We start from the raw sequence: 110,982 nt of genomic DNA on the forward strand, positions 1-110,982 counted from the left end.
ACCTTGTTGACCTGGTCTTCCCCTCTGGGTCCACATTGGTCCAATGTGTAAATTATTTACTCCTCTGTTCCCCTTCATTATCTGCCTCAGAAACTGACTCTTTAGTGCTTCTCACTGCCCCCCCCCCCTTAGGGTTACCTGACTACTGTAAGCCTTTACCCTTTTCTGCCACGAGCAATCTGGTTGTGCACTTGGGGTTCTTACTCAGGAGCATGGTGGCAAAAAATCGTCCAGTAGCTTATTTCTCTGCCACCTTGGATCCTGTTGCCCAAGGTCTACCCCCTTGTCTGCGTGCTGTGGCTGCCGCGGCATGCCTAATTGAAATGTCTGAGTCCTTTGTCCTCCGCTCTCCTGTTTCTCTCATGGTCCCTCACTCTATAGATACTCTCCTGCTACAATGTAATACAGCTCACCTTTCTTCCGCCCGCCTCACTTTTACTGCTTTCGGCTTCGCATATCACCATAAAGTGCTGTTCTCAGTTGAACCCTGCCACTCTCCTTCCTCTGTCTAATGACGGTGAACCCCACGACTGCCTTGCAAATGTCTCTGCTGTCACCGTCCCATGCCCCGACCTTTCTGATGTCCCTCTCTCTAACTCCGACCTTGTGTTATTCACTGACGGTTCCTGCTTTAGAGATAGCCAAGGTCGTCTCCTCGCAGGATATGCTGTGATATCACTCTCTGAAACCCTAGAAGCTGCGCCTTTACCTTCTGTGACCTCAGCACAAGTCGCTGAACTAGTTGCCCTAACCCGCGCTTGCTTTCTGGCTGAGGGACGCTCCGCCACCATTTATACTGATTCTCGATATGCTTTTGGGGTTGTACATGACTTTGGCACCCTCTGGCAAGCTCGGGGTTTCCTTACCTCTGCTGGTACCCCTATCAAGAATGGCCCCTACATTGCTGCTCTCCTGTATGCACTCCCATCTGCATTAGCTATTGTTAAGTGCCCTGGTCACTCCACAGCGCATACTGATGTTGCTAAGGGCAATGCTGCCATAGAACCTTCCCCAGGTGCGTTTCTCGGTTCCCTTTCTGTTTCTGTACCACCGCCGTCCCTTTCTAAAGTCACCCTGCTCCAAGACTCTGCCTCAGAAACAGAAAAAGACTCCTGGGTCACCCAGGGTTGCTCTCTACACCCTGATTCCCTTTGGCGCCCCCTTATTGGTGCCTTTGTGGCCCCCTTTTCGCTCTACCCAGCTCTGGCCGCCCTGCTACACGGCGTTTCGTATGATCTCTGCTGTAACTAAGGCAGGATGGTGGGCCCCCCATTTCAGCTCTTTTGCAGCTCGCCACTGTGCCGCCTGTACCACTTGCCAAAGCTACAATGTTGGCAAACCTGTAAAGGTAGCTCAAGGGTTCTGGGGCCTGCCCCAAGCACTGTTCTTGCATTGGCAGCTTGATTTTGTACAAATGCCTGTGTGTCAACTATATGAATTTATTTTGGTTATGGTATGCTTATTTTCGGGTTGGATTGAAGTCTTTCCTTGTCGCAAAGCTGATTCACTGTCTGTTGCCAAATGTTTGTTAAATCATATTATGCCTGCCAAAGGAATTCCTGCCACTCTGTCCAGTGAACGGGGTACACATTTTACTGAACAACTTGTTCAGCACCTGGATCGTGTGTTACATGTCACACACCTGCTGCACTGTCCCTACCATCCCAAAGACATAAATTAAGTCCTTTTGAAATTGTTTATGTGAACAATGGCTACCATTACTCCAGTCTCAGACTTGAACTTGACTCACAGTACACTCCTTCAGTACTGCAAGGGACTAATGCAAGCTGTAAGTCACTTCCATTCACAGGTTCAAGCTGCCTGGGCGACGGAACCCATCTCTGATGCCTGCCACGCTCTCGAGACAGATGATTGGCTCTACGTATGACACCACCCCCAGCAGACCAGTCATCGCCTCAGGACCATGCAGAGTCAATTTTGACTCCAGAAGAAGACGTAGAGGAACAGCCTGCAATACCTTACAACCTACGTTCACGTAAGGGTTGCCTGAAGCAGACGACAACCAAAAGCAAGGCCCAAGAAGAAGCAGTAGTGAGCCTAGCGCCTGCTGCCTGGTGGACATAAAACCGTGACTGCGGTTCCCTCAGCTGAGGTTGTCAGAACCAAAAGGGTCTTGCCTCCAGCATGTGCCTCTGGTAGGGCCTGGTCCTCGGCCACTGGTGTCTTAAGATCTGGGGAATCCACAATGACAATGACAATTCTTTTATCCACCAGCAAGTATGGATCGCTCAGACCCTTAATATCTCTAATTGCTGGGTCTGCAGCCACATTCCATCCCACTCACAAGCTGGTTCCTGTCTTGGCAATCCCAGTTAATTCCCCAGGCCTCACCCGTTTAACAAGCCATGGAACAGTAATGACACTTGGGAAGCAGTGGGAATAAATGTATCTAAACGGATAAGTGTGGAGGAGAAAAAAGGTCACTGGTGTTTGGTGTGTAATGGGACGGGGCTGAATCTGGGGAGGAGCAGTTGTCTCCAGCATATTGTAACATCAGTACAATCTTTAATGCCATGCAAATAACACCACTCCCCGTAAGGAGAATCACCGTGTGCCCTTCGGGGGATATTACTCCTCCTTTGTAGACACCTATATGGCAAAGGGGTGCAACCGACCCTTCCCGGCTTTGATAGGGCATCATTGGGTCTGTGGGACAAAGGCCTATACCACATTACCAGTTAACTGGTCAGGTATCTGTTATCCCGCCCAACTCTTCCCACAATTCCGAGTGTTAGAGTCCTTCCCACGAGAACGCCTCCGTAATTTTAGGCGAAAAAGAAGGGACTTGTCGGATGCCCAATGGTATGTGAATCACATAAGCCCTTTAACTTGGGAAGAGGCTATTGGTGGTTCCTTTATCCTACTTGGGGGAGTAATACATCATGCAAAAAGGCTTCTGAGGTTACAAGCAGTAGTTGAAATCATGGCAAATGAAACTGGAGAAAGTTTAAGGGCCCTGGCCAAAGAAACGGGAGCGATCAGACAAGTGGTCCTCCAAAACCGTCAGGCATTGGATATAGTGCTGGCAGTAAAAGGAGGGACCTGAGCTCTCATTGGCAAAGAATGTTGTGTATATATACCTGACAACACCAATGATGTAATAGATCGCGCTAGCTACTTAGAAAAGATTGCATACCTTTCCAACGAAGAGCCAAGTTCCCTGTGAAAATGGCTAAGTAACTTGTCCAATTTCTCTGGCATAGGAAACTGGTTGTTTCAGGAAGCCCTGATTATCCTATTTGGGATCTTAATAATTTTTGTATGTTTTCAGTTAATCTCCTGTTGTATCCAAAACTGTGCAAGACATGTCACAGACATGTCCCCTCACCAGAGTGCTAATCTGATGATTTTAAATATCACTGATAAACAGAGAGACAAAGAACAGTTAATGCAAGGAACCCAGTAATTGTTGGTCATAGGCTAGGCTTGACCAAAAGGAGGGATTGTGAAAGTAGAAAGAATTATACTGTAAGAGAAAGATGAATTGTGCTGTAATAATTGAATAAGTTGAAGGAATTCTGTTTGTCTTTTAAGAGGAAGAAGAAAAGTATGTTAATGTTGATTGTAGGTATGCAGATCAAGGTGCTAGGCAATTTGGGCCTGAGTTTAACAGGAAAAGAAACATTAGGTGTTAGACAGAAAGCAATTCTAGATAATCAGGGAGATATAGCCAGGAGATTGCTGTGTGCTTGATATTGAAATGAAGATACTTAACCACACTAATAATGTGAAGTTTTGCCACACCCTTTGATCTTGTTAACTTGGCCTTTTGACTGTATAAAATCAAGGGGTTTGAACCTTGTATGGTACTCACATTTTCTGAATGCATTTTAGCAAAGCTTTGCTGAAATAAACAGAAGCGGTCTAACAAATCTGTGAGTCCTGTCTAACTTTGACATTAGTATACACTCTTAAAATGCTGTGGCCTTTGTAGGCTGTGCAATGTATTTTCTCTCCCCCTTTTCTTTGGGCTGATTGTTCAGTTATGTCATTTAACTAAGTCTCTAGGCCTCTGCCTAGTAATTTATAAAATGATGCAAAAATGAAGCACTGAAAGCAACCTGACTTAAATCTAATGGGACTGGCCCTGTTAAGTTATGATGTGGCAAAGTACGCCTCAAAGTTCAGACCAATTTTTGCTTTAAAAGCATTTATATAAAATATGTCAATGCTAAAAAGACAAATGCTATCTGAAAAATTGTGGTTAAGACCTACTTGTTCCAAGTGATCTTCTGGTGTCAGAAGGCAGTACATGTTAATTTCATTTTGCAGTGTACAGGTCAATTGCTCATTATGGCTATGTCTACACAGCAGCATTATTTCAGAGTAACATCAGTTATTCCAAAATAACGTAGTGCATGTCTACACAGCAAGCCCGTTATTTCAAAATAAATTTGAAACAAGCTTCTTACTCCGACTTCTGTAAACCATGGAGACTGAAGGAAGTTGCGGGAAGAATGCTCTATTTTGAAATAACTGCTGTGTAAACAATGCCAAAAGTCCAAATAAGCTATATTGACTTAAGCTATGAAATTAGTGAATCTCAAGTTGTGTAGCTTATTTTGAGTTTAGCCCTGCTGTGTAGATGTGCCCTACAGCTTCCCAATGTTCACACAAGCAGATTCCACGCCCGTTTTTGTCTGTGGCAAGAGATCCCATCAATACTACACTTTTAGATTTAAATAAAAAAATTAAAAGAGTTTTTGGATCTGCTATGTGGAATGCAAGAAGTATTGGCCAAATTCTACTCTCATTCATATTGATGTAAATCTGGAGTACCTCGATTAATTTCAGTGGAGCAATTTCAGATTCATGCTTTGTACTATAGCTGGATTTGGCCTGATGGGTCCAAGCTGGGGTCCTCTTTCTGAACAGCTGATGGATCTGCACAGTTTTAATCCCAGTTCTTGCATAGAAAACAAAAAAGAAAAGAACAAAACAAATTAAGTTAATAAAACTTCACACAATTAAAGTAACTCATATTTGTTGTTTACAGGATTGGACTCAAACCTTGTTTCAGAATTGGCCAGTGATCAAGAGTAGCAAGATGCATCTTCTATTTTGGCATTGCCCCCCATTCATATCATAGAATCATAGAATACTAGGACTGGAAGGGACCTTGAGAGGTCATCGAGTCCAGTCCCCTGTCCTCATGGCAGAACCAAATATTGTCTAGACCATCCCTGATAGACATTTATCTAATCTACACTGAAATAGCTCCACAGATGGAGATTCCACAACCTCCCTAGGCAATTTATTCCAGTGTTTGACAACCCTGGCAGTTAGGAACTTTTTCCTAATGTCCAACCTAAACCTCCCTTGCTGCACTTTAAGCCCATTGCTTCTTGTTCTACCCTCAGAGGCCAAAATGAACAAGTTTTCTCCCTCCTCCTTGTCCGAGGCAGAACATCAGAAATGGCTGCCCGTCGCAGGGAGCCATAGCCTGTAATACCTCTGAGGCTGGTATAGGGGGCTCTGTCTGTGAGGTGGAGTGTTTTCCATATAAGGGCATGTAAATTAATAATCTTCCCCTGCTCGCTCCACCCATTGCAGTAACAGATCAGCTAATGGGCTGACTGGTGCTCAGGCCTGCTACTCCACCCACTGCAGCAAGAACCAACCTATGGGGTGATAAGTTCACAGGCAATAAAACAGGCAGGTAGCCCCTCTCTCACTGGGGATTCGCATTGAGTGAACGCCTGGCCTGATCACCCAGACGCCTTGCACCCCCCGCTCTTGAGTCTTACTGAGCGTACTCCGAGTTGGTCGACCCGAGTGGAGACAGTTTATGAGCATGTGACCGGTACTTGTGTTCCTGCTGTCTCCAGAACTGGTATAACACCCCCCCACCACCACCATCATCCCTATCCTAATTGATTTTTTAGTTGTCCTTATTGCTTGCCAAGTGACAGTGGCTAAAAAGTTACTAAGTTAGTTTATAAATAGTTGTGGTTTAGGTTTTTTTTACTGTTTCCTTGTATAAAGTTGTGTAAATAATCAGCCCTATGGATAATACCAGTGTTAATTCAACTGTTCCTAACCCCTGGGCAGTTATTGGGAATTATTGTGATTTAGAAAAGCCTCAGGGAATTGTTTTGTGTTGTCTGGCAATCTGTTTAATTTTTGTTCTGATGATTGTCTGGCGCCATCAAAATAAAATCAATTTGTGCATTTTGAAACCCCCAGTTGTGGTCTCATCCTTTCCGGCATCCCTTCGAACCTCGTGTATTACGGGGACTGACATGGCGTCACGAACAGGATGCCGGAACCCCGGAGACCATGACAACTCTGATAGTTGCCCCTGGGCTAAAACTGAGACCCCAGGTTCTGAGGAGGATCAGTTTAATCATTTGCAATACCACCTCCTCTGTACTCGATAGCGTGAAGGGGCCCCTAACACTTTTGACTGGGTCTGTGTCATAGGACACGGCCATGATTGTAGGACCTACACCATTCCTTTGGGGTTGAGTGATGTGGGCTGCTTGCTAACTTGCCATCCCACCTTAAGGGCCACCCCAGCCGATAATAGCCTTCAACCACATCTCACTCAAGTGGGTGAGACAGCCCCTAATTCAAACCCTCTTAGCCTCTGGAAAGAGGTGAACAGAGTAATTAAACTCTGTGGGGTAGCCCCCTCCATCTTGGCCCCCGAGCCAAGAGGCCCACATGGATCACCTGCACACCACCTGTTAATAGGATTGGTCCAAAGGTTAGATGGGATAAAAAAGGTTAAAAAACTACGCCCTGATTCTTATAAATCAGAGGATGTTCTGGCTGCCATCTGCAATACCCTAGCAGCGGCCCTTGATAAAGTTACCGTCTACCATAGGGCCGTTACAAATTGCGCCCGTGGGGTGGCGTACTCGCAGTCAGAGGGAAAACCGGAGTTTTCCCCTCAGGCGCCAAAGACGCCTCCTTTAGAGACACAACTTCCTCCCCGATACCAAGGCTCTCATGACCCACCAAACATTTACCCTGGCTTGGCTACCCTGAGTTCAACCATACCCACAGCTCCCGACCTGATTGTATCGGAGGCCCTCCCTGTGACTGTAACTCGATTAAAAATGGATGGTCAGGGGAATACCTCTCAGGTAACTGAGACCCGCCCCCGAACCAAGGCGGAAATGAAGGAGTTCATCACAGATACTGCCCGACGTCCGGATGAGCCTCCTATAATCTGGGTAGGGAGATTAGCCTTGGAACAGGGGAGTGACTGGGTTGACCGGGAGGAAGCCTTAACGTTAACCCGTACCGGGAGTTGGTCGTGGGGCCTTATGGGGGGAGTATTGGCAGCGAATAATCATTGGCCTGTAACGGCCGCAGCTGCCGCGCACCTCCAAATACAAGGGGGATTTCGCGCAGTACAGATGCCACCTGATTGTGTGAATAACTCCACTACCCTTACGTACGCAATTGCTGGGAGTTCTATTCTGCTCTGGGATCCCACCGCACACCCCCTCAACTTAACTAACGTTCAGACGGTAGCACAAAACCCATTTCGTTTTGTTGATGATCCCACTCAGATTCCCATAGAAGATGCGGCTGTTACCCTAGCCGTGGACAACAGCCCTAATCTAGACACAGGGGCTCTTCTGTGGCTAAGGGGATACACAGGACAACCTATTGGCCGACTATACGACGCTGTAGAGAGGGTGAAGTGGGCAACACTAAAGGCCGCCCTACTTGCAACCCCCTTTACTCTGGTGAAAGGGTCCAAAATGGCGCCCAAACCCAAATACCCCGAGCGTTCGTTCATCGAGCGTAAGATTTTTGGATTTTTATTGGGTAAGGGACTCGCCAAGGAAGCTATTAGGAAAATGAATAGTGATCAACAGAAAGACTTGGCTGTGAAACTGGGCTGGGAAGATCGCCCTATTTCCCTGCAGCCAAAAAACGGGGAGAGGCCGAGTGCCTAGCGGTCACTCGGCCCGATTTAAATGACCCTCGACCCTATCAAAACCTGACTACCGAAAACGAGACAATTATCCCCTTTTTGTTAGACACGGGGGCACAGGTATCCATCATCCCCCCCGATATGCCCCACACCCCCACTGGAAAGATAGTCTTTGTACAGGGATTAAATAGCGTTGAAGCAACCTACATTAGTCCATCACAATTGGCTTTCTCTTCGATCTTAATTAGCCCGCCTTGAGGGCGTTGTTTGTCCTCTTTTTGTTTTTCAGGTATCAACCCATTCGAGCCCCCCACTGGCTGTTTGACTTCCGGAGCCGACGAGAACCATCAAGATGGAAAAAATTTAAGTCTGCCACTGAATCTTTCGTTTGGGGATATGTTACCAAATGTCCCGCAATCTCGAAGCCCTCACTAATTTGACCACTGAAGGGTTTCAACAAGTCGATTTGGCTCTCACTGTACTAGCTCATTATGCCGAAAAGAATCGTCTAATGATACAGGTTATATTGCAGAAGGACTTTTGTATGGCACTCAAGGACCTTGACCCCAGGTTTAAGGACCAATACTGTTTGCGTTTCAAGCCCGCAAACGTTTCAGCCATCACCCAACAGCTGACCTCACTTGCAGTTCGGATTCGCAAACAGCGGGAAGAATGGGACTGGTGGCAAACAAAACTTTCCTCTTGGGGACTGAGTACTTGGGCATCCACCATTAAGCAGTGGTTGATTGTATGTGCTCTTGTGTTACTAGCCTTTTTAGTGAGCATTGCTGTTGCAAAAGCTCTTATCCACAGAGTTGTTTCCGCTTTCCCTGTTACTGTTGCTTACTTTTCCTTTCTCCCCTTTCTGAAGACAGCAGCTCGCCAGAACCTCAATTTACCCAATTGGCTTCTTGCTGATTACCCTTACGTGCGCTCTCACCTTAGGCAACCCCCTTACCGCTTGCTCCGGACAGCCACGGGGGCATGTCCGAGGCAGAACATCAGAAATGGCTGCCCGTCGCAGGGAGCCATAGCCTGTAATACCTCTGAGGCTGGTATAGGGGGCTCTGTCTGTGAGGTGGAGTGTTTTCCATATAAGGGCATGTAAATTAATAATCTTCCCCTGCTCGCTCCACCCATTGCAGTAACAGATCAGCTAATGGGCTGACTGGTGCTCAGGCCTGCTACTCCACCCACTGCAGCAAAAACCAACCTATGGGGTGATAAGTTCACAGGCAATAAAACAGGCAGGCAGCCCCTCTCTCACTGGGGATTCGCATTGAGTGAACGCCTGGCCTAATCACCCAGACGCCTTGCACCCCCCGCTCTTGAGTCTTACTGAGCGTACTCCGAGTTGGTCGACCCGAGTGGAGATAGTTTATGAGCATGTGACCGGTACTTGTGTTCCTGCTGTCTCCAGAACTGGTATAACACCCCCCCCACCACCACCATCCCTATCCTAATTGATTTTTTAGTTGTCCTTATTGCTTGCCAAGTGACAGTGGCTAAAAAGTTACTAAGTTAGTTTATAAATAGTTGTGGTTTAGGTTTTTTTTACTGTTTCCTTGTATAAAGTTGTGTAAATAATCAGCCCTATGGATAATACCAGTGTTAATTCAACTGTTCCTAACCCCTGGGCAGTTATTGGGAATTATTGTGATTTAGAAAAGCCTCAGGGAATTGTTTTGTGTTGTCTGGCAATCTGTTTAATTTTTGTTCTGATGATTGTCTGGCGCCATCAAAATAAAATCAGTTTGTGCTTTTTGAAACCCCCAGTTGTGGTCTCATCCTTTCCGGCATCCCTTCGAACCTCGTGTATTACGGGGACTGACACTCCTTATGACACCCTTTTAGATATCTGAAAACTGTTATGTCTCCCCTCAGTCTTCTCTTTTCTAAACTAAACAAACCCAATTCTTTCAGCCTTCCCTCATAGGTCATGTTCTCTAGACCTTTAATCATTCTCATTGCTCTTCTCTGGACCCTCTCCAATTTCTCCACATCTTTCTTGAAATGCGGTGCCCAGAACTGGACACAATACTCCAATTGAGGCCTAACCAGCGCAGAGTAGAGCGGAAGAATGACTTCTCGTGTCTTGCTCACAACACATCTGTTAATGCATCCCAGAATCATGTTTGCTTTCTTTGCAACAGCATCACACTGCTGACTCATATTCACCTTGTGGTCCACTATAACTCCTAGATCCCTTGCTGCTGTACTCCTTCCCAGACCGTCGCTTCCCATTCCGCATGTATGAAACTGATTGTTCCTTCCTAAGTGGAGCACTTTGCATTTGTCTTTATTAAACTTCATCCTGTTTACCTCAGACCATTTCTCCAATTTGTCCAGATCATTTTGAATTATAACCCCATCCTCCAGATCAGTCGCAACCCCTCCCAGCTTGGTATCATCTGCAAACTTAATAAGTGTACTTTCTATGCCAGTATCTAAATCGTTGATGAAGATATTGAACAGAGCCGGTCCCAAAACAGACCCCTGTGGAGCCCCACTTGTTATGCCTTTCCAGCAGGATTGTGAACCATTAATAACTACTCTTTGAGTACGGTTATCCAGCCGGTTATGCACCCACCTTATAGTAGCCCCATCTAAGTTGTATTTAGCTAGTTTATTGATAAGAATATCATGCGAGACCATATCAAACGTCTTACTAAAATCTAGGTATACCACATCCACAGCTTCTCCCTTATCCACAAGACTAGTTATCCTGTCAAAGAAAGCTATCAGATTGGTTTGACATGATTTGTTCTTTACAAATCCATGCTGGCTGTTCCCTATCACCTTGCCACCTTCCAAGTGTTTACAGATGATTTCCTTAATTACTTGCTCCATTATCTTCTCTGGCACAGAAGTTAAACTAACTGGTCTATAGTTTCCTGGGTTGTTCTTATTTCCCTTTTTATAGATGGGCACTATATTTGCCCTTTTCCAGTCCTCTGGAATCTCTCCTGTCTCCCATGATTTTCCAAAAATGATAGCTAGAGGCTCAGATACCTTCTCTATCAGCTCCTTGAGTATTCTAGGATGCATTTCATCAGGCCCTGGTGACTTGCAGGCATTTAACTTTTCTAGGTGATTTTTAACTTGTTCTTTTTTTATTTTACCTTCTAAAACTACCCTCTTCCCACTAGCATTCATGTTGCATGGTTGCAATTTTTTCATGCTAAAAAATCATCAGAGCTTCAACTTAAGCAACTATCATGAGACAGCAATATCTTGATGTTCAGAAGTGCTGAGCATTCACAATTTCAAAGATATCAAGGAGAACGGTAGATGCCCACCATCTCTGAAAAATCAAGCTGATAGTGTCTCAAGTGAAGCATCCAGAAGTAGAGATGCTCAAAATCAGTGTCTACTTTTGAAAATTTGGCTATAAGCCACTTTGCACTATGAAAGGACTCTCACCTTCATTATGCTGCATCTCGCTTACAGCTGTCCTCCTAAAGTACTTGTTTAACTCTGATAAAAGGGTTTCCTCCCCTATTTTTGCTGTTGCAGGTTCCCGGTTATCCTACCCAGGTTAATAAAGATAGTAAACAGAGTCACTAAATAGCTCTGGAAGTTCCAGCATTGTCCATCCTGAAGAATGAAGTCAACAATTGATTCACAAACCCAGGTACAGGGAATGCAAAACCACCATAAATATGCCCACATCATATTGCTTCTGTGTCTTAACAAGGAATGTAAAAATGTAGCTAAAAATGATAGTTACATGGTTATATGCACTATAGACTCTGAACTACAGGGGAAGGATAGCTCAGTGGTTTCAGCATTGGCCTGCTAAATCCACAGTTGTGAGTTTAATCCTTGAGGAGGCCATTTAGGGATCTGGGGCAAATCTGCCAGCAATAGTACTTAGCCCTGCTGTGAGGGCAGGGCACTAGACTCAATGACCTCTCAAGGTCCCTTCCAGCTCTATAAGATAAGAACGATAAGTACACAGAGCCCGTGCCTCCCTGGAAAGGGCAGCCAACCCCACTCCTGAAGAGGAGGCTCTGCTGCAGATTCTGCAGCTGGCTCCCTGGGAGTGAAGCCAGCTACTGGGGAGTCAGTTTGTAACTTGCAGCAGAGACATCTGTGCTCCCCACTGACCGTGGCTGCTCCTGCAGGCCCCCTGCCTAGGGCAGGCAGGGAGCTGCTCCAGCACTTACCTCTCCGTTAGGAACCGGTAAGTCTCACTGTTAAGGGTGAGGTCTACTGGTTCATGTTTTACATGCCTAGTCTGAGCCTTGATCTGGGAGGGAGGGACCACATCAATAGGTAAAAGCATGTGTCAGACTTTCACCCTTGTGGTTTCTCTGTCAGCAAGAAAGGTAACAATTAGCAGCAAGTTGCCATGGTGGTTTCAGTGATATTGCCAGTGAACTCTGAGGCCAACCTACTCCTTTCAAATGGGCTATTTGGAGCCACCTGTTTATGATGGACCACACCTGGCCTTCTAATCATTACAAATTTGCTCCCACACTTGTGTCAGTATGGATGCTGGGAACCACAAGCTAAAAGAATACTCTTCAGGGATGTTAGGAAATTGGGTCACCTGACAGTTTTGAGGACCCAGGCAAAAGGAATGAATACATGCAAAAGGCTAGCTAGTGATTTGCTTTGAAGGGCAGGGACTTCACTATTTTTGACAGCACAGTTGCTTTGAATGGAAATCTCCTCTGCCAAGTAACTTATAGAAGGTCTGACTTCTTGAACTTGGTGTTGCTGCTCATGAAACTACATCAGACATTCAGTATAACCACAGACTGAGATGTTCTGGGGCAGGGTGGCAAGCACAGAGAGACTCTGGTGTCTGCTTGCAAGACACACAGAGGCCATGAACTAGTCATTTTCAAGGTGCAATTGAATCTAGCTTATTTCCTGTTAACCAGTACCCAAAGCCTAGACATTTCATAGCATTTGACCCATATTTCAGAGCAAATTAAGGTTCTCATCCTGCAGAGTCTTAATTTTGCTCAGGCAGGTACTATAGTGCCACACATAAGATTCAAGTTAAGCACATGTAAATGTTTGCAGGAAGAGGGCTCAAAGAAGGAGGTGGAGGAGAGGAAATTGCAACATTGCAAGAAAAGGAAATCCCATATTTTAGAAATAAACTGAACCGCCCATTGTATATCCCAGTACAGGGATTTTTTTAAAGTTTTGGGGTCTAATTATTGGCAATTGGCCAGACAGAACCTGAGTCTGAAAAATTCTGCACATCATTTTCCCTTGACTTTAGAGAAGGTTGGCAGAGTTCAAACTCACAGCGGAGGCTCTATCTTTCCACACAAAGTGGAGTATGTTTTTTAAATGTGAAGAACACAGAAGTGGTCTTTTCCATACAAAGAATGCATCTGTCAACCTCTCTGTTGCCTCCCTGGAGATGGGATTCCAAAGAAAGGAACCAAACTGGCCAAGAGGGAGGACCCATCAGGCTTTCATTACAGTATCCACATTCCTAACATCTGAGGTCACTAAAATAATTTGCCTGTTAAAAATCAGAAGTAATTTGTGCCAAAATATTTCATGGGCCAATAGCCAGTAAGAAGAGGAACCTTACAAGCTGATCTAGTAAGGCTTCATGGTAAGTGCCACATGTACTTTATTTGCTAGATTAAAAAGGTGACCAGTGCTGCTGACAGAAGCCTTAAAACACAGCATCAGATATACAATGCAGAAGACAACAGCATGAGTCCCTGTAATTACTTGTTTAACATGTGCCCATTTAACACGTTTTCACAATAGCATGATTTTTTTTTAAGAGAATGTTTTTCAACCAACACGACTGTCCCCAAAATAACACGAAAATAATCAAGTGGCGGACTACTTCACACAGCGGTATAAGTTGGTGAAAACAGTGGTAATACGCATGAGCTGATGAATACATGTGGTCTCAGCACTCCTTTGCTCACTCACGTATTTATCTTTGTGTTTTAACAAACCGCAACTGCGGTGACTTACGTTGCTAGTTATCTTGTGTTGCTAGATATCTAATGTTGTCATTGATGACCCACCACCTGAAACGCAACCCCCACATTTTCCATCATTTTTTATGGGAAAATTCACCCTGCATAACAAGTTTTCACATAGCATGAACATTTTCAGAAATGCATCTATAGTGTTAAATGAGGAATTACTGTATTCAATGTTTCCAACAATATTTAAGGGTTTCTCTTTCTCAGAGAAGAAAAAATGGCAGTATCAGCAGCCCGGAATTAGTAGCAAGCTTGTATGCAGCCCTAAACCCACACACTCATTTATGCACACACAGTGGAAGAGAGAACACTTTGATAAAGTTATTCCATTTAAGACTTTCAAAGGATTATTTAAAAGGATGGATTCAAAAATAGTCTAAACATTAGGAAAATGCACTGACTAGCAAGTAGTTGACAGTCATGCCAATCAGCCCACATAGCCTCCATTGCTCATGTGTTAAAGTGTCAAATAAGCACCTTTGTGTTTTCTCCCTTGCTGCCCCACACATTCAGGAGGTGCCACTCCTAAATACCCAGAGCTACCTCATTATTCATCTTCATATTGCTCAGTCACAGGGTGCACCATTCATCACTAGGATGACACCTCCTCCTGGCTGTTCTAGGAAAAGAGTTCACCAGGCCAACACCCACAGTGGCATGGGGTCACTCAGCCGCTCTTCGCCAGACTGGAGCACCTCTTTCCTACCACAGGCCACTGCTTCTTCTTCCTCACCCAGCCCTCTGGTCAGATCACCATCTGAACTGCCCCCCTTCTGGGGCCAGAAAGTCTCTTCCTACACAGGCTCAGGCAGTCTGCCTATTCATAGTGCCACCCTTTGGCCATGTCTACACTGATGGCTTCTTGCGCAAGTCTTGAGCAAGGAAACGTCCACACTGTTATGTGTGAGCTGTACTTTTGCACAAGAGCGCCCATGGCAGTGCGAACACTCTCTTGTGCAAGAACACTCTGATGGCCATTTTAGCCATAGGGCTTTCTTGCACAAGAAATCCCTGCCGAGCATCCACACTGCCCTCCTGAGCAAGAGAGCTTATACCTGTTTAAAAAAAAGAGCAGAGCTATTGTGCAAGAAGCCCTCTCTTACCATGCCATAATATAAATTTCCTTGTGCAAGAGTGGGCAGGCAATGCGGACACTCTGCGGATTCTTGCGCAAGAACAGCCATACTTGCATAAGAAGCCGTGAGTGTAGACATAACCCTTCAGTGCCTGGTCAAGGAACCAAGGCCCTCCCTCTGCTCTGACCTCTGGCTCAAGGACCCTCTAACCAGTGTCTATTCCCTTATATACCTTACTGCCCTTCCCTAAGCCCTAATCAACCTCTTCCCTGAGCGTCTCTCTAGAAACTACTACAGACTTTCTTAGCAGCAAAAATCTACCACCAATTTCCTGCCTTTATAATCTCAGCTCAGCTCCTTTCTCCTCAGATGGGCTCCCTCATTCAATCTGGGGATTTCTTAGCCACCTGATTCCCCTCAGTTGTGGCTTGTTGGGTTAATTAGACCTCTTCTCAGTCTGTCTTAGCTCTTTCCAGGCAAGTGTGTGGTAAAAATCCCCAAATGCCATCATACCCGCCTCAAAAAATTGACACTGGCTAGGCTGCTGCTGTGTAGAAAGCATTACTTGTCACGCTGATTGGTATTGTCTCATTGTTTCCTTGTACACCTTACTCTGTCTATAACTGTCATCTCATGCTGAAATGATAAGCTTCTTGAATCAGGGACTGCCCTGGTACTTACATAGTGCGCCCACACACTACTGTAATACAAATATGTCGTCAAGTAAATAAAGGTTATAGAGTTTGAGCTCAATCTTGCAAACAGTTATTTCTTATGTATAAGCTTTTGCAGGCTCAGAGGCACCAAAAAGAACAAATACCATGAATTTTAGCATGCTCATGAGAAGCATTGTGACTGGGTGTCCCAACCCTCAGTGGACCTGTAAGGGTTAACCAGGGCTACCTGGCCGAGAGAGACCCACCCTCACAGCGCTGATGGGCATGCTCCTACCGGAGGACAGGAATAAAGGCCAGCAGGGCAGCTCAGTCAGGGCTGATTGCTGTAGCGCAAGGGTGGGCAAAAGGGCCTCCATGGGATGAATCAGGCCTGCCAAGTGGGTTGATTCGGTCTGCAGAGGCCCTGCCACTCCCCCACCCCCAGGCCAATTAGGGCCTGGGTGCAGGGAGGGAGGGAGAGGGAAGTGCACGAAGTTTCCTCTGACCTGCTAGGAGGTGCAGCACTTAGAAGCCCCATACACTCCTCCCACCACGGGGGCTTGGGTGCCTAGGGGAACTTCTTGGAGGGGGGCAAAACTTCACATGCTCTCCTACCCCCCAGACCAATCATGGTCTGTGGGTGGGGAAGCAGGGAACTATCCTGGCCCTGCCCCCTCCGGAGCAGGCCAGGAGCGGCCTGAGGCTGGCTGCGGCAGCTGGTGCCCCAGGGAGAAGGCGTGATGGGCGCCCCCGCCTGCACAGCTGTCAATGGCCGTGATGTCATCATGGGGCGCCCGGGCCAGCGGCGCCCTAGGCAACTGCCTAGATTACCTAGCCTCACGGGCCACCCCTGCATGCAGCCTAGGGCCACTTCAAACATTTCTGAAATGGCCCCCAGCAAAAAGGGATTGCCCACCCCTGCTGTAGAGGAAGGAGGTGCTGCCAGAGAGCTGGAGGAAGGGCTGCAGCTAGACTGCATGGTGGACGCCCGTCAGTGGGGACTGGCCAGAGAAGCCCCCAGCTTCTGGAGGAAAGTAGAGAAGAAGCTGATGGCTGTGAGTCTGGGGAAGTAGCCCAGGGTGGGGAGGTAAATATCTGAGAACTCAGCATGTTTCAGGTGACGCTAGTGGTGGGACACACTCAACACTGTCTGGGCCCTGGGCTGGGATCCCCCTCTACACCATTCGCCCCTAAAAGGGGATGCTGCAGCTGTGATTACTGACTCTGGCCACTAGGCCTTACTGCCCTGAGAGAAGAGGGTACTGCTGCTGACTCTGGCTGATCCTGCCATAGGGGAAGGGAATGAGAATGGACTCTAGGCCTCACTGCCCTGTGGGAAGCGAGTGGAATGGACTCTAGCTGATGGGGGAGGGGGACACTACACTCTGGGAAGGGGGTATTTTATTGATGGGGGCCACTCGGCTGGACTGTCTCAGTGGCAGTGGGTGAGCCATAGGGACAGATGTATGGGGTGAGGGGGCTGGGCCCACTCACCCTGTGACAAGCATGAATTGTCTCATGGGCTCAGAATGTTTTCAGATTGACACATCAGGGAAAACTAACTCCAGTTTATAATGTGGTTATAGGTAAAGTCTCAGACTGAAAACAAACAACTTGCGTTCATTGCCAGAGCTGACCTCCCCATAGGACTGTTTGGGGTGGCTGCTACAGGGCCCTGGTGGCCAGTTACTGGGGGGCAGCAGGGCAAACAACTTCTGCAGGGCCCTGGGCAAGATGTAAGAGTGGCCCAGCTCCATGCCCCCAAAAGAGACATGCCATTGGGTAGAAGGGGTGGGGGTGGGGGTGGGGCTGGGGCAGCCAGCCCTCAGCACTCCCCAGACTGCAGCACTGAGTCCCCCTGGTCTGTAGTGCTGGACCCCTCAAACCCTCCGAGCTCTGCAGAGCAGCACTCCGGTTCCAGCAGCAGTTTAAAGGCACCCTGGGCCCCTTTGAATCTTCAGACCCGAGGGCAATTGTCCCCTGTTGACAGGCCTGCTGAGGAGCCTGGCATCGGCAGCAGGATTGGGCCCACCCCCGCATTCACCAATGATTGTAGGGAGCCACAGGAAGTGGTACAACCTGGGACCAGCCTGCTCCACCCCACAACCCTCGAGCAGCATGGCTGGGAGCCAGGCTCAGAGGCATGGAGTGGGCGAGGGTCGAGTTGTGCCGCTTTTTGCCACTTCTTGTGGTGAGTGTGAAGGGGCCCAAACCACGCTGCCGTGCCAGGCTTTCTGGTAATGACATATTCATGATGCTAGGCCTCCTGATGGGACATATTAATGATGACATCTCTAATGTTTAGAGAATTAAGAAATCCATCACGTGCACTCGGGGGCAGATGACCATTTCGCGGGGCCCCCCTTTGCCACGGTGCATGCGCAGGGCTTCTTGAAGCGCAGGGCCCGGGGCGGCTGCCCCGCTCGCCCTGCCCTATATCCGCCCCTGCGTGCACTGGTTTAGCACCTGGACCATCGCCATGTCTTCACATCTGCCAACCAATGCAATGCATTGGTCTGACATGTTGCTTGCATTAAGTGTTTGCAGACTGTTTGTTTGGGCCACAAACAGAGCTAGTAGTGTCAGAGGGGGAGCCATGTTAGTCTGTAGCTGCAAAAATAATGAGGAGTCCTGTGGTACCTTAAAGGTTAACAGATTTATTTGGGCATAAGCTTTTGAGGGTAATTTTGTAGATCTGACAGTGACTGAAATGCCAACTTGCAATAGATCACAGAACCACTGAAATGGAATGAGTGGTCTCTGATGGTTAAAGGAGAAAAAAGCTTACCAGCTGGTTCTGGTTCCACAAGCTCTATCGCCTCTGGACTCATTCAATACTACAGCTGTTCCCAAGGTTTGAAATGCACCTGAGTTTTAAAAAATGCTTCTCATCTGCCACTTTACAATCTGAAACTTATTTCCTATTTCCTGTTAGTAAAACCATTGCTGGTTATCTAGAAAATCCAAGTTATCATTTACTCATAGAAAAACAAACACATGATAAACCACAATGATATATTCTCTGTAAAGCTGCTTACCAAGAAGAGCTAAAAAGCTGTTGTTTTTCATCAATGCAATGGTATGTAGGCAATAGAGCTACTTTGTGAAAATGTATCCTAGCTAGCTCACATAAGGTTGTAAGTCTTAACTAATTGCAATTCTCATTCAGCAAAAACAGATTATTATCTGCAGTATTTTATTATGGATATTTGGTTCTTTTTATTGCTTTGCATACATCAGACATACTTTTTTGGAGATGACAAAGAGATCGGAAGTACAGTTAATCAACGTACAAATAGTTTTATGTGACAATGCATTTTATTAAATACTAGAAGATTTAATAGAATCATCACCTAGAAAAGTTAGATGCCTACAAGTCATCAGGGCCTAATGAAATGCATCCTAGAATACTCAAGGAGCTGATAGAGGAGGTATCTGAGCCTCTAGCAATCATCTTTGGAAAATTATGGGAGACAGGAGAGATTCCAGAAGACTGAAAAAGGGCAAATATAGTGCCCATTTCTAAAAAGGGAAATAAGAACAACCCAGGAAACTATAGACCAGTTAGTTTAACTTCTGTGCCAGGGAAGATAATGGAGCAAGTAATTAAGAAAATTATCTATAAACACTTGGAAGGTAGCAAGGTGATAGGGAACAGCCAGCATGGATTTGTAAAGAACAAATCATGTCAAACCAATCTGATAGCTTTCTTTGACAGGATAACTAGTCTTGTGGATAAGGGAGAAGTGGTGGATGTGGTATACCTAGACTTTAGTAAGACTCACATGATATTCTGATCAATAAACTAGGTAAATGGTTATGACTATTTTCTTCCACTATTTGATCTGAGGAAGTGGGTCTGGCCCACGAAAGCTCATCATTTAATAAACCATCTTGTTAGTCTTTAAAGTGCTATCTAGTCCTGCATTTTGCTCTAGGTAAATACAGCTTAGATGGGGCTACTATAAGGTGGGGTGCATAAGTGGCTGGATAACCATACTCAGAGAGTAGTTATTAATGGTTCACTATCCTGCTGGAAAGGTATAAGAAGTGGGGTTCCGCGGGGGTCTGTTTTGGGACCGGCTCTGTTCAATATCTTCATCAACGATTTAGATATTGGCATAGAAAGTACACTTATTAAGTTTGCAGATACCACCAAGCTGGGAGGGGTTGCGACTAATCTGGAGGATAGGGTCATAATTCAAAATGACCTGGACAAATTGGAGAAATGGTCTGAGGTAAACAGGATGAAGTTTAATAAAGACAAATGCAAAGTGCTCCACTTAGGAAGGAACAATCAGTTTCACACATACGGAATGGGAAGCGACGGTCTGGGAAGGAGTATGGCAGAAAGGGATCTAGGGGTTATAGTGGACCACAAACTGAACATGAGTCAGCAGTGTGATGCTGTTGCAAAAAGAGCAAACATGCTTCTGGGATGCATTAACAGTTGTGTTGTGAGCAAGACATGAGAAGTCATTCTTCTGTTTTACTCAGCACTGGTTAGGCCTCAGTTGGAGTACTGTGTTCAGTTCTGGGCACCGCATTTAAAGAAAGATGTGGAGAAATTGGAGAGGGTCCAGAGAAGAGCCACAAGAATGATTAAAGGTCTAGAGAACATGACCTATGAAGGAAGGCTGAAAGAATTGGGTTTGTTTAGTTTAGAAAAGAGAAGATTGAGGGGGGACATGGTAACAGTTTTCAGGTATCTAAAAGGGTATCATAAAGAGGAGGGAGAACACTTGTTCATCTTGACCACTGAGGATAGAACAAGAAGCAAAGGGCTTAAACTGCAGCAAGGGAGGTTTAGGTTGGACATTAGGAAAAAGTTTCTAAGGGTCAGGGTGGTTAAACACTGGAATAAATTGGGTAGGGAGGTTGTGGAATCTTCATCTGTGGAGATATTTAAGAGTAGGTTAGATACATATGTATCAGGGATGGTCTAGATAGTATTTGGTCCTGCCATGAGGGCAGGGGCCTGGACTCGATGACCTCTCGAGGTCCCTTCCAGTCCTAGTATTCTATGATTCACCTGGCTTTTCTCAGGTCCTTGAGGGCAGGGGTGTGTGGCTATGGAAGGTGCAGTGTAGGGGCTTTGGGATGTTGGGGGCTAGAATGTGGGGGTGCAGGTTTCAGGGTTGTGGGGTGAGGAGGCCCTCAGGGCAGGGGGTTGTTGTGTGCTGGAATCAGGGTTTGGGGGTGAGGAGGGGCTTGTGGCAGGAAATTGGTGGCCTGGGGGTGCAGGACTCTGGGTTGGGTATGAGGAAGAGCTCAGGGCATGGGTTGGGGTAGTGGTAATAGACTCACCTTTGGGGGTGGTAAGGAGAGGCTTAGGAAAAGGGCTGAGGGTTTAGGAGGTGCAAGGGCCAGTGGGGACTATGCTTTCTGGGTAGCAGCTTCCCACAGCTTTCAGGGTGGCAGCTCCTCAGGGGTGGCCACAGTAGCGGGAAGCTGGCCTTCACCCCTGCTGTCCCATCTCTGGCTCCTTGCTGTCCCCTGTGGTCATTACACAATAAAGCTGTCCCTGCTAGCAGCTCCCTCCCTTTCCATGTTATGGAAAAACAATCGCATTCTGAGCATATCCCATAGTCCTGGTACAACCAAACCCTGACCTTGCTTTAAGATATGATAAGAAGCTGAATACTGAATTTGGTGGTCTAGCTCCCCCCATTTAGGAGTTCTTGAATAAACAGACTCGCTAACTTGCTCACAGACAAACTCTCTCAAACATATAGTAGATTTAGCCAATTCAGGTTCTTTGAATATATTCAAGTCTATTCTAGTGACAGATACTAATGCACCATGTAAAACTGGGAGATTTACTTATTCTGAAATTTATTAACTTTTATTCTGGTATATTATCTCCATGTCAAAGAAAATGTGCTAATCTTTTCTATACTCTAGAACTCCAGTTCACTGGAGCAATCCCATGGACTTGAATGGTATGACTAATTTATTATTTTTTCTTTTCTTCACTCTCCAAGTGTCCATTCCATGAATTAAAATATACCTTGCTGCTGTGTCTTTGGCTCCAGCAGTTAGTCAGAATTCAGAGCCTTGCAGGGCTACTTCCATCTGGAGGAAAAATTGATAGTGCAGATCAGGCATGTCCTTGATGTAATCTTTTTTATTTACAGAACACATACATCAGTCCTGTTTCCCTGACAACAGGAGATACAGCCAATAGCAAACAGTTGAGAAATCCCCATGTCTGCTACTGCAGCAAGTTCAGTGTTTGAGGAGTCCTTGCTCTTTGCTTCCTCTCAGGTTCACACTCACAACTCCAAAGAGCCTGCAACCAATATCCTAGTGCTGTTCCAGGGCTTGCAACCAGGAAAGCCACTGCATCTATATGGCTTAGCTCTGACCTGCCATGTGCCTATTGTCTTTGGTTTTACTACACAGTGGGGCTTCATCGCTCCTTCTGTTGATCCTAAAAGAGTGCTTGGGACAGCATTCCTTTAGCAAAGCCCAGGATAGTCCTTGGCTCTGAGGCCATATCTTCACCACGGGGAAGATTGATGTTGCCATAATCAATCTTCTGATGTTCAATTTAGCGGGTCTAATAAAGACCTTCTAAACTGAACCCAGGGGGCAGCCCCTCAGTGCCAGTATGAGGAGCAAGGGAAGCAAATAGGAGCATTTGCTTCTGTCAGCCTCCTCTGTGGAGATCGCATGGAAACTCGCATCAAAGTATGTAGACTCTAGCTATGTAATTAATGTATCTGGAATGGCATATCTTGATCTGACCTTCCCCTGAAGTATATACCTGGTCTCAGTCACCTACTGGCAGTCATTACCAACTTTCAGTGTAAGATATGGCTGTCCTTTATAGCATATGTAAGTGACTAATCCACTAAATCCTTGACACCCTCAGCTACCCCATGCACATCACCTCAAAAGCTGAAAGAAACATTTTTGGCTTTGCAACCTGCCAGGGAAGATTGAAAACGTCTGGACAGAGACAGATCAAAGGAGGAAGCTGGTTCCAAAGCTCCGCCTCAGAGCTTGCCAGTAGCTCCCTCTTGTTTATATCCATCTAGATTCAGCCCAAGCGCTTCCATTGTGGTAGTAGCACCTAGGGAGAGAAGTGATCTCTTACACAGGAGTCCCAAACCATTTAGAGCTTTCAATCAGCATGTAAAGGCCCAATACCTTGCTGATATCAACTTGAGGAACTCCAGTGGAGTTATTCATGGGCAGTGGTTGAACCCCTGGTTCGGGAGGCAGTCCTGCCCCTTCTGCAACCACCAACCTCAACACCCCCCATCGTGGCCACTGGCATTGGACAGTGTGGAGCAGGAACACAGCCCCAGATCCTTGACCTTGGAGATCTGGGAAGGAGGTGTGGCCCCAACTGCCTTTTAGCTCATGCAATAGAGGCTCATGCACTAAATTCTAGAGGTCCCAGGTTTGATTCCACCTGCAGATAACTGGAATTTGTCATCATTTTACCTGGAAGACCAAAGCCAGACAGGAGGAGTGTCCCCAGCCTCCTTGAGGCCGCACTGCCCAGTCAGCCCTCCTGTCTGTCCCTCCCACTCATAAAGCCCCCACACCAAGCCACCAATCCCAGTGCACTGTGGCCCCCCAGCCAGGGTCATTCCGAGAGGGGTATGGACCCAGGACCTGAGGCAACTCCCCTACAGTGCCCCTGTGATATTTACTGCCCATGGAGTTACTCCAGTTTACACTCTTTCAGGATCTGGCCCCATGTATCAAGATTGCTCTGAGTGGAGACTGCAGGGTCAAATTGTATGATTTCATTTTGAGTGTTTATCAGGATTTCTGCCCCTCTCTCTCCTTACCCCTCCCCCCCCAATGCACACAGCAATTCTATCATTTGCCCCCATTTACTGAATCCCAGTTGCATTGCAAGCCAGCTTTGGTGAGAACAACATGAACTGGCCTCCAAGCAGAATCTCAGTCTACAGTCACAGCGGGCAGCCCACAATTGGATTCCTGCCTATCCTCACTGCAGCGTCAGACACTGCAACCACTTAGCTCAAACCACCAGTTAGATCTGTAACAGCAGCCCTGTTCACCAGCAGGAGCCAGATTCTAAAGGAACCACCATTGAAGCTAGTTGAATTTTAACAGAAAAAAATGGGATTTTCTGACTAGCTCTAATTACCTCCTTAAGTCCAGAACCCTCATCGTCAATCCAAGAGACCAAGATTTTGTACTGGTGCAGATCAGGCCCCTTTCAGCATTAGAAATGTCTAAAATGCAGGAAATTGCACCTGGCAATTTCCCAGGTGTCCAGGGATGGGCCATACCCACAGTAGCTCCTTCACAGCAGACACAGACCTGAGTCCCCTCATTCTGTATCCTGTGCCAGCTGTAAAATGCTACCAGATGAGTGACAATATTTCACGCTGACTTTGGTGCTCCCCTTGCTCAGGGTATATAATGACACAAGGTGCAGAGATGCAGGACTAGGGTGTCTATAAATGTTTTTTCTCTAGTGCCATGTAAAGATGAGGGTAATTAATTACATACCCACTCTTGAGTATGAGATATTGGTAGGAAATTTCTGGAAACACACAGGCTGTGTCTACACTGGCAAGTTATTCCGGAAAATCAGCCGCTTTTCCAGAAAAACTTGCCAGCTGTCTACACTGGCCGCTTGAATTTCCGGAAAAGCACTGATGATCTAATGTAAAATCATCAGTGCTTTTCCGGAAAAACTATGCTGCTCCCGTTCGGGCAAAAGTCTTTTTCAAGAACACTGTTCCAGAAAAGGGCCAGTGTAGACAGCACAGTAGTGTTTTCCGCAAAAAAGCCCTGATCGCAAAAATGACGATTGGGGCTTTTTTGCGGAAAAGCGCGTCTAGATTGGCCACGGACGCTTTTCTGGAAAAAGTGCTTTTCCGGAAAAGCGTTCTGCCAATCTAGACGCGCTTTCCCGGAAATACTTTTAACAGAAAACCTTTTCCGTTAAAAGCATTTCCGGAAAATCATGCCAGTGTAGACGTAGCCACAGTGTGCCTCGAAGTGTGGAATAACACAGTAGGGTGGCCGATAGTGCCTTCTTACTAGGGATGGCCCTTGTTTTTTCATCTCTGTACAATAAGATTGGGAGTTGCGGAGTGCTGCAAAAAGCAGCAAGGAATACCCCTGGGCTACATCTACATTGGCGGCTTCTTGCACAAGAACAGCTGTTCTTGTGCAAAAACTTGCAGGGTGTCTACACTGCATGTGCGTTCTTGCGCAAGTAAATTTACAGTACAGTGTCCAAAAACAGGGCTTCTTCTGGCAGAGTTATTCCTCTCCCCACGAGGAATAAGTCCTCTTGCGCAAGAGGGCAGTGTAGACAGGCAACATGAATTTCTTGCGCAAGAAAGCCCTATGGCTAAAATGGCCATCAGCTTTCTTGCGCAAGAGAGCATCCAGACTGCCATAGACACTCTTGCGCAAAAGCACATGCCAGTGTAGACACGCTCTTGTGGAAGACTTTTTGCGCAAGAACTTTTCCGCAAAACAGTTCTTGCGCAAGAAGCTGCCAGTGTAAACGTAGCCTGGTGAATGTAGGTGAGCTCTACTTTTTTATTAATTATTTATTAATGGTATTAGTGATATTGGCACAAGTTCTGGGGTGGGAGTGCTAAGAAAACAATGCATTTTTTAAAAAGGGGATTGTTAGCAACCCTAACTAACAGTTCAGAGAAACTGCCCTGTCAAGGTTTCTCTGACCGATTTAATTCTGGCCACGTGCTGATCTGCTCAGCTTGGGAAACAGCATCGTTAGCCGAGAAATGGAGAAACAGTCCCCTTAATATCTCTGTATTGGGAGCCTGCCCTGCCAAACCTAGTACACACTGAGTAGTGCTGAGCTGCCAGAGCTGATTGTATCTCTCCTCTCTGCCTGGACTGAGGGATGTCAAGTAGCCACTTCTTGCCAGCTGCAGTGCAGAGAATGTAGACTCACAGCTGTCTCCCCTCTGCACGGAGCAGTTAATCACACCCTTTTACATACAGGCCTGTGCCCTCCCTGTCCCATGGCACTTCTCTCTCTGAGTGAATGCCAAGTAGGTTATACTGTCCGTCCCTCTTTGTCTCACTGCCTGAGTTAAAATCTTAACAGGGCCAAGGAAGAAAGTAAGAGCCGAGAAAGGGCTATGCCAGTCTAGCCTGCTGTGCTTCACTGGGTCATTCCAGAGAAGTAAGGGCTGTAGAACCAGAGGACCTGTGCATTGTAGTCTCCCCTGGACTTTTTAAAACCAGAGTGTCCATGAACAGCGTCACTGCAGGGGTGACAGTATCGCTAACAGATTTTTATAGTTTACTTTGGCGAGGGTAGAAGCTCTGTATAAGCTGGAGTCCTATGACATCATGCACTTGGTCTGCTGATTGGAAACAGCTGACTTCCTTCTAATTCAGAAATAGAACATGTGTGGAGGGAGAAGTGGTGGGGTCAGCTTAGATGTGCTTGTCAGGATAAAGCAACATATATTCCAGGCCTGTGGGGGTTTTTTCCTGCTTTCTCCCTCTCTTTTCCTAACAATCAGGCCTGTGCTATGGATGAAGGGGTTTTTGGCTGTGTAATATGAGCCAGACCTGGGCTGATGTGGTGATTTTTAGAGCCTCATTCTTCACGGATGGTTTTGCATTCCCCAATATGTGCAGAGATTGTCGCTCCCAGGCCCAAGCTCCATACAGCACTGACACCACTACGTCTGCTCTGCATGATTGCACCGCCAGGCCTGCTGAAAAAGCAGAGCGCTCCTCCATTCAGCTCGTACTTGCAGCTGCTTGACACCAATGCAGCTCAGTCCAGTCTATCCTGATTTACACCAGTGTAACTGCAGAGAGAAGCACAGTCATTATGTCTTCCCCTTCCCTAATCTTATTTCTGATGCTTAATATTTGGTTCATAAATCTAGCCTGAGCAAAACTTCCTGTCAAAATAAACATGCAGAGAGGAAACGCGAAGTCAGGCAGCATTTTAACCTTGCTTAGGAGGCAATTCACTACGGACAAGTCTGCAATGCATTGTAAACCCAGGTCTGTGGGACCCAGGCTGGTGGACTCCCATCCCCAAGCTCAGGCTTCAGAGTTCAACACTGCATGGTAGCCTTAGGCTTATAATCAGGGGCGGATATAGGGCAGAGTGAGCGGGGCGACCACCCCAGGCCCCGTGCTTCAAGAAGCCCTGCGCATGCGCCGTGTCAAAGAGGGGGCCCCGTGACATTGTGCTGCCCTGGGCCCCGCAAAATCATCATCTGCCCCTGCTTACAATGGTGGGACCTGGGCCTCGTAGCCATGCTCCTGTTTCCACACTGCGCTTTGCAGAGCTGGTAACTCGGGGATGTGGGTTGGGCTGCATTCACACCACAAAATGACAAGGCTTGGAGGTGACTCACGGTGAGACTTGTGCTGACAATTCCCTTCCCCCCAGCAGGATGCTAAGACTTGGATCCTGAGCATTTGTTGACCCACACAGATCAATGTGTGTCTGGACAGAAGTGAAGCTAGGGCTCAAATGTCATTGTAAACTGGGGATTTTTCATGGAGGGTTTTCAGAGGGGTCCTGTAGGGATCCGTTCTTAGTGATATGCTAACCAGCCTTTATCAATGGCCTGGAAAAAAACCCCATGAAATCATCAGTCATGAAGGTTGCAGATGACCCAACTTGGAGGCTCCGGTGTCCCATGGGGGACAGATGCTGCAGGCGGAAGGGGCAAGTGGCCAGAGCCTCTGCAAGGCTTGGGGAACTAACAGAGGGGAAGCGAGGTGGCACCCAACAGCAGGGGTCAGGCCTCGCTAGTGGCCCCAGGCAGAAATGGAGCCATGTGGCTCTGCTCCCTGGCTGCATTGCTCAGCGGAGGGGCAGGTCCAGTCCCCCTTCCCTGTACCGGAGGTATCCCAAAATAACTACCCCACGTCCTAACAAGCTGCCCACTTATTTTGAAACTTTTTTTCAAAATAATGGGTGCACTGTTTTGCCATCCCTGTAACCCTCATGCAACGAGGTTTAAAGGATGGCTCGAAATAACAGATTATTTTGAAATGTGTAGATGCACCAAACTTCAAAATAAGCCAGTTCGAAATAGAATCAAAATACAGATACACAATTTTCATAGCTCAAATTGCATATCTTATTTCAAGTTCCGGGTGCTATGTAAACACACCCTAAGGGAAAGAGAAGGGAATCAAAATAGACCCCTAGAAGAAATACCATGCTGTATGTTAATTGCACTTTGAAAGATGTTTATAAGAGCTTCCCCTGTCAAACCACTTGAGGTTAAGAAGTTGTGGTGTGTCCTAGGGTGGGGACCAGCAGTGCCACATGTACAGGTGTCCATCTGAGGCTGTATTTGCAGGTGAGCCACTGACTGCTAGATTCGGAAGGGAAGTCACACACAGCTGCCACACAGCCAAAGGAACAAGTCATTCCAATGGGGCCAATTATTGCCCCCAATAAATTAACGCTTGAATCAGAGCCACTATGCTCGCCTCTCTACTTCAAAGTGATGAGTCATTTAGAGAGTCTCAACCTTTCTCCGCATTTCTTTCATGGGCAGGAAGAGAAATAGTATAGTACGACTGGAAACACACAGATGACTCAGCAGCTTACCTTTTAACCAGAGAGCTGCTCTTGCATGCTCTTGCATGTTCTTTGGTTCTCACCTTGGCCTCTTTAGCATTGACATCAGCATTAGGCTGATGAAGGGTTCATTTGCAGGAGCCATCCACTGATGACAGACCCAGCCATAGAAAAGGTCCAGCATTTGTGGCATGTGTCATGGCTCCTTTCCCACTCTGGAACGATAAATGCAGAAGTGGGGGCCAGCAAAAGTACTCCAAAGCCTTATCTACCAGGCTTTGGTATAAAACTTTGCCCCAAAATCTTAACCTAGATTTTGAGAATAAAATCTCCACTGCCACCACCCAAGTATTGATACAAAAATAGGGGGAAAGATCACTTGGGAAATCTCACCCCTAAAGTACAAACCAGGACACAAAAATCAACCAATAATACCAGGTTAATAAAAAGGAAAGAAAAAGAACTTTTATCACCACCACAATATTCCTGTTGCAAGCATAATGACTAGATGGAAAAGTTACAAAACAATATACTCATGGAGGAGAAATTTACCATGGGCCAGGAACTTAGTTACAAGGAGAGCAAAACCCATTTTTAAATGCACAGACCAGATCCCATTTCCCAAATCATAAAATAATAAAACCTAACGGATTTATCTAAACTTTATCCTACTTACAGACTGTGAAGAGTATTTTTGTAGAGGGAGACATCCTGTCCCCTTCAATAGCTGGAGAGAACTGCCCAGGACAAAGGAGGGAGAAACCAAACATTCCTTTGTCCCCATTTGAAATTCCTACTTACATTCCTATTGGCCAACTCTACCTGAGTTAGGTACAGTTAACCCCTTAGTCCCCAGGCTGCTGGGCATCTCTCATGATGATGACAGCATGGGGCTGATGTTACTGAACCTATAGGCCCTGAAGCAGGGGTGGACAAGATCCAGCCTGCATTTAATCTGGCCCGTGGTCCACCCTGCTGTGCTGTGCCCCCGCTCCTAGGCCAATTGAGTTCCAGGGAGTGCATGAAGTCTCCCCCCTACACAAAGAGTAAGGGTGTGGGGTGCCAGAGAGAGCCGCCAGCTGTTCAAAATGGCTGCTGGTTCCCGCTAGGTATTGTGCGCCCTAGCAGAGCAGGGGCGGGAAGTTTTGTGTGCTCCCCCACACTCAGCCCAAACAGCTGGTGGGGTGAGGTAGTGGAGAGAACTTGGGGGACCATGCAAAGTCTCCTCCCTCCCTCCACATGTGGTACCTAGAGGGAACCCTTTTATGCCCGAGGCCCCACCCCTTCAAGGGCCAGCCCACAGCCAGCCCACAGCCACTGCCAACATTGGTGAAGTGTCCCCCCTACAAAAATTTGTGCTCACCCCTGCCCTTAAGGATTAGCACCCAAGATGTTAGCCATGGCCATTCACTCACCTCTGGTGTTTTCATGTTTCCATGATGATTGAGACCAAAGTGGAGCTTTGTTTCCAATTGACAATCAGTGAGAATGATGAGACTCAGGCCAGGTCTACACTGGGAGAAAGTCGACCTCAAATACGAAATTCCAACCACAAGAATAGTGTAGCTGGAGTCAACATACCTTAGGTCCAATTTCTGTGGCATCCCCACTGTGTAGTACTGAGGTCAATAGGGATGCCATCGGTGGTTGATTTAGCAGGTCCTTAGTAGTCCCACTAAATCGAATCCCAAGAGATCAATCTCCAGAGCATAACTCTCTGGGCAAGTGAAGACAAGCCCTCAGACACAACTGTGGAATGTTCTGCACATATATACCAGGCTAGACTTATCCTGTGCTTTCATTGTATACTGCGGGGAAACATCTCAAGGACTGCAGCATGACACTGCAAAACCCATAGACTCAAAAGAGATCAAACAAGTATAAAAAGGGGGTGTTCTTGCCATAAAAGTCTGGGTTCAGTCCTACAAGCCAAACCTCAAAGGAGCCTGGAATCATGATTGATAAACCCCAACTCCTCATTCATGTGCAATCTTACTTAGCCAGTATGATTGCCTTGAGCCACAACAGACTGGTAACTGGAAATCATCTGCAGTACCTGTGTGCGTGCATGCATGTGTGTTTGTAAATGCATATGCTACTTTTCCTACACCATGTTTATTCAAAATACACTATTGCCTTTTCCCCTGAAAAAGAGCCCCTGTACTACTTATAAGTGTAACAGTGTAGTTTTGCTCACTGCACTTGCAGACCTAAAATTTGGGAGGTGTGCCAATTGAACCATAGCGGCACTTTGATTGGATGCAGAGCTAGTGCATGGCTTTAACAGTAAATGTGAGCAATCAGCACGCAACTCACTTCATGTGCCCTTGCATTAGTAATACTGGTAGGAAAAAAAACCTGTGGATTGAAACCAGCAGAATCTGTGCGTGGGCAATGGTTATCAAAACACCTTGCAGACCACACGCAGAACCCCAGTGGGCCTCACGAGGCTGTTGGGTTGCAGGTTGCCCATCACTGAGGATAACCCCTTGGAAAGCTGGGGTCCCTTGCTGTCGGGGACCTCTTGGTGGCGTATGTGATGTGGCACCCCCATATTCTTTATGGACATAGGCATATTCATATTCAAAAGCATAACTCACATATTTTAAGTTATATTCTGCTGGAAGTGTATATTCTATTTGTGTGCATCTATCATTCCTGTATTGAGAGACACCGATTTTGCTCAAATCAATGCAGCTGAAGTTAACAAATGACAGATTTTTCTTTAATGCTTGTCCTCTGCACAGTTAAGCATCTGTAACCCAGGAGCCTCTTAGTGGCAATTGACAAGCAGCACACTAAGCGCCCATAGGGGTTATAGCCAGGCCTGCCAACGAAGGGAGGCAAAAGGGGGCAACTGCCCCTGGTCCTGGTGATTCAGAAGAGCCTGGGGCTCCCAGTTGCTGCCACCAATACTTTGGTAGCTGCGATGACTAGAGTCCCGGACCTTTTAAATTGCTGCTGCTGCCACCCCGTGCTCCAGGCAGCTTTGAGAGCTGGCTGGGAGGGGAAAGGGGAATGCAGCTCAGTCCAGATGGCACTGAGGGTGGACTTCCCTACCCCTTCCACCTGAGGTCCCGCCTCTTCCAGGAGCATGGAGCCCCTTCCTTCCCCACCTTGCCCAAGAGCCTGGCCATTCTGTTGGCCTCTCCTGATTACAATCATCTCTGGAGTCCAACGTGTGCAATACAGTTCACCAAAAAATGTCATGTGAAGTCTCAAAAGCTTGTTCACCTTGGTCATCAGTATTGCTGCAAAATGCCGGCCCCACTGTTGTGTGAAGACTTATGTACATACACCAAAAATTATGAGCTCTCAGTCTGTTTTAGGGACTGGTCACTTGCAAAGGGGAAATGTGGTTTCCTGTCAGACAAGAAATGTTTATGTTGCTGGCTGTTTACATGTAAATTAAGTATATAGTTCACAGTCTCTCCAATCAGCAGACTGACCTGAATCTCTGGATTTCAGACAGAAATTAACAGAGAAGAACAGGAAGGAAGGGAAGAGAATCTTATCTGGTTGTCCCCATCAACGATTTGATGCTCTGCTATACTTGGTGGACAAGGCTACACACTTTCACTCTTCATAGAGGAAGCAAAAGGAGAATGATTTTGCTTCATGATGAAGAAGTCTCGACCAGGCTTGGTTGGAGGAAAAAAAAGGGGGGGGAAGAGAACTTTGGGTGAGAGAGACTTCTGCAGTCAGGACATTAAGGCTGCGTCTACATTGGCATGATTTTGCGCAAATACTTTTAACAGAAAAGTTTTTCCGTTAAAAGTATTTGCGCAAAAGAGAGTCTATACTGGCATGTGCCTTTGAGCAAAAGATTTGCTTTTGCGCAAAAGCATCCGTGCCAGTGTAGATGCTATCATACATGAGAAAGCTCCGATGGCCATTTTAGCCATCGGGCTTTCTTGTGCAAGAAATTGATGTTACCTGTCTACACTGGCCTCTATCTCTGAGCGGGAGCGTCAGAGTATTTGCGCAAGAAGCACTGATTTTGTACAGTAGAACATCAGTGCTCTTGTGCAAATACTTGCAGCCAGTGTAGACAGGCGGCAAGATTTTATGCAAAAGCGGCTGCTTTTGTGCAAAATCTTGCCAGTGTAGACGCAGCCTAAGTGTAATCTCTAGAAAGCATGTGATGACTTGGCATTTTGTGTAATCATTTTGTTTTCAACACTCTTACTTTCACTGGAATCCTTTTTGTGTGTGTGTGTGATGATATATTTATAGTGAAAACAATAAGTTTAAGTGCTATGATGTTCAGCAAAGTGCTTGCTAGTCCCAAGCCAAATCATAGAAGCTGTATACTGTTTTGGCGGGAATAGCAGGTCTGTGACTGTGAGCATTCAGTGGAAAAATAGCTGGACGTTGCAGGGAATTCTCCAAGGACTTAGGGCACGTCTTCACTATCCACTCAATTGCCAAGCAGCAATCGATCCAGTGGGGGTCGATTTATCATGTCTAGTATAGACATGATCAGTTGATCACCAAACACTTGCCTGTTGATTCTGATACTCTACCAGGTACAAAAAATGTAGGTGGAGTCAACAGGAGAGTGTAAGGTGTCAACTTACCATGGTATCTTCACTGTGCTAAGTTGATCTAAATATGTTCAAGTTATGTTATTCATGTAGTTGAAGTTGTGTAACTTCAATCAACAACCTGTGGTAGCATAGACCAGGCCTTGGAGTTGGTGTGTGCCTAGCACTACCTGCACAGAAAGAGCATGGTTTGCGGAGGTCTGGAAGATAGTACTTGTGCTGCCAGAGACGAGGGAGTTCCTGGAACTAATCCACAGCAGGCACAGACAAGTCTGGTTCATGCTAAGGACCGGTGGGGGATGCCTCACAACCCTCCCACTTTCCCCACACATTATCCATGAGGTAACATATGCAGCACAATGAGACTTACTCACATGGCCTCTTTTCCATCTACCAAGGTTAAAGCTTTCAGCAAACCAATTTTATACTGGATGCTTGTCTTCTTCCCTACAGCGATCACATAGGTAACTTTCAGATCTTTTTCTCTAATAACTGGGACAGGAAACAAACATTACATGCAGAACAAAGGCACATACAATTATTTCATTTAATGAACAAAGAGAGAATCTGGATTTTTTAGGTGATTTCCCAATTCAACTGGACGGATGCACTGACTGCCGTAGTGGTTAATGCAATGTGTCACTACACACGTCAAGGGTTTAACAAACCAGGTACCTGTATTTGCTTTACATTACTGGTGTGGAGGGAAGGGGAGTTGTTCTTGTGCCCATATATTGTAAAAGAGTGTTATAAGGAGGAAGGAGAAAAAGGGTGGTTAAACACTGGAATTAATTGCCTAGGGAGATTGTGGAATCTCCACTACTGGAGATATTTAAGAGCGGGTTGGAGAGACATCTATCAGGGATGATCTAGAAAGTACTCAGCCCTGCTGTAAGGGCAGGGGACTGGACTCGATGACCTCTCAAGGTCCTTTCCAGTTCTAGTGTTCTATGAAAAAAGTGTTCTATGTTTTAAAGTCTCAGCTTCATACTTCCCAACAAAGGTAACAGAACTCAATATAACAAAGCTGCTGCTGCTTGTGGCTTCCCATACCAGTCTTGGTGTTCATGCATTTCACTCCTTCTTGTCCCCCAACTCCCATATGTTGGGCTGCTGTTGGTGTTAGAAAACAGTCTCAGAGGGGTAACCATGTTAATCTGTAACTGAAAAAAACTTCAAAAACAATAAACAGTCCTGCAGCATCTTATAGACTAACAAAACATGTAGACGGTATCATGAGCTTTTGTGGGCACAGCCCACTTCTTCAGATGCGTGGAACAAGGGGTCCAGAGGTACAAATAAACAGCAGAAAAAGAGGGGATGGGGAGGGAAAGGGAAGGGGAAAAAATCTTGTCAATTAGTGTCCATGCTAAATGAGGCTAATAGAGTGGGCTGTAAGTGTCCAATACAGGAAATTTGCCAGACCAGGGAAGGTCCCCTGCCACCAACCCCCTCAGCCTGCTGGTCTTCCCTGCTGCCGGCTCCTTTGACCCCACTACCGGCCAGGCAACATGGCTGCCCCAGTCCCGCTGCCATAGCTGCTGCTCCAGCCCCACTGCCACTATGGTGGCACACAGCCCTGACCCCACTGCCACAGCATCAGTCCCACTGCTGGCTGGCACATGGCCCCATCAGGCTGCTGTCCGGCCACGGCCCCAGTAGGGTTGCCACGGCCTCGATTCTGTTGCCAAGGCCTCAGACAGGCTTCCCCTGCTGGCTGCCATGGCCCGGCCTTACTGCCAGCCAGGCTGCCGCAGCTCTGTCCCCACTGCTGGACTGACACGCAGCCCCTCTCAGGGTCTGGGTTGTCGGGCTGCCTCTGCCCTGCTACCATGCCCCTTTACCACTGCCAGGCTGCTGAGGCCCTAGTCCCGCTACTACTAACCTTGCCGCACGTGGGGCTCTCAGCAGCTGGCCCACCTGCCCCAGGGCTCTCTCGTTCATTAAAACCTGTAGTCCCGATTTAGGGAGGTGCAACCGATACTTAGCTTGTGATGTCATTAGAGTGTTGAATACAGTGGCCCTTTCAGGTCATGTCTTTATTCAAACCTTGATTAATGGTATAAAACAAAGGCAAGTTCTGCAGCTTTTCTCTCCAAGTATTTTTTGAAATTGCTCTGTAAGAGTATATTCATTTTGAGATCCATTAATGGGTGCCCAGGCAAGTGAAAATGTCCCCCAACAGGTTTCTGTGTGTTACCATTTCGAATATCTGTGGGAGGAGATGATGGAAATATCCAAGTATGCATCCTTTAAATCCAGGGTGGCATACCAATCCCCTAGATCGAGGGAGGGAATAATGGAGGCCAGGTTTTGAGCAAGTCTCTTCAGCAACTCCTGGTGGGTTTGCATGTCCATGGCGGGCATTGCTGGTGATGGATCCACCAGTCCTTCATCCAAGGAGTCATCGTCGTTATCGCTGGGCAACAGCTGTTCATTGGTTTGAGCTACCTCCTGGACCAAAGGAGGATGAGGATGAGGTTTCTCCCCTCCCTCGCCCCGTGGCAGTCAAGGGCACATCTGTCTCTGGGGGCAGCTTCACTGCTGCTCGCAGAAGACTGGCCCTACTCTCTGAGGCAGGGGCCCTGGGGAGTGGAGTTGCTGATGGGATGCCCCGAGAGTACAAGTAGGCCGACCCTGACCTAGCCATAACCTGTCCCATGGCCTGATGGTGCACCCAGGGGGTCCAAAAAGGCCACTGGGCCTGTAGTGGCCACTGCAGAGGCCATGTCTGAGATGGGGCTGGGCTGACATGTCTGCAGCAATGGGTCAAACAAGACCGGTGCCAATTCCGAGAAGTACTCGGATGCGAACCATGACAGTGCTGCAGGTGATGACAGAGCCCAGTATTGAGCATGGTGGTGCACTATGATGGTCAGTTTGCCTCAGTGCCGAGCCAGCAGTGGCATGTGGTGAAAGGCTGGCCCCGCTAGTGGGGACCGTGATGGCACCAGAGGCATGGAGCGAGATGTTTCTGGTGCTGGCCCTGTGCTCTGAAACACATACATTGGTGCCAGCGCTGGGACCAATGCCACTGCATGGGTCAGAGCCACTGCTGGTGCCGAAGTTGAGAGGGTCAGTCTTGGTGGGGAAGCCCTAGCCGCCGGAGGCTTAGGTGCTGGATGTATCTCCCTGTACACGCTCACAGGAATCCTTCCTGCACCGTGCCAGGCCTGGCAACAGTGTGAGCTCAATTAGCTCTCGGGCTGTATCAAAAGTGTCCGGCATTGATGGTTCATGGACTTCCTGCACAGATAGGTCCTGGACCTCTGGTCTACTCACCAGCACAGAGCTTGACCTCTGCTTAAGCGGTATGGGAGGAATGTCATGCCTCAGCGAGGACTGAGCCTTCAGGTGTCCCATTTTCAAGCGCACCCCATGCTCTCTCTGAAGTGGGGACCTCCCTCTCCATGCATACTTCGGTGCCGGGAACTGGTGCGCCTAGATGCCGCTGAGTGTCTTGGTGTGGTCAGGGCCGGACTAAGGGGTGGGCGAGCCGCGCTGCTGCCTGGGGAGCCAATCGATGGGGGGGGGGGGGGCGCCTGATGGCAGATGTAAGGGGTGCATGGCATCCCTTATAGCTGCCATCAGGCGCCGTGTGCCCGGCTCCCGCAGCGCCACCCCTCCCCCCCATCCCTGTGGCGCCAGCCAGCAGCGCCCTTCCCCTCACGGCCACTTGGCCCTGCATGGCCAGGCGCTGTGTGCCAGCAGTGGTGGCCGGGCCAGGCCAGGCTGCGTGTGCTTGGGCCGGCCCTGGGTGTGGTCTCGGACTCATGTAACAATGCCAGCGCCCTATGGAGCGCGGGTGTGGAGGCCAGTGCCACTGGCTGCAGCGCTGACTCCATAAGGAGTAATTTAAACCTAGGCTATGTCTAGACTACAAAAGTAGTGTGGACGTGGTTTTTTTCAGGGAAAAAACCCTTTTTTTTCAAAAAAACTGGTCTTCCTTAAAAAATATTTACGCAGCTTTTTTGAAAAAGGGTTTATTTTCCCGAAAAAACTGTGTCCAGAGTACCTTCACTTTCAAAAGCTCTGATTTCAAAAGTGAGATTGGAAGAAGATATGCAAATTCCCACAGAATATGCATATCCTCTTTTGAAAATAGAACATAGTTTAGATGTACCCCCAGAGTCCTGCTCTGTCTGCGTTCTAGACTTGAACTCTGTAAATTTTACAGGTGTCTGTCAGTTGTCCTTACTCCAGACACCTGAGACATTCATCCTGGGAGCCCCAGCATGCCCCCTGGGGAGGGGAGAAGACTGAAAACTAGCTAACAAGCTTTCAGGGACAAAAGCAAGGTAACAATTCTATTTACAACTAAATGGAACTATTCACAGATAATCAAAAAAAGAATGCTAAGGGCCCACTTGCGAGATCACAAGCCAAAGCATTCCAGCAACCATCACGTGCAGTAATGAGGAGGTGAGGGACCAGCAGGGGTATATACAGCACCACTCCAAGGGGTTCCCTGGCTGGCCCAACAGGTACTGCTATGGGTAAAAAGCTTCCAGAACTCATACACATGGCACACACACACACCTAAATGGAATAAAATACAGGAGTGTGTAGCACTTTAAAGACTAACAAGATGGTTTATTAGATGATGAGCTTTCGTGGACCAGACCCACTTCCTTTTGATCTGAAGAACTGGGTCTGGCCCACGAAAGCTCATCATCTAATAAACCATCTTGTTAGTCTTTAAAGTGCTACATAGTCCTGTATTTTGTTTCAGCTACACCAGACTAACACGGCTACATTTCTATCACTAAATGGAATAGTGATAGAAATGGAACTTACTTGAGCAAGCACTCAAAGGACCTGAGATATGCAGCAAGCCTGAGACTCAAACTGTGACTAACTTGCATAATTCATTAGCTCTCTAAGGAACAGCTGAACACTGTCTGTGTAGACAAATATTGTGTACAACGCTGTAACATCTGTCAGTGTGATGGGGCTGTTGGATCACACAATGAAAGAAGAAAAAGGTTATTTCATTATATCATTGAATCCAGTCCCACCCTGGGGCAGGCATAGTCCATAAATTCCTTTGTAGAGCTAGATAAGAGGCAAGTATCAAAGGCTGCCTTAAAGGAAACAGCTTTGCTTGTTTGCTTTGCTCACACCCTTTAATGGAGTTTTTCTGGGGTTTTTTTTCCATTTTCATGCATATTATTTATACCATCACCTTGCAGAAAGCATTGTTGTTTTCTATTGATAAAGTAAAAACATTTACTTCTGAGATGGAGATATTCTGCAGCCTTTGTTCAAAATATATAGGCAATGGTAAACTGGAAAATAATTTTCTATGTGGTACATTTGCAACATGTCATTAGTGCTCACAGATAAGTGCAACTGGTATTAGTATGGAGTGGGATTTAGCAGTAATTGACCAATAGTGGGCGGATCAGAAATAGGCTGTGCCTCAAATATATCTTTTTATCTTTAAAACAATATTGCGTGATAATCATGTACATATCAGTGTTTTACTAAATATGAATATAAAGTTGAGGAAAGAACATCTTTAAGATGAAATTGCTTCAATTTCATATAAACCCCCCACCACCTCACTCCCCAAAACTGCACCCCTTAGCTTCAAGTACTGAGTTTTTCAATTAAAGTCAAAACCTATCTGACACTTGTCACATAAAAGTCATATGTGGGTCCTGCAGCTTAGCAGGCTTGAGATGGAATTTTCCATCCCTGCTGTACCCAGCTTAGCATAGCCTGGGACCCTGCAAGCACAAACAGCAGCTGGGCTTTATCAGTTTTAACTTATGCCTATGAAGATACTTTGGGAGAGTGAAGAAAATGCACATAGATTTTGCTGAATTCTGTTTTGTGTTAGGCTTCTGAGTCACATTTCCCCGTCTCCTCCCACCCCACCTATTATCTTCTAGTAAATCTTCACTCTCATTAGGTCGATGGATACCAGAGATGTGGCTTTTAACACATTTCCCCTTTAGGGTGGAGTATGTTTTCAGGGAGCATTATCAACAGTGATGTTACTGAGACCCCTGAAAATAAAATGCAGGACAATGTAGCACTTTAAAGACTAACAAGATTGTTAGTCTTTAAAGTGCTACATTGTCCTGCATTTTGCTTCAGCTACCCCAGACTAACACGGCTACATCTCTACCACTATTCTACCCTGAAAATAATGAGCTATGTTTGAAAAGAGGATCAGAGTGCTCTGGTGTTTGTATTTTAAATGCATCTTTGCCATCTGACTCTTCTCACAATAAAGAATTTATCAGAAGCCATGCGGAGAGTCAAAAGGCATTTATCAGCATAAACAGGTTGGTTTTCCGATTCACTTCAGAATGAAAATATGTTCTTGTAAAGCCGAAGCCACTAATTGGAACTGTGTGGCTCAAAACCCCAAATATTCGCCATGAAATGTCATCAAATTTGCAATATAAATTCCATTGCAAAAGTCTCTCTCATTAGTAATCATTTACAGAACACCGAATAATCTTCATAGTTCTACAGTCAGAGAAACAAGATAGAAAATGCTGTCATTTTCATCTCAATGTGCACTTAATTTCAAGAGGGAAATGCAACCTATTAAAAAGCCATTCAATGTCAAATAAATGTATTTAATATTAACAGCTTCTTGTCGAGTGTTCTTTACATTTCTAGACAAAGTTGGCTCTAAAAATAAAACTTTGTGTAAGCCTAACGTGTGAATGTCCCCAAATTACAATAATTACAGTAAATTGAAAATATATATAAAACAATCCCAATCAGATTACTATGAAAAATAGCTGCTGCTGTGTTACATCCAGTGGAAATATAGATGCACGAGTGGTGTGTTTGAGACCGAATTTTATCAGGTTAAAACAATTGTGTAACCGCACCTGTACCTGACAACACTCCTCTCCCTGCACCATGCACAAACTTCTCTTTTAGGGCCTGTAGGCTCATTTTAGGCTTCCTGCCATAACTAGTCTATCTTCTATAAAGCCAGGGAGTAGCAAGGTGGATGCAATTTGACAAGCTATGCACACCTCTTGGGAGCTTACTGGACACCCAGGAAAAGCCCAGGCCTAACAGATCGATATTTTTCACATCAGATTAGCTATAAAAGAGAATACACACTATAATGAATGGCCATGGCCTGAGGGTTCAAACTTTCATACACACACTTAACTCTACCTCTTCCTCTGCAGGAAAGGCTGGAGGCTAAGTGAGAGTATCAATCATGTATATAGGCATTTACCTGGAAAAACAAGAGCAGCTGAACAGAAGTCAGTTTGGTATGTGAATTACCCATTTGTCTCTCTCAGACCTCTTCCTTAGGATGGTGTGAATTGGGATTTTTGACAAGAGTTTTGATCTGGTCTACTGGTGCCTATAGTAATGGTCCTTTCAGAAATCTAAGGCTACAATAGAGGTTATTCTCCTACATCCTGAAATTCAAAAGAGTTCAAACATCAGGTTTTAGCTCATCTCTGTTTCATCCAAATGTTCGTGGGATTGCCATATGACGCACACATTGTTAGAAAACACAAACACATTATTTCTTGTGTTTTTGTGCACTTAGAGATTTTACCAACATAGTTTCAGTTCGTTAGTAGACTTTTCTGAACAAAGAGCCAGAAGCCACAAGAATTCAGAGCAATTCTTGTGGACAAGAGCTGTAAAAAGTTTGACCCATTGCTGTGCGCACGCTCCTCCTCCCAACCACAGGGAAAGGAGGGAAGTAGGTGGGCGAGTGATCACTCCACCCTACTCCACTGCAGGAAGCTGGCCTGACCTATCCCTATCTCTCCAGCCCCAGAACATGGGGAGAGCTGGCACTGGGGGCAGCAACACTCCACCCCAGAATGCCTACAGCAGGCATTCTGGGGGTAGAGCGTGGACGGGACTATGCCTGGTGGTTTGGGAAGGCAAAGCCTTCCCCTGCCTTACATACAAGATGCCCATATTTCCACTTCTTGTAGGCTTCCTTTTTGTTTTAGTCTCAACGATTTCACTGCTAGCTAAGCTGGTCACCTGCCATATTTGCTTTTCTTAATGCACATTGGGATGGTTTGTTCCTGTGCCTTCAATAAGGCTTCTTTAACATACAGCCAGCTCTCCTGGACTCCTTTGCCCTTCCTGTTAGCATTCCAGGAGACCCCACCCATCAGTTCTCTGAGGAAGTCAAACTCTGCTTTTCTGAAGTCCAGAGTGTGTATTTTGCTGCTCTGTTTTTCCTTTTGCCAGGATCCTGAAATTGATCTCATGATCACTGCTTCCAATGTTGCCACCTACATCTACTGCCCCTGCTATTTCATCCCTGTTTGTGAGCAGCAGGTCAAACTGTGCATGGCCCCTGGTTGGTTCCTTCAGCACTTGTACCAGGAAGTTGTCCCCAGCATCCTCTAAAAGCTTCCTGGATTGTCTCTGTACTATTGTATTGGCCTCCCAAAAGATGTCAGGGTGATTGAAGTCCCCCATGAAAACCAGGGCTTGTGACCTGGGAGCTTCTGTTACTTGTCTGAAAAATGCCTCATCTACCTGATCTGGTGGTCTATAGCAAACACCAAGCACGACATAACCTCATTGCTCCTGCTTCTAAGTTTAACCCAAAGACTCCCAAACAGGCTTTTCTCTGTATGTATATACACTGGAACTCTGAGCAATCATGCTGCTCTCTTACATACAGTGCAACTCCCTCCACCTTTTCTCCCCTGCCTTCCTTCCTGAACAGTTTATACTGTTCCATGGTAGTGCTCCAATCATATGAGTCACCCCACCAAGTCTCCGCTATTCCAATCAAATCATAGAACTGGCCAGAAGAAATCCCATTGTAGTCAAACCCCCTTGCTCATCTTCATAAGAGTCTGCCACAATCTGGCTGAGTATTTCTTAATTTTTTCCTCAAAATATGTCTATTTCTTCTGAATGCTGTTAGATAATTTGTGCTCCTAACTCTCCATAATTAATCATCTCATACCTTTTAAGTAATTGTAAAGCACCTAAACACAGATACTGGGTCCCAATTTCTACTGTCTTGTGCTTTGTGTACTTACATCTTCTAAGTACATGGCCATTGGTCCATTTACGAAGCCACTGTGATTTGGAAGCATGTTACAGCTCCCTTCTCATGTGTTAAGTGACCATCACAAGATGCAAGGGCAGCTGAGAACCTGCCTTCTTGTGTGTCTGGTACAGAAGAAAACGATTATCCAGGCTCAACAAGTTGGCCCCTGCTCAGCAACTCCTTCTTAGTGGTTTGAGCATTGGCCTGCTAAACCCAGGGTTGTGAGTTCAATCCTTATTTTAGTCAAACACTGGAATAAATTGCACAGGGTGGTTGTGGAATCTCCAACTCTGGAGATATTTAAGAGTAGGTTAGATCAATGTATCAGGGATGGTCTAGACAGTATTTGGTTCTGCCATGAGGGCAGGGGACTGGACTCGATGACCTCTCGAGGTCCCTTCTACTCCTAGTATTCTATGATTCTCCACCCTCCCAGAGCACCACAAGCTCAGGGAGGGGAAGAAATGAGGGAACACGGGGGAAGAGGCAGGGTGACTGTGGAGCCCCACACCTGGGGGACAGGAGTGCAGTCACGCATGCAGTGGCAGGATCTGGGAGGGCAACACAGCTACCCCTGGGCTCAGTTTGCTTCCATGGTGCTGTGCTCCTAGCCCCTGGCCATGGGCCTCTGCAGCCACCTTGCCTCTTCGCACCACCCAATCCCTGATTAGACAATGCTGGCCCCTCTGCTGCTGCTGATGCAAAGCCCAGCATCCAGTGGCAGCAAATGGGCTGGCATTGACCCGACCGTTCCGATCCAGCAAATTCCCTGGTTTGGGATTGGTCAGGACCCCAGGGTGCCAAACCAGGGAGGTACAAACTGTAATGACTTGAACACAAGAACTCATGTCCCAATCTATCCAGGCACTTAAAAACGTGCTTAAACTTTGCTTGTGAGTTATCTCATTGACTCCAAGTTACGCATGTGTAAGTGCTTTAGATCAGAGGCTTCCTGCAGCAAAGAGGCACAGTACTATGCAAAGAAAATGCCAAACAAATTTGAAGGCTCCCCACAAAAATAATGAGGATGTTTAAAATCGTAACTAGAAACTGTCATAAATCTGCCTATGGGATTCTCAGATATTTTAGGTCTTCCATATACAATTGTTTCCTAAAGACAGTGGAACAAAGGAGTTTATTGTGTTGTAGATTTTTTTTATTTCTTATTTTAAAAAATGGAAGTGACAAGTCTTAACTGGTATACTCTCCAACTCAAATCCTGACGCTTGTATTCAAGCAGTGCATCCACTGGAGTCAATTCAGACCCAGACACAACACTGTAAGCCTGCTGTAAGATTTCAGTACAGCTATACCAATTTACACTGGGGGATGTAAGCGAGTAGTCAATGAGTCAATTAACCAATAAGCCTAGGCTTATTGGTTAATCTTGTTGACTACTTACGTTCCTCCCCCCCTCGCTGCCTCTGTATCCAGAGAGCAGGAGCCGGTGCTGGAGGGAGCTGGCTCTATAGCTGGTTCCTCACAGCACCATCTCCATAGTGCAATCTCCCTTCCTCCCCCCACACTCCTGCCTATCAGAGGCAGAAGCACAGGGGTGGGGGACAGCAGAGACTCCCGTGAGGCTGCTCCAGCAGCAGCCCCTGTCCGCTGTGACTTTCTGTCCGTGGTCAGCCTGGGCTGCCGTAGACACAAACTGCTTCACGCCAGCCTCCCCCATGCCCTCCCCGCACACAGCAGCCTCTGTCCACAGGGAGCTCGGACCTTCCGCAGGCAGGGGCTGCTGCCACTCCACGTTGCTGCCTCTGCAGGCAGCTGGTCTGTGCAGGGAACTGGTTTTTAAATTGGCTCCCCTCACGGGTCATCTCCCGCCTGCCACCCTACACCACTGTCTCTGATAGAGAGGCAGCAGTGCAGGGTGACAGGGCTCCCAGGAGTGGGGCCAGAATGCACTGCCTGCCAGCCCCGACCATGGGGACTAAAGAATAGTCAACTAACTGTGAAGAATTAATGCGATTAGTTGACTATTCTATTACCCAATAGCTACCATCCCTAATTTACACTCAGTCCTGCTAGATACCCTGAGTTCACTCTGGTTTCATTAAGACCTGTGGGCACTCAGCTCCTAACATAATCAAGCCCTGAGGTCCAAAGTTGATAAACATTTCTATATGGCCCAGACCCACAAATAAGCTATGATACAGTCGCTAGACACATGCTCATAGTACGATGCAATTTTTTAAAACCGCATTTATTTCTAAAACTTGCAATCCATAGAAATACAATAAATTTAACATATACACAAAACTTTGGTTCAATGAAATATTTAACATCTAAAACATCTGAGGAATGAAAGGCACAAGACCAGGCACTCAAAATGTACTGAATTACCAAAAGGGCTGTTTGCACTGTGAAGACCAGAGAGACAAATTGGGAGAAGATCACGCGGGAAGGATGGGAGAAATAATTAGTTGCCAAGTGCATAACACCTTTTGCTTCTTTCCCTTAGAGATGTTACATTCTTTTTTAAAAAGTGCCAGAGCTCTTTTATAATAGAAGATGGATCATTTCTTAGAAATGAACTGAGAGAGAGAGGAGGGGGGGGGGAGAAAAAAGAACCAGGAGCAGATTGGATTTCAGTCGACCTCTGTTGACCCACAAGGTCTTAAGAACTCATTTCCTCTTTCGTGGAACCATTTATTTGAAACTGAAACAAAGAGATAAATTGGTTAGAAATTTACATAGAGACTGAATGTAACCTTCAAAGTTTGGTTTCTAAGGCCACGTCTAGATTTTGGAGAAGACAGACGCTGCAGCGGTCGATATTCTGGCGTTTGATTTAGTCGGTCTACTAAAGATCCTCTAAATCAAATGCTGAGTGCACCCCATCCACACCAGAACTCCTACTCCTCACGACGAGTAAGGGAAGTCGATGGGAGTGTTTTTTCCATCGACTTCCCAACTGTGAGGATGGCCCCGAAGCTTGGCTTATGGTATGTTGACTCCAGCTATGTTTTTTACATAGCTGGAATTGCGTACCTTCAGCCGACCTTTGGCTATAGTGTAGACCTGGCCTAATTGTGAAATTTTGTTTTGATTAACAAAGTGAGGTGGTTGAACTGGACATTTGTGTTCCTCCTTCTTCTGTTCAAGAGCCAAAGAGGCTAAGAAGAGGAGGTGCAAGGTATCTTTCCAATTCCCCAATGCTAGGGCCAGCTATAACTTTAAGCAATGGTGGCAACCTTCCCCTTTGAATTAAACCCCGCCATGCAGTTTCTGGTAATCCCCCTTTGTGCTGAGGTGGCAGAATAGCTGGTGTTGTAGACCTCTGTGCAGCTGGAGAGTCACATGTGTGCCAACTGCTTTCCTTAGAGTGATCTGAAAGTAAATTTGAAACTCAATACTAACTAAGCTCTGCTCTTTGGGTTTCATTTGATCTTCTCTTAATTGTGTTGTATCTCCTGGAAGTGTCAGTGCAGAAGTTGTCAAGATACTGTTTAGTCAAAAGACGCTGTCACTTTCCAGGTCACCAGTTCACTAATGAGTCCACCTTCTATACTCCAGGCAGAATGTGTCATCTAGAGATATGACCACAAAGGAGCGTATGTAACCATTTTAGGCCTCTATCCTGCAAACACTTATACATGTTTAACATTAAATCATGTGAGTAGTCACGCTGTCCTCAGCAGGATTACTTGCACATTTAAAGTTATGTCCCACTTCAAGTTTTTATAGGATCAGCAACCTGAACCCTAACCATCCTTGATTTTCATGTCTTCTGGGTTTAAAGGTGTGCCATATTGAAACGGCAGCTTTCTTTTTTGTGCGCGTAACTAAAAAAAAAAAAGTGACATGAACACGCTCTACCACAGAACGTAATAATTGGGCATAATGTGTGATTTTTATTTGATGCACTGATGGAGTGATTTGTATTTATGATCCACAATGGCAGAAATTTAAAAAGCAGTGCCAAAATTCCAGAATCTTTTTTGAAGATGGATCAAATTTACTGTCTTTTCACTGAAACGGGAATGTATTATTCAGCAGGCAATTTTTGTTACTAAACGCAAGTAGAGAACAATTACTTACCCCATTTACACCCTACTAACACTGGGCAAGCTGCATGCCTTGTTCTATAATCACCTTCACCACTTCTGAAAAGATTGTACCAAAACACTGCGGTACCCTGAAAATGAAAGTGTGCTTTTAAAGTCAAACACAACTATTCAGAATGTGTGAGAGAGAAAGTAAAAACATCAAGTACCTTGCTCTTAGTAACTTCAAGCTTGTGGCTCACTGTTGAGCGTATATCAACATTAAATAATTTAATCTCTGCCTATTAATTTTTCTCACCTCTTTGCTCTTCTAAGTTTCACGTCTGTCATATCAAAAGCTTCTCATTTCACCCCTGCCATAGTGCACACTGTGTTTATGGGACTGTCTATATCTTTTATTTTAAATGATCTAGGGTTTCCCTGTTTTATTCCTGTGACAGGATATCAGGTGCTACAACTTTGCATGGCAGAATTACAGCTACGGTGCTGACTCACCTGGGTACCCAAGCCTTAGTTCAAACTCATGCATATAAATTTGCTGGGACTCTTTTTAAGAGCATGACAGGCAGCGATCAATCCAGCGGGCAGATGATTTAGTACATCTAGTAAAGACACAATAAATCCCTCATCAACTCTGGTACTCCAGGTAGGCAGAGTTGGTGGGAGAGCATCAATTGTCAAATTACCACTGTGAAGATACAGCAGTAAATAGATCTAAGGATGTTGACTTCAGCTATGCTATTAACGTAACTGAAGTTGCTATAACTTAGCTCGATGGCCCACGGTAGCATATACCAGGCCTATGTCAGAGGGAACTATTTACAGGGACAAGGGAGTCCTGGCAGGAGAAAGCCTAGGCATTGACATGCTAAAGAGGAAGTACTACTTGAGGTTGCTTTTCCTTTTTCTTTAAGATGAAGGAAAACCCCAAGGAATGGGGCAGATGATACATTTAAATATCTAGCACAAATATACTAAGTCTGGAGCAGGGTAAAATCTTAGCTACACACAATTCTTTTGCTGTGCAAAGCTGCCCTTTGTAGAAATTGTTCAGACTGTGTACAATAAACTGTGATTTGCCATCCCACAACCACCCCAAATCAGGTATCATTGCTTCTATAATGGCAATATGTAAGCCCATATTCAAATGCAAATCCCTAAGTAAGTCACTACTACCACACTTACCATATAAGTCTGTGACAGCAACAATGTTTTCACTAACTTTAGAGTGTATGTGGGGAAAGAGGAGAGGGAGAGTATACAAATCAAGCAAAAGCGGCGAGGAGTCCTGTGGCACCTTATAGACTAACAGAAGTGTAGGAGCATAAGCTTTCGTGGGCAAAGACTCACTTCGTCAGATGCATGTAGTGGAAGTTTCCAGAGGCTAGTATAAATATGCAGTCCAGAATCAGGCTCGAGATAACGAGATGAATCCAATCAGGGAGGATGAGGCCCACTTCTAGTAGCAGATCAGCTACTAGAAGTGGGCCTCATCCTCCCTGATTGGATTCACCTCGTTATCTCTAGCCTGATTCTGGACTGCATATTTATACCAGCCTCTGGAAATTTCCACTACATGCATCTGACAAAGTGGGTCTTTGCCCACGAAAGCTTATACTCCTACACTTCTGTTAGTCTATAAGGTGCCACAGGACTCCTCACTGCTTTTGTAGATTCAGACTAACCCGGCTACCCCTCTGATACTATACAAATCAAGGAGTTGTTACCTTTTGGGGCCAAATTGCAGCCCCAAAGTCTGGGAAAACTGTAGCACCTCCAGCTTCTACATCACTCATCTGGGAAAATAAGTTAACAAAGTCACCATAACATAACCATTTTTGATGCGATGTTAGAACATGCAAATCACAAATACTGAAAAGTGCCCAAAGCATCAGTTATAACATGGTTATAGCACATATATTAGATAAACTATTAATTGCATGGAGGATGCTGAGTTTGAAGTGTGAACAGAACACACAAAACTTGTGTGATAATCAGGGTCCAGAAGCCTCGAAGAGGGAGTCTAAACTGCAAAGAATAAGCTGTGCTTGTATACAATGTTATTGAGTATGACAATATGCCAAGCAAGAGTTTTATGAAAACTTAGAATGTTTTGAACTTGATGTTCATTGTTAGCAATGTTCCCTCTATTTTTTTCCATTCACGTGTGGAATATTTTTTGTTATGTACACTGAGGCCTGTGCCAATGTGCACCCCAGCAGAAACACATGCTTCTGGCTGTGGGCTCTCTGCTAATCAACTGGACAGCATTTAAATCTCCCATGTGCAGCCACCCAAGTGCTCAACCTACAGGGAACACTGATTATGAGATACATAGACAAGTTGTGGTTATGAATCTCTGCATTTCTGAATGTAGAATAATATGCTCCTGGCTATGGATAGGATTTTGTCACAGTAAAATTAAGCAAAATTCATGAAACAGTCTTGATAGAAAGGACAATGTTAAGGTATGAAACCAAAGCCCAAGTTCCCTGCTGCCCAGGGCTGCTAGCCCAACCCCCTCCCTCCGGGATTGAAGCTGAAGCCCAAAAAGTCATAGAGATCTGTTAAAGTCACAAGACCCCTGACTTCTGTGACCAAATTGTAGTCTTACTCCTGATGGGTGCTACAATTTTTGGTACACCTTCCAAGCTAGTTGTGCATATAAAACTAACTCCAGGTACCCATCCATTGTCCAGCAGCACCTTAAAGACTAACATCTTAAAAATGAAAATCCTTAAAGACTTGCATCTGACAAAGTAGGTTTTTGTCCACGAAAGCTTATGCCCAAATAAATCAGGACTCCTTGTTATTTTTGCGGATTCATGGCTACCCCTTTGAGACCTTAGAGATGATGATGGGACCATTAGAGTTAATGGGAAAACACTGAAATAGCTTGAAAGTGAAAAGAAAAACCTGGTCTTGTAGAACTGAGAAAGGAGGGAATTTCCCTGCCCACAAATGAACACAGACTGAGGAAAGATCTCCAACTTAAAATGCTGCAGCTTGTGTCACTCTAGCTCTTTAATGAAGATGCTCTATGCCGATGGGAGAGTTTCCCTGTCAGCATATTTAATCCTGGAGAGGCGGCTGGTATGTTGATGGAATAGGTTTTCTGACATGGAGCTGTCTACAAGGGAGGTGGGGGGAGTCGATATAACTATGTCACTCAAGCATGTGGATTTTTCACACCCCCGAGCAAAGCAGTTCTACCACCATAGGTCTGTGGCGTAGATCAGATCCCCAAGGAAAAAACTCCACCCCTGCAAACCCCGCTAAAAGGAAATGGGTCTGAAATGGAAGAATCCAGAACTGAGGGAGTCTTGAAGGCCTGGGGCTGTCTATGAACACTGGACTCCCCTGCTAGAGCTCAGGGCATGCTAGGAAACTGGGCAAAGACAATTTGCATTAGAAATGTTTGAGAGAGAGCTGTGTTAGTCTGTCTCAGCAAAAACAATAAGGAGTCCAATGGCACTTCAAAGACTAACAGAAATTTGTTTTTCTTCCTTGAATCTGTGGGTTTTCTATTAAATACACCTTATTCCCCACCCCTCCAAACAGGTTGTGCATACTATGTGGAGTGTGTCCCCCAAAGTTAGCTGGCAAATTAATAGGGGAACAGTTTTCATTCCTTTGGGGATGACGAACCAGACAGGAAGGGTCGTAGCATATGGTAGTTAAGAATATGGAGTAGATGGATTTGGGAACTCACAACTGGAAAGACTGCTTTGAATAAGTTGGCTAGTGGTAGGCAGGGGGAGACCTGCATGTGTGTATAGACTGGCTAGTGGTGTCAGAATTTTGAGCCATAGCAGTAAGGCACCCAAAGTTATAAGGCAGGAAGTGAGAGAGCCCCTAATTGGTCTGGGTGATCCTCAGATTGTCACAACGTGATCCATCCTTTAAAGGCTCTTAAAATAGCCAGAGATTTTTGTGGCTTCACATTTACAAGTGATGTAGAGAGACAAGGAGGGTGAGATAATCTCTCTCTCTCAAACAAAAAAAAAAAAAGTCCTACAAGATGACAGAATGACATCATCACATCACTGTGTCCTGCCGCCCACCTTCGCCCTCAGCCGTGCAGCCTCACTGCCCTTCCTGGTGGTCCCAGCCCAGGAGCCTTGACCACTCGACCACTCTGTGAAATGGTGGGGGAAGGAGGGGCAGCAACTCCATCCCCATGTACCTCCCTGGAGCAGCATCTGCCTGCCTCTGGACCCTGCCCCAAGCCTGCCCAGCCCACAGGTCTGCGGTGCAGCTTTGCTCTGTGCAGCCCAGCCTGGCAATAGCGCTTGGGGGCCACGTTGGAGGTCTCCCCCAAAGTGAGCAGCTCCAGCATGTGCTGGTGACCTGGGGCCAGGCCCCTGGCTCAGGCACGCTCTCCCAAGCCCGCCACAAGCTCGGTAGGCCTTGGCCACACTGCACACCTGACCCTTCGGGGATGGCATGGTTACGCTGCACCTTGGCCGCTTCCTCAGCTCTCCAGAGAAGCCATTCTGTGCTCCCTGGGCTTACCACAAAGCAAAGCTGCCCCAGAGGCCATTCACACAATGTTACACAAACCCCAACATGCTTGCTTAGAAACGCTGGGCTAGGCCCAAAAGTGCAACTCGACAAATTAATGGGAGGGGGCAGGGTGTGTCTAAGGAGGGAGGAAGGGGGATAGGGTGTATATGGGGATGGATGGTGTGGTAAAGGTGGATGGTGTGGGTGAGGGGGATATAGGAATGGAGGCAGGGGGATGGGCATTGTGGAGGTGCAGTGGGGGAGGGATTAAGAAAGGATGGGGGTATAGGAATGGAGAAAGGACATGGGCATAGGAATGAAAGGAGGGGGATGGGCAGTGTGGAGTAGAGAGGGATTAGGGAAGGATGGGTGAATGCAGGAATGGAAATGGGGGTGTAGCGATGGAGATGGGGGTAGGGATGGATGGAACAGGGAGGGCCATGGAGCTCCAGGATAAGGGCTCGCAGTCCAGATTACCACACCGGGCTCTCTTCCCGCATGACTCAAGCCTGGTTTTCAGTAGGGCACAGACCCTCCCCCAAAGTTCCATGTCTCTCCGTTGTGCCCGCTCCGCACAGATCATGTCCCAGCCTGGTGGCAGGAGCTCACTTGCCAGCTGGAAGGGCACATGTGGAATGTTGCCACCTGTAAAGAGGGGCAGTAACCAGGAGCTTTGGAGTTGGGCCCCATTTTACTGATTGCATTTGGTTTTCATTTATATGTGAGGAGCACAGGCTCACAGAGCACAGCCCTTCCTGACAGGTCACTTATCCATAGACCCATTCTAGCTGCCGGGAGAGGCTCCAAACTGCACAGGAACAAACTATTGTATTGAAGGGGCAGGAGTGGGAAGGGTGCGGGGGCAGTGGCAAATTGCTGGTGATTGAAGGGCGAGAGCAGGTGTGCTGGGCCAAGAGTCAGATAGAGAAGCCCATGGAGGGGTGTGGTGGGACCGGAGCAGAGAAGGTTGTGAGTGACTGGGCTCAGTACAAGATTAACAGGCTCTCTGGCCGTGAAAGTGGCCAGAGAGAGAGGGTTGGCGGGTGTATGGAGCAGGGGCCCTCTGGTATCTTGTACTGGACCAAATGCTGTGGTGAGACACAAATTTAGGAGCCACGCAGAGCTCTTCTTTCAGTCTGGGATAGGCACTTCAAGTATCCAAGTTAAAGGCAGGGTGGAAAAAATTGTTCAGCATAAGTAGTTAGCACATATTCTAAGGGTCAATTTAAGGTAAAGAGGCCTGTTAACACCTCTGCAGTCAAGAGGACAAAAACAGGATGTTTCTGATAGTTGTAACAAGCCATAAACTCAGTGTCCTCTGCTCAGGCTCATCTTCTGAAAGTGTTGTGCTGGTTTCCTTTGAGAACCAAGACTGATAGGTCAGAAACATTTATATGTATTTCCACTGATTTCAACAGACTTAGATCCAGTAGTCGGTAAAGAGACATACAACTGGGTTTAATTCTGCACTCTTTAAACAGCAAAGCCACAGCTACCATCAATGACAGCAGGACTGGATCTCTGCACTAAGTAACATCCCACTTTCTCTTTTTGATTTGGTTTTCTGCTTAATGGTAACATCATTACTAATTTGGTGTCCAGCTTGGTACCTACAATAAAAGGGCACAGGGTGCCATTGGCATTAGGGGCCAATTCCCTCTCTCCCCAACCTAAAAAGCACAGTGCATGCATCTTTGCAAACTAAAAAGCTACAATTCAGCAACAAAGCAATCTTTTATAATAGGCACCCTGGACACACTGGCATGCTGTACATGCCATAAAATAAAGGAAATTTGCAGTTGTACATGTAGAACTAAGGGCATGTCTACACTAGGAAATTATTTTTGAAATAACTATTTTGAAATAGCGTGTCCTCACTATAAGGAAGTCTCAAAATTAGTCCAAGGTAAGCTCCCTTAATATGGGCACGATAATTCAACTTAGAGCCTCCGGAAGCATTAGGGAGTAATTACTTGGAATGACTCTGGTGAGCAGTCCACATTAATGCTATTTCAAAATAACTGTTTTGAAATAAGCATTATTCCTCGTGGAAAGCAGCAGTTATTATTTTGAAGTAACCAGCCCCTTATTTCAAAATAATGGGCTTTGTGGCGTGGACGCGCCGCTTGTTATTTAAAAATAAGAGGAGTTATTTCAAAGTAACTTTTTGAAATAAGGGGAATTATTTTGAAATAACTGTAGACCAGGGCAGAGAATGTTAAAAGAAAATTACATAATCTCAGTCAAGGTTGGTCAGAAAATCTGAAAAGCCCAAGATGAGTTATGGCCACTGAATTTCCATTTAAAATATCCTACCAGATTATCCTGCAAATATCTGTCCCATTTGGGTTTTTATCGTGTTTTACTCTTTCAGACAAGTCAACTGCACTCAGCAGTGAAAGTAACTTAAAATTTCTTCGAGGTACTGTCCTACTGCAACCCGGGTCCCTGCCAAGCTCTTTAAATAGCTCCTTGCTGGTTTCTGCTGCAGCTCAGCCAGCTCTTGCCAGAGCTGCGCACCAGGGTGCACCCACTTACTTTCATTTCTGACTGCACTTGACATTCAAAATATCAGCTCAATCAAAACATTTTCCAAGTGGGGTGACACCTAACCCGCATCACCCAGACTATACTCTAACAGGACTGACACCCAAACTCTTGAGATACTAAATGCTACAGGTATCAGATAATTGCTATGTCACTGTCAGAATAAAAGAGCCAAAAAACGTACAAAGGGCCATATACAGCTTGGAATTTGTTTGCAGAACTCCCATTAATTTCAACAGGCATGATGCAGGGGAATCCAGTGTATATGATTCTTAGGTTCCGTACTGCACATGCACCATACCAACAATACTGTCTTTTCAGCACTTGAACTTGTAACACAATTTCTTAACTGAACTAGCATCTTTGTTAGTCATGTCTCCACTTGCAAAGGCAATAACTACACTACAGTAAACTAGCTTAGAGCAGAAAGTTACAATGTGGAAACTGCCAGAAGATCCACAACATCAAGTGCTATCAGACTCTGGTGAAAAAGATGGAAGTCCCCTTGACAAACATCTGATGGCCAGGATGCTGAGTGAAAGGTTATGTCTGAAGTCACTCAACCCCTTCTGAAGTTTCACTTTGAAACTTATGAGTCAAATTCTCCTCTCATCCCAGTGGAAAGCCAATGGATTCATCCAATGTAAATAAGAGAAATATGTAGCCTCTATTCAAATTATGTTTTCCACATTGGGATTAAGAGACGCCGAGTTATGATAGCAGGAGATGGTGTGAGAACAAGGAAATCCCCACTTTCAGATGCTATAGCTTTTTAGTGAGTCTCTACAACAGCTTGTACAACTGGTTATTTGTAAATGTGATGCTATGGAAAGCATCGTTCGACAGGTACAGGATTCACATACTTACATAGTTTAAAAAAGTGGCCACACGATTTCCAGTCCCTAAACGCTTGAAAGCATCAGGTTCATCTTTCTATAAAATTAAATGAGAATCAACTGCAAACTTCAAGAGCACAAATGACAAGGACACAGAGGTACTTACATAGTTAAGAAACGTTGCTAGCCTATTTCCTTCCGTTTTGATTGTTCTGTCAAAGGGTCGCTGTAATAGATAACAACTTTAACCCAAGTTCCAAACAGGCTCACTCTAATGTTACATGCTCTCAGCAGAAACAATTCCAATAGTTTGAGGCAAACTGTGGGCACTTTATATGGAATAGCATATAAAGCATCTTGGAGCCCAACTAAGTTTGCAAACGCATGCAATATGCACATAGAGAGTCAATATGGTTCTTCAGCAACCAGAAGAGTTTGAAGGGAAAGTTTAGGGCACAGAGCACAAACATATTGCAAATAAATATTCTAACCCTTACGAAATACTCGGTATGGATGACAGCTACATTGGTCTTACTGGACTTGATCCAAAGTCCACTGAGGTCAATGGAAAGATTCCCATTTACTTCAGTGTGCTCTGGGTCAGATCCCTAGTTCTTCTAAATGCAGCAGCCATTGTGCAGATCTAACCAATTATTCACATACACAATATACTCTACGGCAGGAAAAGGAAATTCTTTTTTAGCTGTGACAGATTATAATAGCAATAATGATCCCAGCTGGACATTGACAACTGCCTGGAATTAATGAATGGAATCACAATTTATCATTGATCCCTAGAAAATGCTTTGAGGCTTCATTCATTACTGTCTAAGATCACATACTATAATGAATTTAGGAGTGAAGAAAGCATCGTTCATTCCCATCACAAGATACAAGTGACAATTTAAATGTCTCAAGCACCAAAAACAATAAGGAACTGCAGCTAGAAATGAACAAGACTGACCTGAAGAATAGACAGGGAATGGCAGAAATTAGGATAAAAAAACCTCAATCAAAAATATAAACTATTTCAAATCGATTTTGGATGCAAAAATACACCTCTCCCTGGAAATGGCATAAAAGGCACTGTGATTTAAACCATACACAATCAACTTGAAGACAATAAATTCATAAGAAAATGTTTAAAACTTGGACTTCCACAGGCTCACAGCATTTCTGCCAAACCCAAGCCTGTGCGAAAATTTTGGCATTTTTATTCCTAAAAACGGGTGTGAACATTTGGAGCAATTGACATTAGTACTGAAAATGGGACATTTTTAGATTAAAAATCATTTTAAAAAATCACTGTACAAATTCTCTGAGTAAACAGAGAGCTGAAAACTTTTGTAGAGATTGCAAAATATGGAAATCTGCAAAGCAGAGGGAGCAGAGAGGACCAATCCAAACCCATACCAAGTCTAATTGTTGCCTTGCCTTAACTTTGGCAGCAGCTACCAGTTAAATTCCAAGTGCAGCTCCTCCCTCAATGCCTAATCCAAGAGTAAAGATTATACTGTCCAATTTGCTGGCTAATTTGCATTCTTTATTGAGGTTCTATCAACCTCCTTTAGTTCAAAGCCTTTAAAGAGAATTTAAATGTATTTATTTGCATGAAGAGATTACACAGCCTCCAAGTTTACAGGAAAGCCATGTTCAGTAACACTAACAAGACAAATCTTGTTGGTGAGACGTAAAAGTTTGCCACTGAATGTGAGTTGTCAGTGTTGAAGTTTTGTTTTAATGCCAACAAAGGCCCCAATCCTGTGTTCAGAAATTGCATTAATGTTGAACTATGTGCTCATGAAATCAGTGAGATGCTCATGGGTTCAGTTCATGCTTGTGGGTCCAAATGCAGAATCAGAATCTGAAATAAGATTTAACTAACACCACTTTGGTTTAAACCCAGCAATTATAAATGGAATACATCCAAAATGGACAGAAAACCATAACTCTCCAGTAGGGTGGCATGGTCACTGACTGCTTTTAGGTGACATTCGAGGACTCCTCCTGTGTTTTTCTGCTTATTATTCAGAGGCCTAATCCTGCAAGGTTCCAAGTGTCCCCAGTAAGCTGTGAAAAGCCCAAATGAACTGGTGTAGAGGTCACTAGCCAACTTGCAGGATCAGGCTTTACATTATTAAATATAAATTTTTTCACAAAGACAAGTATTATACCTTCTCTCAAATCACACCTTATTTTAAAGTACTTATTTTCATTTCAGATTATTGTAGAATGATTTCAACACTGTGATCTTACCCTTGAGAAATCAAAATGTGGCTCATACTGTCCTCCCATTCCATAATTAGCAACCTAGGATGTGGGAGAAAACAAGCACATTTTATTGCAAGACATCTGGGAAGACAAGTATTTTCTTCTTGAAGGCTAAGACCCAAACTAAATGCACACATGAAGTAGAGCATTTCACTGTTGTCACATTATGTTTTAGTGCACCCTTTGTCTATCAAAAATAAATACACAAATACATACATAAATACAAAATACAGGGGGAAATGTTATATTACATTGAAGGTATAATGTCTAATTAATTGCATACAGTGACTATAATAGTCTCCTCTCGATGGAAAAATGCAGAAAGTATTCCATAATATTAAGCAGAAACTTTTTTTAAAAATAAAGTTGGACTTACAAGCCCTTCAGCTATATTCTCATAGAATCACTGGCTATTATAGCTAGCACGTGACAGAATAGAAACAATGACTTTTCATACATGTATCCACCAGGTCTTGATATTGCACATATAATCTACTGGTCAGGGCGTATTATGTGCTCCTCCACGTGTTTGATCTACAGAGGTTGAGAGTCTGTTACAGCTCCAGCTAGAGAGCCTGGCTTTGGTGTAGAGTGCGCATTGCACTTATACATAGAAAAGGGAGGGTCAAAGGTGGATTTAAACCACCTCTCTGGCTGCTTCCTGACATGATTTAGTGCAACCTCAGGACCGTTCTATACTCCACTCAGGTGACAGTTACTAAGTGCCTCTCTGGCATTCGAGAACAGCTGCAGAGCAGCAGTCTCCCAGCCATGCTCTGAGACACCTCCAAAATTGGTGTCTCTGACGGGGATGTAGAGCTGTTCTGGCAAGCTCTGTGCCATGTATGAAACCCTATACTGCAGGGCCATTCCCTAGAAAAATGATACAGACAATTCACATTCCCGCTGTAGCAGGATAGTATAAAAAGGCTGGACCAGGGCTGAGAACTGGCCTCATGGTCTCCATACCCTCCTGTAGAGGGCCTTGGGGACAACAGTGGCACGTTATTCTCCTCCCAATCAGAAATCTTCACTTAAATCTTCACTTTTTATTTTTGCCAAACCGTGGCTCCCTGCCAAAAGCTCAAGCACGGAGCACTCTAAGCGGACATGCATGGTTGCCAGACTCAAAGAATCCTCCAGTTGGAGTGAGGCTACTGCCTCTGAGTGGCAGAACTGGAGAATGGATTGTCAGTGGTGCATATTCTCTGGCTCCATGTCTTACTCCTTGGCTGCCCTCCATCCTTCCACATGTGCTATCCAGAGGGAGAACAAGCTGCCCCATGGCACTGCTCTGTAGCAGGCAATGGAATGCCCATGCTGACCCTCTTCATGGGGTCCCTGCCCATCCATGCCAGGTGATGTGCCATTTCTGCTTTGCTTAGACCTTCTGATACCTGACAAGCGAGATGGATACAAGACTATCCCTCTCCTGCACCCACTTCCACATAAGCCCAAATCCTGATCATCCTGATTGACAGGCCTGGAACCTGCTTACAGAACACTGCGCTGTTAACCCAGGTAAGAAAGTTCAGAACCAACCTGCAATAGTTCAGCTGTTTTTACTGTTAATCCAGTGATTTGCTGCATTCGGTGATTTACTTTGGCCACAACAGGATCATCATGTTCCTCTAACCATGAACTGAGTGTGTAGGTGAGAAGGAAAGAGAAAAAAAGATGAGAAATCCCTAGACTCAGAACCTCCATACTTCATTATTTTACCTCACCCACCTTGTCTCTGTAATATCCTGGAACCAACCCAGCTACAGTTACACTGCATACTCCTTCAATCTGCCAGACAGTTTACCACATGTATCTATACCAGAGCCCCTGGTGGTTTCTGCAAAGTTCTGCCACTTGCAAAGTCCTTCAAATTTAGTGTCAGTCACAGACAGCAGAGGCAGGTGTGAAAGGCTTTGGTTTTGGTTTTTGCACAGATATATTACAGCTCTAACCAACTAACGTGGCAAAAAGTGTGTGTTCTCTTTCTAAACTAAGTGAGAGTAGAGCAGGGGTCTCCAACCTTTTTGAGCATGAGATCACTTTTTGAATTTAGGTGCAATCCAAGATCTACCTCAATATAAATAGCCTTCCCCCTTCTCTGAGGCCCTGTCTCTGCTCACCCCACCCTCCCTCTCTTGCCCATCCTCACTCACTTTCACCAGGCTGGGGCAGAGGCTCTGGTCTAAGATTAAGGGATCTGGAGTGTGAGAGGGGCTCTGAGCTGAGCCTAGGGCAGGCAGTTGGGATGTAGGAGGGGGTTCTAGGTGCAGGCTCTGGGATGGCGTTTTGATGCAGGAATGCTCAGGGCTAAAACAAGGGCTTGGAGTGCAGGAGGGGGGTCATGACTAGGGTAGGAGTTCGGGATGTGGACTCCAGCTGGCCACTGCTGGTGGCTCCTGGTTGGTGGTGCAGTGGGACTGAGGCAGGCTCCCCCCACCCTGGCCCACTCCCTAAAGCAGCCAGCAAACTCCATCCCAAGTCCTGTCGTGCCCCTTCTCTGCTTTGTGGAGAAAGGATGCAGAGTGGAAGGGGGTACCCTGACATCAGCATCTCTCCCCTCCCTCTCCTGTCCTGCACAGAAAGCAGAAGGCTCCCCAGGGGGTAGGTGCAGCTCCAAGGTAAATGGGCAAGAGATGAGCAGAAGTGGGGCAAGGGGCAACAGAAGTGCCAGCACTAGATAGCCTCTTGGCCAAATTAGTCAGGATCACCTGTTAGAGGCTCCAAGATCTACCAGTAGATCCCAGTCTACTGGTTGGTGACCACTGGAGTAGAGCAAAGACCTCCTAGGCCATGGTAGGCTATAAGCCGGACGTAGCTTTATAGGGTTAGCTCCTGGCAGGCAGCAGGCACTTTATATACCTGTGCCTCTGCAAGTATAGTGGCTTGAAGCTCCTGTTGGCTGTGGATCGCTGTTCCCAGCCAATGGGAGCTGTAGGAAGTAGTGAAATGGAGTGTGCGGAATTTTTGTCCATATGCTTGAGCCAAAACTTTCCCATTCTCTCTAAATTTAGTTCCCCAGTTTGAGACATCTTAGGCTTCACTGAGGTACTGGCTAGTTGCTGACACTATTTGTTGAAGACTGTGACACAGCATGTATGTGAAAAGCAGTCAAAGGCAAAAATCTTTGAAAAGTTGGAGCAACACCCACATCTGTGGCTTAGGCAACCGGAAGCAGAAACTTGACAGATGAAAAAGCTTGGTGATGTGCAGCTTTTCAAATAGTGCTTTCAAAGACTGTGATATGTGTTTATGGTGCATCCAGAACCATCATGACAGTTATGGAGTTACCTGCATGGAAGGACCTGCTACAGTGCTTGTGTGGATCTAAAATCCCACCACAAACTTGGAAGAATGCATCTTTTCCAGCCTGTAATGCTTATGAACTTGGTTTGTTTTTTAAAAGTGTTACGCTCATATATCTTGGCAAAGAGAACTGAAGAGATTGCAACCAAGGGGTACAGATAATGACAAGTACATAGATTTTGGGGTTAAATGTAATCCATCACCATCAGCTGCAACTATGTAAACCTTTACTCTGTGAAGCACATAAGTCTGTGTGTTGTTCCTGTAACGTGCAGTTATTTTACCAACCACTAGATGACAGGAATCCATTCTTCCGGGTTTTTTTTTAATTTTGCCTATCATTAAAAGTTTTCCTGCAATCATAGACTGCCCTATCAGACAACTCTGCCCGTGATAACACATGAGAAATGTCACTGAGATTTCTTCCCTCCCCCCAAATTAACTCCAAACAAGCAAATCACCACATTTTGCTTTTAGCACATAGCTCAGTTTCTGAACTTAGCCTTCAAGCAACACTTCCAGGGAACATTTCCATCTTGAGATTCAGCATTGGAAACCTAGGTACATGCATCTCATCTAAAATGCAAAAGCCTTTTGATATTTCAAGAAATCCTTTCCCTTCAGAAGATGCTGCATGACAGTGTTGCAAGATGCTGGATATGCTCTATCTAGGTTCGACTTTCAACCTTGACAGGGTGTTGTGTGCAAACTATTGTAATACTGCTCAATGTTCCAAATTGTATATTTTAAGTTTTGTCTGAAGTCCATTTGTAGAGACATGTTGCCAAAAGGATAATTTTTTTTGTCTTTTTAGATGACTAAATCTTGACAGACTGCTGCATATTAAATTTTGTTAATATTATTCTAAATTGTACCATAAGGATTCATAAATCATTAAGTCCAGAATTAAAGTATTTTTAGAGTTAAATCGTTTTATTGCTACTTAAAGTAACAGAGGTATTGTCTATATCAACTATAAAAGCATGTAAGGCATCAGAATTTGCACACATTCAACATCCAGAATACAAAAATTAAGATATTAAAGGCCATAAAACTCATTGCCCAATCTTAGATATAGTAGAAAACTCAGCACATGCAATTAAAGCCATCCCCTCATGCTACATTATGTCAGTGAAAGCAGGCAGGCAAAGGAAGAATGTTAATAAAAGCAGTGGACTAGCAACAGCGTCAGCACTGCATTTGGGTTGAATGGAGCTTGAAGACAAACAGCAGGATGCTCTTTCACAGTCATCTTACCTTTTTGACACCCTGTAGTTGGCCACTGTCAGCACACCTGTTTGGGGGTCACGTACCGTGGCTCGTGCCAGCTGCATCAAAAGAAATGCCAAGGACAAAATTTTCAGAGAATAAATCGTTTTAAAAAAATCTGTTCCAAAATTCAACCAATGGTCTATTTCCTTCCCCGTTGTCAGACGGTGAATTCCTGGGTTAGATATATTTAATGTTTAACTCCAACCTGGAGTTTATTCTGATTTCACACTGGAACAGTCTGTGGTGCAATGTGGATGGAATATAGCTGTCATCCTTCTGATCAGAATCTGGCAAAGGGACTGCATAAACCTTTAATGTGATGTTGCTTGCTGAACAGATTTGGAAAGTATTGTTGTCTCTAACATGGGTTGGGTCAATATCAGCAAGAAGAAACAGCAGAAAATGAATGATCCATGAAGTGTGTGTCCTTACTGACAGAGGAGACAGCAAGTTAACTCTTGAATATTTGATGGGATATGGCCAGACTATTTGATACGTGGGTTGAGGTAGATAAGAAGAATTGCATTTAGTAGGCTCAAGGAGCAGGTGAGAAAGAATGACTTTGTTAGGAAGAACGTTAAACATTATAGTGCAGACAATGAAAAATTCACAGGATCTAGCTCATGGAAATCACAAGACAACCTGCTCTTCAGAGCAAGAGAGCCCTCAACCTGGGTTCTTGATGGGCACTGCCTCGAGGGAAGTGCACAGGCTCATTTCCAGCTCTAATTTCTCTTAGGCCATGACTACACTAGACCTGGAATGTATGCAACTCCAGCAGCATAAAATTCATAGCTGGAGTTGACTTACCTTAACCCGAGGTTGGCACCATCTTCAGAGGGAGGTTGATGGACGCAAACACTCCTGTCAGCTTCCCTTACTCCTTACAACTGAGTGCCAGCCAGAGCTGCCTTCAGCGTTCAATTTATAGGTCTTAACTAGACCTGCTAAATCGAATGCCAGAAGAGTGATCTCTGGTATGGCAAGTAAAGACGTGCCCTTAGTGTTGGATTTACTAGGCACAACTGCTGGGAACATATCAGCTGTTAGATCAGGTGAGAATCTTCAGCCACTGTGACTTAACAGAATGAACACTGAAGTCTGAGGCCAGATCTACACTAATGGGGAAAGTAGAATCAAGGTTTGCAACTCCAGCTATGTTAACTACAGCTAAGCCAACATTCCCGTTGGCTTCCCTTACTCCTCGCAGAAGTAGGAGTACTGAGTGCAGATGGGGGCACTCTCTGAGTTCATTTTAGTGGGTCTTAATTAGACCTGCTAAACAGAACTCCGGAAGATCAATCACAATAGCATCAATCTTCCCCGAAGTGAAGACATGGTTTGTGTTCTAATCACAGCTCTAACATGGATTTGTTGTGTAATCTTGGGCAAGTGACTTCACATCACTGTGCTTCAGTTTCTCCATCTTTAAGCTGCATAATTTTTGCCTATGATAACAGGGATACTGTGAGGATGAACACATTACATCCTTTGGAAGATGAACAGTGCCAAACCCACTGTATTACATATCACCCCCATTCAATCACCATCTTTTTACACTTCTGCATTTTTTCCGGTGCATATATATTTTTATTTTATATTTCACCAAATGCGTCATTCTCCTGTTTCCCTTCCAAGCTGCTTGCTAGATTTCTTGTCTCTACCCATAGCTCTTGGCACAACTTTCCCCATAATTCTGACTAATTTAGTATTTTGTTCCAGAATCTCACTCCATAAGTCACAGCAGGGAAATCAGGCTGACAATGTTTTTCTTTATTTGGACAACGAAGTGCTGCTTTTTGTAATATAATGTAACTTGCCAAACTCCTCATTACCCCTCTAGTTCCTTTGGGTTCGCCAGATGGTTTCTTTCTATGGTCACCAATTGACCTGAACAAAGAGAAGCTAAAAGAAGCCTGGCTACAAACTTAACTAGTGTCTCATGCGTTTGGTGCTGGAATACTCCATTTTTCTGTACAACACTGGTGAAAGTAAGCTGGTGCGCCCAGGTGCGCAGCTCCGGCAAGAGCTGGCTGAGCTGCAGCAAAATCCAGCAGGGAGCTATTTAAAGAGCTGGCAGAGACCTTGGTTGCAATAGGACAGTACCTGTAAGAAATGTGAAGTTACTTTCATGTTTGCTGTATAATCTTGTTGCCTTGACTTCACCTGTGCATTCTGCTCATAGTAGATCTCCCACGACATAGAACTAATAACAGTGAATTGAAAACAAAACAAAACCACCTCGATTTCATTCCTAAACTAATACACAAACAATGTGTGTAATATGTGGGTTCTGAGCTTTGCAGCATCTTGATTAACATTCTATTCTACTATAAATTCCACTCTTTCCTCCTTTGCAGCACAACAGTTTCTCTTTTTTACACAGAAGTCTCAGTTCACTTGCAGGTTTTCTCACTTTCCCCCACTGCCCCAGGTTGCTGCTTCAGTATTTCAACAGCACAGCTTTCCTTAACACCCAGGATGACTGTGCATTTTAAGTCTGAGATCAGCAAAGCTCTATACATTCCTCTCTAGGATGAATCTTTGTCTAGTCTGGCTCGTCTGTATTATGAAGAAGTTATTATTAAAATGTATAATTATTACATTCTATTTGCTTCAATGCAATGCTTATCCCAATACAATCCAGGCCTAACAATTAGCAATTTTACTGATGCTTTCTGTACAACACTGGTGAAAGTAAGCGTAGTAACATTGCACTAAAAAAAGACTCTTGCAAAATGAGTGTGAAAAACAGCTGGTCATTCTGAACGGCTATCAGCACTCAAACACAGATACTGATTTTCTTCAGAAACAAAGTCTTGGCACATTTAAATCTGCAAATTATGTTTGGAACTGGGAAGAGAGATTTCTTGCGGAGATAATCTAGAATATCAGGGTAACATTCCAAATTTAACATCCCAACCATTCCAAATCCAAGATAGTCACACACTTAGAGAACTCTGCCTAAAAAACTTAAAATGATTACTCAATAAAAAGTTTCCTGGCTGAAATTACATTTATTTTATTTAGGAATTATCCCATCATAATATTATATTTTCCACCCTTTTGGGCATAACATTCTGGATTTCAAAGTAACTCCAGCTGTGAGGTCTGAAGCGGATGACAAAAATTAAGTTTGTGAACAACTATGTAGGAATATTTATGAATTCATTTAAAACTATTACATTTACCTATATACGCTGGACTTGATCCTGATCTCACATATAGTAATGCGTAATCAGGAGTAATTTTCACTGAAATTAATAGAGCTACACTTATATAAAATCATAGTGATAGAAATGTAGCTGTGTTAGTCTGGTGTAGCTGAAACAAAAAACAGGACTATGTAGCACTTTAAAGACTAAAGACTAACAAGATGGTTTATTAGGTGATGAGCTTTCGTGGGCCAGACCCAAGTCACCTAATAAACCACCTTTTAGTCTTTAAAGTGCTACATAGTCCTGTTTTTTATATAAAATCAGTGATTGTGATGAGGCAATGATTTCCTAAATCCTGAACACACACACACACACTAAATGAAACAAATTGTTAATTATTGTCTTCTTGGATTTATAGCCCATTTCCTTTGTCAGACTACGAAACATTTCCAGAGATGCAAACTAGTTTGAATTTTTGTTTTTATCTGAAGCTTCTGAAGTTCCAAGGACAGTTTTATAGCATGACGTAATAGTGAACCATCAGGGAAAAGATTTTAAGTTCACGGAGGTGAGGGTATTCAAAGAGACATAAGGTTTTCTGCTAAGGCACATAGCTGATAAATAGAGAAATCTAGCTTTGGAAACGTGCTAAATGTGCCTAAAGATAATTTCTCACTCCATTTCCAATTATATCTTAAAATATTTCATTGAGAAATACATGAATAAAGGTTAATCTGACTGATATTTTGATTGCATAGTTTAAAGCAATAGCTAGATGATTAAAACGAATTCATTAGATAATAAACAATACATAAATGCTTTTAACTTTAATTTCTTTCCAGACCTTTCAAAGCAGAGTGGATCAAGCTTAACATCTATTACTGGTCTTGAGCTGTTATTATTTCCCTTTCTGCAGTTTAGCAAGGAAAGAAAGGCAATTTCTGCACCTGAAGGCTAGACAGGCTAAAGAAATGTCAGGTTGATATTTGTTTATGAAATATATTACCAGAACTCATGCTCTGGGTAAAATGTTGCCTCTTCTCCAACCCAGCCAGACTGGCCACAGTGCTCCTCCGCCAACCCAGCCGAACTGGACCCGCCACAGCTGGGGAGCATACTGGTGCTCCAGCTCCAGCCCCAACCTAGCTGTGCCACAGCCATAGAGTGGCACTTTTCCCCAGCCTAGCCCCACCAAAACTGCCACAGTCATGGAAAGGCTTCCCTCCCCCGGAACAGCCCCGCCACAGCAGAGGAGAAGTTTCTCTCATCTGGCCACAAGCTGCTGCAGCAAGAGGGTTGGAGGATTTCATTTTGCCCCCTGGAACCCTTTCCTGCACTCCAAGCCCCTCTCTAGTCCTCACCGCCCCTTCACTCCAACCCTTTGCCTCAGCCCTGAGCCCCCTGCTGCACTGTGAGCTCCTCAAACCCCACCCCTGTGGCACACCATCCATGTATGGAATGAATTTTGTGATGTGCTCCAATATGGAGGTGATATGTGACACATCACCTCCACATTGGTGCACATAATACACTTCATTCTGCACATGGGCGTAAAAAACATTAGAGGGAACACTGCCTTGTTCACAGCACATAGTTTAGATACATTGTATAGGTCAGGATGTGAAGATAAACTTATTTAATCTATTTCACAATCTTCCTTGTTAGAAATAAAGTGCTGAAATAGCAACCACTGGTGAGCTGGAAATAGAAGAGGGGACACCCACCTTTGGTTTAGCCAGCTCCTTAATTTTTTCTATTTCTTCATCAGACATGACATCATAGTATCGGACGATATGAGGGCTGTCCCATTCATCTTCTTCCTTAAAGGGAGCTATGATGAGACAGGGATTTCTATTTCCATCATGGTACCTGCAGAACAGCCTCTTCTGTCGCCGAGGTGTCTGAAATATAAGTCCCCAGTCACACACACATCTGTTTTCTTTAAATGTTTAATACCAAGACCAACAAGTGTCCTCTGTGCTGTGGTACAGAAGACATCTGGAAGCGGAATGTCTCCACTTTCTGGCCTACTACATTTAACAAGGACCGAAATGTTACTTAAAAATTTTCTGGGAGTAAAGGGTAATGAACAATCTTCTCCCACACTATGCCACTGAGTAATGGCTGTGACATCATACCCTTAAGAGGGATTAAATCGTAACAAGTTATAGATTATGGACATCAAATGACAAAGCAAGTACCCAACTGGCTAGAATTCCGTATCTTCCATGGCAAGGTTTTGCAGCAAGACTGCAGAAACAGAGACAACTAAACCCCAGAAGATACAGAAGTTGTGTCTCATCTAAAAATTTCAGACGTATTTGAGGACAGGGTATCACAAATTGCTCCCTTTGGTGATTAAAACAGCTGCCCCAAAGAGATAACTGAATTCAACAACCGTTACACAAAGGCTTCTAGCACAGCCAGCTGCTCTGAGTGTTCAAAATGGGTCACTGGACACACAGGAAGGACAATTGTTGAAATATCTTGCAACTGAGCAGAGGAGAGCTCTTTTCCTAAGTAGGTTTATGTTATGAATTCCATATGCCTAGTTATTAAACAGCTGGAAGTTCCAGAGTAGAATTAATTAAGCAACATGCTCTCAATTTTTTCAAGTGCAGTATCTAAATGACTCCACATAAGGAAGACCCTAAGCCCTCCATCAGGGAGCCTGCTTATACATACAGAAACCCCACTCAGTCAGAAAGGGCCGTCTTTACCTATGACGGACAAGAAATCACAGCCTACCGGCTTCCTACGTAAAGCAGGAGAAGCAGAATCACCAAAACTATGTTCCTTTCACCATCTACCGGCCGTGAAAAGTAAACATTTGGGCTTGTCTTAAGAGAATGATGGGAATAGGGAAAGAAAAGAATTTTTTTTTAAATGGATACTATACAGATTGTGTCACTATAAATAATTTTTTTAAAAATTACTTCTATTTATTCATTTTTTTCCCCAACTTGAGATGGAACAACTAGAAAGTTCACTGATTATATTTCTATTCAGAGGTCAACTTTAAGAGGTCAACATTCACCAGCATATACTACTTAGGGATAATCACATAATTCCCACTTCTGAATCTCAAATGCAGAGTTAGAGAAGCTCCAATAATAGCCTGGTAAATTCTACCACAGTCACTGTGAAGGATTCAATTTACCTATTGCACCTTTTTCTTAGCAGGCAGCCACTTTCTATTCCATTATTAATTCCCTCCCCTTCCCCCTGGGAATATTTCTGATGAAAATAGAAAGGGATGACATTTGAAAGCAGCCCTCTTGTTGATGGCATAGTCATATATTTGCTGGAGCAATGGCAACTTGCAGGGAGCATGTGTTCTGGAAAGTAGCTTTGGCAGGGAACACTACAAATCCAACAGCAAACTTTGGCTTTACGATAAGCCATAGGAACCACTAGGACATAGCCTTTGGCAGGCTATCCTGCAACATGAACTATAGAAAGAACATTCCAAGTCAGCACTTCCTTCTTCTCTCACCATTTTCACACCTTCACCTCTGCACAGAGCTTCATAGGTATCACGCTCCGGCAGGTAGTCAGCAGGTCTTTCATAAACCCCATTTCGCACCAATGATTTTGTCATCGTTGACGTCTTATTTAGTAGCGTTGCCACTCTCTCTTTCTCCAGCAACTTCTCAAAGTATCGCAGATTGCTGCCTGCCCTCTCGTGGGCAGAATCTAGGTTGAAGAGAATGGAAAGAAAAAAATAGTGGAATTCATTCATCCTAACTCAGTAATTTAGTCTGAGAAACTTGGAGCCCATCCACACTGCACCAGTGATCCTGCCTATATCAGCCTCCCCTAGACACAGATGGTGCTGCTCTTCTAAAACAAGCATACCCAATGGGCTACAATCTCTGAAAGCTATGTGAACAGAAACCTAGACTGGCTGTACAAACTGGAGGGAAGACTCGAAGTGTTTCTTTACCTCTTGTGTCCTCCTCCAAAGGTGGCTATAAATCCTTTTACCTTTGTGTGTTTATGTAAAACAGAAACAGAACAAACTCAGTATCTATAAATGAAATAGATAATTAAGTGGAAATATGACCTCTGAGCAGGCCTGCTAATGGGAGGAGGGGGAGGCAAAGGGGGCAGTTGCCCCAGGGCCTGGTATGGGTTCCAGGCCGCCCATACCAATGCTGCTACTGCCATGCATGCTCTGGGCAGCTCTGCAGACTGGCTGGGGAGAGGTGTGCTCCTGGCAGTGCTGAGAGCTGACTGCTCCAGCCCTACCCCTTCCAGAAGTATGAAACTGCGCCCCCCATCTTGCCCAGGGGCCTGGCAAGCGTGTCAGGCCCCCTGCTTATGAGTACTGGGGACTAAAACTAAACTGCGAAAGGACGCAGAAGTTTCCTTCCTGATGAGTCAAGCTTTTTTTTTTTTTCCTCAACAAATTTTCCCTGACTTTTTCTTGTGTGTGGGTGTGTGGTTGGGGGGGGGGGGGGGGAGGGACAGGGGGATGGTATTTTTTTTAAAACTATCTGGCAACCCTACAAGCGAGATGAGTAGCCACCCGGGGTCACCAATTGGTTAGGACTGGCCCTGCATTTCATCCAGCAACCCTAAAATGCACAAGTGTGAAGCAGGAAAGATAGTGACATTAAAGTTTCTGAGCAAGCACAGAATGTGGTGTTCCAGACTGTGTTCTGTTTGACAGGTAGAGAGGATGTGTGAAAGGTTGGCATGTGGTTGTCTGCACCTCCTATATATGCTATGAGTTGCCAATCCAGCCTTCAACCAACCTTCTAGAATACAGTTGTACCTGTTTAATCAAGAACCTGAAATATATTTCATGTTAAACCAGATACCCTCCCATGTTTCTGTAGAAATAGCAGGGCTAAATACTATTTTTTCCCATTTTGATTTGAGACGGAGATTAAGACGATATGGTAAAGTATTAAGCCACCTAAAGATAATTCCTGCAAAGTGACCTTTGCTTCCACATTTCTTAACATGTTCTTCTAGAGGAGAAAGAATTGAAACAGACTAATTGTCTCCTATTCTTACATGAATCCTTGCACACGTTCACCGAAAGAAGGTACTGAAAGAATTGGCTGTAATCCTGTTTGAGTGATCAGTCCCCACTCCACCCCCCACACAGGCATTGCAAGTTTGGAAGCAAGTGAGAATGCCTGGGGTAAAGTCAGAGCCATGGCCTGCACCCCCACTTACGCTGCATCCTCTCCACAGACCGCAGAGTTCTCTCCCAGACAAGCTCATGCTGGAGTATAAGGAGATCTGGCTGAGTTCGATCTGTTACCACACAACCCATTTCCTCCACCTCTCTCATTCTCCATGTGCAAGGCACAATCTTGCCTTGAGTGAGGGTTAAAAAAGGATCAGAATCACAACATTCAGATCTGGACGAGAATGTCTCCAGAAATTTGGAGATGCTTACCTCTGGGGTTTTGGGAAGAGCCAATCTCTAGCAAAACTGCAGGACTGTATCATATAGCAGGTTTGTTAAAAGAGTTATCTTGCTATACTAACAGCTTTAGAACTCTTCCATCTTGTGGGGATTTAGATTAAATCAATTTTAATGTGGCTACAGACATCAATATATTTTAACAGTCTGACCCAAGACAGAAATAATTCATTGGTCCTCATTAATAGCTTAAGGCAGTTTTAACGCAATCACCAAGAATAATTACCTCCTATGCCCAGTTTTTATTTTATAATGCAAATAACGTGGAGTTTCCTGAGAGCACTCAGTATTTATAAAGCCACGTGCGGATACAACATTTGTATCCGCATCAAATCTGCAAACATGGCTTGTAGATGCAGGATATCCATGCATGGATCTCAAGTAGAGATGTTAAAATGTGTGTAATTAAGTAACTGTGTAACTGCTGAAAATGTTAGTAGTTACACGCAGGGTGGTAGTCAGCTCCCCGTGTGTACCAGCTTTCACCTGTCCCCCTCCCCTATGTTGCTACCTCTGTATCAGAGGCACCAGCATGGGGTTGGGGTGGGGGGAGAGGCGGCTCCTCGGGAGCCAATGTGTGCAGGGAGCCAGCTTAAAAGCCAGCTCCCCACAGGTAGCAGGAGCCTGTGTGTAACCATGGACATTAACCGACAAGCCCAAACCTTTTCACATCCCTAATATCAAGTGGATAGCAGCAGATTTGCAGAGCTCTAGATACAAAATGTAGATCTGGATCTGCAGAGATTTGCAGATTTGCAGGGCTCTGCTTTAATCACACTGGATACTATCACAGAGTCCAGGCAACTATGGGCCAAGCCTCCTTATACTGATAACACAATTGAGCCTCTCTGAGCAGCCCCTGTCAAATCTGTCCTATTGTGTGATGCTGATAGGGACAACTTATTTGTGCTTTGCAGACACTGTCCAGGCCCCTGGCACAGAAGATTGTATTTGACAATAATACATATGGGGATTTTGATTCTGAAGAGCTTTCCAAAGTTAAGAGAGTGGGTGCGCGCATACGCGCACACACCCCCACCCCCTCCCTCTTGGGATACAGCCAAACTTGCAGTAAAAGACAGCAGCTATTTTTCAGTCTACAGTCACATAACATGGCTGATCAGGCCATAATCTGGAAAAGAACAGATACCTTGCATTTCAGATTGGCTGGTCCAGACTACTAGGTACAATCATTCCTTCCCATATAACTTACCCTGTAACTCACTCTCTTACTAAGAAGGAAGAAAGCAAAGTTGATCTGCCTTGAGCTAAAGACGGGGCTTTTATACAAGCACCATTAGACCAAATTCATCTAAGCATCTGAAAAATCCAATCCCTTGAAGCCCTTGGGCAAAAGCCTTTCTTTTGGCATAAAGAAGCACTAAAACGATGATGGAATGAAGCATAGAGGTTGGTAGGATTAGGTAGAGAAACCAGAATCCTGAGAGAGTCAGTTGAATATGGAAAGGCCTCAGAAAAGAGCAACAAGAATGATTAACGATCTAGAGAATATGACCTATGAAGGAAGACTGAAAGAACTGGGCTTGTTTAGTTTGGAAAAGAGAAGATTGAGAGGGGACATGATAGTGATTTTCAAGTATCTAAAAGAGTGTCACAAGGAGGAGGGAGAAAACTTGTTCATCTTGGCATAGAACAAGCAGCAATGGGTTTAAACTGCAGCAAGGGAGGTTTAGGTTGGACATTAGGAAAAACTGACAGGATGGTTAAACACTGGAATAAATTGCCTAGAGATGTTGTGGAATCTCCATCTCTGGAGATATTTAAGAACAGGTTAGATGAATGTCTATCAGGGATGGTCTAGACAGTACTGGATTCTGCCATGAGGGCAGGGGACTGGACTCGATGACCTCTCGAGGTCCCAGTATTCTATGATTCTATGAATAAAAAATGTTGCAACTAATAAAAAGCCTCTTTCCATGACAGGATACACGATGGATATTGCACCATGTCAGATGTGTGTTGATGCTTAGGGTCAGCTTTTAGGGTCAAGCTATAGTTCTCAATATTAATGTTACTGTGTGCCATAGGACAGGTCATTTCTCTGTAAATGTTACTCGCTCTGTGGAACATAGGTGTTCTTTGCATTGCTACCTACAGCACATCCCATTCCACCCTGGCTTTAAAAAACTGAATCATTTGTATTTCTCACCAAGGGAAATCAGGCGCCTGGTGAGCTCCACAGCCCTGTGTAAGTCACCGAATTGGAAAACGGCATAGCTGAGATAGTCCAGAATCTCCACTTTGGTGATGACTGCATCTTCCCCTTCGTCATGCTGCTTCAATGCCTGCTGCATCCACAGCACGGTATGATAGTAATCGCCTTCATTGTAAGCAGTCTTCCCCATGCCAAAGCAGTCATCCACTGTCAAAGACGATCTGTATTTTGTTCCTAAATTTATAAATTAAAAAAAGAATTGTAAGCGCTCTTTGCAAATCTTGAGTGAAAATATTTTTGGCCTGGAGGTGGCTGGGAGATATTTGTAAATGCTGACCTCATCTGAAAAGGTTTTCAAAAGGGGACACCGTGCCAAGATTGCAGATCCCCTACCACTCACCAAAATCCATTTACCTTAGAGTTAAGTGCCATATTCTGCCATAGCAGCATGTGATTATCTCCAATGGAAGACAATGGGAGTTTTGTATAAAAATAGGATTGTGAGTTCTAGCCTTCAATACATCTAAGATACCTACCCGACTCCCAAATAGCATACGTGAGCATTTCAGAATCCTTCATGGGTTTCTCCTGACCACATCCCACTAAGGTATAAAGTGCTATTACTGACATTTCACAGATGGGGAACCGTGGCACAGACGAAGAGTACAACTACACTGCAAGCAAGAGTGAGTCTCAATACTGAAAGACTTGGGCTGGTGCTACAGCACTAAAAGCAGCTGTGTCAAGATTTGGGACTGGACTGGAGCTTGGGTTCTTAACTCTAGGATGAGGGGCAGGCTTCAGGGTCTGCGCTCCAGCTATAATGGCTACACAACTGATTTTACCTCCACAGCAAATGCCTGCAGACCTGGGCTCTGAGACTTGCTACTGTGGGTTTGAAAACACAATGTAGACCAATGGTGGGCAATCTCCAGCCTGCAGGCTACTTGGGGCCCATTGGAGCTTCACCTGCAACCTGCAGACCCCCTGTCAGTCTCCCTCCCCCGTGTGCCTCTCATGCAATGGGGCACCAAGAGCCTCACACTGCCTACTCCTCCCCCTTCCTCCCAGTACTTCCGCTCCATCCCTGCTATCCCCACTTCCTCCCAGAGCTAGAATGTTATGAACAGCTGATTAACAGCATTCCACCTGTGGAAGGGAGTGGGAAGAGTGGGAACCAAGCGCAAATCGGGCCATGTGTGGCACTCTGAAAATGCTGGGAGGTAAGGGGAGGGGTAGGAAATGTGGGGCTCTAGTGCCCCAGTGGGGAAGAAGGCCACCAGGGGTCAGCGGGGCCACAGTGGGCTGCGGACAGCTGTGGCCCACTGAGATGAAGGAGGGCCACTTGTGTGGCCCACTCACTCTTCTTGGTTGCCCATCGCCGGTGTAGACATACCTTCGGTGACCTGCTCATTCTCACACAGGAAGTCTGTAGCACAGCAGGGAATTTAATCCAGACCTCACAAGTCTCAGCCTGACACCCGGCCATCCTTCCTGTCACTGTGAGCTCCCCAGGGCAAGGGCTGTCTCTGTGTTATTTGCTTATACAGCGATCACAACATCAATGAGAACCTAATGTATCTTAGCTAATACAATAATAATTTTGGCAGAAAGGGATTCTAATTACTCTATGTAGCATTTTATGTTTAAGGTAAAGACGAATTTGTGCCTGTACAAATCCATTTCTATCAGTTAAAAGACATAACAAAGAAGAAGTTACTCACCTGGTGCAGTAATGATAGTTCTTCAAGATGTATGTCCCCGTGGGTGCTCCACTCAGGTCTCAGTACATGCCTGCACCGGGGATCAGAGATTTTTGTGAGCAGTGCCCCTTGTGCCGCACCTGTGCACTCAGCGGCCCCTCCCCTCACGGGAGCCTGTGGAACTTGTGCACAGCACAAGTCCCGTCTGTTCCTCTTCTACCTGAAGTCCCTGTAAACTCCAAGCAGAGGGGAGGACGGGAGGGTAGTGGAGCATTCACAGGGACACACATCTCAAAGAACCACTGTTACTGCACAGGGTGAGTAACTTCTTCTTCATCGAGTGATGTCCCTGCGGGTACTCCACTCAGGTGACTCCATAGCAGTACCTGCCCGATGGAGGTGGGCATTGGAGTCTAAGTGGAAGGAGGAAGGACCGCATCTGCTAGAGATGTGGAGACTATTGGCCCCTTGTGTGTGTGAAAATATGGCGTGAGGACCACGTGGCTGCTCTACAAATGTCTGTCAATGGTACATTGTTCAGGAAGGCCGTTACAGTGGCCACTGCATGTGTGGAATGAGCCCTAACGGGCTGTGGTGGCTGTCTGCCCCTAAGTTCATAAACGGTACGTATGCAGCCTGCAATCCACTTGGATAGGCACGGTGTAGAAACTGCTGTTCCTGTGCATGGTCCTGACCATGCAACGAAGAGCCTGTCCGATTTCCCAGTTGCTTTAGTTCTATCAAGGTAGAATGCAATTCCTCTCTTGCATCCAGCGTATGTAATATAACCTCTTTGAGGGTGGCATGAGATTTAGGGAAACAGGCAGGTAAGTAAATGGGTTCATTTACATGGAAGTTGGATATGACCTTGGAGTGAGGTCTGAGTATGACTTTATCCCTGGTAAATATAGTGAATGGAGGATTGCCATGAGGACTGTGATTTCTCCTACCCTTCTTGCTGATGTTATTGCCACTATGAATGCCACCTTCATAGACAGGTATTGTGGTGGCGTAGTGGCTAATGGCTCATAGGGTGGCTTGGTGAGTGTGTCAAGGACCAAATTTAACCCTGTCCAAACAAGTAAATTCTTCATTCTGGAACCATGGATAAACTACTCCATGAGTTTCATGGTTTTGATACTGAGATGATTTATACTGCCGTAGAGCTGTGTGAGGAGATTCAGCACCGCTGGGAAGGGGTTAGGTTGATCTATCAACAGGTAGTGTAGCTAAGGGAACCACGGCTGTCTCAGCCAGACTGGGGCTATTAAGATTACCATGGCCGGATTGGATCTTGTTGATCACTCTGGCGATAAGCGGGATTGGTGGAAAGGCATAAAGTAGGGGAGTTGTCCAGCGGGTGGTGAAGGCGTCCCCTTCTGACCTCTTGCCTAGTCCTGCCTGAGAGCAGAATCTGTGGCATTTGCAGTTATGAGGTGTTGCAAAGAGGTCTATAATTGGAAAGCCCCATTTGCGTAAGATTGAAAGGGAGACGTTGGTATTTATCTCCCACTTGTGCTGATCGGAGAAATGTCTGCTCAGTTTGTCAGCTCTCACATTCTGTTGTCTTGGTATGTACATAGCCACTCGGGTTATCTAGTTTCTGATGCACCAGTTCCAGAATCTGACTGCCTTGTCACAGAGTGTGTGATCAGGACCCCCCTGCCGGTTGACATAAAACATAGGTGTGTTGTCTGTGAGGACACATATAGTTCTGCCCTTTATCAGGTGAAGGAAATGGGCATAAGCCCTGCGAACAGCCCTGAGCTCTGGATATTGATGTGAAAGTTTCTCTTGTGTTGGACCCATGTATTGACGCTGCACCACAGTGGGGTCCCCAGCCCATGAGTGATGCATCTGTTATAGTAACTGAAAGGTCTGGTCGGTGGAAGAGTATACTGACGAGGAGGTTGTTCAGAGATGTCCACCATTCGAGGGACCGCAGCACTGGTGGAGGAAGCAAGAGGTGCTTCGCGAGGCTGTGTCGGGTTGGTATATAGTTGATTGCGAGCCAATGTTGTAGACAACACGTGTGCAGCCTCGCGACCAAGACCACAAACATCATGGCTGCAATATGCCCCTGTAATTGAAAACACGTTCAGACTGTGGAGAAGGGAGCCTGTCTGACCTGTTGAATGAGGTCGCAGATTGCCCTGAATCTTTGTGGCGGGGGGTAGGCTCTTGCTGTGACTGAGTCTAGCAATGCGCCAATAAACTCTATCTTTTGCCAAGTCAGGAAAAATATTCCCTGGTAATAGTTGTCATGATAGTAGTGTGCTGATAGGTAGGGCCTTTGATTAGACACTCGTCTAGGTAAGGGAAGATAATGATGTTTTGTCTTCTGAGAAAGGCTGTGACTACAGCTAGGGTCTTTGAAAATACTCGAGGGGCCGTAGAAAAGCCAAAGGGGAGGACTCTGTACCGATAATGATCTATTGTTCCTAAGGTAACTAGCTTTTGCACTTCTGCCCGTAACAGGGGCTTGTGAGAGGGGTCCCTGAAGAGGGACAGGGTAGGGTAGGCGGCGTGGAAGTAAAGGGGATTGTATAACCCGATCTGATAATTTCTAGGATCCATTTGTCTGTGGTAATTTGGGCCCACTGTTGGTAGAAAGGTCTCAGGCGGTGACCGAAGGTGACATTGGACCGCAGTGGACTTATGGGGTAGTCGCTCAGACCCCCAACCAAAACTTCAAATTTGCTGCTTGTTATAGGTGGACTGATTTGAGGAGGACTGGTTTTGCTGATTCCTCCTCCTATTAGGACATTGTTATATGGACTCTGCTGCTGCCTGTAATAGTTGTAATTACAATCCCTCGGTTTTTGGTAGAGAGTGTATTTACGCTTCTTATTGGGAGGGCTCTACACGCCCAAAGTGCGTAGTAACATACGAGAGTCCTTCATAGAGTGTAGGATCTCATCTGTATTTTTAGCAAACAATTGTTTCCTGTCAAAGGGGAGATCCTCCACACTTGCTTGTAATTCCTTTGGGACTCCTGATGATTGCAGCCACGAGGCCCTGTGCATTACTATGGCTGTGGCTCTAGCTGCGGTGTCCGCAACATCCATAGCGGCCTCCTTACTGATGGGTTGGAGGTGAGGTTGCTTGTTTTCAGGGAGGTTCTGTAGCAAGTCTTATAATTTGGCATAATTGGCATGATCCTAATTAGCCAACAGTGCTGTATAATCAGATATACGGAAATGAAGTGTGGCTGAAGAGTACACTTTGCGGCCCAAGGTGCCTAGCCATTTGTGTTTTGTCACAGGGCGTAGATTCAAATTGTGTTTCAGAGAGTCCACCACCAATGAATTTGGCTGTGGGTGGGTAAATAGAAAGTCCATGTCCTTTGTAGGGACGAAATATTGTCTGTCCGCTCTGCGGTTTGCGGGAGGAACAGAGGCTGGATTTTGCCACAAGGCATCCGAAGGTTCAAGGATAGCTTTGTTAATGGGTAAAGCTATCTTTGAGGATGCTGAGGGTTGTAATATGGTGAGTAATTTGTATTGTTTGTCCTGCACCTCTTGTAATGTAATGTCTTGTGATTGTGCTACCCGTTTGAAAAGTTCCTGAAAATGTTTCTGGTCATTGGCTGGAGGAGAAGGTGAGATCTGGAATACTGCTTCCTCCTGCCTGGATTTGGGTTCATGTGAGGAACTCTCTGAATCTGACGGAGGCAAGTTCTCAACCCGCTTGAGAAATTACTGAGGGTGGATAAGCAGGTGAGGAGCGTGAAGAGATTGCAGGTGAGTGCCTAGAGGTGTGGTATTGCTGGGATGTAGAGGCTGTGTGCCTTGAATGGTAGGTATGGGAGGACCGCTGTCAGTACCCTTACCATGTATCCCAGGGGCTCCACTGAGGCGGGAGCTGATGTGGGGGATACATCCATGGTTGGCTGGACCAAATGGGATGTTGTTGAAGGGAGTGGTCCCTGTATGAATGCCAGGAAGACAGTGATGGAGAAGGAGAGGAGTGGCCTGATGACAGCCTGCTCCTAGGCCCGCTACCATAGTCAGATCTTGGGGATAGTAGTGTAGGCAAGTGGGGGCTACTCTGTGAAGTGTTAGCGTGCCCCTGTGCCACAGAGCGTGGTGAGCCAGTTACTCCTCTAGAATCAGACTGATATTTTGTAGGTGCCGTGTTTTGTACAGCGCTTTCTTGTGCTGCGATGCCATAGGGTAGTCAAAATCACTCTGCCCGGTCAGACTGGGTGCAGAGGGAGAGCTCACCGGAGCTGATGGAGGAGGCATATGCGGCTTATCTGAAGTTGTTGCCTCAGTGGTGCCAATTGATGTGGAGGTCTTAGTTTGTGCCTCAGCTCTCCTGACTGGGACTGACTTGCATTTCTCTGCAGTACCAGAGACTGATGGCACCGGGGAACGAGAGGCTATAGGCAGCTCGGGACAGGGAGTGTGCCGGGGAAGCCCTTGTGGCTTGAGAGCCTTTGCGGGGTGATGAAGCTGCCCTAACACAGGGCTTCTGCTGTGCCCACACCTGCTCTGGTTTGTCCCTTGGTGCTTGAAGAGGCTTTTCCCAGAGAATAGTCTTGAGCTGCATTTCACGGTCTTTTCTGGCCCCTGCTGTCATATTCAGGCAATGAGGGCACTTCTGTGTCACATGAGACTCTCCCAGGCATTTGACACATGAGACATGGCCATCTGAGGTAGGCACTGAGTCTCTGCACACATCACATTTTTTGAAGCTGGGGGAACCCGGCATTGTTGTGGAGAAGAAAAGCCGCCGCGGCTGCCACTTCCCCCCCCCCCTTTTAAGCGAAGAAAACATTGAAAAAGGTCAAACTAAGTAAAACTATGAGATAAAAACCCGAAACTAATAGAGGATTTCTGTTTTTCCTGTCAGGAAGAAGAGCACTGCTCTGAACTCCATCCTCAGCCAGGGACAGTTGAAAAGGAACTGACGGGACTCGCGCCGCGCACACATTCCACAGGCTCCGGGGGAGAGGGGCCGCTGAATGCATAGGTGTGGTGCGATGGGCACTGCTCGCAAAAATCTCCGATCCCTGGTGCAGGCACGCACCAAGATCTTAGTGGAGCACTCACAGGGACACCACTTGAAGAACAAGCCATTTGGTGCAACTTACATACATGCAAATCCAACACCATGATAAGGGCTGCTCACGTTCTCAATGCCACATGTGTGGAGTCAGCACAAAAAGGCATGTTTATGCTATTGCTGTCAGACACAATGCTCTTGAAATCAGCTGGAAAATATGATGTGGCTTTGGTGGAGTTCGTATGCTCTGGGAATACATCCAGAAACCAGGCCAGTAGTTATACAAAGCACTCCTAGGCTCAGCGAAAGTAATTTCTTTACATAATATATGGATGTGACTGGATGGCCTCAGGCTTTCATGGCAACAGAATTCGTGACCTTTCACCAAGATGTCTCAATTATCTTCACAGTATGGACCTTATCTCAATCGTGAGAGTGTCATCTCCTCTCACAGGTAAGCAGATAACATCCTTATGGCAGTTACTGCTTACAGGAAATCATATAGGATCATTTTAGCTGCTTTGGTTAGCGTGATTTAGCAGCTGGATGCAAGAAAGACCAAATGCTTGGATATTTGGGAAACATCTGTTTTACACTCAATGATGTCTGTAAAAGCCTTCTCCCTTTCTGTCCCAGGAAGCCTTCTGTGTTTCACTGGTCCAGCTTCAGCGGGGCTGACCATAAGTCTTTCAACAATAAAGCTACCAAATAGAGAAGAACCTGGATAGCTAAGGTCCTTCTGTCCTGTATTTCCTGGGAGTTGGGGTTCCAACTCCCTTTTCCACAGCCTCGTAAGGAGATGCTGAGTTATCCCATGTCCTTCTGGGGGGCTCAACAGAGCACTGGCAAACAGCCCCTCTCTATTTCTTCCCTCTTCCCAGAGAGAACAGAGACCTTTTGTTCTGTTCCTCCCTGCCAAGGGTGTGAGGGCTGGATTAATAACTGACTGACTGAGTGGGAAACCTACCCTCCTCCTATACCACAAGGCCCCTGGTCTGGGTCCTTTAAAGAAACAGTAACCTGTTTTTGCCCCACATACTAACTAGTCTTCTTAGGGCCACTTCCTGTCTCCCAACTCCCGCCCTCTACCACTTCCAGGTCCATGGTTTCTCCAGAATTCCTGGAATGAGGAAGCTAAGTCTTAAAGGAACAGTTTACCCCATTACCCCCAAACTTATCATTTCAATGCACACGTCTCTGTTCACTGATGTTAAGGCCAGTTATAGATTAAGGCTTGCAACGGATTAGACTCTATTTCAACTTGCAGCCAGTAGAACACAAAGCATGACACTTTCCACTGCTCTGCTAATCTTCTGCATAGGATTTGCACTTCTATCACCAGGGCCTGATGAAAATTTAAACTTGGGACCTCTGAAGCAAGCACTCCTTAAACTACTATGCTAAGTCTGTGTTGTCCATACAGAAATATTAGATGAAAGGTGGGATTGTCAATAGTGTTCAGAACTGTTCAGATGCCCGCTGAACTTAACAGTAAAACCCACATTGCCTTCAGTAGGAGCAGAGCTAAGCCAATGCCAAGCACAACTGATAAAGGCTAATATTAATAATATCAGATCTTTAAAAAGGGGAAAGGCAGTAAGAAGCCCCAATTCCCAAAGCTGTCATTTGATTCTCAGAGCCTGACACTCGATGAGTGACCGATCAGAAAAATAACTATAAACAGAAGAGATACATGACCGTTCAGCCATTCTCTGAAAGGATTCTTGTCATGTCTGCTTATGAGCTGCTCAATTAAAATGCCATTAAAAACACTTCAATTGTTACTTGAGTTTGTGCAGAATGTGCTAACTGGCACAGAACTGTATTCCATTGTTTTGGAGACAAACACAATATAATATTTCATACACCTACTCATGCTTTTCTGAATAGGGGACAGACAAGTAAGCAAAATTTTCAAGAGCACTAAATAACTAAAGAGCCTACACCGTAGTGACTTTCAAAGAGATTCAGGTTTGCAAATGCTTCTAAGGGTATATCTACACTATAGAGTTATTTCAAAATATCTAATTTCAAAATAGTTATTTCGAAATATTTTATTTTGAAATAACACGTCTACACACAAAATGCATTTTGAAATATCTTTTTGCTATTTTGAAATAGCACATCCACACTGCTTGGACACTGAATCGCTTTTCCAGCAGGTCATCAGGTCAGAAGTTACCTTGTGGCCAGGGCGGCCAGCAGGGCACCCTGGGAAGGGCTGGAGGCCCCCTATTTCGAAATAAACATCTACACAAGCGCTTATTTCGAAATAGCAATTTTGAAATTGGCGCTATTCCTTGTGGAACGAGGTTTACCAATTTCGAAATAAGCCCTCCGCTACTTCGAATTAATTTCGAAATAGCAGTTGGCTTGTGTAGACGCTAGGAAAGTTATTTCAAAATAACTTTGCTACTTTGCTGTGTAGACACACCTACCGTGACTTTTGAAAAGGGACTTCTCTGATGCTTTTGAAAATTTTGCCCAGTCTTCTGAAGCACTGCCATCACAAACATGTCAATGAAAAAATCACTTCTTTGAATCTTAAAGCAGAGGAGAATTACCTGGTAGTTTTCCCTTCGAAATGGTCTCAGGATCCAGTTTGTATGTGTCTTGTAGACGCATTAGAGCCTTAGCAGCACCTGTCTCATCTTCGTCAGATGGGAAGAACTGACGCTGAATTGTGAGGTTTGTGATAAAACCTTTCAGTTAAAAGAAGAAAACAAGTTCACTCCACAACGCAGATGCATATAATCATTACCAGACGTAGCCCAGGATTGGGAACATGTGTTTTGTTTTGCTATACGCCCTCAATTGGAATCAAACAGTTGAGACTGAACCATAACCAGTCCTCTCAGACTCTTTGGTTATACACGTATCTTGTCCTTTGCCTCTTGGTTTAAAGGGAAAGCTTACACCAACTTCACAGTCACGCATAATGCATCACAGACCGTGAAATCTGGTATCCTCCCATGAAATCTGGCCTTGTGTGTGCTTTTCCGTATATGTGAAAGATTTCACGGAGGAGACCAGCATTTACCAAATTGCCGGTCCTGAACCAAAGAGAGTTGCAAGAGGATCACGAGGTTTTTTTAGGAGGGTCGGAGAATTGCCAGCCTTACTTCTGTGCTGCCTTTAGAGCTGGGCATCTGGAGAGCAGTGGTTGTAATGCTGACTGTGTGCCTAGCTCTGAAGGCAACACCCCACCAGTAGCAGCACAGAAGTAAAGGTGGCAATATCACACCCATCTTGCCCTTACTTCTGTGTTGCTGCTTTCAGAGCTGGGTGGGTGTAATGTTCTGCAGTGTAAAGCTCTGGGTGGGTGTAATGTTCTGCAGTGTAAAGCTCTGCAGGCCGCAGGAAAGAACTAAGGATATGTCTACACTACAAAGTTAATTCGAACTAACAGATGTTAGTTCGAATTAACTTTGATAGGCGCTACACATACAAACCGCTAGTTCGAACTTAATTCGAACTAGCGGAGCGCTTAATTTGAACTAGGTACAGGAAAGTGGCCGTCTAGGGCAGGAGAGCTGCCAGTCTGGCCACCCAGGAGCAGGTGTACATGAAAATCAAGGTGGTCCACTGAGACCCCCGACCCTGAGCTTACAATGGCCGTACTGGATCAGACCAAAGGTCCATCTAGCCCAGTAGCCTGTCTGCCGACAGCAGCCAACACCAGCTACCCCGGAGGGGATGGACCGAAGACAATGACCAAGCCATTTGTCTCATGCCATCCATCTCCAGCCTTCCAAAACAGAGGCCAGGGACACCATTTCTATCCCCTGGCTAATACCACTCCATGGACCCAGCCTCCATGAATTTATCTAACTTCTCTTTAAACTCTGTTATAGTTCTAGCTTTCACAGCCTCCTGTGGCAAGGAGTTCCACAGGTTGACTATTTGCTTTGTGAAGAAGAACTTTCTGTTATTAGTTTGAAGCCTACTACCCATTCATTTCATGTGGTGTCCTCTAGCCCTTCTATTATGGGAACTAATGAAGAACTTTTCTTTATGCACCCTCCCCACACCACTCATGCTTTTATAGACCTCTATCATATCCCCCCTCAGTCTCCTCTTTTCTAAGCTGAAAAGTCCCAGTCTCTTTAGCCTCTCTTCATATGGGACCTGTTCCAAACCCCTGATCATTTTAGTTTCCCTCCCCTCTCCCACCTCCTTTTCCCAGTCTCTCCGAGTTTTGTTCAATAAAGAGAGTTTCTATTTTTGAACACACGTGTCCTTTATTTTGTACGTCAGGAAGGGGGGCTAGGGAGGGGTAAGTGGAAGGAGGTGAGGGAGGAATGGGGTACGAGCCCCCGATGGGGAGGACTGGGGTGGCTCTGCGGGCTCCTCAGGGTAGAAGCTCTCCTGCAGCCCCCCGATTGACCCCACTCCCCCCAGATGGCAGCCTGCGGCAAGTGCAGCCTGGCTGATGGACGAGTGCTATGATGTGCCGAGTGTGGGCATTCAGGGCACTCCAAGCCAGGACTGCTTTGAAAGCAGGGAACCCCTGAGAACTGTCTGTCCGGGGTAGGGGTCGGGTCCCTTTAAGCACAGCCCTCGGCTAGCCTGAGACAGCAGCTCCACGCTCTAAGTCCTAATCTGATGCCCTGCCGGCACTGCTTCCGGCCATCCTTAACCTCGGTTCAGTGTCCACTCAATGTGGACATGCTAGTTCGAATTAGCAAAACGCTAATTCGAACTAGTTTTTAGGTCTAGATGCACTAGTTCAAATTAGCTTAGTTCGAATTAACTAATTCGAATTAAGTTAGTTCGAATTAGTGCTGTAGTGTAGACATACCCTAAGAGCGGCAATATCATCCCAGGCCATCCTTATTTCTGCGCGGCTGCTGCTGGCAGTAGTTCTGCCTTTAGGGCTGGATTCTGGGCCAGCAGCCACCACTCTCCAGCTGCCCAACTCTGAAGGCAATGTGGCTGTCAGCACCTGCGCAGAAGTAAGGGTAGGAATCCCACAATCCTCATACAATAACCATGCAGCCCCCATACTCCTTTTGGGTCAAGACCCCCTGAAATTTACCATTATTGAAATCCTATGACTATGAAACTGACAAAAATGGACTGTTAATTTGGTAGGGTCCCACTTACGAGCTCAAATGGGAGACATTAACAGCAAATGATCAGTTCTCTTGTGATGCACCATTAACAAAGCAGGGTTATGGATATTATTGCCTCAACCTAGTCATTTTTCTTAATACATTTTCTTAACATCACTCTTCCGCCCTCCCCCAATAGCCTCCCTCACTTCTTCATTGGCAACACTCCACTAAGGCAGATGTGAGAACTCAGCATCTGAACCTTTAGAGGCCTCTATGCTTTGTGAGCATCAAGAATCTGCTAATCAATAGGAGCTCTGAGAGATGTGAAGACCTCTGATGGCCCAAGAGAGGTTGCCAGACATTCCCAGATCCCACTGATGACATTTTAAAGGAGGCGTTTGGGGACAGCTTGAGTACTTAACTGACTTTAATTTGCTACGTGGGTTGAGTTTCAGGCCTGATGGTATATTTTCAAACTGTTTCAACCCATCATATATATAGTAGCCCAATGTCTGTGAGTCTGTAACACTGAAATGCTGGCTGTTCCCACTGGGCGGCCCGTGCTGCATGGGGAGTGCGGGGCCAAACAGCCACTTGCTCCGCTTACTCCCCCACAGCGGCCCAGCTGAGCAGTGCAGAAGTCAGCCGAGTGCCACGGCGGGAGGGGAAGGAGAGCGGGGCGGTGACGTGCGGCGTGACAGTGGCTCCAGGCCCTGCCTCCTGGCCGTGAACGTCACCGCCCCGTCCCCCTTCGTCTCCCGTCGTGGCGCTCAGCTGACTTCTGCGCCACTTAGCCGGACCGCTGTGTGGGAGCAAGTGGCGCAAGCGGCTGTTTGGGCTCTGTGCTCCCGATGCAGCATGGGGAGTGCGGAGCCCAAACGGCCATTTGGGCTCTGCGGTCCCCCGAGTGAGAGGCAGGAGGGGGAGAAAAAGAAAGAGAGAGAGAAAGAGAGAGAGGCAGGAGGCGGAGGAGAGCTGAGAGAGAGGGGGGGAGGCAGTAGGAGGAGAGAGAGAAAGAGAAAGAGAAAGATGGAGCGAGAGGAGAGAAGACCGACGTGGAGGAGAGACCTGAAAATCCCGTCTTATGACAGGCTAATTGGCTAGTCTCTAATAAGAGTGAGTATGCTAGAAAGTAAAGAAGCTTAGGTCAAGTTAACTGTTCATTTGCAGGTTTTTTTAATAGCAGAAACAAACAAATAAAAGCAAAAAACCATAGAGGGTTGGATCAACATCATACAGGGAGGTAATATCAGAGCCGTAGCGTATTCATTTTAAATGGATTCTCTCAACAGTCTCTCTGTTCTTGTTTCAACACAGCAACCAACAAAATAGACTGTATGAACAAAGAACTTACATTTATTTGCATTATGCACCTGAAGTGTTAAGCTATCCAAAAATTATATGAAAGACTTAAAAAAGGGAAGAAAACAAAAGTTCTGACTGCTTAAATGTTACATCAATCATAATAGTATCGATTTTACAAAATATGGCAGGGAAGTCTTTAAGATCAAAATTATAGACAGGAGTAAGTATTCTGTGGAATTAAGTGATCTAGTTGTTAGAAAAAAAATCACAATTTTATTTCTTCCAGGATAACTATAAAACCCTTGACTAAACAGACAGACTTCAAAGCTTCTAAACTTTGAACATAAGCAGAATGGAAAGAGAAAACATGCAGTAGAGTTCAAAGAAAAATATTTCCTCCTTTTCGTCTTTCACTTTCAGAGCGTCCAACAAAAATAAACTGACATTAAAAACGTTTAAGCTTAAGGAAGCAAGACTCTCTGTGAAGAATATGCAGTAAGAGGCAGGGCTAGCACACGGAACATTTTTAGAGGGATAAACTCATGAATAATTGATGAATATACAGACATTAACTACAATGTATGCCAGCTGTTTATGCTGGAGCAGATCATAAGGCCCTGGAGAACCAGTCTGGGTAGCCGAGTCATTCTGTTTACTGATCCTAAGGCTAGAGGCATTACTGCTGGTGAGGGAAGAAAAAATAAAAAAATTGGGAAGCCTGAGTGGAATAAGATTTTCCCTCTACAGCCAAAGTCTTAAGACAAAAGATTAAAGGTAGCAGTACCGCCACCCCCATACAATAACCTTGCGACCCCCGCGCAATTTCTTTTTGGGTAAGGATTTCTACAATAACACCATGAAATTTCATATTTAAATGCAAAATAATGAAATTTAACATTTTAAAAATCCTATGACCATGAAATTGACCAAAATGGACTGTGAATTTGGTAGGGCCCTACTTATGAGCTCAAATGAGAGACATTCACAGAAGATGCTCAGTTCTCTTGTGATGTACGTTAAATAAAAATTGTCCTAATAGTTAGATCTTTTAGTATATCATATTCTTCTTCCATTGGCTTGGATGTTCTGAAACAGCATGAATGGCTTCTGCCATCATCAAACTTATGGCACTGCTTCTGGGCCAGATCAGGTATTGACTGAAGGGAAAAGTCTAATGGTGGCTGAGAAGTGTAAACGGTGCCTAGTAAAAAATAAGTTGTTTCACACAACTCAGACAACAGTACAGGTTGGACCTCCCTGGCCTGGCACCCTGGCGACCTGAGTTTGCCGGACCAGAGGAGGTCAATGCTCCCCAGCTGGCTGCCCCACTCCCGGGCTCCCGAGGCTGGGGCTCCATCCTGCTGCACGTTTGCTGCTGCCAGAGTTTCCCGGGGTTCTGGCCAGGCTGCTGGTCCACTGCCACTGTGGGTTCCCTGGGGTTACCCTGCCAAGGCCACCCAGCTGCTGCTAGCCCATACTCGGATGTCACTAGCCCCACTGTTGCTACGGGGCTTCTCAGCCAAGACTCCTCTGCTGCCGGAGGTTCTCTGGCCAGGGCTGCCGGCCTCCAGAGTCCCATTGCCATAGGGGATTCCCTGGGTTCCACCCGCCTGGCCCTGCTGATTTGGGGGTTCCCCAGCTGGGCCATGGCTCCCCAGCCACCACCTGGCTCAACCACTGCTGGCTCATCCAGGGCTCCCCAACACCGCATTCTCCCAACTGGCTCCCACTCCCCGCCTCCAGGGCCTGCTGGAGCACGGATGCTGCTGGACCAGAAAGACCCAGATTTGGGAGGCTCAACCTGTATTTGAAACCACAAGAACAAAGTTTGCATATTTCCTGTATACAAGCAGGGAAAGGAAAAACAGACGTGCAGCAAAGTTACAGAAACGTTTTCATCTCTTGAACACCTTACCGCTTGTTGAGTCCTCAAGAACTAGATTCTCTAATTCCAGCCAATCGTTATTTAAACGCTTCACCAGTTTATATGCATTTACTGGGTGTGCAAGATAACCTTCTGGGTCGGAAGCTGATTTCATAGTCAATGCATCCATTTTTTCAGCCCAGCTGGAAAAAGAATAGCATGTCTCAATCTGAGATCATTTCATGAATGCATGTCCTCCCTATTATCATCAGATCTAAGAACAAATTGCTCCTTTTGCTCTCTATAGCCAGCTGTCCAATTACTTTTAACCCTGTAAAAGTGAATCATGGCACAACTGATTTTCAACTGCTAGGGGTTGTACCCCCTGCTTGGTACACTCACCAACACCCCTCTCTCCGGCAGTAGGCAACCCCACCTCTCCCCCTGGCCACCAGGGAGGGCCAGGCCGAGGCCGCATCAGCCCCATCCCTAACCACAACCGCCCCTCTGGACACCGTGGAAGACCAAGGCCATGATGCGCCAGACCCAGCTCGCCCCCCAGCAGCTGGGGAGGGCCAAGGCTGTGGTGTACCAGGCCTGGCTCTGGGGCACCAGGCAAAGGGGACCCGGGCTGCTGAGGTCAGTGTTGCCAGGCACCTCTTCACCCACCTTGCAGAAGTGCCGCTCACTGCTGCAGCCCCACGCGTGGTTCAGCCCCTCCCCTTCCCCTCCTCCCTACGGTTGCACATCACAGGTAGCAGACAGACGCGGACGTGGCACAGTGGTTACTCCTCCCGAACAGGGGGCGGACAAGGCTGGCCCAGCATGCAGCCAGCGTCTCCCCTCAGCCACTAGACCCCATGCCACTTCCCCTGGGGGCCTGCTCTCATGCAGTGCCTCAGGCCTTCTGGCCGCTGGGAAGACCCCAAATGTCCCCAGGTCCAGCTACCCCGGAGCCCCTACCTGGGTCTCCCCTGCGAGTAATGGTGGTGGTACTGCTGCACCCTCATTACTTGCAGCAGGCTGATCCGGAGCGGCACCCAGGACCCAGATGGAGTCACTCCCTACCCTGGACACTGTTCAGGGACCGACAAAGCCGCCTGGCAGCCTGGCCTGGGCAGATTCTGCCTCCCAAGGGGTCTGCCCGCTCAGCTGTGGCCGCTCGAAAGGCTGTGACTGAGTAACCAGGACCCTTGGCAGGCGGAATTTGCCCAAGCCGGGCTGTTTAGGGACCAGCAAAGCCACCTGGCAGTAGCCGAGGCAGGGAGCCCGTGCAAGGGCAGAACCAGTGGAAGCAGAGTGACATGATGACATCACTCTGTCTTCCCGCAGGAGAAATTTTTTTTAGAGAGACAATATAAATATTGTTGTCCTACCTTTAAGGCCAAATCTTATTTGAATTAATGTTTGTCAACAATTTATATCATGTTGAATTTTGAAAAATATACACAGTGCAAAATGAACTACACTCTAATTTTTATAAGGTAACTCTTATTTATATCTCACTAACACCACCAAATCAGATTGCTTTTCTAAAAGCTGTTTAGGTTCTTATGGGAGTCACCCATGCACACAGCTCGGAAGAGAGACCCCTTACTTTTTCAAGTTATTAGGGTTCTTCTCTTCTGATAATAGGTGAAAGAACACAGCTCCATCATATGCTCACACAGAAGGAGGTTGGCAAATTCTAAAGTGGTAGTGATGAGCAGTGTTCCGTACCAGCTGAGCGCTTGGGCAGCCATCCAGAAGAGATTCAGGTGCTGCTCTGCTGATTAGACAGTCCACAGCTCTCTCAGCCAGCAGCATGTATTTGTGCTGGTGTTACACATCTGCATGTGCTTTGGTGCACATAACAAAATTTATTCTGCCCATGGATGGAAAAGATTAGCGGGAACATTGGTGATGAGTTGTTATAATCGAGTGCCACAGATGAACTCTTATTTTGGTCAGGAGCAAGGTACTTCACTCATACTACAGTCATGTCCTCATCCCACTTTTTATTTGATTTCTTAGTTAAACCGCTGCACATCCTTTAGTGCTTCACATTTCTCTCTCCAATGTACAAGGGAAACACAGCACACTACCGAGGCAAAACTAATAAGTGAACAATAAAAGAGCTTTGCTCTTAGCAAGATCCTTGAGCACATTCCAAAAGTTTCCATTTGCAAGTGTGCAGTTTCATAATCACTGGGTCACGAAAGTAATAATAGTTCTAACTGAAGTAAAGATAATTTATGCCATTATTCCCACTTTGCTTGTGTATTTTCTGTGTATTACAATTTCCAGCTCAAAATAGAATACAAAGCTACTAATTCTCCAAAGGTATTTTAAAGAAATCCTGTCAGATTAAAATCTACATTCCCTCAAAGCAGATTACTTTACTCATGCTCCTAGTAACATCTTTTAGATTCAAATTCTTTCGATTTTAATAAATTTACTTTTCACTATTTATACTGTTTGAGGGGTTTTTTGCTGTAGAAAAGGAGAGCCAAATTTTGGTACTCCTAATCATGCAGAGCAGTATCTTACTTCATAAACAGCCCCAATTAGACTAATTGCCGGTTTATCATAATATGGCAATTACACTTCTGCTTAGTTAGTATCTAATAAATTAGGTTTCTTCTTCTCATATATAAGTCGAATGCTGCAACATTCAGGCTGCAAATACTGTAGCAGATTTTTTTTAATCAGCTATTTCCATTGAAATTAAATTTCAGCTGCAACTTAAAAAAAAAACCGCAAAAGACATTTCTGCTGATTTTATGCAAAAGTTTGTAACAAAAAAATGTTGTAAATATAAACCAACCTTACTCTGTCTCTTTCCAAAAATATATTGACAGGATTTCAAAACTTGTAAGGCATGTTGATTATTTTTCCCCTAATGGCTAGATTTTCAAGTGAGCTCAATAGCCATTTGAACACTTAAATGAAGTGCAATATCTCAATACCCAAAAGTTCCCACTGAGAATAAGTGGAACTGCTGAGTTCTGAGCACTTGAGAAAATCCGATCCCAATTATAGATAAATAGCACTTATAAAATCTAGCTCTGAAAAAAACTGCCTTAAATCTTTTACAGAACTACCTGTGTGTTGCTCTTCTATGATGCTATAATCCCTATTCACAAAACACATGCTAACATTCAATGCTCTGGGTGAACTTACTATTCACTATTTACAAAAAAAAAGTAATGAATTTATAGAATCTGCTTTTAGGGACACAAACAGGGCTGTTTGGCAGGACAGGAACATCTCAGCTGTCAGGAGGACCATGTACAAGGAGACAAGTGACTTCTGAGGCAGTCAGGGCCAAGAATATATGAAAATCTGTAGATCAGAAACCACTCTGATCAGCACTGTAAGTAAATACAAAGTCAGTGGAACACGTGGGCGCAAAGTGCTCATTGTGGGTCTCCTAAGCAAGCAGCCTGCCACGTCCTGTCTTAAGATTATTGCTTTTGTGTGGTCTACAAGTGTAGCTCAACCATGACAATAACAACACAGTTCAGCTGAAAACAGCATAGATAACCGTGGCAAAGTCTTCACATGAGAGGAAAAGTTCCAACATTTTAAAAATGCACTCTTGGCCACTGCTAGAACTTGAGCACAAAAAAGACTCAAAAGAACACCCAGAGCGGGGATTTTTCTCACACTGGCTTTTGCTGGAATGAGCCTTAGCCAGCTTGCTCTTTTCTATTCCTTTGCCTTCGACAGGCACTGGGGAAAGCAGTGGAAGCACTATCCAGACCAGCAAGAGAGGGATGGAGACAAGACGATATTGTACAGTCAACATATCAACTATGGAGGGCGCAGGTTTGTTATGCAATTCCTCCTCTTACCTTTTAATCTTCAAGAGCTTAGATTCCTCTGCTTGAATATATTCCTTTAAAGATTGCACCAGATCTTTCTCTGCATAGATCAGGTCTGTCATCTGACCTGCAATGGAAGAAATTTTATCCACAAGTAAAACAAGAGATTGCCTCTTTTCCATAAGCTCAGAAGAGAAACATCCCAGATACTCTAGGGCTAGTAAAACCGCTTGAAGAATCAACAAGTTTGGGTGTAAGCAATTCACTACTTTGAGCCTAAAATGAGAAGAGCCAAGGGATTGGGATGCTGAATTCCTGTTAAAGCCAGGTGTCCAAATCCTCTAGGTGGCTTTGAAAACTCTTTCATCACCTTCAATGGTTTTAATATTAGTTACTTGCACCTGTGTGCAAAAGAGATTTGCCATAATTACAGCTAGAAGTAGGGATGTAAGCAACTAGTTGACTATCCAATAAGCATAAGCTTTTCGGATAGTCGAGTAGTGACTCGACTAACCACTCGCTTCCCCTTTGCTGCCTCTAGGGGGGAGCCAGTTCCCCCCAGCACTGTCTCCACGGGGGCCAGGGAAAGCAGAGGCACAATGGGGAAACAGCGTGAGTGGTGACTGCTTGAGTCCCCTCCACCCCAACCCCCACCCCGCTTGCTGCCTCTATTAGAGGCAGCAAGAGGGGACATGAGCCAGTCCTGGGGGGAGCCAGCTTAAAACTCAGCTCCCCCCAGCATCGTCTCCAATACAAATTGTATCGACTATACAATTAGCTTTTTATCTGCAATTTAACATCCTTAGTTAGAAGCATTGGTGTCAGGAATCAATATAATTGTCATGGCATCTGCTCTGCATGTGGACACAGATTAAGTCAGAGTGTTAATTGATTAGCCAAGACCACAGGCAGGAGTTAGAATTACAGTTCCTTTGTACGTGACTTGCAAATGGTAACCGTGGAGACAACAAATATAAAAGATTTACGGTCTAACCGCTGTGCAAACAGTCTTCTAATAGAGATTGTTAGTATACAAGTCTTACTTCATTTGTGTTCTACACATGAGAAGCCCTTGATTTTTGGCAGCCAAAGCTGAACACGCACATAGATGGCTTGATTAGACTGACGAATATAGCTGCAGATTTCTTTTCAGCATTACTGAATCATTATGACTTAAGCAGAATTCAGCAGCAGTCCTAGATGAAATCTAGAAATGAGTTCTGTTCAGCCTGGGTCAAACTTGCAAATGGGGAAATATAAGACAAGGAGAAGGTAATTCAAAGCAAATGATTGTCAAGAGTTATCTTTAACTGCCAGGACAAAAAGAGACTGTCAAACAATAACTTTGTCTATTTTCATCACAGATATTTAAATGCAGTTTAGAGCAATCTGTTTTGTATGGGACTTAAACTTTCCTCTGAAGAATTCTACAAAATAAAGCAGAAGTCTAATGAAGGCACAATGCCCATCCAGTGTAATTCTAATTATTTAAAATGGGGCATAAAACTTTTCAAAGCTATTAAAATCATGATGGAATAATGAGCATTATTCACCGTAAAGCATTATACGTACAGAAGCATAAATCACACAGAAAGTTTATAGGACTTGTGCTTCTCAATCTGAGGTGTTTTTAAATGACCTACTTGCACAAGCAACAGTGTTTTGAGGTCTGTTTACTGAGGCAGCGCTATTAAACAGAAAAAAACTAGAGAAGCCTGGGTCAGAATCACTAGTCTGATTGTTTTCAAAGTTTCCAGGTATTTTATGTGACTTTTTTTTTAATTAAATTACTGAACAATTTATAGGAGGACCTGAAAAGATTAGTTTTAAAGGGGTAGAGTGGAAATCACATGATTTTTTTGCTGCCCTCTCTCTGCGCCAAACATGTGAAGTAATTTATATCTGTTGCAAAACAGCTTTAAGTAATTCTCATCACAAATATGTGGGAAAAATATCAGGTCACATGGAAAAGCGGGAGGCACAAACAATTCAGCCACAGTATATAAAGTCCAATTTAATCATACAGGTAATCTCTACCTTTTCATCTGTATGCAGTTCCAATGAGAGAGTACAGATTTACTAGAAGCAATTATCAATCCTGCTTGTGATTCATTTGCATTTGTCCGTAAATGGAACTTCACAAAAACAATCTATTCAAGTTGGTAAATGTGTTGGTCAGTGTTCCATCTAAGGTGTACGCCTAGGTGGGTGTACACCAAGAATCTGAGGCCCACCCACCTCCTAACAGAGCCACCTCCTAAACAGAGCCACGCAGTGGCTGCTCGGCTGCTCTGGGGTGGGGCCAGGTAACAGAGAACTGCCCCACCCCAGATGCAGCAGAGCAACTATGTAGCCAGATACTATGTAGCCAGAGCAACTATGTTGCCAGATACTTTCACAAAAAATACCGAACATGTCGGGAAAAATTGGTTGAGAAAAAAAATGCACAAAAAAAGTCACTGCGTCTTTAAATCCCCATGCTCCCTGCTCCCTCAAGGAGAAAAATGTCCCAAGCGGCCTTCTGTCCAAGAGAAGCAAAATACCAAACACCTGGCAACCCTATCACCACACAGCCCTGGCCATATCTTCCCCAGGGCTGTAGCTGCGGGCCACGTGATGGGTGGCGTCTGCTGCTGCGGCCCTGGCCAGGCCCAAAGCTCTGTTGTGGGTGGCAGTTCCAGAGGCCCCAGCCAGGGCCAAAGCGGGAGCCAAAGTTTTCCCTCTAAGCTGTGTGGCCCCACAGCTTCACAAATGATTAATCAGCCCTGCCCAGTCGGAGCCCTGAGCTTCTAACTGGGCGGGGCTGATTAATCACCTGTGAAGCTGTGCTGCCACTAGTTTAGAGGGAACACTGGTCATGAAAATGTTTTTAATGGCTATTTCCAGAGTCAGGTAAGTGTCAGTGGCATTAGCTGTTGGTGCGCAACTTCCTCCAGATTCTTTTTCTTTAAGATTTTTGTTTTCAATTTATTTGGTTGTTTGACACGGAGTCAGAGTGTCATTAGTTGGTATCATGGCCTTGTCTTTTTACTCGGTCATTACTTATTTATTTTGAACATTTTCTTTATACCAGGCTCTGTCTTGATTGGTCTTTTACTTCAAAACTCCATAAAATTGAATTAGAAATAAGAGGGAAGGCAATTAACAATGGGGAAGTATTATTATGGTAAAATGAGTTCTTTAGTTAGACACTGACATGGTATCACTTTTAATGTTCATTGATTTGATCCCTCTCTGTAAAACTTATCTGGTCCACTATAGAGTCCACCACATGGACAGAATATTTCAGGGGGAAATTTTTAAAAGCACATAAAAATGTGGGGGCATAAACCACTCTGACTTGCCATGGAATTAATTTTTATAAATCTCTTCAAAATATTCCTATTAATGTACAAGTTCACCTGCTGACAGAGGTGGGGGCAAAGGAGACAAATGCCCCGGGCCTGACAATTCAAAAGGGCCGGGGCTCCCAGACGCTGCTGCTGCTCCTGTGGCTGAGGCAGCGGCTGCAACCTCAGGCTCTGTAAATCATCGCTGGAGTGCTGCACTATGCACTCTGGGCAGCGCTGAGGGCTGGCTGCCCTATCACTTCTGCCTGCAGCCACACCCCTCCACCTGGCCTAGGGGCCCACTAAGTCAGTTCTGATGAGTTCAGTTAACCCATTACCACAATTTTCATTTAAATTAGCAATAAGGTGGGACAATTAATTTATTGCACTCAGGAAACTTTTAATGATGCCAGACAGAGAGAACGTGTCATCTCTCTCAGTGCAATTCTCTGGGGAATGTTATCCAGTAACAGACTCAAAACATCTTTCAATCTTAGATTCTGGGGACTGATTTGTCTCCATGACCATTTATAGTCCAATAACAAATAGACAGACAGATAGACAGAGATAACGCCTGAGCTCCATTAAACTGCCAACATGAGCAAAACACAAAAGCACAGGAAAGTTAACAATGTTCTTTAATATAGGGGAGGCAGAGAAATAAATGTCAAAATTAGCTTATTTTGGTGAATGACAAGTGCTGTTTATTTACTTATTTATTCCTTGGTTTAGTATTCTGTCTTCCATAATGTTTTTAAAAATATATATAAGATATTTGGTGATAACTTGGGTGCCATGGTGAGACACATCCGAACAAGGGCACATGACCTCAATATTGGTGCACAAGACAAAACTCGCTCTGCTCACAGATGGAAAATCTTAGCAAGAACACTGGCATAGGTCCAGTTATTGTATCCGAGGCGAGAGAAACCATTACAATGATATTGGCAAGAAGTTCTAGTGAACTTACCGAGAAGCTTTGCTATATATTGTTAAATTTCATGTGAAGTGATGTAAAAAGGATATAAGTCATCATTCTTGGTGTCCTCTAAACTGCCATATTAGGAGTCCACATTCTAAGAAATTCTTACACATAAAGAGGTTTGGGTTGTGTATTAAAAAAAGTCTCCTAGCTACTCAGTGATTAAGCATTAAACCTTCAGGGGTTAGGTTTAAGCACCAAGCTCAAGCCAGAACAGGCACGTACTGCCAATTAACAGCCTAAAGAATTAGGCGTCTTTTCTCTGTGCTTGTTTTATTCAAAACTGAGGTCCTGCTTGTATGAGAAAAATCTGCATGCGTTAGATCATCATTGGTAAGGCTTAGAGGAAGTAAGTGGCCCTGGTACGAACCCTGCTATACAATAGTGCAGGGGTAGGGGAACCTTTTTTGAGTTGGGGGCCACTGACACACAGAAAAATAGTCGGGGGCCACACACAAGTAAAAAACCCTTCACTGTGGCCCCTGACTGTGAAGGAGAAATATACTCTTCACATTCTCCCCTCCCACACCAGAGCCTAGTGGGGCCCAGAGGCAGCAGGGGGTCTGGAGGGCCAGTGTGGGCTCCCTAATGATGGGGAGGGGCCCTGAGCCTTGGGGGCCGGATCCAGGCAAGCTGAGGGCCACATCTGGCCCCCAGACCTGATGTTTCCCACCCCTGAACTAGTGCATTAGAGGCTTGTATGGTATAACGTTCGCCAACATAAATTCTGTCCGATGGGTTTATAGCATGAGGCTTACCAAGAGAACCTTCTTTATGTGCTCTAAAGAGCTGTGTATACGGTAGCATACCAACATCAGGTTATTTTGCATTGACACTTTCCTTACCTATAGAGGTGAAAAACTCAGCTTGGGTGTGCCATGTGCAGCTAATGCAGGTCAACAGCAGGGATACTATCCAGGGCTTCATCTTCAGTTAAGGCCAGAGTCTGCAAGATATTAGCAGAAATAAAAAACTAAATACCCTGTGTACAAGTAACATAGACATCCCCAAGTGTAATAGAAACAGGGCCTAGATCTAATCAGTGAAGATTAAAAGGTTAAAATCCCTTCCTCAGATTCAGAGGCGCTGTTATTCAAAAAGGTACATCCCACAGGATGATACCAGGCATCCTCCTCAGGAACTTTGCTGGAAACTCTACAGTAGCAATGTTTTGCATTGCCCCATGCAAGGCTGAGGAGTAGGGGAGACAGCTGGCTGCACAGGGAGTGCCATCTCTGGAACTGGGGAAAGAGGGCAGGATTCACTGCCGGCTAAAGCCCAACCTGCCCTCACTGCTTTCCATGAAGTGCATGACAGAGACTATGGGAGGGGAGCAGTATGCTACCAAAGTAGGCTAGTGGGCAGCAAACAAGTAGCCTGCAGGAGAGCACTCTAGGAACTGCAGTCACACGGGTGTTGAGTCCCTGCCACTGACCACAGTGTAAGTCTGTACTGTATGTGCAATCTGGAGGTCCTCCTGCAGGAAGGTCTCATTGGTACTGACTGTTCTCCAAAGCTTGCTGATCACAGATGCCTACCACAGCCAGCATGCTCACTGCAAGGACTCTAAGGCTCAAGAAGCCTCAAAATTACCTTAAAACTGGACAGGGTACATAAGGCTCATCATAAGATATGGACTATTCTGTTCGTAATTGTTCCTTTTTGTTAAGGTTGTCAAGGTTAATTACAGATGTGAAATCGTTTGCAAACACAAGTTGCTTTGAAAATACAATACTCCTTCAAAATACATAGTAAAACAATGTATAAGACAGAGTCAGTTAAGCTTGAATACTTACTGCAAAAAGCCAGGACAAAGTGTCACTGCACTGTTCTAAGGACATGTCTTCACTAAATGGAAGATCAACGCTGCTGCAATGGATCTTCCACAGTTCTATTTAGCAGGTCTAGTGAAGACCCACTAAACTGAACTCAGAGGGTGCCCCCGTCAGTGGCTGGTACTCCTGCTTCTGCAAGGAGTAAGGGAAGTGGACGGGGCATTTGCTGCCATCGGCCTCCCGCTGTGGGGATGGCAGAGAAATATGAAACAAGGCACGTCAACTTCAGCTACATTAATTAGGTAGCTGGAGTAGCGTATCTTGATTCAACCTTCCCCTTTAGCATAGACCTGACCTGGGACTAAAAAGAAACAGGCAAACAGCTAAGATGATTTGATGTGAAATGGTTAATTCCACACTAAGGGATAAAGCTGCCATGCAGAACAACTTACAGTAAACTTCCGATAATCTGGCACCTTTAGGACCCAGGGGGTGCCGGATTATCATATATGCCGAACTATCAGAAGGGGGGGCTGTGAGAGGTCTGGAGTGGGGTGGGAGGGGATGCCACCCCAGGCCCCTCATAGCCCCCCCCTTACGATAGTCCAGCTCTGCCCCAGGCGTCCCTGATTCAGCCGCTGTAAGTTTCAGCAGCAGCTGAATCGGGGATGCCTGCAATAGAGCAGCTGGGGTGCTGCCGGGTTGGTCCCGCAGCGCTGAGGGGCGGCGCTACAGCACCAACCCAGCAGCACCCCAGCTGCTCTTGGGGACGCCTGGGACAGAGCAGCTGGGGTCCTGCCGGGTTGGTCCCGCAGCGCCGTCCTTTGGCGCTGCGGGACCAACCTGGCAGCACTCCAGCTGTTCTGCCCCAGGCGTCCCCAAGAGTAGCTGGGGTGCTGCTGGGTTGGTCCCGCAGCCCCGAGGGGCAACGCTACGAGACCAACCCGGCAGCACCCCAGCTGCTCTTCTCCCGGCTTCCCCGATTCAGCTGTTGGTCAGTTTCAGCAGCAGCAGCTGAATGGGGGAAGCCTGTCCGGCTGCCCCAGCACTTCCGGGTTCCTGATGGTGCCGGACCATCAGGAGTCCCGGAGCATTGGATGCCGGACTAATGGAGTTTTACTGTACATACCAGCTCCATATTCTACTGTTTATTACTTTCATAAATCATTGGCCAGTTTTTTAAACAACGTACCGCTCCCTCCCCTTTCTAAATCTACTGAAAGAATTTGAAATATTTACTGGAATATGGATATCAGGTGTGCACATGTGCAAGTGGGGAACAGCATCTCAACTGCATCATGCTGATTTTTTTTGCATAGAGCTGTTATGTTTCAGACTCATGTTCTGCTCCAAAGCCAATACACAGGTAATGTGAGCACTAAGTAAAGCTGAATGAGTAGTACCATAAAGAGGTCTGCCAATACTGAAGCCACAGTAAGTGATACAGCAGAACAGAAGAGTGAGTCAAGAGCACTCAGAAGATACATGTACTATACTTGGCTATATTAAACTCTGGCCATCCAGCTGCATAGCTTGTTCTTGTTTCCCAGAGTGGTTTTCTGGATTCCTCACACACAGTTTGGCCAAGCAATCTAATGAAGGCATTTTCCACTCAACAACATAACCCTTCATTCCCTACAGCTCCCAACATTCTCTTCTAGTTCAACATATCTGCCAAGAACAATAAAATAAAAACAAAACCAGAGAAAAAAATCAGTAAACAGGAATGCTCAATAAACACCTAAATCAATTCCTGCTTGAACAACAGAAAGGTTCCTGCCTGTGGAGTTTTAATATTGTTTATATGTGTTCTTTGCACATCTGCTAAATCTCAAACACCAGCACTAATTCCTCACCACCTGCCAGAAAACAATTCTTGCAAATGCCTTTTTGGAGAAAAGACTGAACAGCCACATACTGCTACAACTTGAACATCTTAGGATTCAGAAAGCCCTGTGCCAGAGACCAAGACACACAAAACTAACCGGCTTGTTCAAGCTGAGAGGGAAACACCAAACTCCAGTTTTCAAGAAATGCTTAGAATACAGCAAAAGAAGAAAGCTATTAGGGGAACAATTTCCCACATGTACTCTTCCTCTTTGGGTGGATTTGTAATAAAATTATTTTTGAAAGCAGAAAGTGTCACATTAATTGAGGAAACATTTTGTTTGTTTAAATGCGGCTACTTACCAATGTTCCCTCTAATTTTTCAATGTGCAAAATAAATTTTGTTGTGTGCACCAAGGCATGTGCAGATGTGCACAACAATAGAAACATGCTGCTGCCAGCTGTGGGCACTCTGCTAATCAGTGAGCCAGCATTTGAATCTCTCTTGGGTGGCCACCCAAATGCACAGCTTATGGGGAACACTGCCTCCTACCTTCATCTGTAGCAACACTTGGGAAAGACTTAAAAAAGATGCTCTTTTTGTCCCAATTCATGCACTGGCCTGTGCAAAATCCAGGGCAATAAGAAGAGAAGAGGCACCTTGTATCTCCCATGTGCTGGGGCTACTGAATGATTGTTGGGTCCCTGGTGCAGTTGAGAGCAATTGTTCCCAAACTGCCATGGGCCTTGTGGCAGCTGAGAAAATGGCCAAGCTGTCATGGCAAGTACTGCTGTCACAGGGACGCCGGGACGTATGTTCACCCAACAACAGATGCCTATTCCCCCACCTCCTTTGAGGTATGTTTCTGATCTTACCCTGGGGAGACTCAGAAGCAATGCCACTGAAGTCAATGGAGCTGCATCAAGGTAACAGCATCGTAGGTGCCATCCGAGTCAGTCCTTAGTATATTGCATTTTTCTTTCCCCACCAAACACCCCCTCGAAAACTGCACTAACTGGTCAAAGCTAAATGATGTTTGAGCAAACACTTGGCTTCTCTAACTGCAAAATCTCCGTGAATCACTGCTCTGGCTGAGAGGAGTGCTTTGCTGTACTTCTGAAACTGCTGGCAGAAGAAATAGGGCTCTCGTATGTAGGAAAGAGTTAGATTTCTGCACAGGAGACAGCAATAGAGTGCTGTCCCCAAGGGACAGAATCTGAAATCTCCCCCACAATATTACTTTGAAATGCTTTCGAAGTGTGGGTCTGACCTACAAGGCCACGTTGCTTTGATGTCCAGGAGGCTATGCACTGAATTCCTCCTGACTAACCACAACGGGCTCAATGCAATTCCCATCCATCCCAGTGGAAGGACTTTCATTGCGCAAGAAGATCAAGTGGTTGCCAAGTATGCTGCTTCTTTGGGGCCCTATCCCAGCCTACAATTCAAACTCACTCTTCCCCGCCCCTTCTCAGACAGCAAAACCAGGCAGGGAAGCCAAAACTCAGACACCAAAGACCATTGCAAGTAAGGAGGAAGGAACTCAAGAGTACAACTATCCCCTGCCCTTTCCCTGGAGCACTGCAGATGTTAAGCTGCCGAGTTAAAACATTTTCAAGAGCTCAGAGTTTAATTTCACAAGCACACTTGAAGTAGACAAACAGGAGAAAGTTAATAAAATAACGGATTTTTTTTCTCTTGATAAATTAGCAACCTTTATTTAGTTCAGTAGTTCTTAAACTGTGATCCACTCAGATAGTCCACAGACAGGTCCCTCTATTGTGCACACCTGGGCAGACACACACGAAACAATGAAGGGCCACCCACCTAATTAGTGGTGCCTGGACCCAGGATGATGCACATGTAAGGTGAGGTGTAGGAAGGAGTAGGAAGACGGTAGGAGGAGAGTTAATTTGGAACGTGCAGGGCTGCAGCAGCCAGAGAAAGAGGAAAAGTTCCCCAAGTCCAGGGCTGCAGATGTCAGGGAAAGACACACACACCCCCTTCCCAGACCCACCATGGGTGCTGCCGTGGCAAGGGAGAGAGGGAGACACACCCTCGTTCCCAGCCCAGCTCAGGAGAAAGACATCACCTCCCCTTACCAACCCCAGCTGCTATGGCAGGGAAGACACAGCTCTCCCCAAACTGATGTTAAACTTCATGAAACTAGCTTGTCCAGGCCAGTGACTGCCATTAGGTTTGAGGAGAGGTATAGAAACCATTAAAGCCAGATCTTTGCTATCTGGTATAATTCTGGCTCCTCAGAGTCCTTCCATTGACTTTTAAGTAGCAAGCAGCACCAAGTTTGGTGGGGTGCTGCTACATGTTTTGCAGGATAAAAACCTTATCTGTCTGCAAGCTCCAAACCATGTGTTAATATGCTCCAGGGATTATAAAAGCCTCAATGAGTCCTCTGTGAGTTTCTGAGTTGGTGACACACACAACTATTAAGATACTAAAATTATTATTTTTGTATATAGTGCTTTTATTCAAAGCACTTTACAATAGTTAGCTAACGGTACAAACAACTTTCAGGAAGATCAGAATGGTCTGCCGACACCCTCAGCAACTTTGAAAATAAAGTTTGTAACAACTAAATCAATGGTTCTCGATGAGTGATTCATCATTACTCACCCTTTGCTTTGATTTGAGAAGCTGCCTTATAAAACGAATTGCAATGGGATACACTGGCACCATAAGTATCCTGCGCTTTAATATTAATCCTTTTGACTGATCATTTGGGCTCCTGGGTGTCCATTTTCTCTTTCCAGCCAGAGAAAATGTTGTGCTCAGATGAACAAGATGCAAGTGGGAGCAAATCCTGCCCCTCCAAATTCCTTGATTAGCCAACACCCTTCGTGCTTAGCCAGCATCCTTTTAGTGCTTAGCCAAATGTTAATTACTTCAACCAGCCTCAAAACTTAAACGTGGCTTTCATACGAAAGCCAGACTGAAATCAAGTCATAATGAGGTCAGTTTATATAAGATTTAAAAATCACAATTTCACTTCATGTCACAAACCAAAAGGTTACAACATAGTGTGACACCTTCTGCAGTTTGAAATGGTCCCCATAGTCCCAGGAGATACTTTTTACCCTCCCTCTGCTCACACTAAAATAATCCAAGAAAGACACGCAACATATATCAAGTGTTCTTCCCTGACTCTGTTTATGACCAGGACTCTAAGACCATAAATTTTCTCAACTCATTTGCCTAAACCTACAGAAATAAAATATCCATGTGCACTCCTTTTATTTAAAACACTACTTGCAGCTCAATTTTCAGCACCAATTTTGGGCATCCATGATGCTAACACTTAAAATTCTTGGGAATAGGTGTGTAAAGCTTCTGAAAAACAGGCCACAGAAGTTTATGCCTTCAACTAGATAACAGGTCAGAAAACTTTTTCCAGTTACCTCCTGTGGCTCATGAATATGACTGTCCTACTTACATTATGACAAAAATTGGGAGGTGGGTGTTCAAGAATCCAAAAGCCGTCTAACAACAGAGCCAGAGTTCAATTCCTTGCTCCACCATGGACTTCTTTTGTGACTATGGGCAAGTCACTTAATCTCTGTGCCTGTTTTACAATTGTAAAATAGGGATAATAGAAATTTCTTCCCTCACAGGGAGCTGGAAAGGTACATACTGAAGATTGTGAGGCTCTTGCACTATAGCAACAGAGACTATAAAAATACCTAGACTGGACAGAACAGACAGATAGTTGGAGACAAGAGAATGCTACCTATGTAACAAATCTATGGCCAATAAGGAACTTTACAGCTGTGAGGAACTATGCACTAACGCCACTCATCAGGGAGAGTTCAGATTCTTGTGCTTAAAAAAAAAAATCACAGATCTCTAGAAGAGAATGTATATTAGCTCTTAGTAGTAGAAGGCCTCCTAAATCAGCAGATTTCAAACTGTGGGCTGACACCACATTTTAATGGGGTCTCCAGGGCTGGCTTGGGCATTGACCTCCCCCCCCTCCTGTGGTACCTGCTCTGGCAGGTTCTGGCATCAGCTACCCTTTGGGGTTATCTAGTAATTTTTGATGTCAGAAGGGAATCACCGTGCAATGAAGTTTGCGAACTGCTGTCCTAAACCATAGAATTGAGTAGTTCCTATTTTATCCAGATGAGGCTATAGTGAATATACACTCCAGCTAGGTCACTACCCATTCTTGGTTAAAGTAATTTTCATAATAAATCACATCAGATACAAAACATGTGATCTATTCATTTCTTCCATATTTATTTCAGAACACAGATTTTTTTTTTCTGAAATGATATAAAATTAATTATGCTGCAAAAGAGACTGCAGTTCTCTTGCTACCAGTAGGGCCCCAATCTTGTGCTCCCAATGTACACGAGCTACTGCATATTTGAGTGTTTTGTCTGCCTGTGAGTGAGTGAGTGAGTGAGTGGAGGAGTTAGTGAAGTGAGTGAAGGAAGGTAAGAGTTAGGACCACCAAACTTGGTATGCAGCTTCTTCTTATCATAACTTAAAGCAGGCTAAGGGTTTCGTTGTGCCAGGAAAACAGGATGTGCCTAGATTGTGATTGTTCCTCATCAAACAGAAAGGGAGGGCTCTGCTAACAGGAACAGTTATACTGCATAATGACCACAGGGAGGCAGCAAGGGGCCAGAGATGGGAACTAGGACAGCTCTAACCTAACTGGGGCAACAGAGAGCAGTGATGGAGAAAGGGACAGCTATCTAATATGTATTTAAGAGAGTATGTCTGTTTGCATGTCTGTGTGACCCCTGGCTGTGCCTGCTGCAGCGGCCATGAACAGGAGCTTCTCATTTGCCCTCAAGCTGCTGTGCTGGCAGCAGGCTGGGGGTGTTCTCTGTCCCCAAGGCAGCCTGCATGCTGAGCCTTTCATCCCCTGCCACATCCCAAAGAAATGATGTAAATGAAGAAAAAAATTATTTGAGTTAAGGACACAAGCAATGCCGGGTAAATCATCTACCCCACTTACTTGATTCACTCCACTGCAGTAAGCAAGCCCTGAGCAGTGAGTATGGGTGGCAGTTTGGGTTCTACTCTGTACTTACTCCTGACTTGAAATTTACCACAAAACCAAAGCCAAAATAAATGTTGCATCCAGCATGTATCTAAATTTAAACTCTCATGGTACAGTCTAGCCAGCCTGATTTAAACAAAGAACTAACTGTTTCCAATGCATAGATGGTTATAGACTGGCTGCTGGTATTTACTTCAGAGGTATGGCCCCAATACAAAGCCATGAAGAGAGTTCAGCACTTGAACAAATAGCCATTTATGGTTAAACTGCTGTCTGAGTCAAATCTGCTTTCCCACATGCCATTGCTGCATCCTGTGCATCAGCACTGCTCCTTAAAGGAGTAGAAAGGACAAACAGTGGAGTACTAACCACACCACAGAGGGAGTTACTTCATTTTTCCTCCCTCTACACACAACAGATTTTTTCTGCTTCAAAAGAAGATGCATCAAATGCCAAGCTGCTGTCAATCTGGGTGGCTCTGGCTAGAACGTTAATGGTTTTTAAATTGATAATACAAAATCTAAGTGTCCCCCACAATGGCCAAATGCTGAGGGCTGTGATGATTTGTAGTTTGGATTTTAGGATGTCAGCAGATGAGTATACTATGCTTGGAAAGCACAAAACAGCAAAGCAATTGCAATATACTCCACTTAGCATGATTTTAATGAGGAAAGCTGAAAAATATTTGCAGACTAGAACCATATTAAGCCTCTTCTTTAAGACATAACCTTGCTATCATAGGCACTAATTGCCAGCAGATTAGATCACACAAACCCTCTCATTATTATAATCTCCATCCGGCTGGTGGTCCCTTATGTAAATGTATGCGTGAGCGAGCCCAGGACAAATTCATTACTGCTGTGATTCAGATGTACTTAGTAGACCTACACGTGCCTGGGCCAACTGTAAATTTGCCCTTGGCAATGGAAACAGAGTCTGGATGTTATCACACAGCAATGCAGAACTCCAGCTACCGCACTGACTGCAGAACCCTCCACTGGTGCAATTCATTGCACTCTAAATGCTTATTGTATGTGATCATCTAGCTGCAGGCAGGCAGCTCATGAATACATAAGAAGTCTAGTTGCCTCTGGATGTCATCTGCCTCTGCACTGACGGATCCTTCCCCCACCCACTCCCAAGATAACCATTTTCTGACTGACTCTTCCTTTGCATCAAAGGCCTCGCACTCGTTCCCACATGCCTGCATCACCAACTTCCTTGCCAAAACCTTGAATATACATCTGCAAATAATTAAAAACAACATGCCCCCAAACCAATAAAACTTGCTTGTGTTTGTTTTTCAAAACAGACCAAAGGAAAAAAGGTGAGAAAGGTTGTTTGCACTGGGGCAGCAATTCGCAAACTGTGGGTCGGGACCTCAAAGTGGGTCACAACCCTGTTTTAATGGGGTTGCCAGGGTTGGTGTTAGACTTGCTAGGACCCCCAAGCAGAGGCATCAACTTTGAAAAGTGGGTGGGACAGTGCTCGACCCCTGGCTCTGCTCCAGACCCCAGCCCCACTCTACCTCTTCCCTCAAGGCTCCTCGCCTGTCCCTTCCTCACCCCATCTCTTCCCTCCCAGTTCTACCTCTTTCCCTCAGCATTCCCCCTACAGCCTCCCAAAGGTCATGAAACAGCTGACTGTAGCAGGTGTGGGAAGGGAAGGAGAGGCGCTGATCCGCAGGGTCCACAGGCAGGCAGAAGACAATGGTGGTGCAGGACAAACTGATGGGGGCAACCCCCGAACTCCAGCCCACTCCTGCACCCTCTCTCCCATCCAGATGCTCCACTTCGAGCCTGCTCCTCCACCCAACCTCCCACCAGAACCTCTACCCTCAGCCCGCTCCTGCACCCTCCCTCCGCTCAAACCTCACCCCCTTGTGCACCCATTTTGTCATCATTGGTAGTTGGCTAATGGTCTGTGGAAAGGTTTACATTAAGCGGGGTGGGCTGTGAGCCAAAAAGATTGAGAACCAATGCACTTGGGTGACCCTATTTTCCAAAGGGAAAACACCCTAACCCTCACTGTAAGGAGCTGACCCAACGAGCTCCCCCAATCTCCAGTGCAAGGTTGTTGCTGGTCACTGGAACCCTAACTGCCCCCTGCATTCTGGAATGCTGCCCCCCCCCCATCGCAGGGCAGACATTGCCACTTGCCCCACCTCCTACATGTTCCTCTGTCCCCCACTTTTTGACAGGGAGCATCTGTCCTGCTTGTTTTTGCAAACTCATGAAGTTGGAAAAAAAAAAAACCAGCGCAAATGCCCACTTTTGAAAAAAACGTCAGGACAGCTGGGACAGGGCTTAAAAAGGAGACTGTCCCAGCCTAAGCGGGATGTATGGTCATCCTAGTTTGCACGCACAGATACTGATCATGTCTTTATTTAAGTTTGCCTTGACTTCCTTCAATATAAAACAGATCTTCAAATATCCCTAGTTATGTAACCTTAAGAAATGTCAGTGTCTGGATGAACTTCTGATAGCTCCTTTAAATCACAGACAAGCAATATTAAAGTAGCGGCAGTAAAAAAGTGAGAGAGAGAGAGAGAGAGAGAGAAGTCACGCCAGTCTTAGGCACACAAATCCTTCCTGACCATCATTTCCCTGGAGAGAACAGCAAACTCATCTCTCAAAGTCTGGAGAGAGCTGAACTGCCCAAATAAGCAATACCATAAGCTGAGAGGTAGCTAACCCAACCACATGTTGTTAACCTCTATTGCAACTTTCCAAGTCTTTCTAATCCTGGAGCGTAACTGTGTTGCTGCACATACCCCATAATTTTAATGGATCTAAGTCTTTCAGATAAACTTCCAGATTCTCTTGGAACATTTAAAATAAAAGCTCATTTGAAACTGCATCAAGTGTTCAAAAAGGTTAATTTAAAATATATCAGGAAGCATTTAATTTTCTTTTCTTTGCTATCAGCAGGACAAAACAAGCTAAAGAAACAGACACTCCTTGGACAGCAAAGTCTGAATCTACTTTGGCACAACGGCATCTTGCTTCCCCACAAATATAAAACCCTATACATAGAATCAGTCACAGACAATAAAACCTATCTACATGTTTATATTTTACTCCTTAGCCCTCTGCCTTCATGAACAGCGTGGCAAATATACACGGGCCAACTGTCTGACGTAAACAAGTCTAAAAATGGAAAACTCTTTGAACTAATAGCCAATGTGTTACCCTTGACTATAAACTGCTTTAATACAGATGGGAAATAAAGGCTCAAATTTTCAATAATATATGCATTTGAGTCAGGGCTGCAGCAAAACAAAGTTGAAGTTAAGTAGTAAACAAAAGCTCAGACCCTCATCAATTGACTTCAGTGCTATGCTGATTTACAGCCTGCAAAGGCCTCTGTGAGTCACGCACTAGCAAAACCATGAGGACAGGGAGAAAGAGAAGTGAAGAAGGAACTAAGGGTACATGTTACAAACAGGAGGACTCAGAAGGGGTAAAAAAGGGGAGGGAAAGAGAGAGTGCATGCACAGGGTAGGGAGACAGAAGGAGAAGAGAACAAAACTACTTAAGGCTAAAATAGATAGGGAAAGAAGGACAAATCTGAGGCTTCAGTAATATAACATTTGAACCAATTTAAATGGATTTTTAAACAGATTTAGTTAAAACAAGTGCAAAACTCTGAGGGAACAAATATTTTTGTTTAAGTCAACCACATTTCTTCTTTTAAACTCGTAAGTAGTAACTAGTTTACATTAAACCAAAATAAAGAGTGCCCACACAAGGTTTTGCACCAGTTTAACTAAGCCAGTATAAGTTTGTATGTAAACAAAACTTGAAAGAAAGGACATCTCTGATTCTCCTTTGCCCTGACATTTTGTGTCAAGGATGCCTGTGCAAACTGCTACTCTTCTGATCTGGAAATTTCTACCATGGCCTTTACCTAGGTATAAGTGGCGACACAAAGTGCCAAGCTTGGAAGTATCAAGCCTTGCACTTTATGAAGATGGGGGCGTTTTCGAATGACATTTTGAATCTGTGATTTAATAGACCTGAGTCTGGCTGTTTCTAGATAACCTGAAATTCATCCTGGCTTAGGACTTTAAAGTCCAGAAGGTACTTTTATGACCATCTAGAGCAGTGTTCTCCAACCTTTTTATGCTCAAGATCACTTTCTGAATTTAAGAGCAACATAAGATCTACCCTGCCCTTTATCTCAGTCCCCGTGCGTTCCCCAAAGCCCAGCCCTGCTAGCTTTATCCCCTCTCTCATGTCCTTTGCTCCCCTCCTCACTCACTTCCACTGGGGGAAGAGAGCGGGCTCTAGGCTGGCGCCAAGAGTTTTGCAGTGTGGGAGGCGGCTCTGGGCTGAGCCTGGAGCATGGGGTTAGGGCAAAGGAGGGGGTAATGGGTGCAAGCTCTAGGAGGCAGTTTGGGTGCAGGAGGGGGCTCTGGTCTGGGGCAGAGTGTTGGGCTGCAGGAGGTAGGTGCAGGGTGTGGCTTAGATGGGGTAGGGGCAGGGCAGAAGCAGGTGCTTGGAATACAAGAGGCAGTTTGGAGTGTGCAGGAAGGTGTATGAGGTGCTAGCTCTGGGAGGAGCTATGGGCTTGTGGTACAAGAGGGGATTTGGGGTGTAGGAGGAGGTGTGGCATCCTGGCTCTGGGGGGTTAGGGTGAGGCAGGGATTCAGGAGAGGATTAGGGTGCTGGCTCTGAGAGGGGGCTCAGGGCTAGGCTTAGGATGCTGGAGGGTGTATGAGGGGGTTGAGCTATGGCCTCCTGCTGAATGGTGCTTACCAGAGATGGCTCCCAAGGTGCAGTTAGGCTCAGGCAGGCTTCCCTGCCTGTCCCGGCTGCATTCTGCTCCCAGAAGGGACCAACATGCCCCTGTGGCCTCAGAGATAGGAGGCACCAGGCTCCACACACTGCCCCTTTTTGCCAGCACTGCCCCTCAGCTCCCATTAGCCCCAATTCCCCATTCCCCACCACACACATGGGGCCGTGCTGGCTGCTCCCAAGAATGGGCCAGCAGCATGGGGCTGGAGCAAGTAGCGAGTCTGCCTATCGTGATCAACTGGAGACTCCCAAAAATCAACCAGTTGACCACTGATACATAGTAACATCCTTGTATAAACATGGTTCAGACATTCACCCACCAGGTGTGTAGTGAGCCTAGCAGCTTGTGGATGAAGTCAAGTATATCTTTAAGAAAGGCAGGCAGTCATGATGTAAAGACTCCAAGTGATGGAGAATTTGCCACATTCTTTAGAAAGCTGTTCCAATGGTTCATAACTCACTGGAAAAAAGATGTACATTTTAAAGTTCCAGACGTTGCTTCATGTTCTCCCTTTGCTTGCTAGACTGAAAAGACCTGCTATCTGACATACAACACAGACATACAAGACAATGAGGAATTTACAGGTCACCCTAATTTTTTAAGGAAAGTTGGCAGCAATGCAGCAGGCTCCCCATCTTTTTATTCTGGACACCAGCTTAGTAGAGGATTCCGTCTCTCTCTCTCCCACCCATAAGTATCCCTTCAGGGAAGCAGTTGCAGTTTCATAGCTCCCTGGGATTGTCTCCAAACTGCTTTCTGTCGGACAGCCTGGCACTAGAAAACTCCATCCACCAGCCCCAGAGCAAACTCCTACAGAATGAGGACTGGGATGGAGAATAATACAAACATAAGAACATGCAATTATCAATGTATGTATACAAAGTGCAGCCTCATCTGGACTACTGCATGCAATAGTGGGAGCCCCCATCCCAAAAAGGATGCATGTAAGTGCAATGAAAACTCTTTATGAAGAGAAATTGAAGAGCTCTCGATGGTTACCATAGACAGAAAGACAAAAGATAAGAAGGGACCTGATCAAAGTACACAAAATAAGGAATGGGCCAGAGAAGGGGACTTGGGACTGCTTGTTCCTTTATCTCCCAGTTCCTTTAATTGTCATTTAAATTAAAAGAGCTCCATCTGGAATTTGCTAAGTGGAAATACTTCTTCACTTAACCCATAATTTGACTGCTGAATGCTTGGCCCCAGGAAGTCACTGAAGCCGCAAACGTACTGACATGCAAAGAGGCATCTACCAGCGTAACAAGAATATCCAGAGATAGGACAGTGGATGCATACAAATGTAGGAAGGAATACAAACCCTCAGACTTCAAGACTTAACCCAATCTCTAATTACCTGGGGTTATTTCTTTCTAAGTTTCTGCCCACTCTCAGAGACAGGACACTGGACTACACAGATCCTGGGTCTACGTCAGTGAGATAATTCCTATGTCCCAGTGCTCTGAAGCACTGGCTGGGGTGTCTCTCCCATCCGTCAGACTTGGCACAGGACTACTTTCCTGAATTTTCCCTAGGAGAAGGGAAGGAACCAGGATGGGGTGGAGGGGAAGCCAGGCTGGGGAGTACAAGGACACAGTGAGGCAATTCCCTTCTACCCTCGGCAACCCCAACACCCTCATGGGGTAGATACCCTGCTAGGGGCCTCACATTTTTAACTCCCACTGGGTTTCCTGCCCAGGGAGTTTCCTTCTTCCCCCTATGCCCCATCAAACCCCCCAAGGGCTGGGCAAGGGTCACCCCGCAGCGAGGCGGGCTACAGGGACGGGGTCTCCACCCTTCAAGCTCCCCACCCTCCAGACACGTGTCTGCCCCCCTCCATGCCAGAGCGCAAAGGGATTTACCTGCTGGGGGGGGGGGGTATCTCCTCTTCGGGTTACTTCTGCGCTGCCAAAGCCCCTGCAAACACAGGGCAGAGAGGAGTTGGCATGGGACAGTCCCGCCCCCGCCCCCCTGGATGCCTAGGGGCTCCCCCCAGACCCCTGCCCGGATATGCGCCGCTTTCCCACTAGATCTCGCGGCGGGGGGGTCCACGCTTCTGGGATCACACGCTCCGGGCACTAGCCGCCTGGGCCCCCCACGCACGGCCTCCGCGCCCAGACAGCAGCAGCCACAGCCGCGCCGGGCTCTGCCTCCCCTCCTGCCCGCTGCAAGCTGCCCCGCGCCCCCGACTCACCAGCCGCCCGCGCCCTGCCTTCCAGAACAGCCGCGGCACCTCCAGCCGCAGCGCCGCTCCGCCTCCTGTCCCTCCCCTGCACAGCTCCAGCCGGGACCGTAATGGCTGGAATAGCTGCAGCCCCGGAACCACGGCGAGCCCGGAGTCTGCTGGCGGGGGGCGGGGTGGATGAATTCTTAGCAGGCCCTTCAAGCGAGACGGGTTTGAGGAGCTGCTGGATGAAAAGGGGCGACTAGGGAACACCACGTTGGCTCAGCCTGCCCTTAGGGAGAACAAATCCCCATTGCATTTAGGAGAAGCGAAGAGCCGTTCTAGGGGCTCATTAAATCCCCTCTGTCAGAGATCTCATTGGCTATTCATTTCTTAGGGTTGTGTAAAGCTATTTCTAGAACACTCTCTTGGTTCCCTTCCCATTACAGACCCATGTGTTATACGTCTCAGAGGGGTAGCCAAGTTAGTCTGTAACTTTAAAAAAAAGCATCGTCCTGTAGCACCTTAGAGACTAAGAAATATAAATACTGTCATTAGCTTGAGGAAGTGGGGTTTGCCCACAAAAGCTCATAGTACTATACATATATTTTCAGGGCCTGCCCACAACATTTTGGCACCTGAGACGGGGAGCTCAAATGACGCCCCCATACCTCCTCGCTTGGGCCAAAACTTTGAAAGGTTTCAATTCTGCCTTCTTCCTGTTCTACTCCCTCTCATGGTACTGCTCTGCAACCTAACCCAATAAAGGAGAACTAACAACTTTAAATGCCTTGTTCAAAAAGTGCGAACTAGTGGCGCCTTCTCCCACCCACAGTCTGGCACCTGAGATGGCCGCCTCAGTTCACCTCAGGGTAAAGTCAGCCCTGTATATTTTGTTAGTCTCTAAGGGTACGTCTAGACTACCTGGTTTTGTCGACAGAAGTTTTGTCGACAGATACTGTTGACAAAACTTCTGTCGACATAGAGCGTCTAGACACATTCAGTTCTGTCGACAAAGCAAGCTGCTTTGTCGACAGAACCCTGTAGTCTAG

The 110,982-nt window shown here is 45.5% G+C and overlaps 1 protein-coding gene across 5 annotated transcripts; it reads right to left on the minus strand.

Moving 5' to 3' along the window:
• Positions 1-43,940: 43,940 nt before the first annotated feature.
• P4HA2 (prolyl 4-hydroxylase subunit alpha 2) lies at positions 43,941-110,260 on the minus strand. Of its 5 annotated transcripts, none has more exons than XM_006129906.5 (15): positions 109,961-110,260; positions 95,180-95,280; positions 90,054-90,150; positions 86,269-86,420; positions 80,556-80,693; positions 71,273-71,512; positions 67,156-67,355; positions 65,384-65,560; positions 60,487-60,557; positions 57,466-57,565; positions 55,909-55,962; positions 53,684-53,749; positions 47,491-47,559; positions 45,798-45,894; positions 43,941-44,415 (listed from the first exon to the last, which is right to left on the minus strand). In XM_006129906.5, exons 2-15 carry the CDS (start codon positions 95,259-95,261, stop codon positions 44,345-44,347), a joined length of 1,614 nt encoding a protein of 537 aa, XP_006129968.1. In that variant the 5' UTR covers positions 95,262-95,280; positions 109,961-110,260; the 3' UTR covers positions 43,941-44,344. The 5 variants fall into 5 exon arrangements, with proteins under 5 accessions (XP_006129968.1, XP_014432431.1, XP_006129970.1 ...); XM_014576945.4 differs by lacking the exon at positions 109,961-110,260 and adding an exon at positions 109,124-109,450; XM_006129908.5 differs by lacking the exon at positions 109,961-110,260 and adding an exon at positions 108,086-108,240.
• Positions 110,261-110,982: the final 722 nt, after the last annotated feature.

This window comes from Pelodiscus sinensis, chromosome 16, assembly GCF_052426305.1.
Source record: "Pelodiscus sinensis isolate ZL-2025 chromosome 16, ASM5242630v1, whole genome shotgun sequence".
In the NCBI taxonomy this organism is placed as follows: Eukaryota; Metazoa; Chordata; order Testudines; family Trionychidae; genus Pelodiscus; species Pelodiscus sinensis.

Bases quoted from the DNA above. Each gene is read 5' to 3' on its own strand.
- P4HA2 (XM_089769501.1), bottom strand. From the start codon at position 95,261: ATGAAGCCCTGGATAGTATCCCTGCTGTTGACCTGCATTAGCTGCACA. The intron at 86,421-90,053 runs GTAAGAGGAGGA...TTCTTTTTCCAG, and splicing joins AAGCTCTTGAAGATTAAAAG to CTGGGCTGAAAAAATGGATG. The intron at 80,694-86,268 runs GTAAGGTGTTCA...TTTAACTGAAAG, and splicing joins TCTTGAGGACTCAACAAGCG to GTTTTATCACAAACCTCACA.